Consider the following 144179-nt stretch of genomic DNA (forward strand, 5'->3'; position numbering starts at 1 on the left):
GTGTTTTCAAAAAGAACGATCACAGAATTTCGTCCACTTGATTAGGACCACGTAGAATATCCGTATAACCCTTTTATGGCGAGTGACTCTGAGCCTATGTGAAGAGTTTCGTAAAAGTCGTAGACAACCGGTAATCACTTGGGTAGGTTACATTGCCATGAGCACTTGTGTTAGATTTTTTCACTTTCATGCGACAAAGCTTCACTCACAGCGCACCATGACGTGTGTTATCACTATAGAGGAGCACGCTGTGCGTCAATAATACTTGATATTTCACCCTCTTTTCTCTTCTGCTAATACTGTTCCTCCCTATAACGTGAGAGTAAGATGGAAGAGAACGAGGACAACATTATTTTCCAAGTTATGTGGGTCCAGGCCTAATCGTGAAATGTGGGGAGCGAAGCTGTCCACCAACGTGCCCGAAGACCTGTCCGCACAGCGATGGGTAGGGCCTCCGATCCGCACAACCCAGATCGGGAAGCTTTGAGCCATTATAACGACACCATCCTCTACAACCAAATTCTCTGAAAAAAAACGACGCCACCCACCCCAATCCGCAGGTGATTACTTCGTGCCAACTCCGAACTCATTCTTTGACCTCCCCGTATGGGTACCCCGTAGGCCGTAGACAGGATAACTGCTGGTCTATAAGGGTAACAAACTGGATGCCCAGAGAAGGGAAGCGGTTTAGGGGAAGACAGAAGGTTAGGTGGGCAGATAAGATTAAGAAGTTTGCGGGTATAAATTGGCAGCAGCAAGCACAGGACCGGGTTAACTGGCGGAACATGGGAGAGGCATTTGTCCTGCAGTGGACGTAGTCAGGATGATGATGATGATGATGATGATGATGTTGATGACGATGGTGGGTACCAGATGATGATGATGGGTACCATAGTGAGTCTACAGCTCACTATGCGGCGAAATAACCGCCCTGTCCTCTATGCCCTGGAACTGCATTGAAGACCAACCCTCACCCAATTTCAAAGTCACTCTCACTTGTAGCGTGGAAAAAAATGCCCTCGTCCAACAACCCGGTGGTCCAACTTCTGGCTATAGAGCCGGGGAGAAGGCTGACCGGCGGGGCGTGTTAGACTACCTTCCCTTGTAGATGACTGAACGTTTACGGGATAGTGAAGTTATTCTGACAGCGAAGCTTTATCAAGCCGAGGCCTCCAGACAGGGGTTCGTCGTAGATCAGAAACGGGTAGGTGTCACTATTCACGACTCCCACAACTCTCCACTATGCCCACTACTGGCACTCCTACCGCTTCACCTACCTGCATCATTCCACTACATTTCCCTTTCATTCCCACTTAATTCAAAGTACACTTTATTCCCCTTCATTTCACTTCATTAAACCAGCTAAAATGATTAGCAAAACAAAGACCAATTTGTAAGCAAACAGCTTCGCTGTTTCAAAAGTATTTTACGAGCTACACACTGCTGGTTCAACTTTTTATCGGCAATCAGCATCCGCGTGGAAGAAGAGATTTAGCACAGTTCAGTCGTATCGAGCAAAGAGTTGTTTATCCCATTAAAATGATCAGTTTTATTATTTCCTGGAAAAATGCATTTTCCTGAAAAAAAAAACTGAAAACATAGGCGCATACTGTGTAAAATACTGGTCTCAATATGCATTTATATTGACTTCTAGATTACACAATATAACACAATAGTGATTTCATTTAGAAAACGGCCCAGTTAAATGCACGTGGTGGGGGACACTGAAGACTGCCGTTAAGGCGGGTCTTCCTGTGGACCAGGCTGACGCTGAGCTTTTTCACCGCCATCTGGAGCAACAGAACGTCGGCGGCCATGCTCGCTGCGGGGTCGGGGTTTTTTCAGGACGCCGACGATCGAGCATTCTTCCGTGGCAACCGAGTGTCTCCGAGCGCGACGCCGTTTCCCGGTTGCCCTTGGGGCACCCGTAGACGCACTGTGCTTCAGAGGTTGATATTGCACGCCTGCTTTTTCTTCAATTACGGTGCAGCCGGCATCAGCGTCCACTGCTTCGGAAGGTCGACGCTGCGAACGCTCTCCCGTGGTTCCAGTCTTCTGGATTGTGTTTGTATTGTCTTCGGGAGCCGAAGGCCTGCGCGTCCATGTGCCACTTAGAGGTGCGCTTGCACCAACAATTGATTGCCTGCGCGAGCCGCGACTATACCTCTGTGACATTTCAGTGGCCACTGCGGTGTCGGTGCGTTCATCGGCAGCGGAAGGCCGTCGGCGTGATCCGCCAGCACGGGCTGCTTGCTCATTGACAGCTTCGCGGTACTGGACGACAATAGACTGTCGACGTACTGGTTCGATTTTAATGGGACTGAATGTCTTGCGATCCTCGGAGAAAGCAGACGCATGCGACACGCTAACCGCGGTGCGAGAAAGAGCGGCGGAATCGAATGGCTTGCCCTTTGTGGCCTTGTAGAACAAGTAGTACTCGTACAGCAAACTGGTGTAGTACAGCTGGAAGATCAAAGGCGTGAAAACATCGGGGATAAGGGATCTGCGCAGGCTCAAATTGCGGTTAGGCGAAGCCCCTCAAGGGCTTGAGAGTTTGCTAAGTGGATTTATAGCTTTACTGATGAATATTCTTATATTTGTTTCAAACTGAAACAACACATCAGGTTTTAAAACAAAGTTTCAGGATTTGTAGAAAAGTGGTACATATTGCCGTTGTGCACATATAAAATGCAGTTACTCCACAAACTTATATTTTTGGATTAACTTTCAAAAATATTTATTCGATTGCCAAGATTTGTATACTGCTGATATAAATGGTGTTTCACAATAGATATATCGAATTTCTCCGCAAGAAAAGTGTAGATAGGCGTCGTGTCGAAACTAAAATGTTATATGTTAGTCATACGCGACTAGTTCTGACATGCATGAGTGCCAAAGCAAATGTTAGAAGTTTTAGAAAACAGACCAGAAGAGCAGACGTACTGCCACCACCTATCAACCAAGTTGCAGTGAGTTTACTCAATGCGCGTTGAAGGCAACACAAGGAAAGTCTTATAAAATGGCGCGCCGTGGTGCTCTTTGATACGTCATTCAGAAACTTGATTGTTTACAACGTTATTAGAAAGATTACTGAAAATACGAAAAAACACCTAGCGTATGAAGACAGTTGTAACGTATGGTAATAATGCTATTAAATTCGAATTTCATTTATTGGAAGTCATGCTCCCCCTACGTGATCTATTCGATTAGGCGGTCTCGAGCGATAGTTTATGAAGGCAAATATGTCATTACAATTGATTCTTGATTGGGAATACCGCATGAAAATATAAGCGTGCGACCATTCATTAAAAGTTAATGTTAAGTATCTGCAGATATTTCCGCGTTATCGGGAACTACTGCAGTCATATTTCTCTTTGCTAATGTTTATGACACATAGTCCACGTGCTTACCTTCCAAAATGCAAGGAAGATGATGAGTGGTGCCCACAAAGCCAGAATCGTCGCCTGTTAATAATGAAAAATTCAACTCGTTACACGGGGGTATACTGAGGCAGCGTTCAAGAAACCGTTTATGAACGTTTTGCGAGCCACTTGCCTTTTCTCTGACGCTGAGTGCATCCGCGTCTTCATTGGTGTACTATATGGAAACAACAAAAGCAGCATGAATAAAACAAGTGCAAATATCTCGCAAAGGAATGTTCAATTCGTTTTATTTGTAGTTACGCGCTATATTCAAGTCACGTAACATGTGATTGACCGCAAAAATTAATTCATTGCGTTCGCTTGCCATATTTACGCACGTATTGGGAGGAGGGGCTAGTCAAGCTGCTATAGCGCAGCTTTTTTCCTACTTTCCATGCCACAATTGTTTCTTGTTTGTGTAAATCACGGTGTATCGTTGTGGTGAAATAAATTTCAACTTTCAACTTTCAACTTTCAACTTTATTGAACGTTCGCTTGCCGTATTTACGCGCGCATTGAACGATGGCGGAATACACACCCACTTGGGCGGATAAAGCAGGCCCATCAGGTTGCCAAACGCGCAGACATGCAGCGCAATAGCGTTCCATGCGATGAACACGCCCAGGACTCTTGTCATTTGTGCCTGCACACGAACAAGAGAGCAAGAAGTCGCTCTTCAGATGTGGACCAATATTTCAAACGAGCGAGCACACTGATATGAAAACTAATGACGTTAAGCTAATCATATATTTCCTGCAAATTCTGTCCCCTGCCATACTTGCTTGCGTTCATGTCATGGTGTTCGCCAATGACTCACGCGTGTTTAACGCTGAAACCTAATTAGTGGCGCTAATAACCATAGAGATCAGTAACCCGGCCGTCAAGGAGATATTTCATCGCTGTATTTAATGACAAGAGCACGTTGTTTCCATCAGACATGAGCAAAAACGTTTGCGGTAACAGACTGCGCAGATTGCAGCTCCGCGTAAAATAATTCATTGGTATTTCAGTACGCCATATGTACCAGCTGTGATAAATTAGGTAATGATCGTTCGCGTGCAACTGTTGCGGCAGGATAATTAAAACCAACAGTTCTAACGTCGACTGTTGGCACGCATACCAGGCATAAAGCTGAGGGCTGGTGCACGCATATTCAGGGTAATCGTGCTATCACGCACTGATATTTAACCATAAATAGCGTTGCGTGTGACCATGACTGTAATGTTCCCGAGTGCAGTAAAGCGAATAAGTATAATGCAATGAAATGATAGCTACGAACAAAAAGTGAGTTTTGTCTCTGGGGTAAATCGACGAATGCGATAGCAACATACTGCAATGTCATACGCGTCAACTCGGGCTCACTTCTTCATAAAGAGACCTGGAAGAACTTAAAACATTGGCATGAATAAACGTTACCCTGCTGTCTACTGCTTCAAAGTAAACTTTGGGTTGAGAACATAACATGTAAAAAGGCGTGAACTTATTGATGCAAATATACCACTAGGCTCGGTCGGTCGAAGTACGCATTTCCTGCCAGACACACACAGCCCCCTTCAGCTACGCTGTCCTGCTGTCTACGCCTTCAACGCAAACACTGCGTTGAGAACATCACATGTAAAAAGCTGTGAACTCGTCGATCCAAAGATACATCTAGGCTCTGTCGGTCAAAGTACGCATTTCCTGCCAGACACACACAGCCCCCTACAGATACGCTGTCCTGCTGTCTACGCCTTCAACGCAAACACTGCGTTGAGAACATAACATGTAAAAAGGCGTGAACTCGTCGATCCAAAGATACATCTAGGCTCGGTCGGTCGAAGTACGCATTTCCTGCCAGACACACACAGCCCCCTACAGATACGCTGTCCTGCTGTCTACGCCTTCAACGCAAACACTGCGTTGAGAACATAACATGTAAAAAGGCGTGAACTCGTCGATCCAAAGATACATCTAGGCTCGGTCGGTCGAAGTACGCATTTTCTGCCAGACACACACAGCCCCCTACAGATACGCTGTCCTGCTGTCTACGCCTTCAACGCAAACACTGCGTTGAGAACATACCATGTAAAAAGGCGTGAACTCGTCGATCCAAAGATACATCTAGGCTCGGTCGGTCGAAGTATGCATTTCCTGCCAGACACGCACAGCCCCCTTCAGATACGCTGTTCTGCTGTCTACTGCTTCATAGGAAACTTTGCGTTGAGAACATAACACATACATAGGTATGAACTCGTTGATCCCAAGATACGACTAGGCCCGGTTGGTCAAAGTACGCACTTCCGGCTAGACACGCACAGCCCCCTCCAGCTACGCAGCCCTGCTGTCTACGCCTTCAACGCAAACACTGCGTTGAGAACAGAACATGTAAAAAAGCATGAACTCGTCGATCCAGAGATACAACTAGGCTCGGTCGGTCGAAGTATGCATTTCCTGCCAGACACACACAGCCCCCTACAGATACGCTGTCCTGCTGTCTACGCCTTCAACGCAAACATTGCGTTGAGAACATAACATGTAAAAAGGCGTGAACTCGTTGATCCCAAGATACGACTAGGCCCGGTTGGTCAAAGTATGCATTTCCTGCCAGACATGCACAGCTCCCTTCAGATACGCTGTCCTGCTGTCTACGCCTTCAACGCAAACACTGCGTTGAGAACATAACATGTAAAAAGGCGTGAACTCGTCGATTCCAAGATACGACTAGGCCCTGTCGGTCAAAGTACGCAATTCCTGCCGGACACGCGCAGCCCCCTCCGGCTCCTCTTCATGCTGCTTTCGTGTCACGCAGACAGTAGGCTCATTTCATATCTGCTAGAACTGCGTTCATCAGCAGCGTTTACGTGCTTTCACTTACGGCTGTAATTAATGGTTATAATTTCGCTAGCGATTGCTATTCTTATATCAACACTTCTTTTTTTTTGTATATCTAGTGGTGCCTTCATTGTAAACTACGTTGCATGCCGAAGTGCTTCAATTGCTTCGAAAGTTTAGTGGCTATAAACGCCACGGCGTCGAAAACAATAGCGTTACTGTGGTTGAAAGCATAAAAGAAATAAAGTATAACGATGAAAATTTTTTGGAAATAACAATTTATAGACTGAAATGCTCTAACGGAACTAGTGTTGCCAGCGACAGAGGGAAGGCCGTCTTCGTCGCAGCGCATTTGCAAACAACTGAAAAATCAGAAAAAAAGGTATTATTTTGCAGATTTTTATTTTTTGTGATGCCGTAGTGAGCATACATGCAGACGAAAAAGAGAGGTTTCGACACGAATTACTTTTTAAAAGCTATTGTCGTCGACGCTTTCGCCATTTTGAGGGCAATTTCAGTCCAAAATGGTGTTTCATGTTTATCACATTTCTTGTGCTTTGAATAGCCATAGAAGACGAACCTGAGAAACTCATATTGTAGCATATAACATCGGTTATTCAGACTTTAACGACTGCAGTTTCATATTAACAAAATATAATCAGACTGCGTACAACGGTGGAGCAGAAGAAAAGCCTAATGGTAATATAAGACAAAATAGAAGTCATGGCTAGTACATTCTGGTTCGTTAATATTTTAGTCACGTTACAATCTCTCTTTTTCGCCCTGTTATGGCAGATCCTTACAGAATCTACGAATTTACATAGTGGTCCAGACGCTATCATGGTGTTAGCTTTTCATATAGCAGGTCAATGAATTGAGCTAGTTCATGGCTGTTCATGATTTCTCGTTGCGCTGCGGATGATGAGACTAGGACAATACATTTAGTTCGGGACAGATAGATGGCGCACAATGCCTGCCCTGTGCTCCCTGCCTCGCATTAGACTCTCCATAACGAGGCGTGACAAGATAGTTTATCGTGGAAATAAAGCAGTGGTAACGCTAGACTTGCCAAGGCCTTTGCGTCATGACCCGGTTTAGCCCAAAACAACATCGCGTGCATGAGAGCTTCTGTGTTCCTCTCAATATAAGCGCAGCATCTACTACCTTCACAGTGTACTTGGATACGATGGCTCGAAAATTTCATGCAAAAAAAAAAGGCCACGTGAGACGACTTCAGAACTGTCTGTACAATAAGGCAACGCTAAGCGCGCCGTGGCCTGAGCCACTTCATACTCACGTAGCTCAAAGTTTTCTGAGCCGTTTCTGTGCTTCCCACCTGAAAAGACAATAGATAAGGTGTTGTGGGCATTAAGCTAGAAAAACAAACGATTGTCATTATCACCGCTAACAATATTGACCCAGATAAGGTTGTGGACCCCCCCCCCCCCCGGGAAATGGCATCGTTTAGTCAAAGTTACGATGTTGGCAATACTTATATCCAAGAGCATTGACTACTGCTCTCTGTTGACTGAATTAAGCATAAACTGCAACGTCCCGCCTAAGCATTTTTGACGATATTGTTTCATCACATTAGGCCAACGGGTGTGAAACTGCGTGACCCATCATTCTGACAGCAATTACTGCACATTCTGAGCACGTGAAACATTTTGCGCTTACTCTGAAATCGGTCACTTCGGTCTGTACCTGCTGCTGGCTCACCCCCAAGAGTGGGCCAATCAAGGAAATGGGCACAATAGACCGTGCAGTGAACCACGAACTTGAAAAAAAGAAATGCAGATGGTGTTCGGCTTACGTTCAGGCATGGCCTGTAGTGTGAGGGTTGGATTCCGAAACGAACAAATGTAGCCATCTTGTCTTTCCACACCACTCCTTTTGGTCTTGTCTGTATCGTCTTTGTTCAGGTTTAATTTGTAGGACACCCGCGTCGCCAAGGGGCTTTCTTCAGTTATTTTTCTAGCAGACGACAACGATAAGAAAAGCTACGACCAACTTGCCCTATATAATGATTGCTGTATTATAGGTGCCTGAACGGTAGCTATCAAATAATGACTTTCGAGTCTCACTCTGTTTCGCAGAATCACTCCACAATCAGGACGCCTTTTTGAATCGAAATGTTTCGATGTCACCAAAGATATTGTAAGTAATCGGCAATGTTGCAATTATTCAGCCCGCAATAAAAGTTTATGAACCACTGAAGCATGTGCGCCCCCTTATTTCTCGCACTTGTGCCGCTCTTGCTTACTTTTGTTTCAAGGCAGCTCCCCACTATAGTGGTGTCAAGGTTGAAAGAAGTGCAGAGCTGCTTGGTATTCTTGGTTTCTTTTTATTTTTCTCTTTATTTCTTCCTTTCTTTCCTTCCTTTTTTCTGATGTGGCTGTTGCTCATCTTTTTTTTTTCCTCCATGTAATTCTATTTCTTTCTTTTCCTTTCTATGTATTTCCTTGTTTTCTTACTCTTTCTACCTTGCTCTTTTTCTCGGTATTTTCGCGTTCCTATGTCTTTCTATTTCTTTCTATTTTTCTTTACCTCTTGTTTTCTCTCCAAGTTTTCTCCCGTTCATCTCTTCCTTTATCTATTTCATCCTATCGCATGCAGCAATTATTTATTATCTCAAATTGTGCTCGTTCTCTGACTTATCCGAGTCATTTCATTCCGAGCCGCAGAAATAGGCGCACGTGTTTTCGGAGTGAGTCAGGAGACGAGGAGGTATGTCTCAGACGAAGGAGAGGACGAGGGTAGCATGAGGATATTTATGATTCATTACTGTTCTCAATACCCGGCGCAACGGAAAGCTTAAAAAGTTGAAAAGCCTCGTGCCGACCTAGAACACTGCCGCACCACAGAAAAACAGAAGCGGATACGCCTCACTTAACTTACGCAAGTCGCGGGTTCGATTCCCGGCTGCGGCGGCTGCATTTCCGATGGAGGCGGAAATGTTGTAGGCCCGTGTACTCAGATTTGGGTGCACGTTAAAGAACCCCAGGTGGTCAAAATCTCCGTAGCCCTCCACTACGGCGTCTCTCATAATCAAATGGTGGTTTTGGGACGTTAAACCCCACACAGAAATCAATCAACTTATGCTCAAAACTAACGTACCGCAAGCACTTGGAATAGGTCTGCAATGTTGCACGTATACATTACATTCTCGATTATAGCCTAGAATGTACGGCACAGTTATTATTACACGTAGTCACCAACCATTAGTGATAAAACTCCAATCACAGCACTCCTCGCTATCACTGTTAGAAGCGATGCTTGCCTTATCGTTCACGCCGAACTTATGCTTATGTCAAAATATGGCAGTGGTTAGTTTGCCTCGTAAATACAGTGTGGCAGTGTGGTGTTAGAAGGAATCGGTGTGTGAAAAGCGCGTGTGAGGAATGAGGTCCTCGCACGCGATTACTTGCTCAAGCCTTGGTCGTAAAAGGTAACGTAAAAGGAAACTTTGCCGAAAAAATTCAAGCTGTTCAGTATTGAACAATATATTCTAGAAATGACTGCTTCAATGTCTTGTACGTGATAAGGCATGGTTTTCATAAAAGACCCAAAGCCAAGCAGTGGAATGCGTCCAAAAAAGCGGCATTCAGCCTTTATCCTAATTTAGAAAACAAACCGCTGTCAAGGATATCATAGTTGAAATCAAGAGTCCTAATTTAGAAAACAAACCGCTGTCAAGGATATCATAGTTGAAATCAAGAGGAAATGGGCATGGTCCGGGCATGTAGCGCGTAGACAGGATAACCGCTGGTCATTAAGGGTAACTAACTGGATTCCCAGAGAAGGCAAGCGGGTTAGGGGGAGACAGAAGGTTAGGTGGCCGGATGAAATTAAGAAGTTTACGGGTATAAATTGGCAGCAGCAAGCACAGAACCGAGTTGACTGGCGGAACATGGGCGAGGCCTTTGTCCTGCAGTGGACGTAGTCAGGCTGATGACGACGACGACGATGATGATGATGACAATGATGATGATGATGATGCATTTAAAATTAAACTGCGGCGGATCGTATTTGTGCCCTTATCAATGACAAACACTAATATCGGGCAGTCCCTTAGATCGCAAGAAAAGCGCCGGTGTCTTACAAGTGTAAAGACAAATCTCAATGCGTAATAAGTACGTGGTGCCTTTGTTACAAGCGGTATAACAACTGTCAGTGTGTTATTTCTTTGCGCAGAGGCCTCAGCTTGAAGTCCTTGTTGTACTAAAAGGCGGAATTTTCATTCGATGGACAACCAGTGCAGCGTAACTCAGGCTATGTCGATTAACTAAAGAAGTCGAAAAAAATACACCATCTCCTGCTGAAGGGAACCACGTCTGGATGCTAAGCACTGTAAGCAGCGGGCGCTAACGCTTACACTGGTGGTTGCGTTGACGCTGGCGATCACCACGGCGTTGCGCAGGAGAGAAACCTGGGAACGCGTAAATCACACAGTAATTGACCTGTGTTTCCCGATGGAAGATGACAATAACTGCAAATGGGCAATAAGAGACAGAAGACTCCAATTGGACACAGGGCCCTGCAGTCTGCTTTTAAATAACGCGCATGCGACGAATTCTTATTGTTCAACAACGCACAAGAGAAATCTCCGACCAGCACTACAAGGAGGCCAAGATCCAGGACCTATAGACGGGGTGACCAGTAAGCGGTTGTGCAGCGCGAACGGTCGTTTTTTTTTTTTTTTTTTCAATCAAGAAACTCGATATAGCAGACGCTGCCTGCGTCGTCGATGCGAGGCGAGAAAGGGGGTCTTGGGAGAGGAAGGGAAGAGGAAGTCCATGCACAGTGAAGTGACGACTCCAGCGGATCAAGCTCGCTCATAAGGTGCTTTGCATCTAAAAAGTGCGGAACTACTGAACAAACTAAGGGAACCAGATCAACTTACCAAACGCACGTCAACTCCAAGAGATTTTTCCTGGAAGCGACAAAAAAAAAACATGATCAAACTTTCAAAAAATTAACAGAATGCAGTATTGCTTAATCGCTTAAAGTTCACTACAGATCATTTATAGTTCATTAATAACTGTTTCAGAGCAGACCCGTCGGGGTTCGGTATTCAAAAGAACACGCTTGAGCAGTCGTCTTGCAACAAGTCCTACTGGCGTTCACAGACGCCTTCAAAGGTTATCGAAAAAAATGTCTGTGGAGTCATGTCTAGGTGTACGCAGCGGGAGATACAGTTAATTATAGCTTGGTTCTCTGTATGGTTGCACTTCTTGAGGCATGCGGCTCGTTTTTCCTCTGTCTTCACTGCTCCCTGCCTCTTCATGGTTTCGTTCCGACAATTCAGCCTGGATTCTTTCCATCTCCCCGACTCACTTTTCATATCTGCTGAAGAATACCACCTAGCCGGCTCCTCCACTGTTAAGTTTGAAGAGCGTGCGTGGCTTGACCCGGACCGAGTAGAACACGCACACACACGCACAACGCTGTCTTTCCACTGCAAACCCGGTCGCAACGCGGTTACACAAGCTCTTCCTCTGACGTCATTCCACGTGACGCGGCCAGTGGTGCGGCCACCAGCCGCAGCGAGCCGGCGAAAATACTGCCAGCGTAGCTCCCGCTACTATATCATGGTGTCGAATAAAGTAACTTGACATTTTGTCATGCTCAACGAATGTCCCTATCATACCAGGGATGATAATACCCTATAAATGACTACATGTAAATTTCAAAATCGAAACGAGAGTAGTGTGTGCAATTTACTCTCCATGCATCTATCAGTGCAAATCTCCGAGATATCACCAGCGATTTCTACAAAAAAATGGCCCAAATGTTCATTCTATTATTTTAACCATTTTATTGTGGTCCCCGACCTTGGTCAATCGTTTTCTGTGTTGTCTCATCAGTAGTAGGCGCAGAGGTGGTCAACTGGTAGTGCACCTAAATCCAATATGGGTGATATTGTGTTCCATTCTGAGTGTCATCAAGCAATCGCTCGTCATTAGCTCACGAAGAAGCAAGAAATACCCCGACCTGGTGCTCTGGATTATGCGGATACTACTCCCCAAAGGCAGCGCTTCGTTCTATGTATCTCGCATGCTCCACCTGCCGTTGCAGGTTTAAAGGGGTTCGTATTTTAAAATGAGCAATGCAAAATAATCTGCGAAGCTAGAGGGGTGTCGCTTAAGACGAAGTAGTAAAGAATCATTCTGCGCAGTTACCTTGGAATTGACACCTACAAATTTTGATTAGCCTCGCTGTGAGTGGCATAACACTATTCAGGGCTCCCTGACGATTCAACCATACTGGGCAAGACAAAGGTTTAATTTGATTAAAAAAACATTGAAAAATGCACTTTCGCACTTATTAACAAAAGTAATGTAAGAGTGATTAGGCCTATACCTCTTTCCAGAGCAAGAAGATGACGATAGCGTCGGTGAGAATGTTGGCGAAGGACTCGGTTCCAAGACAGACGTCCAACTTGAGACCCACGTTTGCTGTAAAGAGATCAAAACAATGAAGAGTTTCTATCATCTCTGAAAAGCTTCGGAATACGTTATTTGAAGTATTTTTGATGCTTAGTGAATCCAAGGAAAGATGCAGTTTTGCGCCAATACGAAGAATCGATGAAGTAGAAGTGAGTAAAATAGGTGCCCGTTGTAAACGCGGAGGCTTATTTTCAAGCAAATAAATTGCACGTAACACTTCCTTTCTAATTAAGCAGCCCATTGTTATGTAACTACGTGTAGGCATCATTCGATTTCACTTCATGATGCCAAACGCTCGTTGTCACGAAGCTATACCTTATGAACAGATAACATGAGAAAGCAGCGAAACAGTGACGTGATACCGTCTATATAGCCCCATAGGCGTCCGGCTGTGTAGTTGTAAAGCGTCCTTGCCCAGAAATGCGATGTCCTGTTTGCAGATAAACGAACCGACAGATACCCGAGTCTGATTCATGATAATAGAAAGACGGTATTGACACATAATGTGATGCGCTGTGGCGCTTCAAAGATTCGACTCAGCTGTGATCGATCAAATGTTCAGTTTTCCTTTTCAGAATTCCTACGATATAATGGCATGCCAACATGTAAATATGCAAAATGTACATATTCATATTTTATTTGTGTCTCTTGTTTATCTTGAAATATTTTTTGAGGTTGTGTTCCTTTGAGCCATTGAATGTACATGTTCTTTTAACGTCATCTTATATTCATGTTCATATAAAGGACGTCTGGTTTATCATCATTGTTATTGCATGTCTAAGAAGAAAATGTTCTGTTGAGTGTTATTGACGTTTGTGACAATAAATTTTTCTGAAGACACGATGATATATTCTTTTTGCTTGGAGGAAACAGTGAGCTACGTCTTTAGGTGTTCATAATCATCTTAAATATAAATGTGGTTTCGATAGACAAGACCTTCTGAGAGAGGTACCACTCGGGCTATTCGAAAGGCTGTTATATGGTAGACAATTGGGCATTCATGGCTTAAGCTGCTGTCTCAAAGCAATCTTTGATAGGTAATCAGCTATTACGGCTATGAGCAACATCATAAACAATTTTAGGGTGCTTGGTGACCCATTCAAAAATCAGAAAGACAATAGCAGACCAAAGTATTCTGATCCCCGGCTAAATACGTGGTTAGCCACGCTTCTGCCCCACGCTGTCCGTCAACAACCTTTCATTTCGCATCTCATGAATGCGTGTAAAAATTTGCAGCTACTTTTTAATGATCGTGCAGGTAAATAAGACAGTCGGGGCATCTCTATCACTTTGTAAGGCTTTCTAAAACTATAGATACTCAAATCAACACTGTACCTCTGCCGGCAACTCGGGACGACAGCCAGAATTTTTTTAGGGGCACAGAGAAATCACGATGCTTAACTTCACTCGGTTTAGCTACGCGCCGACAATATCGTAGCACCATGTCAGTACTACGGCTCATATTTTCTCGCATACGAAAGCTGGCTTCGAAATGTCATACGTCTGAACGTGTTACACGCATAAGCATAAAAATGTGCGTAATTGTGTAATTGTGAGCAAAATCTTGGGTTCTCTTTTTATACGCGCTGTTACCATGAAACACCAGCATGGAAGTGCGAACTCTTGTTGGATCCCAAGTACACAAAAGTTCGTCTTGCCAGCTGTGTTTGCTTGAAGTAAATTGCGTTTTGTAACAATAATTACTAACTTACGTGAGCCTGTCCTGTGGAATCCATAGGAGAAACGAATGACACCGATGATGTTCTGCATCTGCGCCAGTAGAAATGTATTCCCAGCGAACGCTAAGTGCACAGACTCAACCACTAACGTCACAAGAGAAGTAACTCAGGCGTCTTCGTAACCTGCCGATAGATCTGAAAGTGAAAATACTGAGCTTTACTTACAGTATGCATGCTGATAATAAAAATGGCTTCCATTCGCGACTTGATCATTTCTTCTTCTTTATCTTCTTTCTCGGCTCTGAACGAGAATGCAGTGGTGATGCAAGGTGGACGTTGCACGTATACATTTGAAATAAAGGTGAAAGTCCACTGCTTGAACTGAGTTATTATTTTCTTATTCAATGGCAACGAATAAAAAAGTATCTTCATCTGTAGGTGCATGCTAATAGCAAAACAACACTGCTGGAGCATTCGATCAACTCCTGATCTGAATAAATTGCAATGGGCATCATTAGTACACGTGAAATCTTGATATCATTAGGCCCAACTTTTCTTATTTCTATATCACTAATACAATTCCTCTTGTGTTCCGTTATAGCCGTTTCAGCGTCTCCTCTATTTTTTTCAGTGCCTGGACGAACACTCTGTTCTCGTCGTCGATCGTGCTCAGTCGCTACTCGCCGCTGCAGCCGGCAAATCGCGGGCCCGCATACGGTCCGCATGGCGCTATTAAGAGCTTGCTCGCACGCTCTTTAGGCTCGGGGCACGTTCCCTGGCGTGCGGCAGGTGAAATAGTAAGGGAAACAACCGCCGTGCTGTGGCATGTTCTCCAACCACTGTACATGAAGTTTCCTCAGACAACTGGGGAGTGGAAAAGGGTAATGAGAGGACCATTCATACTAGATTTTTTATTTTAGTGGCTGATGTGTATCAGTGGCATATGAGGATTGCTGTGGTTTCATAATTTTTCTTTGAAAAATACATTCACAAGCAACTTATATCATTGAACTTTTCATTAACTACATTAAGTAGTCTATATTGAGTGCTTTTTTTTTTCAAATGAAGAAGTCAGTGTTCCTTATGGCCATGTAACGTGCTGCAGTTACAAAAATAATCAGAAATAAGTTATTCCTCTCAGTCCACTGGAATTATGCAAGCAGTTGGCCACAGCAAGGAGAATGATAAAGTGGTTGCTTGGCAACATTAAAACATCAGCAAATGAGTGGCTGGCAGTGCACTCCTTTGTGAAATGACAACAGGAAGTATACACTAAGGTTGCAGTAATGGTAAAATAATTTGAGCTCGGCTTGCAAAGTATTTCATTTTCAAGAGTAGTACGTTGTTACTTGTCGAATTCATTTGAAAAATTGCTATAGAAATTGCTTGGTGCCCATTCAGGTAAATGACTGTGATGCAGTAACTGCTTTTTGAATATTTAAACATATTCAAAATTTAATTTCATTGGTTCTGTGCTGGTACGTAATATGTTTCAAGCAATTGGCCTATTTTAGTCCGACAGTGTGTGTTGTAATGCTGTGAATGCTTCAATTATCTGCAAGCCACAACTCAGCTCCAACTAGGCATCTGCATAACTTTATGTTTGTCATATTTCATGTTGCATTCCAGTGTTTATCATTGAACAAGCATTTTGTGCCACTGAGTTCATTTATATTGATTTTATTTTTTGAGGCTCTTTCTTGATGGATCTAGATTGCTGCAGATATGGAGGATTTTTGGAATTTTCCCAATTGTTTGGGAAGCATAGATGGAAAGCATGTCATCATTGAATGCCCAAGGAATACCGGTTCAAGGAACTTAAACTACAAGAAAACCTTCAGTGTTGTTTTCTTTGCAGTGTGTGATGCACATTACAGGTGAAATTCTTTTTCTTACTGGCCTTCTCAAGCAGTAATGACAACGAATAGGAAACTTGGTTGAATTTCCTCTCATGGTAATTCTTGACTTAATCATGTGGGCTTAAGATATAACAAGCACATTGTCATACTCATTCAACATTATCTTCAATGGTGTTACAGTCACGTTCATGCTAAACTGTGGGGTTCCACACTTGCATTATTACTTACACTCATAGATATTCATAACGATTTCCATTTGTTCAGATAGACTTTATTAATAGTAGTACTGTTATCCCTTCCCTCTCTCTGGCACTCATTACCACTGCCACTGGCATGCCTTGAAACCTGTCGCCAGAAAGCAGTATTGCATCTACGACAACACCATCACTCGCTCTTTTTTACACCTACCGGATGAGTGAGGAGGAAGTGAAGTCTGGGTGGTGTGCTGTATAACTATGTCTACTAGATTTTCTTTTTGGTTCTCCCACTGTGTGTTTTTCTTTTTTTAGCGTGAATATGGCAACAATAATGATGAGGAAGTGAAGCCTTTGGCGGGGAGGCTATGCCTCATTATAAGACGTGATTAAAAGAGAGCAAAGTAGGTACAGACCAGTGTCGGATATCACACGTCTAAGTGGAAGGCTTCAAAGTTTCGGTTGCTTGGTGTTTAATCTTTCACATGCCTTGACAGCACACAGACACATACATATAGCGTTTCACTTACATCAAAGCACTGCGACCACAGCCCTGGTCAAACACATGACTTGTGACAACACACATGTAATAAAAAGCCACATGTAACAAAAAGGTGGATCATCCTGCACAATATTTACGGTATTCATTTGCGGGTTGACCACTAAGTTTAATAAACTTTTCTTGTACACTGTATGCTCATTTTTGGAGGATAATTACATTCTGCAAGTTTTTATAGATGGCGAGTACATGTACTACTGGACTCGCTATGGAAAACCAGTCCTTTGCACAAAGGGAACAACATGTGTTCTCATACAGCATTACCTATCACTGTATTCCAGATTTACATACGTTGACATACGGGCCACTTTGTAGGCGAAGGAGACAGTTGAATTTTTTTAAGGTCTCGTTTGCTGGATTGCTTCAACAGAAGACTGTTTGGAGTTCCCCCGCCAGCAAATGTCCGAAGCATAGGGCTTATACCCTATGTATTAGTAGCGGATGAAGCCTTTCCCCTGAAGACTTTCATGATGCGACCCTACCCCCAGCGAGGCAAGTTTCGTTGTGCATGTGCAGCACAATTTCTTTCTTGATGCTGGACAATTATACAAATACAAAGAAAATTCTTATAGAAGATTGTACAAAAAAAAATTAATATAGAAATAGAGTTAACAGTTCATAGACACTACACAAGTGAAATGGGAGTAGTTAGACAATATCTGCACTACTGAGGCATATAGTTACTGTAAACTATGCGGAGAGATAGTGTCAAAGATAGTGTATACTTCGGAAGTGTGCAACTATGCATACCAAAGCAGAGTGCAGGAGCTGAGTGTATTTGTCATGTCATTGAGTGGCTCTGTAGAAAGGCCTCCTACATTTGTGGGGATTCTTAATTGGGCTGTATTAAGCAGATATTGATGGTAGTGTAGTTCACATTGTCAGTGCTTTATTAAATTTTAAAAAACTGACTTGTGTTTAGCCATTTCAATGATATACGCAACATTTTGACCTTTTAGTTAGTACTTGTAACATATAAAAAGAACCAATTCTTGAGAAAAGGGGTGGTGCAATCAAATTTCGAAGGTAAAGCAAGCATGTCGTGGCAAAGCATCGTCCCAATGCTTTGCCAGTTGGCATGTGGCAGAGGTTCTCGAAAGTTCTCGTTTGTTTTGTAGGTGCTTGTATGACGTGTGTGCGAGAAAGCCAGCGAGAGAAGACGATAATCAGCATGACATGCTTCACAGCCTTGTGTAGCCATGTGACCAAGCTACAGAGCCATGTCACATGCTGATTCTGCGCCTAGAAACCAAAACCGAAAAAAAAGGTCCACATAAAAAAATGGTATTAATCTATTTAGCGAAAATAAATTAACCTTGATGAGTATATCAAGCTTGCTGGAGAGCAAATAAAGCGCAAGCCACAAAAATGGTGGCAGCAATGCAGCTTCTGCGTGCTGCTTAACTGCTTGCAATATCACAGCCAGAATATTACATCACAGGATGACAATATGTATAAAACTCATGCCGAGTTCTTAAATTCAGCGCTTGTGCTACGTACACATACACGGAAAGTTGTTTGCACAAACATAAAGCTTCTGCTTTTCACTCCAATACCTGCTGTAATGAGTAATGATACCTCATTATTTTTCGTTTGATGTTCTTACGTGCGTTTCTTTGCTTACTTAATTTTCTTTAGAACTTCAAAGCACCGGAGCAACCCTGCACAGCGTGCAGAGTACCTTCAGAGGGCCACCTTCAATTACAGGCTGAGCCACCCACGTCGCCTCATTGAAAATGCATTCGGCATTATGTCAAGTCGGTGGCGGATTCTCCGCAGAGCCTTTAGGGCCTCAGAGACCACCACCGAAAACACCATCCGGGCATGCATCGTGCTGCACAATTTCATGCTCCAGGAGTCGCCACATGCAAGGCTGACATATAATCCACCAGGCTATGTGGACCGTGAGGACTGGCAGGGCAGCTGCATGGAAGGAGCTTGGAGAGACGGCAACGATGACCCCTCTATATTTAGGGAGCCCACTGCGTCTGGCTGTCACTCCGCTAGGTAAAATTTTGAACACCCTACCCTTTATCTTTCATACGTTTGGCATTATTATGTACAATACATTTTTTCAAAATAAGGTTTTTGCTGAAAGGCATCTTGCTGTCGCGGTCACACTCTTTCTTACATCTTAATTTTAGAAAAGTACTGCCATTATTTTTGTAGAACTCGTGTTCTAATTTGCAAATGACAGTTCAGAGCAAATGTCAATAATTCTGTTCACTTTTATATTGTGTGCATCTACTTTGCAGAGTGGCGATAGATGTCCGGGAGAAGCTCGCCAAATTCTTTATGAATGAAGGCCAAGTTCCGTGGCAAGAGCGCATCGTCACTCGGGCAGGTCAGCGGGTAAACTGAAGCCTGAGTAAAGGCAGATACCCTTTATATCACTTGTTCAAATTGTATTGTCAGTATATATCGTATTGTTTCTCCTTAAAAAGAACGGGACAGCGTTATAGCCTCAGTATGGAACTGGCATCCATCTTAATTTGCTTTATTCCCAACTTCATCCTTCTTTTCTTTCCTGCTCCGGCTCTCGTGCTTTTTCTTCTCCTGTCCCAGGGCTCATACCACTTCACCCAGGGCTCATACCACTTCACCTTTTCCGGTTTCTTGTAATTACCCCTACTGGGGTAATATTTGCAGACTTTTTCAATTGAAGCATATTCAACCGATCCACGTTCACCAGTGTACCAGACAGTCTTCAAAATTCCGTTCTGGGTGGCTGTCTTGGTCACAGAGTAAGGACCGTAAAATTTGGCACTGTCATCTCTTATTCCTTTCCTCACTAATATGAGGTCGGTGACTTGAATGTCTGGCATGTCTGCTCGATGGCTCTTGTCGAAATTTTTTTTTTCATTCATTTTCAGTATCTCTCCTCCTGTGATTTTTCTTGCCTCTTCTCAATGATCTTGATGTTTTTTAAGAGTCCCAACTCACGGTCTGCCTGCAAAATAGGGGTTTATACTGAAAAAACGTACTGTAGATTGCACCCAAAGCCACTTGTATAGGATCGATTATGATGTATCACGGCGGCTTCCAAAGAACATTTCCATCCACCAGGAAAACTATCGAACATCTTGATGTACTGTTTCACGCCCCGTATGGCACGTTCTGCCTGCCCATTCGCTGTGGGATGGTGTGGAGCACAGAACTTGATCGATATATTGTGATCCCGAGCCCATCTTGCTAGCTTTTCGCTCTTGAACGCAGGGCCCTTATCGCATACTATTGACCGCGTAGTCTTGAAAATGCCTTTTTCGAGGAGGCCTATGACGCTATTTGTATCTTCTTTTCCTGCTTGTGCCACGACCATTCTCCTGTATTCATCTATGGCCAGAAGAAAAGCTTGCGTTTTATTGACTCCGCCTGTTTCTTATTTAGTTTGGCAAAATCCAGGTGAACTACTTTGAAAGGTACGTTCGAGTGGCAAGGTAGTATCATAGCATCCGTGGGCTGTTTATACTTGACTTTGTGTACTTGACACACATGGCAGGAATGAACGTACTGACTGATATCTTTCTTCATGTGAGGCCACCAATTTGTTGTAGGTGCACCGAAATCCGTTGTGTCCTCCAGAGTCTGGGCTATCGTGGCACAAACAAAGGACTCTGGAAACAAGTGTTGATGGGACTTCATAACAACTTTCAGTAAAAACCAGTTGTCCGGAGCCTTCCAACAGCTTCACTTTATTGCTTTGTTCGGATTTTTCTGTGTTGCTTCGTACCATCAACCTTGATAGAGCATCTGCATTGGTTAAAAGTGGCCCTGATCGGTGCAAGATTGTAAAGTCGAATTGCTGCAAGTAATTCACCCATCTAGCAATACGTCCTTTTGTTTGGCTCATATTCAAGAGATTAGTGAGGGCCTGGTGATCGGTGAACAAAGTGAACTTGGTACCTTCCAGGTACAAACGGAAGTACTCAGTGGCCTTCAGAACGGCCAGGACTTCCTTTTTTGTAGTAGTGTAGTTAGTTTCAGATGGCTTAAACATGTAACTGTAGTAACCTATTACAAGTTGCTTTTCTCGGCTGGATGCTTCAACATATTTTTGATACAACACTGCTCCTGTCCCATAATGTGAGGCGTCAGTGTTCAATTCAAAGGGTAAAGTGAAGTCTGGTAGGCATAAGACAGAGTCGGAGGAGATTCTGAGCACCAAGTCACGGTAGACTTTCTCACATTCGTCACTCCATTCAAAGGGAACGTCTTTATGTGTTAAACATGCGAGATATCTAGTTTTGACAGCAAAGTCCCTAATGAAAGTTCGGAAGTGTCCTGCCCATGCCAAAAACACACGCAGTGAATAGACGTCATATGGTTTCTTCAACTGGGAGATCTCAAGGAACCCTTGTTCCGTGCTTTTGGTAGAAGGCATCAGGCTCTACGAATTTAGGCACCGGTTTCTCAGCATTCAGAGAGCTTATAAAGGATGTTATTTCGTTCTGTTGCACAATCTGTTCATGTTGCAGCTGAAGAGCCTTCAAAACGAGGCTCACCTCTTTCGTCAAAGACCGTGATCCTGAGTCTCTTCAACGCGCTGGTTCAAGAACTAGGTTGTAGAAGGTCGCCACATGCAAGTTCTCTTTTACAGCACCTTTCCTTTGTAGTTCAGTAGCGTCCACAGCTGCCTTTCCTACAACCAGGTTTACGAGTTCTTCCGAGCAGAGCTCACGAGGTAGGTCCACCGCTGCTTCATCTTGAACTTGGTACTTCGAAAAGATGATCTCTTCCGTGGAGGTCTTGTCAACGAAGAACTTCACCCACATGTTGGCTTCGATGGCCCGCTGCACCAAAATAATGTAGTGTTTCAACTTAAAAGAACGGAGCAGCATTATAGGCTCAGTAGGGACTGGCGTCCATCATTCCCAACTTCATCCTACTGTTCTTTCCTGCCCCAACTTATGTGCTTCTTCTCCTGTCCCAAGGCTCATACCGCTATATATATATATATATATATATGTACCTGTTTTTCTTAGCTAGGATCCTTTTTTTGTTCTTTTTTGTTATGTTGTATGTCACCATATATATGCTTGTTTTTCCCAATAAAATTTATTTCTGAGTCAGCACCCGTACTGTGCTTATTCTCGGTGTTCTGTGTACGCTGTATCAACCAAGATTAACGCGTACCTACTCACTCAAGCTTTCATTCTTATGATGATGCAGTTGTTTTATTCAAGCAACAGTTCAATTTTAATAATCTGCATGCTCCGAGAGTCTACAGTGTAGGTTCACTTTGAACACAAATACATGATACTGTGTTTATCATACTATCCTAATAAAGTGTCTGTGCTAATGTATATCGTAACATAGTATCTTCCAGAGCTAATTGTTATTTATATACAACGTGACAGACATATCCCAAATAAGCATTTGAGAAGTGCCGTTGATACTGCCTATCCATGCTCATGCAGCTCATTTTAGTGTTAATCGGAGACTGTTAACCAGGAAATGTCCAGGCTTGCCTTTCTAGCCACTCACTGCCAGAAAGGCAAGCATAGAACACATTTTCTGCCTGCTGGTATCATGTAGCACAAGAGATATCTTTTTACCAGCTGGCAAGTGACCAATAAGCTCTCACGCACTACCTTAAAGAATGAAGCCTGCCATAACTAGACCTTTCCTACCAATTATTGCGACAAGGAAAACTTTAAGGGATCATTTTTTATTGTGTAGCATGTATAGAAGCATTTCAGTGATGCAGTAGTGAAGTAGATGTATCAATGGTTCACTCATGTCTACTGGTACTTTGTTCTTAAACATGTCTTTCTCCGCATCAGTAGCACTGCCACATTGCTTTGACATGAAGATCAGAATGTGCTATATATAGGTTCATGAGTGCTCCACCAATAGATATAAATGGTTTACTTGTGATTACTATGCCTGACCTTCTCTGCTATAGAAAAGTTTTGCACAAGGACTAATACAGAACTCAATTTTGCAAAACATTAATAAGTTGAATTTATTCATATGTGAGAGAATCCATATGAATATTGCAATGAAGCATCAATGTGACTGCACAAATACAAAATACTGCACTGAAACACAATTGAAATCACAGAAATGCAAATGCTGCACTGAAACATAAATGTGACTGAATAAATACAAAACATAGCACTGAAGGACAAATGTAATAAGATACAATGTGAGCTCTTTCTACTTAACATTGACACAAATGGCATACGAAAGGAACAATACAGTATTTGCATTTTACCTCTGACTTTTTTTTTCTTTACGTGCTTTAAGTGCGACTATTTGACCATATAAGTTCCAAAAGTGCCCTGAAAAAAAAAAAAAGACGAAGAAATGCGAACATTGAACTGAAATGCAAATGAGCATACACAAAGACAAGAAATTGGACAGATTTCGAAATCGTATCGATGTTGATGTTCTATTCGAAGCAGTTCCGAAGCTTGTACTTTCCATAATTCCCGTGGGGGGTACAAGCGCTCCTGAAGAAGCCCGCGTAGACACTAGTGCCAGATCTCCCTCTAAATATTACTACGGAACTCTCTGGTAGAGTACAACTTAAACAGCAGCTGACCATCTTTACCACTAAAGAAGCAGTCGTTCTCATGCACTCTTCATTTTCCGAAACCGGGTACCCCGGCCATCCAACCCATGACATCAGTCTAAATTTCACCCCCATTGGTGAAGGCTTGTGGCCTTTGAGGAGTAAAAGCTACAGACATCTAAAGCTGTACCTGACTGTATTGTTCGGGCTCTGCCTAAGCTTAGTGATGAGTGTACTGCCTGTGCAACAAAAAAGGTCCCCATCGAGGAAATCATTGACAATAAACTCTAAACGGCTTATAAATAAACAAAGTACACGACTTTTTGGAACGATTTCAAACAAAATACCAAACACGCAGAGGGACATCTATAAAAACAATATCGCAACCTTAAAATTCAAACTTACATTCGTAGTTCTTTTGAAAACAGACAAAAATGCCCGTGGTTTAAAACACATCTGAAAAGGAAGGCTCCTCACCAGGAAGAGGCTTCATCAGAAATCTAATGGCACAAGGAGCTTCCATCAGCAAAATAAAAACAAAAACCCATCGAGGGAAGTATTCACTGACTATAAATTATGAATTGCTTATAAACAAAGTGGGTCACTTTTGACAACAATTTTAGAGAACATAGCAAACACTGTGGAAAATCGATAAAACATTAGGAAAACCTTGAAAATTGAATCCATACTCGTGATTCTTGTGAAAACAGACAAAATTTACCCATGGTTCTCAAAAGACAACAGATCAAAGCACTTTCGCAAATCTAGTAGGATAAGCAGCTCCCACTAATCATAAAATCATTATTGCCAATGTGTGAGACAAGCAAAAACTGGATTCTTCTAGTTTACTCAGCACTGCATACAAACCCTAGACAATTCTGGAGTGTTGTTGTAACCGATGGTCGCACACTAAGTTACGCCTATTAATGACGATATTGACATAATCAGATTTGAGCGATGCATTACAGCCACTGATAATTACATCTTGACTGTTTTCACTGTCACTATCGGCTCTGAATTTGTTTTATTCCTACATCTGAAAACCAAATAAGTGTACATATTTTATCAAAACTTATAGATAAGTTAAAGGGGTACTGACACCTTTTTTGGGAGGCAAGTTTACTCTGTCATACAAATCTCCTGTATACAGAGACTGCTCTGAGCAAGTGTCACACTCAGCAAATGCTGATAAAATATTTCATTTTCATGTGAAACTTGTTTTTCTCGTGTCGAATCTACAAACATTGACACAAACTTGACGTCGAGCTACAGTACTAATCCTGGTGACTTTACGTAGCAGTGTGGCTAGTTGTGATGATGTCGAGCACCAAAACAAAACAAAAAAGCTAGCTTCCGCCTCACCTTCTCAATCACCTGCTCGCGCCTTCCAGACACTATCATTCAGCGTACCTGTGAAGCCAGCTAGTGGACTCTAGAACAGGGTATGCGCACGCGAACACAAGATATACACTTATCAGAGGCCAGAGAAATCGTGTGATTTCGAATTGCTACGACAGCTGCAACAGGTGCAGCATACAGCAGACGATTGAAGAAGCGATCAGCATACAGCAGACGATTGAAGAAGCGATGTGTGGACAAGAATACATCGCAAAAACTTATACACGCATAAACCACCTAGTGGCGCTGCTCGTACTATGCCATGATGTCAGGGCACAGTAGAATCAAAACTAGCTTTTAAAGGCCTGCTGTAATTAATTTTCCGGGGCACACTCATGCTTACCGGTACATTTTCTACGCTCTTGGGGTGTTGGCCTGTCATTTGACACATAAAACAATAGACAAAAAATTTCGTGTCAGTACCCCTTTAAAAAAATAGCATCATCAGCTTTTCACCAATCCCTTCATTGTTTATAACCCTAATCGTTACCAAGAGAAGGAGAGTTGAAGGGCTAGTTTTTTTTTAACGGATAGTATAGGGGAGATTTTTCGTAGTAGTTACAGTTAGGTGTGACAATAAAAGTGGACAAAAAGGCAAGTTGCTGTCTATAGCAACCGAGCCTGCAACCTTCGAATAAGGCACCTGATGTTGTACCAATTGAGCTAAGGCAGTTGCCCGTCGGGCCATTCACTTTATCAGGTGTATCTCTGCATGTAAAGCTGGGATTGCTTGCCAATGCTGCTCGTACCGCGATGGCGACGGCGTGGTTTACAAGCACAGATACATCAATAAAAAGGACAGAAAAGACCTTATTTTGATTTGGTCGACCTAATTGACATTAGGTTGACATAATTTCGATAGAATCGCTATATGATGTGATGAATGATTTATAATTGTACACTTGTCCAAATTTGAAGTAATGCTAGTCTTATTATATGTACTATAATTTCAGTCGGAATCCTCCAGACATTCCATTTCAGCTTCATGTAGAAGCTTGTGGATCTCAAAAAGCACCTGTGAGCGCTTTCTCTTTGGTAATGCCTTGAGTTTGACAGCTACAAGGCTTCCAGCTATGTCGCACTCATCGGGCTGCAGTGCTTCTTTTTTCTTTGTGATCACTTGAATTGAGGTGAAGCAGCTGCCAAGAAGGTCTTTAGTACTCGCATCCACGTCCTCACTGCGTGTTTTTCTCTTCCTGCAAAACAAATTTACACTTACCGCTAAGTGCCATCAAAATGTTTGCAAAAAGTGTGGAGGGTGTAATTACCGAGATGGTGTAAAATCTGTGGGTTTCCCGGTGGGCCTGTAGAAGAAACAGAAACAAGGCACAGATTAGAAAAGCTGTCGTGAAGTTCATATGCAAGTCTTGGCAGCTTAGTTTCACATGTTGGCACAGAGAGTGATGCTAAGGAAAGGGAAAGAAACTGATTATTGCCAAGTGAGTGATTATGCCTGTAGAGTATAAGTGTACTAGCAACACAACATTAACAAAAACAGACAATTAAGTTGAATTACGTGATGCAACCATACATTGACAGCAATACTAAAAGCGTGTGATTGCCAACCTGCAATAGGCAGTGCAAGCAGAGCATAGATGACACCTGTCCTACGCAAAAAATTGGAGGCTGCTCATGCAGGATGACTGAAAAGATATGTTCAAGCTGCTATTCATTTGTACAATCAAAAAAAAAAGAATTAAAATGTGTGCTGCCAGTGTATTGTCATCATTTTTCTTGTATGTTATCTATCTCTTCTGACATCACAAATTTGTACTTGCTCAAGCATGATACCTCTAGCTTGAACAAAGCCTAGCAGATTTAATATTCAAAGTCCACATAGGCATTCTTACATTGAAGGTGTGGTTGGTGGCACAGCTGAGCAGTTGTTTATGGTCGTAGCCTGCGAAGACCTGTAAGAACTGTAATAATGATACGTCAGTGACATCTCGCGTACTGCACGAAGTCAAACATGAACTAGTACAACATGAAATTGTAATTATTAGAAAAAAGAAACAAACATTGCTAAATTTGCAGTGTATAAAAGAAACAGACACTTATCTAACCCATGTGATTAGATATTCATGAAAATCAACATACCGCAACTCATAGCGACATATTCGAGCATCATTTTCATGAATTAAGAGAAAGTAGATGTATCACTTGCATTTATATGTTAGAAAAAACATGGTACGTCACACAGCCTAGTCACGCTACACTGTGGCTTTGAACATTCGCTTAGCTGTATGTAGGTTGATGCTCTTATGTGCACCACAATTACTGTCCAAGATTACAGTGTGTTGTTGTTATTTCTTCCCACTATATTCTGAGCTGCTTACAAGATAAAAGGAGTTAACACTGTAAATAGTCGCGGTGTTTGTGCCTACTAGTGGAACACGTCAGTTATAGTGTATGCGGCAAAGGTGTATAGATATGCAGGCAACTGCACAGCACAAACCCGAATTTCATTATTGCATATACGTTCTACTGCTTCCAGCATGCATTTTGATTACAGCTCCCCGTTACCACTGAATGAGAGATTCTGATAAACGCGGCACATTGTTTTCCATGTTACCATTCCACGATTAGATACTGACTGGTAGGCTTTCAGTTGCACTAAAGAAAACGGGTACCAAAAGACTTCCTTGGCAGTCCCTATAAAAGAGTTCTAGGGCATTTATTTGACGTAAAAGAACATGCTTATAAACTACTGAATGCTCCTCTCAGCATGTGGACCAAATATAGCACTTAAAACAGCAAGAATTCACAATTATGAGCAAAAGACAGCCACGATTTGCTTGCTGTGCCGTTAGCAAACTATGTTAGAAGTACAACTGTCACAGGCAGATTTTTGAATGCTTGTTTTGATTGGATATATAAAAACAGATAAAACTTTTGAAATGTGGCTTACCCTTCAGGGCATTCTTCTTCAAGGCACATCTCTCTAATAAAAAAGAAGTAAATGAATCAGTATGTACCACTAGTGAAAAAGCACCTGTGCGTGTTGCTTGTTATTTTTTGGCATACAGTGTGGGAGTATGCAGATACTGTTTTTACAAATAAATATTCCAGATTTCTTCACGTCATTCTTTGAAATTTATGAAATGTCACAGTGATGTCCAAATATCGCAGCCTACTCAAGAAGACAGCCGGCACTACGTAGTAGTTCCGGCTGTCTTCTTGAGTAGGCTGCGATATTTGGACACTGTCGGCGCCGGCAGAGCGCGGCGCCGCCAAATTTATTATGCCTATATTGACGAAGTTGGAGGCATAAAACCTCGTTTTGATTGCCCTTCTTGGCCCCTGAAAATTTGCCGTCAACTGATATTTAACAGCACTAAACACTGAATGATATAAATTACTTACTCTCGGAAAGAGACTTCATCCCTTGCTCGCAGACGGGGAAGCAGTGTGTGGGCCTGTCCTTCAGTATCTCTGTACCTCCGAAGCGGATGGACCCAATATCTTCGCGGCGCATTTAGAGAGCGGCGACGCTGAAGCAACAGCAGACACGCCATCATGGTAACGTTGAGCGTTGCGAGGAGATCGTCGTCGCCGGCCATTGTTCGCACGAGTGCACCGTGAAGTCTGAGAGCTCAAAACAGACGACGAAAAAGCGCGCGAAATCTCGCGAGCCGCTGCGAGACCGTTCAAGACTGTTGTCACGTGACTCCCGCAGATGTGGCCAGCGTGCCGCTTTTCACCGCTCGGCGGCGAAGACGCGCGTCATGCCGCGGCGGCACGCTTCCCGCTTCGCTAGTGCGCGCGTGTCCTAAGCACAAACATTGGCGATGCCGCAAGCACGATAATAGCTTACAGTGCACTCAGAGACACGGACAAGGAAGGGCCACACGAAGACGAGCGCTAACAACTGAATTTTATTTTCAAGGAACACGTACGTGGGCACAAATACATGCGCTATACATAGTGCATGAACTCCAAAGCATTCGTTCACCGCGATAACACGTACTCGAGTGCGCTGTGAGCTATTATGTATCTTCACCAACTAGCCCCGGTCAAACACCTTGCTGCAAGCACCATTGGTCAAATTTTTCCGCAGCATTTCGCGTCGCAATTGGCCCAAAATCACGCGCTTCTATGTTCCAATGCGAATGCGGGCGTTGAGGCGAAAAAAAAAAAAAAATGCCTGCCGTGCGCAGCGAGCGTACTAAGCGCCCGAGAGTCGAGGAGGTAAACGCGCGCGCGGAGGTGTCTCGCCATACTTTCCGGGATAGAGAGGTTTTAGCAACACCTGTCGGAGCCACGCAGCCTAGAGTTACTGTATATGCTACCTTTAGGTACGGTAGCATATAGAGTAACTAACAAAGCCAGACCTTTGGCGCCCTCTATGGGCCTTTCGCGCTGTCACGGAAGCCTGCCGGCACGTTCGCTCCACCACTTGAGCCGCCATTATCGGCTACCCTCGCGTCACGAGCATGAAGATAACGCTCTCGGCTTTATACGCGACCTCACGGCGACGGCGAGTGGGTCGTGGACTAGCATCCGCGTTCGCATTGCTCACAAGAGTGCCAATTCAACGATCTCGTTTCCGGAAGTAATCAATGATTTTTCAGCAAGTTTTCTTCTCTGGCAATTGCGGTTCTCCAAACTTTCCTTCACACTCTTTCGGTCACTGCTAGCCCGCAGTACCCCCTTGACTATACAGACCAATTAAGCCACCCACTTTTGTGCAGTTCATCTGTCAATGTGATTGGCCTTCCTTTTCCACATTGAGTCTATCGTCCTGTCGGGGAAAAAGAATAAAGTGCAAAAAACAAAAGACAAAAGTTGTACTACATCAAGGTTTATTACGAATGGCATAGCATTAGAGTCGCATATCTAGATAAATAGAAAACATCTCTCTCCAGTTTTGGTAAAATCAAATTCTGTCTGTGCTGGCCACACAGATTGTACATTTCTTCCAAAAGATTGCAGAACATGCCACACAAATGTGCCTTAAATACTTTATACAAAGCAAAAACACTAGCTCGAAGCTCCGAATTGTAGGCGCTCTGGGCAATCATCACTTTATTTACAAATGTACAATGATACACTCATATAAAAACATCTAAATCGCAACAGTGTTTGCTGGCAGTCACACTCAATGAATGGTCCCCAGAATATGCATGTGCAGCATAAAAAGCTGCATTCCATCATATGTATAATCCACACACAATGGATGGAAGCCCATCTAAAAGTTAACATCTTTCCTCACACAAATGTACACTACCATAATACTACAGTAGGCAGTCTTATGTGAAATATGCGAAGCACATTTGCAGCAGCTTTGGTCAGTTTCCAAGATGATTAAAAAAAAATCAATGCTCAACTTTGGTTCACTTTTTCCTCAAACAACAGAATGAAAAAAATGTAAACTGCGAAATAGTCAGAGTGACAAAAAAAATACCCTTTAAAGCTCACTTGATTAAACCATGAGTGAAGTCGAAAATGGTGCCAGCATCATGGCATGACATGTATAAGGTGATTGCCAGGAATCCCTAACGATGGCTCAATGTTGAAGTGTGAATATATTGGACCCTACATAAAACATGCGGTAAAAATGAACCATCAAACAAGCAGATATATTTTCGTGCCAATGCACAAAAAAATGAAATTAAAATTTAGAAGAGCAAGGTATTGAGACTATAATTACTCAGCTACTTTGTAAACACAGCCAATGTAGTGTAAGCTTTACAAATTTTCTGCAATGAACCTATTAGATCACACATGCCACCCACAGTTATGTTGATGGTTATACGATGAACATCAGGATTTCTCACATCGTCCATCAACGAAGGAACACTGCTAAATCGTTAAGTGTTTTGTACTTGCCCCATTTATTTTGACAAGCGAAAATGAGCCTCTGATGTGCTTCCATCTTAAATAGCACCAGAATGAAGCAATAAAAGAACACCTGGAAAATGACATCGATGCACATAACCACAACATTTATGAATCAGAATGGTGTACACTGTATTCATGACACTAATTATGAGCCCAGATGTTGTGCATAGCATGTATAGATTCTCTAGCCCTCTAGGACTCACTCTGGGTGTCCAATGCACACTCATTAAATATTGACAGGCAAGATCAATGCCCGAAAATGCACAAGCAGAATTACAAGAAGAAAGCTACACCTGATACAGCATACCATGCAATAGAGTTCTGTCGCTCCAGAGAACTTGCCTGGACAGTAATGTATATACACATCTGCACCTGTATATACACATCTGCATCTAATGTATATACACATCTCTGTACACATCTCCATGCGCTGACAGGATCACATATGCATCCTACATAAATTAGAGGTTTGTATATGCATAGCTAATATATTTCTCGTTTTCGTGACTACATTGACTATTTGTCACTAAGTATTGACAACTGAAGCTGCTATTGCATACTCATTTTATCTATCCATTCAGTTCATCGCATGGACATCAAAATACTCAATTCATTCAGCAACATACCCATGTTAACAATTAAAGTGATCGAGTGGCATTGCCTCGAAACACTGGGCAGGCAGTGTAGCATAGAATAAGGCTTGCAGTCATCACTAGTAATTTTGTCACTGTCACTGCTGTCAAATTTAGTAAAACAAGGTCTGCACAATCACTAAGGTGGAGTTCACTGAGCGTGACATGCAAGTTGCCCACCATCCACCAAATGTGTGTAGGGTTAGCCTCATAAGGATGGCATTACAAGCCTAAAAAGTTTCCTGAAAATAATGCAGCAAGTTCTGTCACGTCTATTTCGAGATAGTTGGCAATAGTAGTGCTTGTTTTGAAGAAGCTGCTGTGAAATATGCAAATTCACTCTTCATCTCTGATCAACCATCAGTGCACTACAACACAGATTTGCTAAGCATCTAATTATGTCATTTATTAAGGTTCTGTGCCTGTACGTAAGTCTATTAAATGAAATTGTTTAACTGCTTTCTTTATTTATATTGCCAGCACTTCAAGCTAGAAATTTTGCCCCGCATGAATAGCATACATATACATTTGCTCATGACAAACATTTATATTGGGATAGAAGCAATCCTCAATTAGTATTGACCTGCTACTGAGTAAAATTACACATAAGCATACATCATGCAAGTGAACATGGTGATAGAGAACAACCACTGTACAAGAACAAACACATCAAAACAAATAACATAGAATGATAACATAGCATCGCCTGTCGCTAAATAGGAGTAAAAGTCATAAAGATTCTGAGCAATTTTTAGAGCTTGAGTCAAGGCAGATGAACCAAATTAAAAAAACATATGCAGCAAAGTAAAAGTAATAGAAGGGCATGAATGATCTAAACCTAACATGCATGCACAAGTAGGATGACCTCACATGGCATACACAGCCTAGACTAGGAACGTATTAGCTTAAAAGATGCTAAGAATCATCACAAATGAAAAGGCTGTGCACAATGGACCTCATGTTCATTAAATCTGTAGATGCACTCCTTACCTGGGTACAGAAATTACCAGCATTTAAGAAGACCACTTTAGTAGCATGAATAATATTTTATAAAATAACGAATACCTTTAAAAAGCTTCCGATTGTTTTGGGATAGTTTGTACACTACTACATCTGAACAGTTTGCAGATGGACTGACCAAAGTTCTTGAGTACGAAACGACAAACTAAGACATTGGCGAAGCATGCAGAAGATAAAATAGATACATCTAATTTGTGCTAGTAAAAGCATTCGTCAATCGCCTACGCATGCGTCTAACAACATTCAAAGGGAAGTTCAATTGCTAATTGCAGTCTGCCACATTATGTTCTAACAAGTGAACTTCGTCAGGAGTAAGTGGCAATCCCTACAGTCCGAGAATATGAATAAAGATGATTTGCAATATGAATGCTGTTGCGCACACACACTGCTAGTCATTATCACAGGCATGGCCTGCCTTATCACAGCACCAACTTGGCATTGCACGTCGGTAGACAAAGTGTGGAACAGTCACTCAAAGCTGAAGCGACTCCGTTCATATTCGGCGAGTTTAAAAATACAGCACATGGGCTGGCTACAAAAAGCTTTGGTCAGTGTCTAGTCCTCGATGATGGACCTGCAGCTGTTGAGTTAGAGCAGAAGAAAAAAAAAAAGAAATGAGACAGAAGACGTGCTCAAGAATAATTACAATATCCACATACTTGCATACAGCAACAAAGCAGAAGAAAAAAAACAACAAATGCAATAACAAGGCATAACAAAAGTGAACGAATTCTGAAACATGCTCAGGGAAACAACAATGAGTTAAGGCCAGTTGTGGCGTACTTAAAACCTGGTCGGAGTTTGATGCAGTGCATAGGCACGTTGATAGCACTCCTGTGTGCCTGCTGTTGCAAACAAAGCAACACACCTGTACGTGTAGAGTCAAACCTGCATATATTGAACTGATACGCCAATGTATTTGCTGTGTCAAACATTTGCACCAACTCTTTAAAAATAACATGCAAATTACAGCACAGTATTGAATTTCAATCTCCTGTTCATTTCCACATTCAGTATATCGAATGCTATGTTAAGCTACATCTTTACAAGTGTACTTTGTTTCAGCTGATGCTGCTAAACATTCCTACTAATGTGAATGGAATGTGAGGCTATCAAGAGAAACTGAGCAAAGCGAATTTCTTAACATAAACATGGCTCACACAGCAATAACCGAGGATTAAACTAAATTTTCATGAATAAAGTGCCGGAACCCTGATGCTACTCTGAGGAATGCAATAGTTTGGGAACTCCAGAGCAGGAGGAAAAACTATTGAGGGGGTTCCAGATTATCAGCGATCACACGAGTCTCTTCAATGTTCACTCGAATCTCTGTCAACCAGTATATTTGCATTCCCCGCCACCAAAACAATTGTCGTGACGAGGAGTTAAACATGCATTCTCAAGCTTAGCAGCACAATACAGTGCAGACCACTTATAACGGAACCACTTTTAGCACAGGACCGGTTATTACGTGGGTTTTTCTGACCACCGATATGTCGCTCATAGAACTCTATGCATAGGCGGACCGATTATTGGGTAGACGCGCAGAGGAGAATACCGGTTATAACTGGGACTTTTTTAGTCGCGCGACCATAAAACCGGCGAACGAAGCCCACTTTCCTGCCGCAGTGGAACGTTCGGGGTGGGAGCAGATGGGAATGCATGGGTGAAAGCCGGCCGCCAGCTGCAAACACAAGCATAGCCGACGAAAACAAAGGATAAAGTAGGGAGGGAGAGAGACCTTGAAAGAAGGAGGGAGCATGTTTTTGGAGTGCGAGACAAGCGGCATAGGTGGCAGCCGGTCTTCTCGGTCTTTTGCCTTGTTGCATTTGTCGTGTGCGCTTTTCTGCTTACCATGTCATAGTGGCCGCGTGAGAAAGTCACGAGACTCAACACTGACGCAGTGGCCATGAGACTGTCAACACTGACAACGTGTGGTCCGGCCTTGTTAACAGCAAGTTCGTAACCGCCATTGACACTTTCCGAAAATTTGTCGATTCTGGGGAGTCAGAGCCACCTGACAGCGACGAAGCGAGCTCAGATGACGCGATCATCGCAGAATTGCGCAGTAGAGCGGAGGTTGCAACCGATGACAAGTCAAGTCGGACAGCTAAGATGACGTTGACTCGACGCCAGAAGCAAAATTCCCTTGCAAAGACGCGTTAGAATACCTCACAAAAGTGAAAGGATAATGCCGGAAGAACCAATTGAGCGAGAAATCCCTTAAGGGCTTGAGCGTTGTCGAGGAAGAAATTGTGCGAAGTGCTGTTCTCAGGCATCGCCAGACAAAAATAACGGCGTTCTTCCGTTGATGCCGGACTTAGGAACTTGCTGTTTTGTAGCGACTGTTGAATTTGTCCGCGAGTGAGAAGTATAATAAATTGCTTTTGAAAGGTAGGTTGCCCTTTTGGCATTGGAAAAGGTTGAAAAAGCATGTTTTGGTTATAATGCGGTACCGCTTATAGCGCGGATTTTTAAAACCCCGTGACTTGCGTTATAAGCGGTCTACACTGTACTATACTAGCTAAGGCAGAAAATTAGACTTGTGGAATATTCGAATGCGTCCAACACTCGAAAAAATAATGCAGTATTCGAATTCAAATCAAATTTAAATATTAAAAACTTCGAATTATATGAAACGAACAAATAGGTGCATATTAATTCCCATGTAACAATCTGTAAGGACGGTTACACTGCAGTAAAGGAGTGATAAGCCATGAAAGCACCTATCCAAGCATATTAGTCCGCATGTAAATATGGGGTCACTGCAGTGAAGTAATGCTAAGCAGTCAACACGCATAATGAGGAGAAATCTGCGCTTCAGCAAAGCCGCACTTCATATTTTTTGTTTTTTTTATTTCCAGTTTGAAAACTTGTCACACCGACTTATATGCTCCAGGTATAACAAAGTTTAGAAGATAGCATATTTAACTGGCTATCACTAGGACTGTACTGAAAGTCAAATCCTGCTACTTTTTAAAGTTGTTGCCACTTCCTTTGATGCAAAAAAATTGCCTTCGCACAAGCCTTGTCTCAATTAAAAAAGATATATAGCGCTGGTTAGTTTGGTCATGCAAAATATGCCCCTTTTTCTTTATAATAGGTGAAATATATATACTATTTGAATGATTCAAAATTATTTGACCAAAATTACTATTCGCATCGACACTAAAATTCACCATTCGCACAAACCTACAGAAATGCTTGCTTTAACAAGATGAAAGATTTGCTTTGATAACTTCTTGCAGCTAAAACATCACTGTACTTTCAGCCCAGCATTATCAAAGAGATGTGTGCATCACTACTTCAAAAACTCTAGGTATTCTCACTCTGACACCCAGAGCCTACAAAAATGCTCAGCAAAGTCTCAGCAAAGCTGGAATAGCGGCCTCTCAAGGCCTTTTTTAACACCTTAACTCTTGTTTTCGATATTTCCAATCAAAAAGTGCCCATTTATCGTATTGCCGATTTGGATTATGGCTGTGCTAAAGAGTAGCTAGCCGATGTTGAAAAATATTTTTACCACATAGTCAAATCAATGAAATAAAGTTGATTTCTGGACAATACGCAAGAAACAAGCTACCTGCTAAACAACAGTTACAGGCACCAGGCCTTTCTTCACTTGCGTAGGCTAAGCAGCCTTCGTGTATTTCACTCTGGAAGCTTCGGGGCTGTGCGAAAAAGTTCACAACACCTAATAACGCCAAGGGGCCTAACTAGAGGGCACTCTCAATGTTCGTCTTCAAGCTGTCTTTATGACTGGAGGAGCTACTCATTCACAGTTACGCTGTCATCACCTCGGGACACAAGATAAATATCTGCACTCGAATCATCATCACTCGAAAAAGATCCCGAAAACTGATAACTTTTTTCTCAGTGTTAACAGACCAGCTAAGCAGGATCACCGCCCCGTATTCAGTCTTTCCATATATAAACCGCACTCCTACCATAAAACAAAACTAAATCCTCGAGCAAATGCAGCCATCTAGTGGATGATATGCAATGTAACCCGTAAATGCGCACTTCTCTGTTTGAGCACTAGAGCGGAGTACCTATTCCGTTAAGCGAATTCTACTCATTCAAACAGCTTGGTGACAGTTCTGCTGGGTCAAAGCAGTTAGGGGGTTGAATGCTCTTGGTGGTAACTGCTAGAAACACAATTGTGGAGTACCAACTAGGGCAAAAATCCCAATTTTTGTAGTAGGAAGGCATTTACTGTGCCATCCTTCAGACAAGCATGGTACCTGCTACAAACTTACAAGGAATTTGACACACTTTTTGATGCTGAGCTTTACGAAGATAAGGAATGACCCCTGAAGATATCGTAATGGGTTGGAAAATTCCACGACCCACTCATTATGCAATCCACACTGTGTGACACTGGTTGTTCTTTTCCTGTTTTAAAACGCTCTATTACTCACATTGACAATTCCTTTCCCAACATGGAGCCTGTTAAGGGTCAGTTTGCAACAGAGTTTCAAGCATCAGCGTAGTATACTAAGCTGGCGTGCAGCATACTCGAACGTATCCCTGGTGTTTGCTTAGTTTTTTTCTTATTTTGTGCAATAGTCGTTACGAACACAGGCGGCAGCGGACACCAACAGCCCCAAAATGATTCTTGTTGCGATCTTGGAACAGCTTTTGCTGTGAAGGGCCTGGATAAGATGCTTAATTTCTGATGCATTTAATGAGGCCTTCTTGCAGACCAATCCGTAAATTTCTACACAAAATTCTAAACAAAACTGAGCAATTCACGATATAGGAAACCCGAGATTTGGGAAGTTTCCAGCAGGGCAATGAAAAGGCATATTTTGATTTTCCAATGAATATGTCTAGCAGTACAATATACATCTAGGTTTGACTGTACACCACTCCAGCTAGATTTCAAGGCCACAGGAAACAAAAATAATATTTCTTTAGAATAATGATCGAAGTTGTAGCAGCAGTAGGAACTTATGTGTCCCATGGAGTGCATTCTTGTTGGCTATAAAAAACATGGTATACAATAAAGAATATATATACTTTTTGCAAAAAAGTTATAAACACTAATTACTGCACATAGCAACGTGGCTGTGCTACTAACGGACAAGTTGGCCCCATGAACCATCTGCGAAAATGTAGTCACTAGAAGTACACAGCCATAACAGGAAAAACAAGTTAAAACACAAGGAGCTTTCATTCTGTAACACAGCCTGCATAAAGAATTAGACTCTCCCAAGTGTGTAGCATAAAAATTATCATTTAAAGAGAAGTCAATTAGCATGATAGCACGGTTATTTAAATGTATGGCAGCCACATAGTGAAAAGTCTAATGCTAAAAAAAATATAAGCTGTAAAATAATCTTCTGCCATTGCTACTAACATAGTTCTTTAAAGTGTGATGAATCTCAAATCATTTTAGTAGCTGTCTGGTTGAATCAATTTTACATTTCGCATGTATCTAATGCAAAGGTTTCCTCCAAAGAGAAATAACGCGAACACTGATATTTCTGTAAGCTGTAATATTGACAATATTTAAGATCAATCTAATGCGAAGGTCATTTTTGGAAAGAGTGCTAGAATGAAACGAACAGATGTGAAACGCCGATATTGCAATGAATCGCCCCAAGCACAAAACTCCGAACACAAGGGCAAATATCTTGAATAAGACAACAAAGAAAAAAGGCAAGTGCCAGCTGTTAAGGTAAAATGTAGAGTTACATGGCAAGCACATACAGAGGTTAGTCACAGCAAGACTACACAGGAAGCACCAGAGCAAAGTTGCACACATGCGAAAACAATACTGCTCAGTGGTTGGCAATAACACACTGACAAATACAAACAATGCTACACATTCATGTGTACATTTATGCAGAAAAATGTATTTTGTTATGACCGGGGTTAAGCTGGCCACTCGCTGACCATAATAATGAAACAAAGGTACCTTGAAACACGGACTTGCATCAAGTTAGTGCAAACAGGTTATGCAAGCACTTCAGTGCACACATATACTACCACCCATAAGCAAAAGTATGCGGACCACAAAATCACAAGCTGAAATCACAGTCTAAGCCATCAAGTCACGAGCCGTCTGTTGTGGGAAGAAGCGTTCCTCCGACGGAATTCATCAGAAGTGCTCTCGGCAGCAGACAGCTCGCCATGCAACCGTGCAGAAGGCAAAGATATACAAACTGCAACGGTTTGTATACTTTTGCTCCAGATATACGTATTGGTCTATATATATGTGATGTTTATGTACAGTACTCACGGATTAAAACAAGACAATTCAGGGCTAAGTAATGCACATAATTTCCTTTGCCCCACCTTCAGCTCCCGTCATTTCAGCCTATGTTTTACACAATCAGAGCCAACATTATCTACAGACAGTAAATCGATCGTGACGCGGCTGTCTCGAGCAATTGTGCATACCAGTCTCTAACCTAAAAAATTTCATGTCACGTTTGAATCCGTGAGTGCTGTACACTCATGAGCAGTATGAATGGGAACACATTTAAAGGTAATAGCACCTAAATTCAATCGGCAAGCTCAAATTTTCGGAACACTCATGCAGCAATGTATGCATCCTGCAATCCAATAAATCCCAGTTATATCTGCGCATTACAAATAGCTGAATAAATGTGAATTCAGTGTTCCCTCTCATATTGCTCACACTGTGCATGCGAGAGTCAAGGGATGAGAACCTCTAAAGTACGCAGAAATCTGATCCTACACTAAAAGCAGGGATTTACTACGAATTTGCTACAAGATGCAAGATTTTATCTCTCAAACATTCACTGCTTATGGTGTATTAAAGAATCTAAAAATAATCATATAATTACTCCTTTTTTATAATTGAATCTCAGCTGTCGCTTAATTATTTTTTACTGCCAAACAACACCAGTGGGAGATAAACAATGCAAGCTTCCAGTTAGTATTAATGACAGCAAGTGATAGCAAGCTTAATTTCATGGGTTTTTAAAGGTTTGTTCACCTTCTGATTCACTAACAAATAAAGCTGTACATGAGTAGGTTTCCACACAATCTGAAGTGAAAGTGCAAGCACTAGTGGTGGTTACATTTTCTCACTTTTTGCGATTTTTACTAATTCCAGAGGAAACATTATGTGGCACTTATGTGAAACAGTGCCCCTATAATCAGACTTTGAATCTTTTTCGTTGCAATGTTTTACAAAGAACATTTATACTTTAGCATAAGGATTGGTGAAATATGATGTTCCACTATCAACTGGACACAATTCTCGCTGCTAATAATGAAAACCCAGCAGGTTTAGGACAAAGTCAGCTAAAAACTGCAACACTGTAGATTAACAGCAAACTGCAACAGCATTACATAAAGTGTGAACTTTCTTGGCTCGGTGCAGTGTATTGCCACTAAATGTGAAGAAGTGCTTTTACTGCGAAGATGTAATATTGTTAACAGAACTTGGAAAATGGAATGTGGAATTATGGTTGGCTAGGTTATAGTGCATTACGCCCATGAACAAAATGACGTGTAGAACTATTTCTGTTTTTTTCGCGACCGCCAATGCCTCTTTCACAAGTGTTGTAACGCTCAACAGCGGCATCGGCCACAAATTGTTGTGCCCTCTTGTTTCACGACAGAAATCATGCTAGCGTTGTCAGCCTTCACCCTTCAGACTTTCTATGGGATGCATGCATGTTTGCTCGGAGGAAGAAGATTGGAAATTGAGGGAGCACCAGTGCAGAGCGAAAATTATGAAGCCACTGCAGCACGATATGCAACTGCAGCCACTCGCTTCCATTATTACAGCAGTGACAGGGATGCGAATTTTTTCAGAATGTCACTGCTTCAGCAAATTTTAATTTTATAAAACTGTATTCTGGCACTTTTCCAGATATAAAGTCTGAACATCAGCGAGTGAAAGTCATTATGCTCCACTGAGAATAAAATGAAATGTACTATTGTATCAAACCTTTCAGCCTTTGAACAGCTATTAATTAATACAAACAACTGCAGGAAGACAATCTAGCAGCTGTGGCCGTGACTATTGTTGCTGTTTCAGCAGCAGGAAAGAGCACCAATACGTCTAGAAAAGTGCCTTCGCACAAAATCAGCATAGAATCCCAGAAAAAACCACCACTTCTCTGGAGACTCATTTGGTGATTTCATCTAAAATACTAGCACTATTTTTTTTTTCAAGGGGCCCTGCAATACTTTTTAGCATGGTCAGAAAACGCTGCCGATCGGTAGTAGAGGCTGCCGACAACAAGTGAGCCAAATATTATAATGCAGCGCGTGGCATGAAATTCACAACAAATTATCAAAGTCACTTAAAAATGGTTTTTCTTCTCTTGACAAATAACAGAAGACAAATATCACTCGTAGAACGCCTATCTATCAGGCATTGGCTGATTTGATCATGAGCGCTCACTTGTTACAGAGGTCGTCGCGGGAGGCCGCTACTTGTCCACGCGTGCACATGCAATCAACGTGAAAAGGCCGCGCATTCAAAGAAAAAAAGAAAAAAGTGCTCAAGGTTGCGAAGTGCGCGTGCCGTTTTTCTGTGGCCCTGCTATCCCTGCCTGCTTAGCTTCCAGCGCTTTCCTTGGGACTAGAGAAGAAAGAATGCAATCGCAGCATGCGCCAAATCTTTGTAACTCCACTCCCACTGGACGAATTCTTAAAATTTTTGTGCCGTTGAATTCGTGACGAAATAAGCTCTTCCAGTAAATTCATTCTATGGTTACTTGAAAAAGCATTTCAGGCCCCTTTAATGCGTTAAAATTTAAAAACTATGCACTTTTTATGAGGAGAGTGTTACATGGTTTTGTGCTACAAGTGCTTTACACGAATAATTCGACAGCAGCAGGCAAATAAAACTTGGAAAATTCCTCATGATTATGGCTTCTAAGGTAAGTCTGATGGCAAAATTTCCTCTTTAAAGTGAAATAATCGCTCTGTCGAACTAAGAGTCTACAATGTTGTAAAGTTAAGTACCGAATTTACTGCTGCATATGGAAATATTTTCTATGCTTGCACCTCCGTAGCTACTTACCCATCATACCCTCTGCAGCTACCTTTCTCAATGCCTACACCTGTGTTTTCAATGTGACAGTAAGCAAAAATTTCACTACATTTCAACACTAGATGTCATTGCAAACTATACCAACATAGTTTTAGGAGTTGTATTGTATTATGCAGTAAAGCAACGATCATTAAAACTGTGCCTTAATAATCTGCAAACTTAAACTAATGTGCGCTGCATCTAGTGAGGTTTCACTTGTGCATTGGTTGCACTTGTCATAATAGTGCCAGCTGTACTGGCCACACATGACTGGCAGCCTAAGTACCAAGCTAGATAGTCTTGGTAGACAAATTCTCAAATCTCATTATGCTCTTTTTTTAGGCCATATATCTCATGTTTAATGTGGACATACAAACTTTAACGGGAAAAGAGGACACATTGCTCCTAGTGGCTGATAAGCTGTGCAGTTCAAACTCCATATTAGAAATTATCAGTTATGATAGATTGCCAGGCCTAATGAATTACCGATTATATTGAGTAAATAAAGAATAATGTTCCCATTAAAACACTTGTGAATTTGTATGGAAAGCAGCTTCTACTGTATTGGTAAGGAATAAACAGGCAGAGTTGTACATGAAGGCACCCCCCTCATGTTACTTCCCAAGTTGAGCAATGTCAAAAAGGGGCCCTGGTGGCCAAACTCATGATTCCACAACAGCCAGGCTACAGGTACCAGTTTTTCAAATGCAAAACACAGGTTAACAACTTTTGCACCTTTCCTGAATCACTGAAAGCTACAATATAGAGACTGAGCACTCGCAGGGCCAAATTTTTGTGCTGGGTGTCTTGTCATGAACAGCGACATGCCAGGCACCAGAGAGTTATTGAGGATGTTGGTTTAGGTTGCTCAAATGAACACATGAATTGTGCAGCTAAGCACACATCACAACATCACCCACTAATGACACCAAGCAAGACAAGCAAAAGACAGAACAGCGCATGAAAAGGTGAAGAGCACCCAACTTTAGAAAAGGCAAAGATCATGAAGTCAAGATGCAGATGGAATGTCGGTGCACTCTGTACAACATAACACAAGTTGGGAAGTCTAAAAAGATGCCTGTGTCAACTGACTCCGGCGTTTCTCGAGTGAAGAAGGTGCAAGAGATCTACACACACCATCCTCCAGTAACAATGTCACAATGTTTAGGTGCCCATTGACCATTTGTCTATGGGGGCAAGAAATGAGCAAAATGTAAACCTGTATGATCCTGCCGAATTTAGAAGTTTAATCACAGCTGGATTGTGCCTGTTGCATATGCCTCCACGCTGAGCCTGAATGAATAAAAGCATGCTCATTCTGAAATGTGCTTGCAATCATCAAGCAAAAGTTTCAAGGAGGCTTTCCAAATAGACAATAAAAAACAAGAGTAGATACTATATCAAATAATATGGGCGAGTGCTGAACCGAAGCTGTGCGGCACGAAATGAATTATGAAATGTCGCTATTCCCCGAAAGGAGACAAAAATGTGCCATGCTTGGAAAAACATGTCAATCTTTGGCAACATGTAGAATGAGCAAGATCTCTAGCTTAAAAATTCACAGGAACTATAAACCATAAATTAGTCATCTTATTGTGGATGAACTTGCACATTAGCTCTTTTATTCAATCTACCGAGTAGATCTACCGGTCAAATGTTTTCCTTAAAATTGTGGACTACTTCATGCCATTTTTCGCTCCGGACCACTGAAGAACTGAACAGTATGAAAGAGTCGTTGACCAATATGACTGACTGGTCTACTGGCTGACAAAGCATTCTGAATTTTTTTCGTGTTCCTTTTCTTTCATTCCCTCTGAACTCTAGATAATGTAGAGACATATAGAATGGAAGAAAGACTAGCGTACACAATGTGCACCATCTTTCACTAAATACGCATCTTCTGTGCCGCTCCTACATCAATGAGCGCCAGTCCCACTTCATTGATCCGGCCCCTTTGTAACACCTCGCAAAGCAAGAAAGAAACTACTGAAAGCCCTATCGTCTAGTCAAAGGAGTACATAGTAGAAAGAGCTGCATCCATAAAATGATTGGTCTTAGGACCAGCTTTGTTCTACATCGGCTCCAAGATTGTTAAAGAATCTCGTCCATCACTGACCACTTTGGCTCCATAAGCATGCATCAGCCATGACCAGCATCATACAAATGCATTTCAAATTTGCAGCTGAGCACCGTAACAGCTGCACCTGCTGTCCTTTAAGCTTAGCTAGTCCACCATAGCCCGATAAAACCATGCTATAGTGAAGATAGGACATTAGTACAGGAATGTATAGTAGAACAAGCTCACTCAGTGCACTTTAGAGCAAAAGAAACTAGAGAGGGGCATGAATGAAAGCCACGATAATAAAAAGGGAATGAATAGAGTACTATGTTGGAGCACCATCAGAAGGACAAAAAGAAACTTATGAAGACTCATGTCATCAGTCTCTTTGGTCCTTGTGTTTCCACTGCTGTATTCTATGCCACGAGCCCAATTCGACAACCAAATTCGCTGTCTTGATCCAGAAAAAGTCTGTAGTGTCAAATGAGCCGGTGAAAGTTTCATCTGACCAACCAGCTGTGACTTCCTTAATACCTCTTAGCACCAAAGTTTTTGTGCACTGATGGTTTAAAATGAGTACGAAACACTAAGACAATACAGATTCACGAAAACCGAGTGGAAACCAAAGGGCCAAAAAAGAAATTAACACAAGTTGCTGGTTCCCTAAACAATGAAGTAAAAGAAGGCATTGCTTTGATGTCGATGCTGATTGTTAAACCCAGGCCCCTATGCATGCCCATGGCTAATTTTTTAAGGCTCGTCCTAGCTACCTGGTTGTCGCCAATGCGCATATGTGCAATAAAAGCTCGATACATCTGCACCCTGTGTGCATGTGTCAGAGAAGATGCAGTTTCAGGCGCTAAGTGTACAAGACACTTCCTGCAGTAACTTTGTCAATAGCATAAGAGGAAGGGACATGAAGATTTCCACTAAGAGATCTGTGATGCAGCGAGACCAGGAGAAACAAAAACACTTAAATGTGTCGCCCGTGACCACGTTAGTGCTCGGATGCAAAGTAGAGGGAGCATAGCTACACGTCACCATGCCAAACGATTATACCATCACTGCTAACAAATCAACGTCTACTATTCAAGCCCGTCTAGTTGGAGAGATTCATGGACAGCGATGAGCCCAGAAATGACAGTTTTCAAAGAAAAGGTGCAGAGCAAGGTACAGCTACAAATGAGGAGGTCGAGTAGATCTAACCTCGATGCCCGGTGCTTGCCTCGAGATGTTCCTACACTGATCATGCCAGGTTTAGACGTGAACAAGTATATCAGCTAAGGTACAAGAACAACATAGTACAGGATGCACACACACATCATAGTGCTGCAACACTGTTTTTGCACCTGCTACAGGACAAAACAAGGTTCCTTCTTGCACTGTATTACATAAACTATTACAGAAAGTGCAAAGAGATGACAGTAGGTGGTGCACAATCTCAAATGCAGGTCATTCACTGTCCCCTCTCAGTCCTCCCTGGCTTTGGCATACAGTACACTGCAAGAAGAACATGGGAACAGCCTCTAACTAGCTCAATCTATCCCACTTTTGAATTAGATTGAGAGCTGCATATTTTTTTCTCATTTGTTTTGCTCTAGTTGCCCTCTGCTAGTTGTACACTACCACAAGTCACTGGACGCTGGCTTTCAAGGCAGAAGGCAGGTTAGTGAAGCAGCGTGTTAGCAACACACATGTGCAATAGACACATTTCCATTAGGTACTCAACATCACAGCACACAGCAGGCCCCAACAACACACAACAGCAGCAACGTGGCATGAACAATGCCGGGCCGGCTCTCCAAACCGCCCAGCAGCATGCACTTTCGCTCAGCGTGCAGCTCAACCTCCTCCGTGGCAACAACAGCGCCCTGGGAGAGGTCCGCTGACGCTGGGATGCTCTGTCAGCAGGACACGAGTGGCTGCCTCTCACCGTCGTCGCTGTGTTCGGAGCTCGAGGACTCGTTTGAGCCGGCCCCATCGTCCAGGATCGGGGGTGACCCTTTCCTCAGCGAGCTGTTCCAGATGCCGTATCCAAAGTAGATCACCATCCCTGCCATAGACATGTAGAGCTAGAATCACATTTTTTTTTCTTTTTGCCACATTAAGCTAAACACATAACTGCACCCTCAGGAGTGAGAAGCTCTGGAAATTTCAACCACCTGGGGTTATTTAACATGCTGCAGTGTCTTTCTGGGACACGATAATTGCCCTCCAGCTTGCTTGTGTTTCCTAGCCTGAATGCTACGCACTAGCGCAACCCTGCTATTACATACCTGCCGGGAACGGGGACACAAGTATGCACTGAACGGACTACATATTAACCACCAGCTACAAATTTGCATCTCCTGATGTGCACCATCACCACCAACAAAGGAATAAATTCAGTGCCACAGGAAATATTGCCTGAAGTGCTCATCGCAAAGGCACATTTTTCTTTTTGGCAAAGTGCAGAAAAAATTGTCACTCTCGCACAACTGTCTGATATCACAGGGTGGCGACGCCAATGAGGATTTTGGAACTACTGTAAGGTCCAAGGTACACAGCATGGGACAGCAACACAACTGATGTCGACATGATCAGCTGTTCAGTGGTCTGCTTTTAAGTTAAAACTGACGGTTTTTTAAAACCTAGAGCGATCGCAGAGTATCAAATTGTCAACTGCATGGCTAGTTTCATGCAGCGCTTTGCCTACTCGGCGCACATCCGTGAATCCCAACCTACTTGCTGTACAGTACGCCCACTCCGCTTCATACCATGCATAGATGTGGCGAGCAGCCGATGTTCTAGCAGTTCTCGCAGCCAATGGAGGCACATTTGGGCTGTCGCTGAATAAAAGCGTGCAGTATGGTTACAACAGCACTACGATTGCTGTACTGTACACGTGCCTGCATAGTATACAGCAAGGTTTCTCGGAGCCCGCGACACCCCCCTCCCCTCAACGCTTAGCTCCACGACAGTGAGCTGCTTCTGTTTCTGTAAAGCGGTGTGCCCTCGAACACTGTCTAGCTCAATGAAGCGGCAGCGAGTGGCTGCCCAGCGTGTTCGAGTAGTTGCCCACTAAAGCGTGCAGTAGGCTGAAAGTGGTGCTTCGCTACATGCGTGCTTGAGCAGATAGCCAGGTATGCTTTTTACTGTGACAAGGCTTTTAGTCTGCCATAAGTCATACCGGCCCGTTTGTCGGTGGTCACCACCTCGCCTTTGTTTTTTTTCCATGCGATCGCCCGCGAAGCTGTTGCCGAAGTCTTGCAGAAGTCAGCACAATTCGCTGATCTCAGCACTTAACATGAAAACTGTTCGCGGCACATTGCTGCGTCAGCAAATTTAGCGGCGCAGTAAAACGTTCAGGCACGAAATGTTACCACAGTACGCAGTTAGTACGCACTACCCGGTAGGAATAAGATGAACAGTACAGCTTAAGCGGTCTGTGAATGCATTAGTCTCGATAAGACTTTCGGTGATTCGTCACTACTACATTTTAACCGTAAATAAGCTTAAAGCCGGTACGTACTAATGAGATTTTAGTGCACTAATAATCATGGTGAGGTAAAACAACACAAAAGACTCGTAGAAACAGATCACAGGTGCTATGTATTTACAAATTTGATAGAATATTGATGAAATAGAGAATATATTGCTCCCATAGGCATGTGCAAGAGGGGGTGGGACACAGGGGGGGGGGGGGTGCGAAGCAAGTCCCACACATTAACTTGATAGGAAGAGGGAGGCACTGCAAGAAGCCTTCACAAGGAGCCCTCTAAAAAGAAACTCTGCGCACGCTTATGATTGTTCTAAACGTGCGGACGTGCAAGTAAGAGGACACATGAAGAGTATAAAAAAACAAGTTCTGTGGGAAACAAGACAACAGACACTTTCACAATCACTACCCTTTTACTTAATAAAAAAAAAAGCTTTTAAAAGCTCACATGGCATTCTATCTTTGCGCATACCCAGAATCCTGCAATCACGAAACATTGAAGCACATGTGTAGGCTTTACAATGTGCAAATAAATGTGCATTCATGTCCTTGTTCAGATTATTTACACGCTCCTTCATTCTGTCATTGGCACAGGCCAGTACGCTACACCATGATTATTAGCAAGTGCGCGAACTAGTTCAAGAACAAGTCCTTCTGCAGTACAAGTTCAATACTTATGGAGAATCTCATAGTACAGTTAAACGTTACCACAATTAGGCCGTAGAAATTCACAATTTAGTTCATTAAATTGATGTTCCTCAATTATATCTGATATTTAACAAAATACACACAACCCAGTAGCTTCTTTTTAACATGAAGGATGCCACAAAAAGAATGCCAGAATACAATACAATGATGTGAAATGCTAAATACAACACACAAAAAAGTCAGCTTTGCCACAAAGGCATTGCAATAAATGCAAGAGCAACAAATTATAATTGAAAATATGAGAGTATTATAAATTAACGAATTGATGTATGTTACTCTATGTGTAGCCCTCGTAAAGGTGGTTTCACTACAGTGAAGAAATGCTAAGCCCTGAAAGCATCTATTCGTTGGAAATCTGCTATGCCACGAAGTCGCACTTCTAGGTACAATGAACAGATGACCCTCACATGAATTTATCATTTTATACTTTCACAGGGTTCGTACAGGTTTCCAAAGAAAAAATTCAAGAATATTCAAGGACTTTTCAGGACTTATTGCAAGTTTTTCAAGGACTCAAAGCGGCATGCTAAGTTGGAATTCTTCACTCTAAAATTTTCAAAAATGACCACTTTCATTGCACTTATGGTATATAAATATCACAGTTGTAAAAAAAATTGGCCCCGTATATGCATTTTACACCGTAAATGTCATCAAAAGACGATAGTCTTGCGTCTGCAGAGAGTGAACAAAATGTTTACTTTATGTTCTGTGAAAGAAAATCGGTGAACGGTATTCTGGAGGCGCTGCATTAGAGTGCCTCGAGCGTGAAGCGGAGGCGAACGAGCGCATCAAATCACGTCACAAGTGAGACATGAGGGCTATCTGGCAGTTATCCTGGAAAATAGGGCGTGCACCGTGCGTGCCCGTCTCCGAGGTGATAATGTGTAGAATGCAAGGCAACGGGTAGGTGCCACCACCGTATCGTCTTAGCAAAGCATTCGAAACACTTGCTGTCTCATGCAAGCGTTGCATGACCAGCGCATCATTATAAAGGCTACAATCTTTAGAATTACTCATGTATGCCTTTTCTAGTAAAAAATACACATACATATCATTGAAGTATTGTTATGGTGCCTCAGATATGTGCAATAATTGCTTTTTAATTGACAATCGCACAAGTATGAACGCTAAACCTTGAGCATTATTGGTTGGCGCTGCGGATGGGCTCGACCGTTTGGAGTATCATTTGGTTACTTTGGTGTTGTTAAGGGTGAACAAACAGACAAATGTACAGACGGACAGACAGACAGACCAAAATTTTTGCGTCGAAAGTCCCTAAGAAAGACTATCGTCCTTGAAAAAAGCGTAGTCTTAATAACTTCTCGCACCCTCTCCAGAGGGAGGGCACGATGTCATGTCAGAAAGTTACGCGCTGATTAGCTTCCACGCGCATGTGTAGTCAGGCCTTGAAGGGGTCATGCCGCAATATTTGTGGCTTGCGTGTTCTTTGCTGCAAGCTTTAATTATAGGTCCAATAAGTACGATACACGCACCAAGATTCATTTATTTTCTCTATATGATTTGTCGCCTTTTTGATATGCACAGTTTTAAATTTCTGTTTGTGGGGACTGAGTTGTGCAGGTACAATAGCAGTGTAGATGATTTAGTCACGTGATCACAAAGCTTTTCAAGCGTCATGCTGAGTATTGTCAGCTCTCGCACACATGTGCCACACAAGCACCTGCAAAACAAACTCGCCGCTACCTGCAGCAGCCACGATGCTTTGCCAGTATATACAGGGTAGAAGTCTAAGTCACTCAGCTGACTACAGATCTGGTGTGACGTCACTAGAACTTTTGTTGCCTTTTCCTATAGAGTTACGTCAGTGTTGCACGTACTTGCGATAGGCCTCGATTAGGAGAATGAGCAGTTAGGTACACTTGGGAAGTGACAAACTATATTCTTAAACCCACAAGATGCTTGCTAAAGCCTTGAAATTGAATGACATCACCCCATAAAAAGTGCCGCCTTGTGCACAGTTGACACTCGCAGTACGTTGCTAAACAACCAAGAAGTAACAACTGTGGCAGAGGTTGATTTACACTCATCCAGTGGATACATGTGTGTTCTTTTCTAGCACCGTTCTTGGTTTGTTTTAGCAGCACGCTTCCAGTGTCGAGCTATGACAGTTGTTCATCGGCACTCGTCATGTGCGCTTTCTTTTCGTGCGTCCTTCGTGCTTGAGCGATGCGTTGCATGTATTGGGTTGCTTGGCCTTCTTCGCGTGACATTGCAATTTCTTGCCATCACATTCACTGCTTCACCCTCGCCACAAACTAACTTTTTTTTTCACATGCACTTTTGCAAAATGGGATCATGTGCACCCACGCCACATTACTGCTTCAGAAATGGGGAGTTTGACGGGTTCACACACTGATGTGCCACATTAAGGAGGTCGCAATGTCGACATGACAGTGCACTGCTCAGGTAATTCAAGGACTTTCAAATATGGTGAAAAATTCCAGGACTTTCAAGGGCCATGAAATTGCATTTTTAATTTCAAGGATTTCAAGGACATGTACGAACCCTGTTTTCAAAGCTTCTTATACCAGCTTAGGTGCTTTCAGTAAATCTTAAAGCATAACATATTTCACAAGTTATCACTTGCATTCTACCGGATGTCAAATCCTGCAACAATTCAAAGGTACTTCCACTTCTTTTGAACCAAGAAAAAATGAAATTTGCACGAGCTTTGCTTCAATTTTTTCGAAAATATTGTGCAGGATAGGTCATGACAAATATGCTCATGTTTCCTTTATGACATGTGATGTACAATATTTGAATTATATCAATTTTGACCACAATCATGATTCACTTTGAATTTGCTTCAAGCCTCCTAACATTGTCCAACTCCACAAGCCTAATTTTCTGCCATAGCCACATAGCACTGGTGAAACTAATGTTAGAAGCCCAGATAACCACACTTTCATCACACTGAAGTTGGAAACAGATTGTCTTCAATTGGCATAATGCTATAAAAAGTTAAATACTTCCACTATTTCAAGCAAATTGCATTGAAGTGTATTACACTGAGGTATTGAGGCTCACCGAGTACATGCAGTTCACTAACTGCAGAAATGAATCGTTGCATTTAGAGCACTGAAGGGCACACACAAGTTAGAAGTTGTACCGTATGTGACGGAAGCATGCCCCGATGAATGAAACTGCTTTTCGAATGTAGAACCATGCTTTTCTCAATTTCCACTCTCGCTCAGACACAGACATTTGCACAACAAAGGACACTACAATGACATTGGGCGATTTCGACTACCTGTCAGATGCCCACTAAAGTAATGCAAGAAAAGTATCTTTACAATTAATAATTATTGTGGGGGCATTCCCGCTTCATTGAAGACTCTGGGAGTACAAAACAAAAGTGGCGTTCACTGAGGACCGCCACTAAGCTTGAAATGGCAATCGAATGAACTTACAAGGGCTCAAAATATATTTTTGTACATCAACCGCAGTGCTAGATTCATATCACTTACCCACAACCATCCAGACAGCAAACCTAGCCCAGGTGGCTGGTGGAAGGCGCATCATAAGGTAAAGGTTGACAAACATGTTGAACAATGGAATCAATGGCACCAGTGGAACCTGGAGAAAGTGCCAAAATGTGCATGCATTAGGACAACAGCTGAAAATAAAACATTATTTGCACTGCAATGTTTGCAGAGGTAAATTTGTAAAAGTGACGTCCCTCGAGGCCAGCAAAGTAATGAACGTCATACCCTCGGGCTGAAGTTGAAAAGCTGAAGGCAAAAACTCGAACCTCAAGAATGAGGACATATTTACACAAGCAGGGTCCCTTATCTTTTCTAAGACGCTACCTTGGCTCCCACACATTTTGCTTACACAATGTGTGCCGACTATCCCTACGACTATCCCTGCGACTATCCCTGCGACTATCCCTGCGATTATCCCTGCGACTATCCCTGCGACTATCCCTGCGACTATCCCTGCGACTATCCCTGCGACTATCCCTGCGACTATCCCTACGACTATCCCTGTCGGCCTTCCCTGCTTTAACGCCTTTGGCAATCCTAGTACAAAAAATAAAGAATTTTAGTTCTTCAAGAAGCGAAAGCTTCTGTTGAGGGGATCCCTTCTGTTTTGCACAGCAGCTGCAGGTGGTTGCAGTGGCACAGTGGGACATGCGCCAAGTGTTGCTAAAACAACACTAGCTAGGCATCAATCCAGTGGAAGTTGGGCACTTTCAGGAGACCGCTTTTTAGGATGCTAGCTGAATGCGTGGTTTTGCCAAACCAGTGAACAAATGTGGAGAAAAAAAATTGCAGAATATACACAAAGTGAATGATGGTGAGTGGTGGACAAAGCTTTGGGGGATCATTCACCTCTGTACATTCTCTTTCTTCCTCTTTATTGTTCTCTTTTTTTCTCTTTCATAATGAAGTGCACTCCCTGACCATGAGAGTGCGAGAGAAAGCTCTGAGCAAGCGCATTTTATAGCTTTTGAGCACCGCAAGGAAAGAAACAGCCTGCCACGAACGCACTCGCCATCATCGCTCTCTTCTACCAATGATCGGCTCGCTTCTACCTATGCCGGCACTCCTAGTGCATGCAAGCCAGGGCTAAGATGCTTCGCCCCTAAAACCTTTCGCATATGCAGCATGCTAACAGTGCTAGACCAGGTTGAATACTTTTCAAAATTTTTTTTCTGTAGGCTTCAAAAGTTACAATGCTGCACTCGTTTCCCCTGCTTCTAAAACACTGGAAAACAAATGCACAAAGTAGCACATTCAGCGCGCAAGGAAAGAGGATGTAATGCGGCTCACTGCGAATGCAAGGTTTTCTGTGCTTGCCCTGGGTTGCCTCAAGATACAGGCGATGCAGAAGAGGGCCGCCAGCGACAGCACTGTGAGGGGTGCCACAACAGATGCACGAAGGGCCAGCACATCCGCCTCGGCGAACACCAGTAGTGCCGTCACGGCCATGAACAGGCCCCCTGTCGAAAAAAGAAGAGCACAAACAGAGCCTTTATGAATTTCACTATTCGAAAGCAAATGTCCACCATCCTTTCAATATGCCGTAACACAACCAGCGCACTTCGGTGAAACCTGCACGAAACTTCAGAGAGGCAGCTAAGCTATCCGATACCTCTGGTAACGTTGCACTCGTGATACAAAGTTTGCGTTTGCGGCCAGGAAATCAACGACAACAAATGCCCACTAAGGTTTTGTGCAGAACTTTGTGCAAAATAGTCTCTGCTAAAAGGTGAACTTTCAATGAATATATGTTGGATTGGGAAATGAATGACGTGGTATGCCTAAACCAACCAACAAAAATTTAAGAAACACATACTTTGAAGTTGGACTGGTTCCTTTGAACGTGAGCTCGGTAATGCCAGCAGTGTGTTTGTTCCTTAGTTTCAACTCCTATTACAAAATTCATCACATGCATCCACAGTAAGAACGAGCACCTGAAGGGCTGTGCTTAGTAGCATAGACACAATCAATAGACAAAAAATTTGGTGGACTGATTGAATGATAATCAGTAAAGAATGATTATACCAAAGCTTATCTGACAAGTTATTCGTCATCAGAACAAAGAGCATGGAAGCTATCGTGTAGGATTATGAATATCATGTTTAATTGCTCTTGCCTAACGGTGCTGTTAGCATGAATGTTCCCTTACTGTTCTTATTGTATACTACTATCTGTACACATAAGCTCAGTTAAAAACAATTGTTCTTCCATGTTCGCATGCAGGACACATACGAGTTGCCACTGACAATCTACGACGCTGCTGATACATAGAGAGGCCAAAAAGACTACAGAGCAATCATTTAAAATTATGGAACCACTATTACTTGGTCGTTGCAATAACGTAGGGCCCCACTGCACTAAAATGTTTCACTTACCTATGCACAGGGTGAAACTTTTGACAATTAAAGACGTGGCATTCGTAGGGCTTGCGAGTTTGTCCAGGTTAAAGAGCATTGTCATAACACTTCGTCGCTTCTGGTCATCGGGCGGCATGTAGTCTGGTGCATCGGCGTCGCCATCGGATGGACGTGTAACGTCATACCTGGGTGTCGGCAGTGTGGTAGAGTCAGCATATTGAGCATGGCCATCGAAAAGTCAAGGGCAACCGACCAAATGGCAATATGTGTTTACAACCTCAGAGATTAATGTGTTATGAGGGCTGTCAATGAGGAAGACTGATTTATTCGGTGTTCCTTGTGCATATTTATCAATCGACACTAGGTGTCCTCTTTATATAACCTCCATCACAATGTAACTACAGCTGGCAACTGAATGAGTGGACCAACTGTAAACTATCTCACATGCCTCTATCCTCTTGACTTAGCTTACAAGAAATGAAATTGCCCTTCTGTACAGCACTATCAGTAGCAGGCATTTGACACAGCATCTCCCGGACATTATTGACGAGTGATGCCATGATGCCAACCTGCTCCTCACAAAGTTTCGCACAGCAGCTAAGCTCACTTGAATGCCTGTTGTAACAACTTATTGCTTTGAAGGTATTGCCCACACCTCAGGTTGCACATCGCAGTCTCCCTACTGTCAAATTTCTAGTGCATGGTTCTATGACGCATGTTGGAATGCTTATTGACGATGCAAGATGAGAGGTGGTTATGAAAACCAGATTGTTTTATTCTCATGCAGCCAGCTTCTGTTACTTGGACGTGGCAAGAACATACAAAAGCAACATTCCACATGCACAGCCCAATAGAACGTTGAATATTTACGAAAAAATTCTCCATTGTGGCAGCTACAAATGATCAGAAGAGGCTACAGAGCAACTGGAAAAGGGTTATATGAACTACAATGCAACACAACAGATGTCTTTCTCAAGCTGCAAAAAAATCTGCCATAAAAATAGTGCTAAATCTCAGAGTTCAATGCACTAAATAATCAAGTTTGAAATAACTAAGGTGCCTTCTTTTCTTAACATAAAAACACTAGACTATGGGATGATTAAACTAGAATAAATTAAACAGATCACAATTAATTAAGGAAAGCTGCCCCACTCTGTAAGTACAGCAGAATTTTGTTGATATAGTTGGAAAAAACATTAAAGGTGCCACGACGATATCAAGCTTAGGACGTGAAACTGCACATTAGTTGAGATTTTGATATTATAACAGACCAGCTGCCTTTATCCATAGAAGCTGGCACGGCAAACATTCTAAATGCCTAGCACTAGTCTGAAGGACAAATGACATCAGGAACTCTGCAAGGCACAGCAGAGGAGCACTTGCGAAACATGTACATCGATGTAAGTGATATGTGATTTGGCAACCTTTCCTCCATCCCAACATGGCTTTTGAGTGTCCTGGACAAGTTTAGTGCTATCGCTGCCAACACTTCAGTAATCTTTGTACCTGCATTATCATCTCACTGTAATTAGTATTACTTAACTGTATTCAATGTAAACTATGTTCCTTTGTGCTGCAATCACTGAATATTTGAACTGTATGGCTGGGAAGGGCCGGAGGAATTTCAGGCAACTGCTGTCGTAGCGAGCTTGCTTCATAAAACATCAGGCATAATATTTTCTCTCAGTTATGCAAGTGCTCGTTGCTGTCACACTGGAGCAATCATTACACTCAAACCTCATTTTAACAAAGTTGAATGATGCACGAAAGTAAGTTATGTCGGAAAATTTGTTATAATGTTTATTCCAAACACTATATCTATTGCAGGTCTATCTTTTATTTACTTCGTTGTAGCCGATATTTTGTTATATCCAGGTTCATTATATCGAGGTTCGAGTGTAGTACGAGGTAGCAACCACAAAAAAACTGGCTACTGAAAATGTGCAGGGGAAGCCAGTAACAACAAGCATGCACCTATGCAAGGTGCCAGCAAGCAATCACAGAGAAGAGAAGATGGTGGGAAATGTCGTTAGCATGCAAGAAGGAGTGCAGGAAGGCACAGGCGGGCACTTACATTCGTCTCCTATGGGAGATGGACACTGAAAGGGATGGTTCAGGAGAGGCGATGGATTGGGGGTTCAGAGGTTCGTATCTGGAGGGCATCCAGAGCAAGCAAGGTACCCACAGTGAGAAAAAAAGAACCAACAACGGTACAGAAAGGAAAAAAAAAACAGCAGGCACCCTCATGGAAGCTGCAAAGAGTTTTCCTTTTTTTTCTGCAACTCTACTTGAAGGGGCAATCAATCAGAAACAAAGTCACTCATTTCTTAGAAAAACCTAGAGTCACAGATGCCATGGAAAGCAAGAAAAAATTTGGAGAAAGCGAGCACAAATTCTAATAGTAGTGAACAAGTTAATTAAACTGAAGAGACATCGCCCGTCATTGCCAGAGAGCAATACAATGCTGGTTTTATAAGTGGACAAAAATTTAAGACACCACATTTCATTGTTGCTTTAGTTAGCATTGATAATACTTTTTTTAATAAGCATTTTATAACTATTGAATAGGAGTGAAATCTCTTCTCAACAAGGGTGCATGCTTAGAAAGAAGTTCCGTAAAGTGAAGTACTGCAAGAGTGAAGGTAAAAGAATAAATAAAACAAAATAGATTAACTTTTGGTTTGAGGGTTAATGTCAAAGGGCAAGGGGCCAGATTAAGGGGAGATGCCACTCGAAGACACTTTTTTTATTATTCACTGCAGAGCGATGAAACTTGAGCTGTTTGAGAGTTTTATGCAGATTTCGAATATATAAGTTGTTTTCTTGCAAGTTTCATTTTTTTAATTCTCCAGCATGACAAAGCATCCATTGCTGAATCAGACTTTGCAGCTGACGGCTGTGAATGACTTCATGCATTGGCTTTTGCAACCAAGAACTGCCGCAAATCTGACCAGCTGCTTGTAGCCCATTCCTACAGAGCACGCTGCCGCAACAGCTTTCACGTTGACAGCATAGCTATGATACGACATGCGGCTTTATTCTTTCATGATGAAGATACGCACTCAAAAAATACGCTCTTCAGCTGCGTTGCTCAACGAGACACGGACCCTGCAAGTAGACTTCACAGCATATACAGGCGCACAGATGCGAATGGCGGTCTCCGATCTATAACGCGCGATTTAAAAGCCAGTCGCAGTGCTAGAAAAATGGGCGCAGAAGTGTGTTTTTTTTTTATTACTTTTTGCGCTGCAGCAGCATGAGAAACTGTCGTTATTTGAAGAGTGTGGCTCTGCTTTTTGCCTCATGTGATCGACAATGGTGAGCGGCAGTGCATTACCAGTGGCAAGGTGCTTGAAGACTGCACTTTCAGCCTTTAAACAGCTACCTTGTGCTCTTTAGATGCAACTTTAAAGCATTTCCAGTTGGGCCTCAACAGGTTTCTTTTTTTTTCAGTACAGTAGAGTAGATAACTAATCTTATCAAAACAGGTGAAAAAAATTGATTAAGAAAACTCGTTTTTCAAGCTGCATCTCCCCTTAAAATAATGGCATTTGCATTACAGACACAATCACGAAACATATTACTATAATGACTAGCAAAGAGAACAAACAAACACATTGCCGTGAACATGCACACATATTTTAAATGAATCCTAGAAAGCAAACAACATTTTTCAGTGATCAGTAAAGTGCAGCTTCATGATGACTGATTGATATGTGGGGATTAACGTCCCAAAACCACCATATGATTATGAGAGACGCCAGTAAAGTACAGCTTCACAATCTCTTAAGTGCCACTCTTAATGCGACGCGACACATGGCAACCGAGAAAATGTGTGAAAATAAAATGCTGGTAGAGACTCCACCTTCAGATTCCCGCACCGAACCCAGTGATGTAATAAACCTTTGAAGGTGTCTATAGGGTCACTCAGCTTCTGATCGACAAAAATGAAGTACATTGCCATCTGTGGGTGCCATAAACCTAGCATACAAAGTTTCCAAAAATTTCATCGAGCCAATAAATATACGAAAAATAAATTTAGAAAATTTTGACATCCCGTGCAGAGATTTTGGCCCAAAATTCAGAAATTAAACTTCAACCTTGATTTCCTCCACTGATAATGAATTTAAGATGGTTAAACACGTGGCATTAGAGTTCTCAGAGTGAGTGTCAATCTAAACCACGTCCCCGTCTTTGCTCTTTAGTGTCCCTTGATCTCCCAACATTAGATTGACAACTACATGACAAACTGGCTACTAGCCATATCAGCAAGGAATGCTGGAAACATTAGCGACAGCCTTGTATTCTGCATTGCTGGGTACAAACTTTTTCCTATGAACGCTTTCCAAGAGCAGTTGTAACACCAATGTCAGTTTGCTGCAAATTAGTGCACGTGATAACCAACTCAAAGATCGAAACATTGTCGAGTCAGGTGGTTTATAATAGCTCAGAAAACAACAAAAAAAGAAAATCTCTAAATGGGTGAGAAAAAAAGAAGTTACAATGTTCTGCATGCCAGAACCAAAATATGATCCCGAGGGAACCCAATAAACTTTGACAGCCTTGGGTTCTTTAAGATGCATTCCAATCTAAGTGCAAGAGTTTTTAAACCTCATTGAAGTGCCACCATGGAGGCCAGGATCAAATCCACGACCGAGTGTTGAACTTAATGAAATGCTATTAATTACACAGTGTGTCGCAACCAAGCCCAACAGCAAGTTATTTTAGCAGGGAATCGCTTTAGCCAGTGAGCTATGGCAGGTGTAAAGTCTTGTCATACCTTAGCACTTCCTGGCTCTGTTTTGTGAACTCTGGGTCCTATTTTTACAGCAGCTTGCAGTATGTTTAAAGGTATCCTTTCTAACACTTCAATTTAACGATGTAAAAATCCATAGTGTGGTGTCACAAAATTACCACAGTGGTTCTTTTTCAAGGGGCAACATTCAGTTCCATGGGTGCAGACAAAAGTGCAGGCACATAAATCAGATTAGTCTTGAATGGTCAAATATATACCACAATGCATCATCAGAGGTAAAAAAGCAAACCAATTTGAGGGTTTATACAACACAAGCTTTCCCGCATAAATCAGCAGGCACACATGTGGTAATCTTGCCCCGATCATTAGTTTTTTAAAAAGCAAGCAAATTTTTTATCCTTGCAATGTTCCTTGCTACCTTTATCCATGCCGAAGGTAGTTGGCCATCGATGTACAGTATAGGCTGCTTACAACACAAGTCACAGGAGTTTCAAATATCCACACTATAAGCGGTACCGCATTATAACCAAAACAGCTTTTTCAAGAGCCGCAGTTGCGTAAAAAATGTTGAGCATGCATTCTCGCATGTCGGAATCTGGCCATGCGATGCATGGTGCTTACAACCATTTAAATTTCCGGATGTTAAAAAAGTTTAACGTCAAAATATTCCCAATGCCAATGAAATGAACGTGAAGGGGGAGAAGAGGGGTCTAACAAAAGAAAGCACCATCACAGAAATTCGCTGACTACTTCTCAGAAAGCTGCGATTGTGAGCATTACGAGGAAAATGTGACGAATGACATCCAAAATTTCACACGCTGAAAGACACCTATCGTTCGACTTCCCTGGCACGCACTTGATTTCAAGATATTGCAATTAAATCACAAACCATAACAATTCGAGTGCTACACGAGCCACCCTCGTTTTCATTAACGATATGTACCCCTTCTCTTCAGGTACAGCCAACGCAGAGTTTGATAGATTCCGTACGAAACCGCAGCTCAGATTACATGCAGCAACTACCGCAATGCAGCCAATGCTGATTAGGCCTAGCTTGTCATTTGGCATGCTGTCGTGGGAAGCTTGTCCAAGACATAAAGATTGGGTATCAAAAATACGCCACTGAACAAAGAACAGCATGCATGATATGAAGTTTGTGTTAGTAGCCGGAAGATCGAGGGCAACGAAAGCTTACCAAGCTCATGTACGGCCACGCACTGGCGGCAAAGGTGAAAGCTCGCGCCATAACACCGTAGCAGTTTTAAACTTGCAAACAGGGCACCAAATACGATATCGGTAGCAAGCTCGATAACAACGACGTTCTTTCCGACAAGAAATTAAGCGCAGTTGATAAGGTTGAGATCGCAAGTCTTATGTTGAGCCGCTTGCGGCCGGAGCTACGCTAGTACACTAGCCACGCCGGCACCAGTACAAAAGTGACAAAGGCCTAGCCCACTCAGCTAAGCCTCTGCCCTCTTTTTTAGGGGTGAAGCTTCTCTTGCTCAGGGCAAGTCTTTTGGCACGCCGTGACCACTAGTTCTCAAGGGGAGTGAGAGCCGTTTTACTGTGTCTCATTTGTAAACCCCAGAAGCTTAGTGAGTGCACATCGCCACGCAGCTAATCATCATGAACACCTTCGAAGCGGAGAAAGCGGCACCGAGAGCTCACAGCCTAACTAAATGCAGACCTTCCGGCAAGACCTCGCGGTGGTATCTCGCAAGACTGAAGAAAGACCAGCATTGGCAGCAATTGCAAGCCAGCACCAGCATCAATACGGAGATGGCGACAGGAGCGACTGCTCACGCAGCCAAAGGAAAGTGGCCTGTTGACAACCGGATCCTGAAGCGAGAGCCCGCAAAGCTGAGGCACCACGCAGGTGGCAATAAGAGAACCTCGAATCTTATGCTGCGCAGAAAACGGCAGTCAAGAACCGAAAGTGGTCGCTACCTGCAGTTGGCGGCGCCGACGCGTGCTTCTTCGACGAAAGAAGTGCGACTTCTTTCGTCGCTTGTTCGGCCAAAGCTGCGAGATATGCGACTACTTGCAGTTTGACAACCTCATCATCATCGCCTCTGTTTGCCATGACCTGTCCCAAGCAAACTCTACATTTCATTTCATCGATACGTAAATGATTACATCTTGTGTACATATAACTGTATTGATATGCAAATAATAAACATGTATGTAAAGGTATATAGAATCACCTGTATAGCAACGTGCTTAGTATATGATGTAAAAGTGAATGTTTCACTCTTTCATTGATCATAGGCCTGTGTGAGTAGTCAATTTTAGGTTCAAAGCGAAAGGCGATTTTCGGTCGAATAATTTCGAATCTAATTGCAATAGTATATATGATTTATAAAGAAAAGTAGGCATATTTATCACTTCACTACTGCAAATATTTTTTTAATAAAATAAGTCCTCTAAGCAAATTCTTTTTTATTCCATTCAAAGGAAGTCTAAATAACTGAGCAGTAACAGGATTAGACTTTCAGTGAGATGCATGTGATAACCTGTAAAAAGCGCAACATTTTAAAATCTTTTAAACTTGAAGCATATAGGCTGGCATAACAAGCTTTTCAGCTTAAAAAAGTGATCAATTGATTTGAGGGTAATATGTTCATTAAAAGGGGCTGTGAAACATTTTCAAGTACCTATTGAATGGATTCGATAAAAAAGTCTATTGCCTCATGAATTCATTGCTGCAAAAATTTTCAAAGCATCTAGTATGAGCGGAGTTACAAAGATTTGTCGCACACTGCATTTGCATTTTCTTCTAGTCCTGACAAAAGCACAAGAAGCTAAGCAGAGAGGGATGGAATGGGGAAGAAAATGCGTCACGTGTCTCATGAACTTGAGCATTTTTTTCCCTCTTATTTTTAATACGCAGCATTTCAGTGCAATCGCGCACGTACATATGGACAAGCCGAGGCCTCTCACGGCGGCCCCAGTAACAACCATGAGTGATACTCAAATCAGCCAATGGCCAATACAATGGCTGGGACGAGTGCTTTTTGAGCTTGTGAAGTCATTTGCCAAGAGAAGAGTGCAATTTTTAGCAGACTTTTTTGATTTCATTGTGGATTGCAGGCCTCGTGCTGCGCTATAATATTTGGGCCTCGTATATTCAGTAGACTCGACTACCGGTCCGCAGTGTTTTCTGACAATTCTCAAAAGTGTTGCAGTGCCCCTTTAAATTTGAAGTAGAACTTCGCAACAAAACAAAATTTTTTTTAAAGAAGTGCTTTCACAGCCTAGCACCCCTACACTGCAGTAAAACCACCTTTACAAGAGGTTACATGCAGACTAATTTACACTTATTCTTTCATTGAAAACACTTCAAAAGTTTCAATAATTGAAACCCAAATCGAAGCTAATACGAATACTCTACTATTCCGTAAAATATTCGAAGCATTTCAATATTCGCACAAACCTAATCTATCAGCACTGCAGCTTCGTCCTACTCATCATTCACTTCGTGGAGATGGCAGGATTTTAGGTTTTGTTTTCTTTTTTCTCTCTGTCTCATAGGTTAACTTTACTCTGCAGCAAGCCTCTTTTCCAATGCACACTCACTACTGCATTTTTCGCACAGATTTTCTTAATAGTTACAAAGATTTTCTTTATAATTTACATTATAAACAATCTTTCATCTCTGAGCACTGCACAATAAGTGGTACGCGTATACATGGGCTTCTAAGAGAGGGTAAACAGAAATCGAAAAAGACCGCATGGTAACCTGTCCTGCACTATAAGTGATTATGTTATAAGTGGTCTGCAAAGTAAATGCAACCAACTAGCCAACATTGCCGCTTCAAATGTTGCACGCCATTTTATTTTTCTTGATTTGATATACCAGACAATGAAGGCAGACCAAATGCCACACAAGTTCTGTGCTTTGAAACATTGCTCAATGCTAGTTACCTCAGCATGAGCACAGAGACTGCCACCAAGCTGTAGGCAAGAAGAGTTCCGATGGACATCATGTTGGCCAGCTCCTCCACATTGAACATCATCGCCATCACACCTGTAACAACGTACAATCTCGAACATGGCTCTTCAGGAGATTTTTTGCTCTGGTAAATTAAATATTCATGAGACATGGCATAACAGCAAAAAAAAAACTGTAGCTGCACAGATGCATCGCAGAAGGCTTAGAGGAGGAAGAGAGTTAAAATTGCAAAAAAAAATCTGAAAAGTGTTGGCTTTCGGAAATTGCAATTCCAGGTATTTGTAGTCCAAATTAGGCTCTGGAAAAATGTTTTATGGCGAAGTACCACACATTTTTCTAGCATCTTCAATTGATTCATTCACAATTGTTTTTAAAACTTGAAACAATTTTTTTGACTTACTTTTGTGAAGAAAATCTGCCTTATAGAAGCTTTGAGAAAGTTTTTGTGAACATATTCAAACAAAGTTGGTATTTTTTTTTGCTCGGCACTTAAACCAGAGGCTTTTTTTTCCTCAACCTTGATGTAAATTATTTCACAAATGCCAGCTAATTACTGTAAGCTCATTTTTACTTTCCAAGTTTAAAAAATATTTTCAAAGGAAATAGCTGTTTTGACATCTAGTTTAGCCTGTGGAGTGGACCTGTAATAAGAACCACAGAGTTTCAAAAACACTTTTTGCATTCCAAGTTACTATAGGCATGTGATAAATTACCTAATTAAAACGAATAGGCTTGTCACTGCCTTCCTGAATGAGATTTGGAGTAAGTATGTTTGCAAATTTCAAATCTTCCACTCAATGATACAAATTCATGGTAATCATTTGGATAGAGCAACAAATAAGCTTTTTTTTCAACCTTCACCCTCGAAGGGCGAAAAAGCTCTAATTACTTCCAAATACGTGCAGCTGGTATTGATTCCTATGTAACACATAAGGCTCTTTAACTTTTTCAACAATGCAACGAATGTGCGGCTTTGAAGAAAATCACCGTTTTCATTCCAACCCCCTTTTCAATAGCGAGGCGATATTTTGAGTTGCCACACTGACCAGCAAAGATGCCCGACACAGCGGTGGCGATCATGGGAGTCTTGCGACCAGGGTGCACGATGGCCAGGAATCGAAAAATGAGCCCATCCGTACCCATGGCATAGAGGACACGTGGCAGAGGGAACATGCCGCCCAGAAGGCTGCGAGATTGGGCCAAGGTGGTTAGCGAACATCGCAACGACAAGTGCACAGTTTTACAACAAGAGCAGTTACGAAATCGCAGCGGCCAATTTCGGTGGCGTAGTTATCTGCCGCCACCAGTGTGCATAACTGCCATCTCACATGATCAGAAGAAGATATCCCATCTCACATGACCATGACTTCTTCTGGTCATGCCATCTCACATGACCAGAAGAAGAACCAACACCCTCTGCGGGATAGTCTAGCATTCTATAATGGGGATAATGCAGCCACGCTGGTGCTTCAAAGACCCAGCAGAATGATGCTATACAGACATGTCGTCAAGGAATTGCATTAACAGCTGCAAGAGAGTATGGTAAAGAACCAAAATAACCAAGCATCACGCAGTGCTATTTGTGCAATAAGTGCATAGATTACAAAATGCTTAGCCATAATTCTAAGTTATCAGCCACTGCATCAACAAAATGCACACGATTCCTTACAGATGCATAGTTGGTACCTCATTCCACGCAGAATGACTATTAAGGGGACAGGGGTGCTTACCTACTTCAAAGAAGCACGACAATTTACCATGTAGGGGCTACTTTGCAACTGTCTTGTAGCACTTGCGCCAACGGAGTTTACCAGGACCCTCGAAAAACAGTTTCTCTAGCTTTTGTTGCGACTGTGCTATATGCTTAGCACAGGCCTGGAGTTTTTTTTTTTTTTTTTCTTTTTCTACATACATACGACCTACATACGACCAATAATGCCCACATGCAATATACCAACAAGAACTCGAACCCAAATGAGTCCAATGCACTGCCATGCGGCGTTTGCTTTGACGATCAACTCTGTTTTGAGGGAGTCGCACTTCAGACTGCAGATCAGCGAAATAAAATTAAAGGGCTAAACACTGCTTTTGAAACTGACTGAAAAGAGATTGCACATTCTACTCGTGTTCGATTACGTATAAAATGCATTCTGCTCAATGCTACTTTACCATCTCAATTTGTGTCGATGACAAAGCCATTACAGCATGTTTGGTTTCGTCGTGTACAAAGAAAAAAATTATGACTATCAAATTACCAAAATTCACTGCAACTGTCTATAAGCACACATGGATTACCAGTAGTCATCCACGCGTTCTGCGTATCGCTACGCAGCTCTGTGCCACCCACGCATAAAGTACTCTCCTACCACTGTTGTGCCTTACACTCAGCCGAGCAACTACAGTATGCGCACATTTGTCATTTTTCGGCACTTCCTGTACCTGACAGGTGGTCTCCTGAAACCATGACAACTACTTCTCAACACGAAAGAAACTTGAGGCACTGATGAAAAGAAATGTGCGAAAGATAACACTTTGCTTGAGTTGTTCGTGAAACCAATACAGATGAGCCATTATGCAGCGATTACAAATCTAAAGCACACAAGAACTAACCAGACCATGGTTAGACTGATGAAATTAGTCTAATCACAGTGTAATATATCAAGCAAGCCATAATGCTCCTACAACAGCACTATTTAGTGAATTCTAATGCATTTTGTGCTACTAGGTGTCTACAGAAGAGTTGTGATAATAGAAACATTTTGAGTGCAAAGTTAATCAATATTAAAGCTTAAGGAGGAATGAAACCTAACATTTCTAGGATATTTCTTGAATATTCTTCTTTAAATATTCCAAACAAAATAACAAAAAAGTTGCAGAGGATACCTAAGAAGATTTTTATGAGATAGCATCATGACAGTTTCTTTTGTCTGGGTTGGTGGAGTACTGGAGGTGTGAGGTTCTTTGGTTGTCTTATCAGGAATAAGAGAATGGCAAGGCCAAACTTGCCGGATTCTACTTAATTTGAAGCAACCAATGTGGAGTCAACTCTTCAGACATAAAAAGAAACGATGGTATTTCCTCAATCTATCCTCCTCCAACTTTTCTGGAAGCCTAACTCATGTGACTGACAAAGGTGCACTGTTTTTGAGTCCAGAGCTTCTAATCTGCACCTTAGACGTCATAACATTTGGCCCTTCGATTCCAACACCTGAAATTTTGAACGATGAAAATCTTCCATGTCCAATTTCCTTAAATTTCATGCCAGATTGTCCAAAACGACATCAATTAAAGCCCCTATATCTGCCACATCCATTCAAACCAGTGCTTTCGTAGTCAATCCATTTGCAGCGGTAGCAGAGCCTAAAAGGCAGCTTTGCCTCAATTCTATGTGATGCAGTGAAGCATATAAAAAAACCTGAACTCAAGTCGTCAAGTCGTCGTGCGACATATATGTTCGATTAAGCACCAGAAATGCATGGAGAAGTGATGGCGGCAGGCAACAAACACGCCAGTGCGGCTAAATCTCTTAACCCTGCTAATAAGCACTTTCAGCTAATTGCTCAGTACTGCACAAGGCCTAGTGCAGTGGTATGTGCATGACACAAACATGCCACACTGCCATTCAGATTTAGAGTAAAATAAAACGAGTGAAAATGATAAAATGTATGAGGCTATAACTTTATTTTGATAAATATCCTGCGGAAATGAACTGCCTTAGTTTTGAGTTTCTTCTTGCCACAAAATCAAAAAATTTCCCTCTATTTTTTTTTTTTTGAGAGAGAGATTTACAATATGCACGAATGACAGAAAGCACCCCCAATGAGAGAAAACACAGCTGCTTTCTGCAGTTTTTACCTTGTGGACAGCCCAGCCAGAGCCCCAATGGTGATGATCCACTTGGCCACTGACCAGCCAACCTGCAAGGCACACACAGTTTCACTTCGTGGATCCTCCTTGGCTTTTCTCTTGTTTTCAAAATTATGAAAATGTTTTAATGCCGATCCAAAGAAAAAAAAAAGCACGAAAAATAGAGCGCAAAGCCACCATGTTTCGCACACCTGCTGGAAAACGAATGGCAATGGTGCGGACACGTTCTGTGCGTAATATGGCCAGAGGAGCGTCTCTATGATGGAGACTCCAAAGTACGCCAGGAAGACGACACCGAGCGAGACGACTATGCTGACAGGAATGGCACGCCGTGGATTTCGAACTTCCTCGCCTGAAATAAAGCAGTATATACAGAAATCAACCGTGAATACTGAACCCACAGCTCTATCACAGATCCAGTGCTCCTGATGTCACATTGTCCGTGCCATTCTGTATTTGTTCTCATTCTGTCAACTGTTTTGCTGTTTAACAACTACACACCAATCATTTCAGCTACTGCGGTTCACGATTTAGAGGAAACCATTCCATTCCTCTGCAATATTTATTTTTCATTCGTGCCACACCACTAATCGCAGGAAACAATTCATAAGCACTGTCTTGTCCTGAACATTTTTATATTAAAAGAGCAGTCCACGGAAATATAACAAGAGACTGGAGTTTCTCAATACTAAAACGTTTGATGTGGACATCCCACTGAGCCTGTCCTGTAGCTAATGTGGTACGTTACTTTATACGCATCATGCCAACAACAACAGTGAACATTTATCCTACAACTTTATAAAAAACCACTTGACAGCTTTGGATAATTCAGGCATTATAAAACCCAAGAACCAATAAAATACACAGTGACGCTCAATCTTTCGCCCACGGCATGACCTGTGCTTTTCAAAGGAAGATAGATTAAATTATTACACAAAATGGCAGCTAAGCATCTAGTTGAAGGTTGAAATCTTCATTTTTGAAAAAAATAATTCAACAAAAATTTTGCTTGATAGAGTAAAAAAATTGCCTGCACGTGGAACTGCACCAGGAACCATGTTGGCAACAGCCATCGATCAGAGGAATCGTATACAGTGTGATCACCATCACATAATGGCAACTGAGCACTTTTCATAAGAGCACGCACCGTAGTGAAGAGGTTTCTAAACTACAATTAGTGATGTGCTGTTATCATGAATGCGGGCGTCAGGGGAAGGTTATTTCGCACGGTGAAAGTAGCTGTGTAACGTTCTTTGATGTGCTCAAGGTCTGTGACCGTGCCACAAACAAAGGGAGGGCCTCTCCAGCTGTATGTCAATGAGGATACACATTTATGGACTGAAAACATGAAAACACCTGGATCTCGAAGACAAGTTTTCTGACCACCTGAAGCTGCTCTGTATGCATAGAGCTTGTCTAGGTAACGACCCTGAATACACACACTATTGAAGGGCATCCAGAAACAATCTTAAAGTGCAGAATATCACAATAGCACAGCAACTGCCAGGAAAATTTTTCATTTCAAGAAAGCATACAGTATCTCCACTTTTATAATGGTCAACCTAGGGAAACGCAAGTTTTTATTTCGCACCCATGAATATTGCGGCATTAAATTTAAGAAAACTTTTTTTCTCGGACAACATATGATATTTATTGTAAGATGTGAGCTCAAGAGAAAATTGCGGCATATAACTGAGGCTTCTGAAAAAATACATCATTGCTATGTGGGTTCTGCCAGTGCCAAACGATTTCATAAAAAATCAACATCAAATTAGGTCTCAAAATAGCCCTGAAAGCAGATCATACAAAGTTAGTGCTTACCCATTGTGGCAATTACATCGAAACCAACAAAGCCATAGAAACAGGAGGCAGCGCCATTGAGTACACCACCAATTCCATACGGAAAGAAGCCTCCCTTTCCGTGGCCACTGGGAACCTGCACGAGGAAAGCAACATGGCGAGCAATATTTTACACCTACCTCATAGCATTACATGCATTGTACTTGTTTCGACTGCATGTTAATGTTGAAAGAAAAAGGGCTCTTCCAGCTCAAGTTCCAAGTAACTAGTCCTGTTCCCTTCAATACCCAGTGGTTCTCTATGGAACATGTCAGCAACTAGCATCATAAAGTTGATATGATTACACCGTCAGAGCAACAAAAATAAGAATGAGGCTTTGAAGGAGAAAGTGTGAAATTTTCTAACCAGGAAAAGCTATACTGTAGGACTGCTATGGCAATTGTATGAGCCCATGTTGTTCTCAGTAACACTTTAAGGATGTTGAGCAGCAGTAATATTCTATAACGCAAGCCAGATAAAGTTCAGTGAAGAGTCCTATTCACATGACAAAAACATGCACCCTTTTTATTCACTGTCCCCGGGTTGCACTGGCTAACTGCTGCACACATTACCTGAAGGCAGAAGCTGCGCCTGGTCGGCGGTGGTTGCATCACAACTGTCAAAACTTTCTGGAATGTGTTCTAATCAGATTGCTTTCATGATATGTATGGTGCGGCAATACAACCAAGCTACAGCAAATATACAGAGCGGCTGCCACTCACATAAATGGCAGACACTTGGATCCCCACATCGCTTTACTTAAAGATCAATGTGCATGCCAGCTGTGGTACCACGAGTGTTACTCTCTTCACCAGGCAGAGGTTGGCCCAATAAAACTGTTCAATTTTGGACACATTCACTGCTAATGTCTACACCATTACAACTATGTGACAACAAATTTTTTGCCAGGAATGCTCACAATCATAACAATGGCAAAAAAATTACAAGTGGTCAGTGCTTCAGCTTGGACCACCAACATCTATGCAGAAGGAATGGCCGTCGCAGATGGCACACAATACGCTCCTCAAACTGTCGATCAATTCTGTTTATATAGCCTTCAAAAAAAAAGCATTGAGGTTTATTATGAATCAGTGACCTGGTTAAAAACAAAATAGATGCACATACGTATTTAATGACTAATTCTCCCTAGTTCACAATGTTTAACACTTCATTATTATGAACTTTACACAACTTAGAGTAATGGCTTGCTGCAAGCCATGTTTATGACTTATCACAGGAGACAGCCAAGAGCAACTCACGTCCTTTGGTTTCAACTGCCAGTTTGCAATGTCTGCCTTGAAAGAGCCCACGATGACCACGTAGATCACCACCAACAAATTGATGGCCGTGAAGGCATTGTTAAACTTCGTAGATTCTTTTACCCCGCCTGCCAGCAACACTGCACCGAGATGGATTCACAAGCAGCAGTCAAAAGTTGGGAGCACCACTTCATGGCAAAACATTTGAAAGCGCAGAACCTGGCTCAGAATAAAGGAACACGACAAATCGTTTAGAGCAGGGCTCGACAACCTGCAGCCTGCTGGGCACTGCAATGCGGTTCTCAGCAGGACCTCGCACTTCCCCTTGTAATCAACTCATAAACGCCTCCCGACTAACCAATGAACATGTCCAAGACTGTGTCTGTCCTTCAGCAACCTTGATGTTAAGTTCGCAAAGAATGTGCAGCACAAAAAGCATTGAAATCTACATTTAGGAATTGCAATAATGTCGCATGAAAACTAAATATAAACATTTTCCTCTAATTTCGTAGCGCATTACTTCGACTTTACGAAAGTTTTATCTTTGCTTGCAACAAACCTCCTTTCCTGCCTCTTTCCATTTGCCGTGTGGGCCCTACCGTGTAGTCTTCATAACATTTGGCCCTTCGATTCCAAGATGTCTTATTGAGGGAATAGCATTCTTAGGTTTTTCATTTGTAGCACACTTTTTTTAATTTATAAATTTTATGAGCCCGTCACTGTCAAAGTCTTGGAGTATTACTCCAGTGGGTGATTAGACTGATAGCTTGCGGCAAAGCACCTTGCAGCTTGTTTGCTAGCGCGATGCTGTGGCCCAAAAAGTTTGCAATACCGTAATTACTCGAATCTAACGTGCACCTTTTTTCCGGTTAAGCGAATTTATAAATCGCATGCGCGTTAGAATCGAGTACGAACAAAAAAATTACGGTCAATCTATTGCCATCGACAAATCCAAAATGGCCGCCCCCTACGTGCGTCGGCATGGCGCGTTGGCCGTTTCTGCCTATGTGTTTCCCATGTGCAGCACTTCGTACATGTGCTGAGGAATTTGTCATCTAGTAGTGCATTAGCATCGACGGCGTGGAAGGGCTTACTCCAAAAACTCGAGTGCACCACGATGCCGCTTTTAAAAGAAAAGTCATCGCGTGTGCAGAAACGGACAGAAATCGGGCCGCATCGCGGTCGTTCCCGAAACGTGCGTGCGGGACCGGCGGAAACAAACGCAGAAGATTGTCCACAGCAAAGCTTCACGCAAAGGCTTCAGTGGACTACAGCAGGGTCGGTTTCTACAAATTAAAGAGCTGCTCGGCGAGTATGTGCTTGAGAAGCGAGTGGCACAGTGGCCCGTGACGACAGAACTGCTCCAAGTGCGGGCTATGCAATTAGTCTTAGAAAAAGGTCTAAAGCGGAGCCAGTTTAAAGCGAGCAGGTGCTGGCTAACTAACTTTATGAAGAGGAAAGGCTTTTCCCTCCGAAGGGGAACATGCATATGCGAAAAGTTTTGCGGAGGAGTACGATGAAAAGCTTCACAGTTTTCAGAGGTTCGTCCTAAACTTGCAGCCCAACAACGGCTACCTGCTTGGACAAATCAGGAATGCCGATCAGACGCCTCTTTAATTCGACATGCCTGGCACCACAACCGTCGAGAAGAAGGGGGCGAAGCAAGTTCGCGTGCTGACATCGGTCCACGGTAAAACTACAGTGACGGTAATGCTCTGTTACACGTCAGATGGGCACAAGCTTCGCCCGTGCCTCATATTTAAATGGAAGACACTCCCGAAAGGAGTCGTTTTTTCGAGTGATGCGATCGTGCGGGCCAGCGAGAAAAATGGGTGCGCGTTGCAATCGATGTCTTATGTTTGTTTTTCGCGGTGGAAATCGGGTGCGCGTTACAATCGAGGGCGCGGTAGAATCGAGTAAATACGGTAGTCTCGTATTGCCACCGTGAGTGGAACTAGCTAGGCCTAGCCGCAACTCAGCAGAAAGCTCAGCCACGATGCCCTACGTATAAAAAACAGTGCGACTGCGAGCACAAACAGTGGTTCCACGATGTTCTTCGTCAGGAAGTCTGAAATGCTCATAAGTAGAACCTATACTGTGGGTCTGACAGATTGGTCAGATGTTTGCAAAGAACACAGTGCTATTGCACATACCCTAGTGATTAATTTCTCTTCCACTAGTCGCAGTCTGAATACAGCACAAAGAGTGTGCCCCCATCACTAAATAGCGCAGTTTTCAACAGGCGCGACTTCAGGACGCGCAAAGGCACGAGCAGCAGACTACATTCTCTTGGTTCGGCCAATGGAGAGGCATGCTGTAGGGACTTGGCGGACGTAGCCAATTGGAGGCCGCGAGACGACCTTCAGACATTAGCTTTTTGTGTACTTGTTCTAGAAGGAAGGAGCCAGATGTGGCGGGAATTAGAACGCTGATAAATTATCTTTCCGACAAACCCAAAGTGGCGGTGACTGTTCGTGCAGTTGCGAAGCTATGCATTTTTCAACAATTGGTTTTTTGTGGTTTGAGTCAATTTTACCACCTACGCAGGCACAACAAATGTTTTAAAGCCCTACTAGGCAGTTTTCAGTGAATATATTTTCGAATCTGACAGAGCGGCAACAATCTGAAGATGCGATTTTCAAAAAAATAGATTTTTCGGCCACTATTCGCAATACGAAAGTCTTGTGACCTCTTAAACAGCACAATGCACATCTATCTGTTCTTTTACTTCATTATTTGCTGGTTTTCATCACAACTTTAAGGTTTAACAAGCATTCAGAATTATCTTTCATTGATTGTTAAGCTTAAGTTATGCGAGATTAGTAATGATTTAGGTGGTTTAGCCACAGTTACTAATTAACATAGAGGGGCAATGCAATTCCACTTGCCAGCCAGAAACAGGGTGATGGCCAGAGCGCACAGGTCTGGGTACGAGGAGAGCCAGCTGACACTGATGGGCATCCACTTTCGCATGTGCTCCTCAATGGTGTGGTTCACCAGGCTGTCCAGGTATCCACTGTAGCCTCTCGCCACCGATGCCGTACCTGTCATCCACAAAGAAACAATGGCCAATGCCCCTAAGTGAAGACTCCTTTAAACACTGCAATGGCCTCGGGGCTATCAGTTCAATCTCCATGCAAATTTAAATTCAGGGGTCTTCCATGCTGAAGCGATATGCAAGTTTTAGGGTGGAGCACAACATCGTGATTTGACCTCGTTCACACAGCCTTCTCATTTGCTCATTATGCTTGCCTTCTGAGTGGACACTTCAACTGTGCCAGAAGGAAAGCAACATCTGTTCAGACAGCATTAGCCTTTCTTAATGCTCCCAGAATTAGACAAAGGAGGCTAGTTGGTTCATGTTGGCTTGGAGATAAGCTTACAGTAGGGAGATAGTATGAAAGACATTACAAACAGGGGATACAGCGCAAATTTCAACTGGTTTTCTTTATTAATGTGTAGGCGACAATCAAAATTCACAAAAGCAGGTTGAAGAAAGATTAGTACACTTGACCCCACCCATTTATCATCTATCTGGAAATCAATTTCAGCGGGAGAGCTTTATCGATCGCTCACTGACGCATGTTTCGGAACCCGGAGATGTCATGACAGCAGATTCGTACACTATTCTCTCCCTGTTTTTATCTGCTTCACAATTGTTTTTTCGAGCAGGGGGATGCATGTGCCCCTGTTCGAAACAGATTGTGAACAGATTACCCACCCCGGGAACTTAGCTACTCACTGTGACAAATGCACACGCGTAGCCCAGTTCGAAAAAACAATGAATATTTATGACAGTGTCTGCAAAGAAAAGTCTTCACAGTGGCATAAAAACAAACAGTTTTGAAGAATCGGATTTTCTCACCTTTTTTATCTTCCCCTTCATAAACGTTGCACTGCTACGTGCTTCCATGCATTCTATGCACACATATTGCAAACACTACACCACAAAGTTGATAGGAGCCAATGCTACAGCTCACACGAAAGAACAGAAACATTCGGTAAATGAAGAAGTGCCAGGAACATTTATGAGAACAGAAAACAGGCAGGAATGATGAGGAAACTCACCAATTATGTACTCCAGGATGAGATTCCAACCAATGACGAATGCCATGAACTCCCCTACCGTAACGTAACTGTACACGTATGCAGATCCCGCCCGAGGAACGCGAGATCCGAATTCTGCATAACATAGGCCTGCAACGTGGAATGTAAATTTTTGGGTGGTTACTCTACTGATGACTTCTCTTTTCAATAGCTAGAAGATGTCTCACAGAAAGCATTGAGAAAGTATTATTCGTCATAAAGTAACATCAAACCCCAAGCAAGCACACTCTTCAGCAAGTTAAAATTGCCGGCCAAGCCGCCAAGTAAAGATGGCGCTTTTCCAAAACAGCACAGAAATTCAAGATTAACAGCAAAGCATTCCCATCGAAAAGAAACTGCATGTAAACCAGAAGCATTCTACCTCCTTTCATGGCATAGCCCACATTAACAGCTCACAAACAAGAGAATGGCAACACAATCTGACCGTGGGAAGCAAGGCATGGAAGCACCTCGAATGATGAGCAAATGCAACAGCTCCAAGCAAAACATCCTGGAGGCCTCACTTTTTCCCCGACTGTCATCTTAGAAGACAGATGTCGAAGGCCACGCTTATGCTCGCATGACCCTGTAATTCATCATTGGTGTTGAAATTAGCTAGTGAGGTGATAAAGGAATTTCGAAAACTAATTTCACATGCACGCACTTAGCTAGGTAGGAGTGAATGGTATTCAAGCAGGCCAATGTTGCGTAGTTGCAGTGCACGATCGTGGTGCAGAGCTAGAGGGAAATAAGAGTGCTTTTCAGGAACGGCAGAGGAAAATGGAGGGAGCACTTGTCCTGCAGCTTGCGTTGGCCGTGCTTTGCTCTACGTGCAAGTATATATAAAATTCCGAGTAGCAGCACTCAGTCCAACTCGCTCAACTTATAACGTACACTGTCCTATCACCATCCACTGTGATTGGCACTGTTTCAACAGGCAGAAATTATCACAAGAAGTTGCAGTGCACAACTAACAGCTAACCAGGTCGTTGTTTACACTGTACCGGCCCCGCTTGTGCCCTTGACACCATTCGTCACACAAGTCAGTGTTGTAATGACAGTGATGCACCACCAGCATCCCCAGCTAAGCTGTCGCCATTGCCACACTATACTTCATCAGCAATGCGCAAACGTGAAGGTCCAGGTCAGTGTGCGTGTTGTGTACTTTAGCTGTCATCCCCTGTTGTTTCCCCATGCCTCATCAGCCAGCTCACATACCCTGCACCATGGCTCACACACAAACAATAGGGTGCCCACTAGCGTCGCTCAATAGTCAGTACCCTTCCAATCAAGCCAACCAAGTTCACACAAAGTACTTGCTTTTGGCCCCAGTGTCCTTCAGCCATGTTCTTCATTCACTACACTTTTTTTTTTTTCAGAGTTACCTATCAGATCTTGTGGTTCTTGCAGCCTTTCCATCCAAAGACCTGGACTGCCCCCATGGACCTTTTTGCGTTCTTTACTCAGCTGTATATAGTACATTAAAATCGTACGGGACGGATCCTTCCAGAACAAGTAGTCTGGTGTCATCATCATCATCCCAACATGCGTGCTGCATTACTACATTGTGCTGGATATTTGAAAGCCACTCGACAATATTTACCATACATGGTACTTTAATGCCTCCCTGAATTGAACTATGTAGAGAGCATTGCATTTTTTCTATTTCGGAAAGCAAATGTGAGCAAAGTGAGGTACTGGCTAGTTAGCTTTTGTCCACTTCGTTTCGTGTCTCCTTCCTAACTTTGTATTTCGAAAGTAACTGTAGTGCAGCTTTTTAATCGAGAATGCAAATGCTTTGCCTGGGAGCTAGATTTGAGACCTGGCGTCATACTGCTACAGCCTCTAGGCCACTGTGGCAGGCTAGTAACAATGGCCTTAGCGTTCAGATACATCAAACCTACAAGACTTCCTGCCACACGAGCCCGAATATTGAAATGAATGAGATACACTACATGAAAATACAGCACACTAATGCAGGTGGGGGCCGGGTATCTCTCCTTGGCAGCTGGGAATTAGTGCTCACCCGAGAATACAGAGGCGATGGCGGCAACAAGGAATGAGAGGACAACAGCAGGCCCTGCTTTAGTGCTGGCCACTTGTCCAGCCAGGACATAGATGCCCAAGCCCAGGGTGCCCCCGACCCCTGCATGAACAAGACAAAAAGCACACAATTTAAAGTGAAGTGGACAATGTTTATACAAGCTTGTGCAAGACCAAATGTCTCGTTTGCCACTGTCTCAGAATCAACTTAATCGACATTCAGCTGGAACCACCTACGAATGTTAGCTATAGAAGCCATTGAAGACTGAACATACATTAAATTATCAGATTACAAGTACTGGAACCATGATTGATTATCAAGCACACCGTAGAAAGGAACTTTGGGTTAACCTGATGACCTGCATTTCTTTAATGTGCACCTAAGCCTGAGTGACCTTGTACTTTGCTTCCCCAGACATGTGGCCTCTGCAGCTGAGAAATGAACCCATGGCCTGACCCTTCATGTGCTTGGGTACCATGGCAGGGAAAGTAAATTGAAGTATATAACTGGATATAATTAAGGGTAATGTTAACGTGTCTCTCACATTTACCACCAAATTGCTACTGAATTTTTTTTATATGATCACAGCTTCTTGACAAATCACCAGGCAGTATCCAAATCCTTGCTGAAGTTGCTGCTTTCTCAAGATAGCAGAAATGGATCGTTAAGGTTAAGCTTTTACTGTCTACATGCACCAAAAGAAATTCAAGCTGGAAACATCAAAGAGCCCACTTCTAGATAAAAACATTAGGAACTGAAGCTGCGCAGGGGAGCTCAACAAAGGTCTGTGTGGCAGTGTTCTCATGGCTTGTCTCAACATCCCACTGGTTGATACGAATTTTTCAAACACTGGCCAATAAAACAAGAGTGCATTTTCTTTTTACCAGAACAGTGGCGCTGCAAAAAGCATGCCCAATATCAACATAAATTATAGGTCTCATGGACTTCCAACTAAGTGATTCCTTTCTAGAAGAAATGGACTTGAACCACATGTGTGGTGAACAATTTTCAGTAGATTCCGAGACAGTGGCAAACGAGACATGTAAAACATCGAAAAGGGTTCGAAGCACGGTCACATACTTCCACATTCTTTGACGTTAGTGTAGTCACTCATGTTCGCATAGCTATGTGAAGGCATTGAATTTTCCAACACTTATCTGCATCATCAAATGCAAACGAGTGAAAAGATTAATTACAATGTCTGTTCTAGCCGCCCAAGTATACTGTGCATGAATACCTGCCAAATATATGAATGCCAATGCTCAATTCTTACTCTTAACCTTTATTTACATAGACAATTCTGAGCACACCACGCACTGGGGTTCCAAAAGATATATTGAGCGAAAAATAAAAGCAGCATCAGGCTATACTTAATTTAGGGCATTGATAACAATGTCTTAAAAAAATTCAAACGAAGTACATACCAAAATTGGCTTATAGCCAAAATAGTACGTTTAATCCTTTAAAAAAAGAATGCAAGCTTTCCAATGAAGCATAGAACACTTGATAATCAACAATACTTACAGTTTGATTTTTGCCATTTCATGAATTTCAAGCGACCCTTTCAAATTTGAAGTTCCTAAATCAGTTGAATGCAAAATATTGTAACAAATAAAAGTCATTGTTATGCCAATGATTGCTCTCCTTCTGCTGAAGACCCATGGCATAGAATGTCCACCACAAACACACATTTTGCATAAGTGTTTGTGTGAGTGGACAACGGCCTGGCCTTTTGTCCCCCCTCCTCTGCTTGTGATGGTGCAAGAAGATTGGGAAAGGGATAACAAAAGAACCATCTCTCGAAGAGACCAACAAAACAGTACAGAAAAAAATGAAATAAAAACAGGTAACACAGACATGGAATGCCAACCAATACCTCGTTTGCCACTGTTAAAAGCACAAAGAAAATCAATGCAACAGGAACAGAACAATGCAACTAGTATCAGGAATGAGATTAACAGAAAGCAAGAGTGCACTTTTCTTTTTCATTGATATCCTTTTTGTACTCGCAACTTCCTTTGGTTGTTGAACTGCGGAATGTATGTTGCTCTTGCACGGCGAGTGGGCTCTGTCACTGATAATGTCGTGGAGTACACCTATGCACTCCAACTGTTGGTCGTCGATCACTGCTCCCACCCCTTCCCCCACTTCTCGAGGGATACACACATCGTGCTTCAATATCATACCTTACCTCCAAGATCAATTTTACACTGTTGCACACTTGAGAGTGAAGAGGCCCTGACTTGAGAAAACACTACAGGACAAAAGATCGAGATGCGGGTACAGTGACACTTTTATAGTTGGAAATATTTTTTGCCAATTACTTTTATCTGACATACTTTGTGATCACGACTAAGGTACCAGTACGATGACGTGTTCATCTAATCTCAAGCTTTCAGAGATATGCCCTTTTGTTACAAATTTGCATTCTTCGATACATTTTTGTTCGAGGAGGCAAGATGAGGTGTTTTTGCATGATGCATTTTCTGGAATATCAATGGATTTATAATCAAGCATAGATTCTTCGAACATAAACTTTAGTTTGAAGTAAGTGCTTCTCTAGTGTTTTCTTCTAAGTGCCATCGTTTTCTAGCAACTCTGAAACAAGTAATACTCTACACATCAAAAGCATTACTCAGACAGCCCCATGGTTCTTCATAGTTTCTAACAGTGTCATTAAAAAAAACAAGAACCATTTCTACATCTTTTAGCCCATAAAAGTGAGAGCCTAACTACAACAATAAGATTGTTACGTCTCGTCTGACACACCAACCTTGTCAGAATGCAGAACTAATGCAGTCTGACACACTAAGAAACATCACTACCGATGTCGAAAACAGTCTGTGTGTTGCCATACTCAAAGCAAAAGAAAATTTCTCCCTTCATATAAAACTATAACTACATTGTTTTCGGTGTTCCAACTTGTGCCACAATATTATGACAGTCAGCAGAGCCAGAACAGGCTGAGAAAATGACAATTAGTCTCTCAGAATAATCTTCTGGGTGAGTCAATCCAAGAATAAGAGAATGAGCATAAAATAGAGCGAGATAGGAGGCCACAGGACAAGAACAGCTCATGTGGCCTCATCTATCACATCTGACATTAATTTCGTGCTTGTTTCAACCACCCTGATTTGTGTCTCATCTTTTCACGGGAGATTCGAGTCATAAGAAGGAAAGTCTAACTTGGGTTAACCGAATGATATTTAATCCACATTCAGTTTTCTGCAGACTGCAAATATGCAAGTAGATTTTTATTATCTGTATTGGAACAAAAGATATGCAATTTCTGAAAGTGCATTGATTACGGTGCTTTTTGGCAACTTTGCTTAGTCAACCACAACAAAGTACGTGGTAAGACATTTAAAAGAGCTGATCCAGCCAGTGATGCTAATTCGATTGTTTTGAACAAACCTCTACTGCAATACAATTAACGTAAATATGAGTAAACATATCTTGCCACATACTATTTATGATTGTTGAGAATTGTACCTAATTTAATGTATTGTTGTATAGGATAATAAATAGCATCATCGACTATACCAGCTTTGTGGCAATCGTGCGACCTTTTTGTTCTTGTGCTTGACCAAGTAAAATTGCGAAGGATCACCGTAAGAAATATTCTAAAAAAATGTTGCGGATATTGGATATCTTGTTGTAATGCCGCTGTTATAAATTGCTCAGTGATTTGCAATCTACAAAAAAAAAAAAACAATCAGTATTAAACTTCATTCCATTCACCCTACAATTAAAAAAAAAAGCACTCAAGACCCACATCTCCACCAGTGTTGAAAACAGAAGCAAAACAACTTGAAACACTCACCAAGCAGGGTCAGGTCAAATGTGGAGAGACACCTGTTGAGCTGCGAAGCCTCGGCAGCATCGGCCCCAATCCTTTTCCTCCGAATAAGGGCGGAAAAGAAAGAGTTCCCCGAGTCAGCCATGATCGGTGACCTGCCGCCGCTCTTAGCGACTGCAACAGATTGTTCATATGCAAGAACACTAAAGTTAACTGGCTCTTCTGAAGTTCCCAAACATGCCACGTACATGACATGTTTAAGCAGGCATAGAAGAAGAGATGATTATATGTAGCAGCTTCTACAGCTATGATGACTATGAACAAACTAGATGTTTTCAATTTTTCAACACTAAAATATATTTTCTTGATTAGACCACCCTTGAGAAAAAAAACTAAGTTGTATAAGAGAAAAAACTAGAACACTGGTGCAGCAACTCTGATGTGAAACAAAAACAAAAAAAACAGCGAGATCATTGCTGAGAGCCTAAAATGCGATGGTTCATTCGAGTGTCATAACAAAGCAAGAAAAGAGATTTCAAGGCTGTTGTATGTACTTCATGAAGAAGACAGCTCTCGCCTTGCTGTAAAAACAATCTCTTTTAGACAATAAAATTCCCCTGCCTATCTTATATAGCACTTGAAATCCATCTATGTTAGTGCTATATTTGTCCTTTGCACATGTGATTTGTCCAGGTAAGTACAGAATATTATACAATTGGAGGCATATACAGAACAGTTTTTATGCTTGGGAGATCGTGAGAAAAAATGATCGAATTAAATGCATCCAGTAGTGCAAGCAGCAGCAGACAGTGCCTCACAAACATTTTTCTAAGTTGCATTAGAAGCCAATGTGCTAGTGAAAACACTAAATGGTTGTGATTTTAGCTTGGTTAGAGCACGCCCTTTCTTGGATTAATTTCAGAAGCAAATAAGGGTACGAGTGGCAGTTGTGCATGATCCAATTAGTCTTAACAGAAAACTGTGAGAAAACGGGGACTCTAAGTGATAAAAAATCGTTGAACAGCTGAAGGTAATGTTCGGGCAGGTGGACATTCTTTCATTAGGGCAGCAGCTGGCCTTAGCAGTATGCACGTGCACGCCTTACTTTCACAAAACCTCAAAAGAGGTAAATGAGAAGAGAAAGTACATGACACAGTACGTGACCTCCTTTGCACACACATTTTTTCCCTCTTTCCTCCTCTACGTTTTCAGGCTTGGACTGCTAAGAAGGACAGCTGCTTTCCTATGAACAAATCTGCACTTGCCAAAATGCTGGCTTCAACAACGATCCCTGTTCAACTTTTCATCACCTGCTACAAAGCCTGCTATTTGTTCTGGTGCATGGGCAAATGTTGAATGTAAATGCCTCGTTTTTTTAGCATTTGCAGTTTATTTTCTGTTTTCCCGAATTCTGTGAGGCCACACATATAGAAGTAAAATGGGCAAGCCATCAAAGGCTACAACAGCATCTGTGAAAATGTTTGGAGCAAGTATGTGCGCCTCCAGCTACGTCACGTTTGCTTGTGTTGCAACGAACAGTGGAGACCGACTACAGTTTACTAGATGTTCAATTCAGCACTGCATTTTCACCAACAACCGGTAGCAGTCAAAGTAGGTGCCAGAGCTGCCAACGTGGCACTGAAGGTCTACTTTCACACTTGCGGAATTCAATAATGAGAAAGAAGAACAGGAAGCTAACATGTACAAACACATGCAAACTAAAGACTGGCAGTTTTGAGTGTGAGCCAGGAAAGTGACAAATACAGGATTTCAATAAGGTTTGACTGTATAGTAAGATTACTGTAGTAGCATGACTGTAACAAGATCATTACTCCACCATGTGACCAATCCTATAGCAATGACTTCAATGGAAACTGATGAGAAACATGCCTTGCTTTACTTATTTTGTGCAGAATAAAATGTTCACACTGTTTAGGAACTCTAACATTTGGTAACATATTTGTAGAAACATAAGCTACTGACCACACCTGCGATGTGAAACAAGCATGTGAAACTAATATAAATTCTAGTGTTTTATGTGTTCTAAAACACTATGATAATGAGGAATGCCGCAGCGCTAAACTCAAGATTAATTCGGCCGCTCAGGGTTCTTTAACGCCTACTTCAATCTGCTAACAGCGGCCTCATCCCTCATAACAGATTCATGTGGCATCGTGAGATTTCTCAAATTCTACTCCGGCAGCATAGCTGACAAGTTAGCTGTTCTTTCTTAATTATCCCAAATCTAAAGTATGGGATCTAAGACGATTGCTTATTTTTTAGACTATACATCAGCATTATTGACAAGTTTTTGAAGAAAACTGGACACTGAGCATGTTCTCAAATAGAGTTAAAATGAGGCACTTACGTCCAGTCTTTAAAAATTTGATTTTCCTTATCTTGAAAAACACAAAAGCATACATACTATGTACCTTCTCAAAGCCATGACACCTGTAACAATGAGCTGTCATAATTAGCCAATTTCTAGGCATTCTGGAACTCCAACTGTAATTCATGTTGTTCGAGGTATAGTGCATCCAGGACGGGACAGAGAAGAAAACACAGAACACATACACGGCGCTAACTTTCAACAATGCGCCGTGTATGTGTTCTGTGTTTTCTTCTCTGTCCCGTCCTGGATGCGCTATACCTCGAACAACATGAGTAACTAACAAGCCCGCCGTGCAACCTTAGTCCAACTGTAAACCGATTTTATTGACAAAATGTATTCACGACAATGCATAACAATCTGAACTGAGACCTCGCAAGTTTGTGTGTATTCATCCATAACGAAAACACAGCCTAGAAAAAAAGAAAAAAGCCAAGCAAGGAAACACCCTTGCGGTCATCAATTGTTTACACTTTTCGTCATGCTTTTTTTCGTTATAAATTGTTGGAACACCACTTATTGCCCATTTTTTACTACAATTTCATTCATATTTTTGTCATTGAGTCATAGCATGCTAATTGCACCAGAAGCACGTGTAGTTCCCATAAACTGCAGCCTACAATAGCTTTTTTTTGTGTGCTCACAAGTATGTCACATCAGTATGGTATCAATGAAAAGATAAGAGCCCCCTGAACGCTAACAAAAGGAAGACAAAGTAGGTCATCATAAGCAACCACGTGTTTGCCAGATAATTTCCTAGCAGGTCAACGCCGACATTAAGGAAAACGTAAGGATGCACAACGAGCTCAAATGAATGGTATTTATGCTATGACAGGAACTAGTGAAAACAAGAGACAGGACACTCCCCCTCCTTCTCCAGATTTAGTTAAAAAAAACCACCCCCCTAGAATGACTGGCTTGATCTGCAAATGGCAAGAAGAGGTGGCACGAAGGAAAATAGTCATGCGCATGTCATGACCTTAAGAATTTTTTTTAACACAAGGCTTACTTTCAATGTGATTGCGAACGAGTGCGTGGGCATGTGGCAGCTGCATTATCTATTCAATTCACGACATTCAAATCAGCCAATGGCCCTATCTGGATACACGGCACAAACGTTTGGGTATATGGCATCAGCTGTAGAGAGAAGAGGGAATGATATTTGAATGAGGGGTAATTGTGAGTTCCAGGCCCCATGCTGTGCTATTATACTTGATTCTTGTGTTCTCAGAAGCCTCGACTACAGATCAACATTTTCAGATAAGTGGAAAATGAGTTCCAAGACCCTTTTAAGCTTGTTCCAAGCAGAATGTGGAAATATATGAGTGCACAAAATAGCAGAAAAAGCACTTGACAGGAAAGACGCTCACTTACAACTGAACTATTAGAAAACATTCATTGCAGGAGAACACAAACGCACAGGCACAACCAACTATCACTTCAAGGTTCCAGCCCCCTTCCCTCTCCCCCCAAAAAGGAGGTATACGTTTATCTACTTCAACAGCTCAAAAAAGACACCTCTTTTTCACTTATTGCTACCAAAGGAACACTGATACACGCGCTTGCATTCACCCTAATCTGTTCTGCTTCCATGATTTCTCTGGTCAGTTTGTGTTTTGATTTGCCCAATATTGTAGTGCTGCCAAACTGCGGATTGCACCCACAATCCCTGCAGCGCATTGACAAGTGCGTGCCACCTGCAAGAACCTTCAAGGATGCCGCATGTTCTCGGAGTCAATCATTTGAACATTGACCCGTCTGGCCGATGTACACTTTTCCGCAGCTCAAATTCAGTTCAGTTGCAAAAGTTCAGTTATAAGCGAGCGTCTTTCCTGTCAAGTGCTTTTCCTGGTACCTCGTGTGCTCATATATTTCCACATTATGTTTTACCAACTGGCCCAGCATTCCACTTTATTGTTCCAAGCAGGTCAACCCCACATTCACATGGCTGCTGCTTTGCAAGATATATTCAGCTACAAACTTATCCCATGCATAGGTCATTTCTGTCACCATGTGTTTGCACATGCAGCCTAGTGCGTAACAATAGCTGTAATGTGGGTCAGAGTGCACTGGCATATCTGCAGGCATTCTTTTAACAAAGTGAATGTTCTGCATCAATGTAACGCTATAAATAGCCAAAGAACATTCTGAATGCATTTGTGCATTTAGTCAGCCTGAGACACATTGTGACGATTTCTTCGGCAGATAATCGTGGCAACTGATAATGGCATGTTGAGAAAAACGGGATTTCTAGCAAACTTTTTTACTACACCCCTAGCCCAAATACAGTGAGCAATAGAAAATATGGAGAACACTGGATTTAATGTAAGGCTAGCGGGTTGCATCTACAGAAATGATGCACAATGGAGCAATTGTATGTGAGGATCTTTATAATAATTGTTCTCAAGTTTTAAAGGGAAAGAATGCAATCTTATGCGTATTCTTCCATTCACAAATACTTTTCAATGCTCGAAACTAGGAAACTTGAAGTGAACCAACAACTCTGATCCAATCATCAGCTGTCAGATCACAGTACAAGATGTTATTGGCAATGACAGTTACAATGTGCAAAATACTCTGTCCTATACCAGGCACTTTCCAGTATGGATATTGTTGTCTTGCTTAATTTCCAAGCACCACAAAAAACTGACTAGCAGTGGGATCGAACTTCTGCCTTCCCATACAGCAGACCACTTAATAATGCATCTGTTAACTGACAATTGCAGCAAACAGTTAACCTGGACCAAGGTCAACTAGATTTGAGACATTTACCATGCTTCTTGAAGAAGCTCTCTAGCATACTTCCTTCGAAACAAGTTCAGGATTTAGTAAAACTGATGAATCACTTTATAAATATGTATGTTACACCATACCCTGCTTTTTCACATAGCTCTTAGATGCTCAGCACAAGTTTTCGATGAGCTTCGCTATTCTACGCTGGTGCTCCCGAAGCAGTGATGATGCGTTTTTGTTTTGTTTTTTCTCGAAGTTCCAACTTGTCTAGAGTGCTTATCATTCGATTTATGTCCAAGCAGTAAGCTGACGCGTAAGCGCATGTTCGGAGCAAACAACAGGTGTATAAGTTCAAGCCCTTGAGCTGCGCCAGTTAACGTGGCGTTATTGGGTTCAGGGGGGCGCACACAATAAAATTAGCGGTAGTTAAAGGCACTGTTCTCAACAAAACGTGCAAGCACAGGTATAGAATTAAAACAACTAAAAACCTAAAATGAATTATTGCAATGTTAGAGTTACGTCCTCGAAATATATACATGAGCGCGCGCCCACGGGCAAGGCTGTCAGATACTAACTGTACCTTCAGCGAACAGCTGTATCTATGCAGGTGTGTGCTTCCGCGAAGACTACGTTTTACAACGCGACTACCACTCGCAGGGTCCTACTTCATTTGCCGTATGTTTCGTGCGGGCTCATTCATCGGCAATGCCAAAAAAAAAACAAAAAAAAAGCCCACGGAAAGCGACCGTACAGCACAGTCGATCGGCGATTACGCGCGACGCCCGCGTGAAAAGATTTGCCAAATCTGTCACCACGGAATCGCGAGGTAGAATCACGTGAAAGTAACCGCCGGTCGCGGTGACAGAACCCCGTCTTGGGTGCTCACGACACCTAAAGACTTGACAACCGAAACCTGGAACCGGAGGAGGACGCAGCTTACACAGGGCCCAGGCACATCGCGATATCCCCCCGAAAGTACTCACCAGTCATGCGACAGGCAACGGTGGACGATCGCCAACCACGACTTCGCTCGAGAGAGCCTGCAAAACGCCTCCCCCTGCAACGCTACTGTGAACGGCAACCTCCTGAATGAACACGCCAGGTGTCGCCAGCTGATGTCTGAGCATGCAGTTTCGGTTTCGGTTCGGCACGTATGTTATCGGAATTACGGCGTCGACTTCGGCATTCGTTATCGGAGCCGTGTAACAACGAGGGAGCGGGCTCGGATCTGAGCTTTGCAGGCTTTTATACATTGAAGGAATAATAAACGCGTGACCACGGGTCGAATATTTTTGCAGCGTGCAGTAACCAGTTAGTCTCCTCGTTGTTTTTGCGGCTTGTTCATGTTTGGAAAACGATGCGGAAAATCACTGGTAACAAACCGCGAAGATATTCACTCGTCAGTGCGTGAGTAGGCTTGCCCACACATTGATAAGCACTATCTACGTACTGTTTTGCGCGTGAGATAAGAAAAGTTGAACGATGTCATTTTTTCTTGTGCTTACTGGGTGCCCTTCGACCGTACGCACGTCTACGAGGTCGTGAGAAAATGAGCGCGCAAACATACATGAACTGTCCACCGAGAGCGGAAAATATGAGATTGCTCTAGGCGGAAGCTTAACTACAATATTCCAATGCCCCCACTAGCATACAAGGATTTTTTTTTCCCAATGCCCCTACCAGCATACAAAAATTTTTTTCACGTGAAAGTAAAAAAAAACGTTCAAGCCAATGTACAAAAAATGCATATGCCCTCATGTACACACAACAGAGACACCGGGTCAACATGTGAGCGCAATTACGAAACAGCAAGAAACTACACTCGTCATTATTTCCGTATTGTAAATCTATGGCCAGAATCCTATAGCAACATTCAAATGAGTAATTAACAAAACTCGTTAAATAACTTCACATTTACTAAATTGATGGTCATTTTTCATGTGCAAGAATTGTGCGAAGTGACAATTCATTACATGCTCATATATTCAAAACTCCTAAAGACGTACGTAACTCCGGATGTCCAAGTGAGTCTGCAGCTCAGCAAATTTTGGTGGGTCTCGGTCGAAGTGAGCCATAAGAAGAAAATATATTTCATGGGCGAGCATGAGTGTTCCAAAAGTTTTGTCAACCAGCAGGTGTCGATTAACTCGCAAGAAGACATATATATGAAAAATTGTTCAAAGTTGATTTCGCGTTGAGTGTAAATTTCTAACGACGCAGCTGCCGAATATGAAAAAGAAAGCGTTCAAAACACATAATAAAAATGGAAAAACAACCCCGGATCCCTGTAGCAGATACTGAGGCATGCGATAAAGCGTACATAATGGAAAAGGAAGTCAAGGCTCCATACCATGTTTTCAGATCTATATATAGCCACGAAGTTTTCCTGAAGCCACGAAGTTTTCCTGACGACTTTTTTTTTTCCGAAAACTACTGTGACTAGAGCTTTGGAATAGGTCATAATAATACTTGAGTAATTTCTCATTTGTCACTTTGAGAGAATGGAAATTATTGTAGGTGGCTCTGATATATATTTACTGAATAATTTTACGGCTACGATAACGAAGAAAGAGTTTATTGATATGTGGGGTTCAGCGTCCCAAAACCACCATATGATTATGAGTATATAGACCGAATTATAGGCAAATGCCTATTTTGCTTCTTTCGTTCCTATCGTTCCATTTTGACATATGAGCACAAAAACGATAGCCATGTGGTTGTTTTATTTGTCATTTACTTCTTTCATGACGCTTCACTACGTCACATGAGAAATTTTACCTAGACAGTGGAAGTTGTCGCGTGCCCAAGGAAAAAACTTTGTATCATTGTAATTTCTAATTGGTTCATTACAAACTGCGAAAGCATGATGTGAGGAGGTAAGCTTGAAACCTTGGCCACTCGCTCGATGTGTACTTCGCAAGCCAAATTCCTTCCCGGCCCTATATGGCGTCGGAGCAACTCGGAGCTGGAGGATCACACAGAGCGGATGCATCAGCGCGTCATTCGCGTGTAAGGTTACATTCGCATGAAATGCCGATGCCAGGCCGTGCTCGCAGGCGGTGTTCTGTCGTTTCGGCGGTCTCTATTGTACTGCCTGTTTCTATGGGAAAGCTCCCTCTATGTGTGCACGTTCGGAAAGGCTGCCTTGGATCACGTATCCTTACTACGACACACAGCACCGCACCACTGGAACTCCTCTATAAGAAACGATCCATCAAAAACACGCCAAGCATTGGGAATGCTTGGCAGCACCGGCACGATGCGAGAACAGCGACAACATCAACGCAAACGAAATGAAGGTAGCTTATAGTATCGCATGTCGCTCGATATGAAGTTAAAGAAAAAAAATAACGCGCATAGATTCCGTCTGTATGTTTAATATTCTTGTCAACCTTCATACTTCTATTCAGGCAACATATTGCACAAATTACCCGTCCTCTCGAATAGTTCTCGCAGTGTCACGTATACTACTTCATTATTCCTTGTTGTATAGATCACATACATTATGTTGGGGCGCATGCCCGTTAGATGAAGGTAAAGTGGTGTTCAGTCTGAGATTTCAGCTTTTTAACTATGGTGTGCGTAGCACTGCGAATCTTGGCAGTTGAGATCGTGAGCGCCCAGTGCAATAATTTTCTTGGCTTCTCGAAATTCTCAAACCTGCGTAAGGGTCCTTTAATCACAGACAGAAGAAAAATTTAGCCGTTGCGGTTAGAACAAGTTATTACGAGGCAAAAAGACCCTTCAGGCCTACAATTGCGCTCTGGCTACTTGAACCTGCATGTGTAGCCATTCTCAGCCATGTCGAAAAATAGACCCATGAGCATGTTCATTCGAAGGAGGACACCTAGCTCACCATACTGGACTAAAAATAGAGAGACCGTATTCTGCGAACCCTGCGGGGAAAATATGTATGGCTATACGGAACCATTATAGCACATTTGTACCATGAAAAACTAAAGCGTTTTTGTTTGCCTTCCTGTCATAGACACAGATCGCACACGCATTTCTTCGAAAATTTGAATTTCGTCAAAGTTCATTGTGCCTATATATTTACGATTTTAGGAGCCCCAAACAGTGTTTTGCCCGCCTATACAATTGGCGCCTAAAACCCGGTTTTTCAAAACATAGAAATCCGGCCTCTGTTTTATGAGAGACGCCGTAGAGGACCTCTGCGGAGATTTCAACCACCCGGGGTTCTTTAACGTCAACCCAAATCTGAGCACAGACCTAAAACTTTATCACCTCCACCGGAAATGCAGCCGCCGCAGCCGTGATTCGATCCCGCGACCTGCGGGTCAGCAGCCGAGTACCTTAGCGACCAGACCAGCACGGCGGGATGAAAAAAAAAAGAGTTAAGAAAGAAGCGTCGTATCAGAACGAAATACTCTGTTTTCTATAGTAAAGACTATACCATCCGACAGAAGTTTGAGATCGAGACTTGGTCGACTTCATCTGTGACAGCTTTTGTAGCTCGAGAGACGAAATGATCTGTCCAGGCTATTCGCGCGCAATATTAAGCAGCAATTTCACCATGTAACAGCCATCGCGTCACTAATATCAATGGTCAGATGCGACAAATAAGCGGAACTTTACCGGCAGGAATGCCACCCGTCTTCTCAGCCAGGGCGAAAGACCCGGCGCGTGGAGCTTCGAGGTGGTACATGGACGCTTTGGAGAACATTTGCCGAGCTGCCGCGCTCTACCGACGCCGTCGTCCGCGCTTTTCGCGCTGATGAGATATGAGCGGCACAATACAAACACGCTCACGTCGGTGGAAGCGCTCCCTCTTCAGGCACGACCTTGTTACTGTGCAGTTATAAGAACGTACATATCTGGGCCACTGGCACGACCTTTCTGGAAGTGGCTGGCCTGTAGTCCGACGCGATGTTCGGCTCGCTTTGCAAGGCACTTTCCGCGAAAGCAATGCACGCTCAACGACGCTTGCGTATAGAACCTGCTTGGAAGAAGAAACACTGACGTCCCCCACGACACCGTCGAGCAGTCTGCGGTTGCCAAAACGCTCGAGAAGTTACAGCCCTTGTGGTAGAGGGTGACCCCGCACACCCCGGAGAGGGCATATGTGTATATTTGTGGGCAAAGCGTTTTTTTTTTTTACGTGTGTGATAGCAGAGTCTCAGGAGATAGTTTTACAGAGGTGTAATTTCGTGACAGCAATCGCGTAATCGCCCGCACGAGAAGCATGATATACATATATATAGCGTTGCAAGATACGAAAATGAAAACACGTCTTTGACGTAAGTAAGTGCAAATACGAGCAATTCCGAGCAGCCGCACGGCTATGGACTGTGCAAACAAGAATATGCATACCCCGTTGAAATGTCTGCAAAGCTTGTGCTGATGGGGGCTTTTTATAACAGCGCGAAAAACAGCTGTAACTTACAGGCAACCGGTTAGCAGCGTAAAGATCATCTTCAAACCATGTTTTCGACGTGATACACAGAATACTTAATATTCAGCCTTTCTTTAGAAGTACCGAAAGAAAATTGAGTATTTTAGCTGTCGGCTTGAACAGCGTGAGACACTGAACACTTGCAGAAAAGGAAGCGCAAATCGAAATATCAAATTGTTGTGGCGTGGTGGAGCAGCAGCGAATTACGGTGTGTCATTGCGACATGCACGATTTTCTTGTCCCTGAACGAAGTTGCACTCGTCAGCTGGCTTACTCAGCAACTCGTCCCGTTCTCCCACTACGACACGTTTTACTCCTACTTTAGTGCTTGTGCTTTGGTGCTTGTGCTTTAGTGTTTAGTTTAGTGACACTGTGCTCAATGCAGCAATGAATGATATTGCTGGTCGCATACTGTGCCGAGAGCTTGAGGAGTGGACCACTTGCCCATCAAAAGCTTCAACTATGCTGGGCCTCTTCTGGCGCATCACATCAAAACGAGCAAAGCCAGGAGACTTGATTCTACCGAAACCACATGGTCACGGTTCCTTCGGGACTAAAAACTATTTTCATATCTCTCACCGTTGTATTACCATTTCGTGTCAGTATTGCAGCTATCATCCCTGTGGTGAAGTTACGAGATACTTCGAGAAAAAATCAAGTACACCCGAGTTCCTCTATATGGCAGATATAATGCACCTCCTCAATTATGGCACGTGTGAAAAGCTAATGAAATAAGTGAAATGTATAAAAGACACTCTTCTACGGCTAAAAGCCATACGACGCCAGGAAAGATATGGGGGTCACCGTTTATAATAAATGCGGTCCATTAACTGATTAAGAATGGAGTGCGTGTCATCGTAAACATGTTCTTGCGACCACGACGGCCAGGATACGCATCTGTTGCTAGACTGTTCCTAGCACGTCATACACGACTCGAAGTCATACTCGGAATGAATTTCCTACAAACTATTGCTGAAAGATGGAGGACAGATCGTGTTAGAAAAACTAGCCACCCTGTTTACGAGGTGTCTTCTGACGGTAAGAGTACCAGAGTCATGGAAGAATGCTAACATAATCTTAATACATAAGAAAGGAGATGACAAGGACTTGAAGAATTACAGGCCGATTAGCTTGCTCTCTGTAGTATACAAGCCATTTACAAAGGTGATTGCTAACAGAGTAAAGAAAACATTAGAATTCAATCAACCAAAGGAACAAGCAGGATTTCGAACAGGCTACTCAACAATTGACCACATTCATACTATCAATCAGGTAATAGAGAAATGCTCAGAGTATAACCAACCACTATACATAGCCTTCATAGATTATGAGAAGGCGTTTGATTCAGTAGAAATATCAGCCGTCATGCAGACACTGCGGAATCAGGGCGTCGATGAAGTATATATAAACATCCTGGAAGAAATCTACAGGGGATCAACTGCTACCATAGTGCTTCATAAAGAAAGCAACAGAATACTAATCAAGAAGAGTGTAAGGCAGGGGGACACAACTTCCCCAATGCTATTTACCGCGTGCTTACAGGAAGTTTTCAGAAGCCTAGAATGGGAACAGTTAGGGATAAGAGTTAATGGTAACCTGCGCTTCGCGATGACATTGTATTGCTGAGTAACTCAGGCGACGAATTGCACCTCATGCTTACGGAGTTAGGCAAGGAGAGCAGAAAGGTGGGTCCTAAAATCCATCTGCAGAAAACGAAAGTAATGTACAACAACCTCGGAAGAGAGCAGCGCTTCGAGATAGGTAATGGTTCCCTTCAAGTTATAAAAGAATATGTCTACTTAGGGCAGGTAATAACCGCGGAGCCGAACCGCGAGATTAAAGTATCTAGAAGAATGGGGGGGAGCACATTTGGCAAGCATTCTGAAATTATGACAGGTATACTGCCACTTTCTTAAAAGGGAAGTATATAACAGCTGCATCTTGCCGGTACTTAGTTACGGAGCAGAAACCTGGACACTTACAAAGAGGGTTCAGCTTAAATTGAGGACTACGCAGCGAGCAACGGAAAGAAAAATGGTAGGTGTAACTTTAAGAGACAAGAAGATGGCAGAGTGGATTAGGGAACAAACGGGCGTTAAGGATACCATAGATGAAATCGAGAAGAGAAAACGGAGATGGGCCGGGCATGTAGCGCGTAGACGGGATAACTACTGGTCTTTAAGGGTAACTAACTGGATTCCCAGAAAAGGCAAGCGAGTTAGGGGGAGACAGAAGGTTAGGTGGGCAGATGAGATTAAGAAGTTTGCGGGTAGAAATTGGCAGTAGCAAGCACAGGACCGGGTTAACTGGCGGAAAATGGGAGAGGCCTTTGTCCTGCAGTGGAATTAGTGAGGCTGATGATGATGATTGGTGCCATTATTAATTTGCAGAGGTCAAGCGTGTCATTTTCGACAGAACACTAAGAGCAGCACGAAAAGAGGAGCGATACAACACTCCACTACGGGTCGTCGATGATCATGTAACGGTACCGACATAAAACAGTAAAACGGTTCTTGTCAGAAATGATAAATTTAGCGACTATGAAGGTGTGGCAGACTGCAACATGGATGTTTTCCTAAAGAGAGGCGTCTGTGCTGCACAAAGGATTATCAAGCTGCGGAATGGGTGCGCAGACATTCTCCTCACAAACTTTGGGAACGAATTCCAACACATTGCAAGAAGAACAGCTATAGCCTTTCTTGGGTTCCGCGAAGTGACATAAATAAGTAGTCTCGAAACTACACCAACCGATATGAAACTAACATCTGACGTCTGCGACGTACTATCTGTCAATCCCAACCTTTCAGCGATTCAACGTCGACAGCTATATGACCTAGTACTGGAATTCCACAGCTGTTTCTCCAATAGTTGAAAGGTACGACGCACGACGATTACAAAACACAGGATTGTAATGAACGAGACAACCAGGCCAATATTCCAGCACCCGTATCGTGTTTCGCCGAAGGGAAGGGAAGTTATAAAGAATAAGGTACGGGAGATGCTTCAAGATGATGTTATCCCGCCTTCTAACAGTCCGTGGCCATCTCCCGTGGTGCTTAATTGTCAAGAAAGATAACACGCTACGGTTTTGTGTCGACTACAGAAACTTGAACGCTGTGACTGACAGGAATGAATACCCCATTCCAAGCATTGACGACACGTTAGATCGACTTCGGTGTGCAAAGTTCTTTTCATCACTACATCTCAAGAGTGGATACTGGCAAATCGAAGTTGATGAACGCGATCGCGAGAAGACTGCGTTTATTACCCCGGACGGACTGTTAACTTAAGGCTTTCCCTTTTGGACTGTTGTGCGCCGGCAACGTTCCAACGCATGTGGACACTGTACTTTCCGGATGGAAGTGGCCGTGTTGCTTAGTGTACCTGGACGACGTGGTCATTTTCACCGCAACATTTCAGGAGCACATGAGGCGCCTTCGGTTTGTGATAGAGGCAATCCGTTGGGCAGTCTTGACTGTCAAACCAGAGAAGTGCCAGTTCGGCTTCAAAGAACTTGGATTTCTTGGGCACGTCGTCAGCGCCCAAGGCGTTCGACCTAATCCCGAAAACTTGAAGACAGCCGCCGTTGCGAAGTTTCCGGTATCAACAGACAAAAAGTCAGTACGGAGATTTTCAAGTCTGTGTGCGTACTACAGACGGTTTGTCCGAAATTTCTCGAAAATCGCAGAGCCTTTAACGAAACTTTCGAGGGAAGATGAGCCTTTTGAGTGGCAAAATGAGCAACAGAGCGCCTTCGATGAATTACGAAAACTGTTGGAAAAGCCTCCAATTCTCTCATTTTGACGAGACGGCTGACACGGAAATACACACAAATGCGAGTAACATCGGCCTTGGATGCGTTCTAATACAGCGGCAGAATGGCAAAGAAAAGATCATAGCTTACGCCAGCCGCGGACTAACAAAAGCAGAGACCAACTATTCGGCCACAGAGAAAATGTCTTGCCGTTATCTGGGCCATCAGTAAATTTTGGCCTTACCTATATGGTAGGTCATTCAAGGCAGTCAGCGATCATCATGCATGCCCTTTGCTGGCTGGCGAACATCAAGGACTCATCCGGACGACTAGCAAGGTGGGGTCTCAGACTGCAAGAATATGATATAACCATGTCATACCAATCTGGGAGGAAGCATACCGATGCTGACTGTGTCACGGGCGCCTGTAGACACAGCACTATCAGAAAACGAGGACTTTCTGTTTCTAGGTATTGTCGAAACTATATACTGAAATAGCCGAATTTCCACACGCTGACGAGGAATTGCCCCCCCCCCCCCCACTCCCCACAAACACCTGGACGGAGTCGACGTACAAGGGCCGCGTATATTTTCCCGAAGCCTCGCATCGTTCTGCCTCCGGAAAAAATGCTCTACAAGAGAAACTTTAGGCCCAACCGCGAAAAGTTCCTGCTTGTCGTTCGTACAACTATGCGACAAGAAATAATGTGAGCGTGCCACGATGAGCCCACGTCTGGACATTTGGGCGTGACTCGAACGCTTGCAAGAATCAGTCTGCACTACTATTGGCCCATGCTTTTAGCTTCAGTACAGCGCTATGTTAAGACATGCCACGAATGGCAAAGACTAAAAATACCTAGTGCTAAACCGGCGGGCCTCCTACCACCTATAGACCCACCAAAAGCACCTTTCGAAGAAGTTAGAATGAACCTCTTTGGACCTTTCCCGACGTTTTCATTCGGCATGAAATGGATCGTGGCCGCGACCGATTACTAAACGAGATACGCCGAAATAGACTCCTTGGAATGGAGAATTGTGGTTGAAGTGGCCAAATTCTTTGTACACAACAGAGTTCTCCGCCATGGCGCTCCAAAAGTTGTAATCGCCGATCGCGGAGCGGCTTTCTCAGCGGAACTTATGAAGTGTGTCCTCAATATGGCTCACACTATTCACAGAAAAACCGCATATCATCATCAAAGCAATAGCCTGACAGAGCGTCTTAAGAGAACTTTTGCTGACCTAATATCTATGTATGTGGATGTCGAGCACAAAAACGAACAAAATTTTACCATATATGTCATCTTTTCCAACACCACCACCATACAAGAGACCACCAAGGTTACCCCGTTTCAAATAGTTTATGGTCGTGCCGTTACCACATTACTGGACGGCATGTTACCGATAGATCAAGACCACTATCCCCCTGATATGGGCGACTTTATACAAAAAGCGGAAGAGGCCCGCCAGTTAGCAAGGTACCGCATATATCACCAACAACGGCTCGACGCCGACTGCTGCAACCGGGGAAGACGTGAAACGCGGTGTGATGTTGGCGACAAAGTGTGGATATGGACCCCAGTACGCCGACGAGGCCTGTCTGCAAAACTATTTTTGCCAATATTTCGGCCTATATGAGATAGTACTACACCGCCTCAGTGACCTAGTTTATGAAGTCAAGCCTGCAGGCCACGTGCATTCAAGACGACGCAATCCCACGGAGCGCGTACACATTGTCCGCATGAAGCCCTACTACGACCGATACGACGACTAGCCGACCAATCGCTTGCTATACCACAACCACATTGCACGCATCGGGGCGATTCCGCTTGAGAGGGGGGATAATGCCACGGGGAACTGCCAACACTCAGTGAAAGGCAGACATCACGAACAAGAGAAAGGCCGACGGAACCGCTACAAGAGACGAAGCCGGCCGCAATGGGCGAGCGGGTCCTGCATGCGCACGAGCTTCGACCGAGTGGCCATCGCGCGTAAAGACGAAAATGACGGTGCTCGAGGCAGAGGTTCACGAGGACTACGGACGTTCAGTGCCTTTTCCCAGCTGCTGTGTCATTCCTTTGGCTTTGGGCATAAGTGCACCCTTTTTAAAGCTGCTGCCTCAACGCGTCAAAGAGCTCCGAAGCTTCCTTGGCCTTGCGTCATACTTCCGGCGCTTTATACGAGACTTCGCCACCATTGCTGCGCCACTTCACCAAATCCTTTCTTCGGGAGCGTCATACGTATGGTCGGACGAATGCGAAAAGGCTTTTGACACCTTGAAACGTGCCCTCACGTCTAAGCCAGTGCTTTGTCATTTCGATAACGCCGCACCCACTCTCCTCCATACTGATGCCAGCGGACACGGACTCGGCGCTGTACTTCTGCAACGAACAGAGTGGTGTGACGAACGTGTGATCGCATACGCAAGTCGCACCCTCACAGCAGCAGAGAAAAACTACACCACCACCGAGCAGGAGTGTCTCGCCGTTGTCTGGGCCATCCAGAAGTTTCGACCATATCTTCACGGCCGCCACTTTACCGTCGTCACTGACCACCACGCTTTGTGCTGGCTGTCAACGTTGAAGAATTTGTCTGGACGTCTCGGTCGCTGGATACTTCGTCTCCAAGAATACGAGTTTGATGTTATCTACAAATCCGGCAAGAAACACAACGATGCCGATGCCCTTAGCCGCTGTCCTTTACAATCCTCATCAGGCACTCCTGGCCTGTCACCAACTGTGAGTGAACCCATCAAAGTGTCTCCGTCAGTTCATTCACTCGCCGCTGTCGATTTCTTTCTACCTTCAACAACGACACGTTTGCATGCACGTTTTTTGCACTTTTTTCTCATTTCTTTTCATATCTCTATCCGCTTTCCGACCCTTTTCCCCACCCCCATACAGGGTAGCAAACCAGTTCGTCTAGGTTGACCTCCCTGTCTCTTTCTTTTATTTATTTCTCTCTCTCTCTCTTGCATCCCACCAACCAACTCAGCGACCCTTACTGTCGCTCTAAAATGCAGTGCCTTCAAGGCTCCTCTCGTCCTCCCAACGCTCGCGCCCATCGACAGCTGCGGAACTTCAAGACTGAAAACTCAATCCTTTACCGCTTTGTCTTCCACCCCGAAGGACAGCGCTGGGTTCCTGTTGCTCCTCGTTCCCTAAGGGCGCAGATTTTGGAGGCGTTTCATGACGACCCCAAGGCTGGTCATCTCGGTTTTCAAAAAACCTATGAACGCATACACAGTCGTTTTGCCTGACCTGGCCTTTCCAACGGCGTAGCGCGATATGTTGCGTCATGCTCACTATGCCAAGGCCGCAAGCGACCCACTTCCTTTCCGGCCGGTCTTCTACAACCTCTTCCGTGTCCTGACGCTCCCTTCAATGTCATTGGCATTGACCTCTACGGACCGCTACCAATATCAGCTAGCGGCAAGCGCTGGATTGTCACAGCAGTTGACCACTTAACAAGGTACGCCGAAACAGCTGCACTTTCTTCAGGATCAGCAGAGGACGTTGCCACATTTTTTCTGGAGGCAATCTTTTTAAGACATGGTGCACCACGCATCTTATTGAGCGATCGCGGCAAGGCGTTTCTCTCGAAACTACTCGAACAAGTCCTCCACGCATGTAATACGATTCATAAGACGACATCCAGCTACCTTCCCACACTAACGGCCTCAGAGAGTGCTTCCATCGAACTTTGACCGACATGATATCTATGTATATCAACGCCGACCACACCAACTGGGATACCATCCTGCCATTCGTGACTTTTGCGTACAATACCGCCACGCAGCGCACCACGGGCTATTCCCCATTCTTTCTCGTCTATGGCCGTCAACCAACATCTCCGCTCGACATCTCCTTTTTTGACGTCCCTGTGAACTCGTCATCGTCATCGAGGGAGCACTTAATCTCTCGCCTGGCTGATTGTCGCCAACGCGCCCAGCTCAATACACAGACAAGCCAACAAGAGCGGAAGACTCGCTACGATGACGTCCACCGCGTAGTTCACTTCAATACTGGAGACAAAGTATACTGTTGTGGACCCCAACGCAAGTTCCCGGCCTGTGTGATAAGTTTCACTCACGTTTCATCGGCCCCTACGCTATAGTAGAGCAGACGTCTCCTGTTAACTATCGAGTAACCCCTGTTGTTATGCCTTCCGACGGCCGTTTTCGTGGTACGGAGATTGTTCACGTGTCGCGCTTAAAGCCATTCGTGCGCCGTACACCACCGTCATAAACAGCGGCCTAATTGGCCGCTTCCGCGCGAGGGGGAAATTAGTGTAAGCACAATATTGACAACGTTTGACCTTCATCTCCTTCATCTGTATATAATCATCATCACGAAAAACGTTGTCTTCGTTCGAAGGGTTGATCAGGCCATTCGGCCTAATAAACGCCACCGAGACTCCAACGCTGCTACTGTCTTACAAAATATATATATAAAACGACAACTTTTGACCTTGCAGAATTCAGGACTGCATATTTTTTTTGCTATTTCTTATCTGAGCAAGTAGGTGTAAAGAGGTAGCCGTCGCCAAAAAACTGCAACTTATCGTTCATTTCTTAGTTCAATAAAACAGGAGAGAAATTAATCAACTGGACAAAAACAACTGCTCGCTGCTCAAAGAACAATATCTGTATCAAGTTGTTTAGGGTATAAGACGCTGGAAGCTTTTTACTCGTTCAACATAAATTGATCATGCATTAGTGACTACTGCCGCGTAGCTCGAACGCCAGCGGGAACGGGTGCCCATTTGTAGAAAGATGACTGGGTAAAAAATAGCCCAAAATAACCAAGTCACTTTGACCTCTCCGATGCAGGCAGAAGAAGGGAAGCGGCAGTATTGAACTTTATATTTTTGTCGATAAATTTTAGTATAGGCAAGCAACTTTTGCTTTTCCGAAATGCATTATAGGCACCGAAGACCTATACTTCATGAATGAAAAAAAAAATTGTCGTGTTTGCCAACCTACGAAAGCGAAGAACATCAGACTACGTATATTGCGTTTCAATTTTAAATTTACGGCTGCTGCACACAACTAGTTGAATGTACGTGTGCTTATGTAGCATCTGTTTTCGCGTTCCATTGGACAAAATTTCACGTTGCCGGCAGATCACCCACTTTTTAACGTGCTTTCAGGACAACATGTGGTGTGTATGCCATCCTAGGGTGTGTGTAGAAAAATGTAGTTTTAACAGTGGTTACAGCGTGCTGCCATGTACGAAATCTCAAGTATGATAGCCTGCCAGGAGGGCCTTAGAAATAAAACACCCGTAAATGTACCACCGACCACCTTATAAGCACGTTGATGTTGAGCTAAGATGACTGATGTCTTTACCTCCTTGAGTCTTTACGGTCCTCCATACAGGAGAGTGCGTGTGTGTGGTCCTTATTACAAATCAAATCCTGTGATTATTATTACAAATCAAAGTAATAAAAATGTCGAGGCAAAAATTAAACGAAATTACTGGAGAAATTTATTGAGACCCCGCGTAAAAAGCTCGGCGTTCTTCGACCTCGATAATACTTCATAACAAAAAAGCGTCCTTAATAAACAAATACTTTATGTAACAAGCTTCAGTTTATCCTGAAAGCTTGATGAGTGACAAAAGTGCTGTTATGTGCTTATAACTGCTCATTGCTGTAATCACGTGTCGTACCTTATAGCAGTATGGGTGATTGATTTGTGGGGTTTAACGTCCCAAAACCACGCTATGATTATGAGAGACACCATAGTGGAAGGCTCCGGAAATTTCGACCCCCTGGGGTTTTTTAACGTGCACCCAAATCTGAGCACACGAGCCTGCCTCCATCGGAAATTCAGCCGCCGCAGCCGGGAGTCGATCCCGCGACCTGCAAGTTAGCAGCCGAGTACCTTAGCAACTATAGACCACCACAGCGGGGTTATAGCGGTATGGTTTTCTGTGCTTATCTGCGTGTGTCAGTGAGACGTTCTTTACTTTTTAAGCACACAGCTGTCACTTTCATAAAAAAGAACAAGCAAGCACGTGGCAAACAGCCTTGCTCTGCACATGTGGAACGCGGCAGCGGTAATATACAAAAATAAAAAGAGTGGTGCCGTTTGTCCTTGTACATGCACTCCCATAAACAATGCGGATTTAATTTTGCGCTTTCATTTTGATAACCATACTTTGCCGACATTTCAGTGAAGAAGGATTGTTTTCAACAAGAACTGTCGCTATCCCAGCTTCGCACTGGTGCTTTCTCAATAAGGCGTTAAAAGAAAGGAAAAGCTGCAAGATGGCTGCAGGAACTAGAGGAACAACTCCGCTCCCTCAGTTTCCCATTACGCCAATGCGCGGCGTCACATGCGTGGTTTGAAGCTATTTGCTACGCATTCACATGTTTCCTTGCATAAAAATGACTGCTGCACAAGCGAGCCACTACTAACAGGTACTCCTGTTTGAACCTTTGGGAATCATGTATGCAGTTGTTAATGCACAGATGTACACTTCTAACTGTGCATGATTCATACAGCTGTACAGCTGGAAAGCGCCATTAATCTACAGCTGGAAAGCTCCAGTTCTGTTTGGTATTTCTCGTCTTACTTGTATGGCACTGTGCTTCACAATGAATGTGAACCAACAAGCTCATGCTCGTACGCGTCTGATGTACAGCTAGATATATTTTTTTTTAATGTCCGGGATTTCACGTGTCAAAGCTACGATGCGACTACTGGGTACATGCAGCGGTGGCGGGTTCCGAAAATTGGCCTAACGTGCACTGGAATCGTGAAGTACACATGCCCCTTGCATTTGGCCTCAATTAGAATGCGACTACCACAGCCGGGATCGAGCACGCACCTTTCGTGCCAGCAGCCGAGCAGTGCTCGACTTCATGAAATTTTGCATCGTTCCTCCAGTTTTGCGTGTGTGGGCACGTGGGTGCGTGTGTTTTATGATTCGCTTGTTGAACTAGGAGTAGCCGCTGCCGCCACAAAGATGCCAACCTCTCCTGCACATCATAAAAAAAAAGAACAGTTGTCGCGAAAACACTGCAGACTTTTTGCAAGAACCCCCGAAATTAGAAATACTTATCAAATGTCATTGTGGTCATGCAGAAGAAAATGTTCGCCATATTTTTTTGGATTGCGTTAAATACGCGAATGAAAGAGAAAAATTAAAGAGCAAATTAGCAAGTTTGGACAGACGGCCCCTCACAAAAAAAAAAAAAAAAAAACTACTTGGACTATGGCCTGAGGTGCATCTCCAGAAAAAGGCAATAATCTTGCTGACAGACTTTTTAATGGAGACCGGACTGGACAAGCGCCTATGATAGACATCCAGAGAGGAATATATATATAAAATGTGTTTATGCATACACTGACAGTAGAAAAGGAAGGTGTGCGTGTAAACAGTTTGACTGTGTGAACTGCTCTAAGAAAACTGTGTATTGGCATGATATTTGAACTGCTTTCAGTGGGCTATTATGTTTTTTTTTCTTTTCCGTGTTAATTTTTGGGTACCGTTATGTATTATTCTTTTTTCGCTGCATAACCTCGTGATATGGAGTAGCCGACGCAATATGCACCTCAACCTCTGCACAGTAAAACAGTTAAAACAGACAAACACTTATGCAGTGTATCGCAGTAAGACAAGTGTGCGTGGTCTTTAAAAGCTTAATTTTAGTACATGTAAGTACAGGTCTCATTTGCAAGTACGTAACCTTGTCTCCCTTTGGACCGTACTTTTTTTTTTATACGCGTTTCTTTTTACGACTGTTGTGCTCTATCACTCCAGTGTATGCGGTACAGCGAAAAGGTCTTCACGGCATCTCTCTTATCACCTTGGCGCAATCCGGAGTCTCGAGCGTCGTCGCAAATGACAGTTAGCACGTGACTGAAAACTTCACGTCCCGTATTCGCGGTCCACAGAGGAAGAAGGAACCTCTGTCGTGTGTCGACCGGGGTCACACGTGGAAGATTCCCCACAACATCGTAAAAAAGGCATGTCGCACACCTAAACACGTGCCGTGGTTTACTGTCACGCCGAGATACGCTTAACGACAGCGGCGTTCGCACGTTATTGAGATATAAGTGAGAGATAACGGAGATATTGACATGCCTGGAAGCCGCGATGGAGAAGTTTTGTTTTTTTCCCCGAGTGCAGGGCGCATTTATCTAATCTAGCGGCCGTATAGTGCGTGTTGCGCTCGATAAGCGTTCCTTAATGCTATCAGCGAGTACAACCTGCATGCCATTATGAGAGTTCTCGTACGTCCATAGTGAATTGGATAGAATTACATTATAGCTGGATATTTGGAAACGAGTTGACAGAATTACACGAGTGTTAACACGCGTGTAAGCCCCGAATCGCTTAACACATGATTGTTGAAATTTGATCATGTGTTAATCCTTTCGGCCCTGATAGCCTATAAAAAGAGCAGGAGGAAATTTTGCCGCAAATTGTGACAGAAATAACTAAGAAACTGAAAGAGGTGCCTGGACAACATCGGACAGTGCGCCGCTGTTTGTGATGGACTGCAGCTGCTTTTATGAGACATTGACCTTTGTCGTACACGCGTTGGTCGATACAGCTGGAAGGCGAGAATTAACTTGGCCACATTTTCGCGCAAATTGCTAACGCTGCTATAGCGTACGTGCATTACACTGCTGTGGGAACGTCCTTTCATTTACGCTTTGCACCTGCATACATTCACGTGACGTCATTTGCAGAGGGATCACCTTGCTGTCATTGAAAATACGCACACACAATTAAAACACGTGGAAGTCGACCCATCTGGCAGTGAACTAAACCTAGGTTGGTTCCAATGCAAATGATGTGAATGCGAGTTCGCTTAACTAAAATTTTAATTATGTGCAAAATAAATGACGCAAGTGATGATGTGATGTTAAAAACACAATGTCAACGTATACACTATGACAGCCTCTAAAGCATGAAGTGCATTTGGACAAGTCATTAAGGCGAAAATAGAAACTGAACATATCACACGAGAATGCCTTCCTGCACAAGGGGTCGGGGCACTCCCCAACTTCAACATTATCAATGAAATATGAGCCTGTATCCCCGGCAAGGATGCTCGTTGAGAAGACATGCGAACTGCAACATAATTCTATTTATTACAGCGCAGTCTCGACAATGCCCCAGTAGTTCGGAAGCAGCCATATTCGATATATTGTTCCCGTGTTACCAATGTTACTGAAGAGGAACCGACTAAGAAATCTCTCGGGGATGAGAAGAGATATGCACTTTCTAAACATATACTGCAAATTGAGTCACGGGGTTCCCTTTCCGCAGAGACATGTGCAATAAGAGACGCATTTGAAGATTATTATAAACGTTTGTTCACCGTGGCTGAGATTCAGGAGAATTTCGAGGAAGCTGACCAGTTCATTGTCCTTGTGCCTTAGTTGAAAAATGATGATGGACTCACTGTAGATGGGCCCATAACCAGAGAATAAATTAGATTTGCAATAACAACGTTGAAGAATAATACTCCTAGCCCAGATGTCCTTAGTGGTGAATTTACATAGCATTTCAGGAACTTCTGGCACCTTTCTTTGAGGAACTTTTTAAAGAGGCTTATGAACGTGGTGAACTTCCTCCTATCAGGGTCATACAACATTAATCCCAAAGAGTACTGATCCGGCCGCATTAAAAAGAGCTAACGGATATAGGCCTATATCGTTATGTAACGTTGACTACAAAATATTTGCGAAATTGTAGACGTATCGGCTACAGACAGGGATTTGTAAATGTATTGGTGACCACCAAACATGTGGAATTCGCGGTCACTCTATACAGACAAACATTCATACCGCACGGTCAGTTCTTGAGTGCATTGATGGTAGTATGGACCAAGTAGCCCTCTTTCAAATAGACCTTGCTAAAGCATTTGATAAGCGATAACATGGTTCAAGCTCTTAAGACACCTGCAGTTGGGTGATGTACTGTATAATGGTATATCACTGTTATTAGAAGTGCACAACCAGGCTAATTGTAAATCGCACACTTTCCAATATAATAGAGTTAAATTCATCTGCACGTCAGGGATGTCCGCTCTCGCCTTTGATTTTTGCAATATATCTGAAACCATTATGTTTAAGTGCGCTTCTAAAGTCTAGAATACGAGGCCAACAATATGATGCTGAGGAAGGTAAAATTCTAGCTTATGCAGATGACATTGCGTTTTTGCGTTGATAAACCCAGCGTACAAGAAGCAGTCAACACTACTTTACGTTTCTGTGAAGTGGCTTGCGCCAGCCTAAATTTTAATAAAAGTAGCAGATTCTGGCTAGACATGTGAGCCCAGACTCCTTCGGTCTTCGCAAATACCCATTGGAATGCGACTCCTATGAAGTACCTTGGTGTGCCTCTTAATAACTATCGTAGCAGTGGCCCACACTGGATTGATGCGATAACTATACGATCCACCGAAAGGTGGCAACATGGCACAGACGGGAGTTTTCCATTTTCGCGAGAGCGAAAGCGTCCAATATATTCCTTGCATCAAAGCTTATCTATGTTCCGCAGGTGTTGCACTGCTCTCTTGTGCACATTCAAGCTTTTCATACAATATTTGCCTGTTTTAATTGAAGCTCTTCCTGGGAACCCATGAGAAGAGACCATCTTTCTTCCGCTTGAAAAGGACGGCCTCGGCCTTGTGCGTTTGGCCTTGTGTGTGAAAAGGACGGCCTCGGCATTGTGTTCGCGCGACAGTTAGTGTTGCGACTTTTTTTTTACCCGAAGTATGTGTACCACCCCTTTCTTTTAGCGGCTCTTCGTAACCGTGTATGTTACCACCTTCCTTTTATTCATGTCACAACAAGCGTTTCTAAGGAATTGCCGTTGTGGGGATTCCTAAACGAAATTGTTTATACTGCCAATTTCTCGAAAGCCAGGTTTAGCTTCGAGTATTTGTATATTATTGACAGAACAAATTTAACTGCTGTACTTGTGAATGACCTTTTCCCCGAACCCGTTTATCGAAAGCCATATTCGCTTTTTGTCTGGTCACGATGTATTATTTCGTGTACGTAGAATAAGGATGTCTCCTTCAACGAAAACATTTTTCTTTGAACTGCACACTTCCACGCTGCCAACGAAAACGTGGCTGAATGAAAAATCAATATATGTACCCTGGGCAGTGAACTGTCGACGCTGCAACCAACCTGAGACGATACAGCATTGTTTTATTCATTGTCGTGACGCATTCTATTTTTGGGACATTCTAAAAAGTACAATAAGAAAAAAACTTCCATTCACAGCTAATGGTATTTGGTTTCTCCCACTCAAAACCCACATACATTTTTTTTTCTTTTCAGAAGGTTCCTACAGAGCGAAGAATGCCATTACGTCCCGAGCAGGGTCTCACGTGGCCTCCAGACTACTGGTGACGCGTCCGAAGCCACGCAAGGGAGCTAAATAAAGTTTGACTGGTTATGATAAGATTTAAAACAGCTAGCGAGTTTAAGCCCGCACATATATATATAGTAAGAATTCATTGGACGTCATCTTTCTCATCTGTCAATAACCATCATCAGTATTCGTTCCGTCCCTCTTCATCATCGGCGCCATCTTGCTGTTGCTTGAATAAAGCGTCAGCTGAACCCGTGGTATTTCAAGTGGTGGAGGTGCTTCCCGATTTCTTCGATCTCTCCATTCAAAGCCAGCTCCTGGAGCTCCGTTCGGGACGTCGCTTACGCCAGCAGAGCACCATGGCGCGAGAGCAAGCCCAACCGAACCACCACCCGTCGCCAACCCTAGCCCGGTCAACAACCCCCCTCGGGAGCCTCCAATCTTCTCCGGTCTGCCTGGCGAAGATGTCGAAGACTAGCTATATATATATATATATATATATATATATATATATATATATATATATATATATATATATAAGGTTTCAACGCTATCGGGTGCCTTTATCGGAAACCACTACGATTCTGCTCACACACGCTCATTAGTGAGCTCCGAATATTACGGAATCCTTACAAATCAAGTACAACCTAGGACACGTAAGAAAACGGTTATTCACAATACATAGCGGTGACCTGAATATGAGCGTTGTTTTTTCACACTGGGAGATAATTTTGTTTGCGCCTTTATCATAATCACTCTTTTTGCTGTTAGCTGGCGGCTCTTTCGTAACTGGCAAGTGCTTCTTCAGGAAATACAGATCTATACGCTATCTTAAAACAACTTTCAGAAGCTACGAAATCATAATTGCGTTGCATTTCAGTGGATTCCCGGTCGCTCCGCAGTGTACGTTCCCACGTTCGACAACGTCAACCTGCCACATGACGCATACCCTTGATTCTCTTATTAAAAAAAGCGGAAAGGCTTCACCACTGCTTTTCGTTGCCCGCTGCTAACGGGCAAATGCGCACATTTCATCTGATGGATAGCATAGACGCGTAGACCACTGCTCTTGGTTTTCTTGTAATCTTTTTTTTAATTTGCTCTTGTAGCTACAATATAGTTTCCGTTGGTAGTCGCTGTCCTTCTGTATGGCGGATGCTCCAGGAGCTCGGATACCAGGAAGGCATCGATACCTGCTCGTTGCCCGCCGATGATTGATAAGCTAGTTTCGTGAACGCTTGAATAATTTTTATGTTTTGTCGATGATTGCATTTCCATGGGCTGTTGCCCCTGCAAGTGTTGTGTATTTACGTTCACCCATGAGCAAAAGTATGCGGGTCGTTGCAATCCGCGCACATTTGCCGTCTTTCTCAACTAGCGAAAAGACCTGTACTATAAAGAGCATTTTAGATGCGGAGCATCTTATACTCGCGCCTTGTAGTGCGCCGTCCGCACCGCTTCTCGAACATTCGACAGCTGACGCGCGCGCATGCGCCGTCGCGCCGTCGCCCACTCTTCCACCATCTGTGCGTCCCTTCCTCCTCTACACACCGCGCGCGCTTCACTCCTCCACCATCTGTGCACCCTTCCTCCTCTACACACCGCGTTCGACATCTACAATTCTCCCGATTCTCCAGTGGACGCGCATGTGGCGTCGCGCTTCGAGAACATTCAACAGCTGACAGTGCATGCGCCGTCGTGCTGTATATATACTCAAGGTCGGCGCTCGCTCGCTCAGTTGCCGCTCGTCGGTTGGTTTGTACGGTTCGTCGACGTCCAAGGTCGCGGTGAAATGAATTCCAACGAATCCACAAACACAATGATCGACGTCCCTTCGACCAGCGCCGCCCTTTCGCATACGTGTGTACGTGTTCACTCATTTAACACCCCCTCCTACAACCACGTTAACCAATTTAGCCATCGACCCAAGTAAGTCGCAATTTAACACCCCATTTCACAACCACGTTAACCAATTTAGCCATCGACCCAAGTAAGTCGCACTTTAACACCCCGTTAACCAATTATATGGTCCGCATCCTCCTCAGTGTTCCCCCGAGGGAAGCTGCGGGCAATTTTTATTTGTGCTTAATTCTACCAGAGCGACGCTTTTGAGACCAGTTTCGCCAAATCAATGTTCACGATAGCAGACTGTTTCTGACTAGATGTCGTAGAACACGATTTTGGTATGTTCTCCCGTGGTTCAACAACTTTTTGCTCATGGGTGTGCATGCGTTTGCACTTATTGTACACGCTTCTCTCGACTGCCCTCGCAACACGATTTTATTTTCACGTCTGCTCCCCCCCCCCCTCTTCTGATTGGTGCCCGGTGTCTTCAGTTTGACTGAAATACGTGGTAATTCACAAAAAAAAAAATGCCAGCATATCCACGGGGTGAATGATGGAAAGTGGGGCGAAGCATCCGTCCGTCCATGCGTCTGACTGTGTCAACGTCCGAGCGTCCAACCACCCGTCCGTGCGTGCGCCTGTTCGTGCGTCCGAACGTCCATCCATGCGTCTGTTCCTGCTTTCGTCCATGCAACCATCCGTCCGTGCAGCCATGCATCTGTGTGTGTCCATTCGTCCGTCTAGTCAACACTCCAAGTATCAACATCTCGCATCTTTTCACCATATATGTGTCCGTCTGTGTGACCGTCCATGCGTCCATCCGCCCGTCCGTGCGTCCATCCATGCGTCCATCCGTGCGTCCATCCGTGCGTCCACTCGTCCATGCAGCCATCCGTGCGTCCGTCCATGCATCCGTCTGTGTGTCCGTTCTTCCATCTCAACACTCCAAGTACCCCCATCTCTCATCTTTTCATCATATATTCCGCATATCGAAGCACCGCCACGCAGTGGACATTCCAAGGACTAAACGAGAGGTGGCACACGCACACTTTTTTACGGCTTGCGCTTCTTGTCTACTTCCCACCTTTAACCACCTCGAATTCATGGTATATACTAGTTCACTGTATTCATGGCACTGCGGCCCGACTCTCGCTGAACCTTTCTAAAACCAAGGAGGTTACGCCCAGCGAGTATAACCTAGCAACCCTTTCTTGTCAGATAGTGCTCAATGTACGTGCCAATGGCTGCTAATTGGGAATGAGATACAGGAGAATTCGGCTTTTAGTTAACGCGCACGCTGCGAATTTTTTATTGTTCAACAAAGAACAGGAAAAATCTCCCACCGGCACCACCTTGCAGGTCAAAGTGTAAGACTGGTTACGCACCACGACGAGGGACGAACGGGTGCCGCGTTAAGGAGCTTCGCCCCTAAAAGAGCCTGACCGATAATACTCTATATGACCTGTTTATCTTGTTGGGACTTTATTCACTTATAAAAAAGTCACATGATTGATAGACACGCTGAGTCACCCCGTTCCGGAAAGGCTTCTTGACGCTTGTGTGTGTGCCTGACTTCTGATAAAGTATGTTTAGCGTACTTCACTGGTGATGATTTCATGGATTAAAAAAAAAGTAACATCGTGGCTTTGTGGTAGGACACCTGCTTGCTAAGCGAATGGCCTGGGTTTGATCCGCAAAGGGAGCGAAAATTGTGTTCTTTTTGTTTCAATTGCTTCTCTCAATTTTTCACTTACGGACGATTTTTCGCTCACAAACAACGGTGCCGACGCCGAAATTTCTGCGACACGAGCTCTCTAACGCTATCGCGTTAAAATTTAGGAGACCCAACGCCTTATACGGGATAATTTCGTGCGAAGCAGTTGGCGAGTAGTCTGCTCCGAGCGAGTTGTTATGAGTTGGATTAACGAGTTTGTTTTTTAATGTAATGGCATAGACATCGTAGGCTTACCAGGAACGTCGACTACATACAGTGGTGTTTAAAGTGTAGCATATAGTCTGACGTAACGTCACGCTCACCTTTGAGCAGAGACATAAGTAGAATCGAAAAAAAAAGACACTATTATGCAAGTATTTCAGTTATGTAAATATGCGTAACATTTCTTAGCACATTCCTTCGAGGCCGAGAGCCGCTTGAATGCAGCTTGCTGAATCATAGGAACACGAATGTAATGTCTATTAAACTTATAATAGCGGAGCCAACACGAATCTCGATTGACATTAACCCGACATGACACCTCCATTTAGGGGTACATATGTAACCTTTACTGCTTTGTTTTAAAATTAGTTAACCAGCATCGATTGACGTTGCGCCGGCATAACGACCTCCCAGGGTCTTTGTCCAAAATGTTTCAAGACCTGGCGGGACTGTTGGAATACCCGACTGCCACGCAGAATGCCCGGGCTCGATAATTGCTAGAATCTTTTTTTTTTTTGCATTTGTGGCGTCAGCGCTGCTAGATCAATTTGTCCTAACGTTCTCGCATTTAAATTACCACTGTCTGTTGTTGCCGTTCCCGGGTGGATACGAACTGTCAATCGCCTGTGACACATAACGGCATACCTTCGGAGCGTGCCACACGTGTTTGGAGGAAAAGGTCCGACGACGTACCGCTGCAGGATTTTCACGTTATTTATGTCATTCGTCAAATTCGCTCACCCTGCCATGGCAGCTTTGATTCCAGAGGGAATTCAGATGTAGGTGGCTAGATGAATACGTAAATAGAAACGATCAGTGTGCCTTTGGTTCACTAAGAAATTCTTCATTCCAGAATGTTTTCCGTATACCCAAGCCAGGCTTATGCTTAGGGTGCTCCAACACGATTTTTTTTTACCACCACAGGAATTAAGACCATATTATGATTCTTACCTGGGCTGCTGTCGTGCTCTGCACTTCCTTGTGCGGATCGTTCTGCAATCACAAAAAAAAGCTTTAGCAAAAAAGAAAAGGTTCGAGGTGAGTCAATTTTCATTTATTGTACGGGGGTGGAGTGATAATATACTCCAGATCACAAACTTTCAGAGTTACACATTTCGTAACGACACATTTATTAATTGCGGGGTGTAAGCGGCTAGATATAGATACGTATAGATATGAACGACCAATGTGCCTCTGCTTCGCGAAAAAATGATCCGTAATTAAGAGTTGTTTCCATGTGCCTATGCTTAGGGTGCTTCTGCGTAATTTTTCTTTACCTTTACAGAAATTCAGACCATATCAAGAATCGTACCTGGGCTGCTGCCATGCTCTGAACTGCATTGTGCGGGTCCCTCTGTAATCAGAAAAGAAAAAAAAAACTTCAGCAAGAAAAGGTGGGGCGTGAGAAATTTTCATTTATTTTACCGTGTTGGAGCGATAATATACTCCAAATTATAACCTTTGAAGATTACGCATTTCGTAGCTGTACATTTATTACTATCGAGCGGGGGGGGGGACAGTCGCTTGTCAAGAGTGACATGATTATGAACCTCTTCGTATATAGTCAGCGGCCCCGGATTAACGATTCTTCAATTCACACCTTAACACGCACAGGTGTTCTCGGACTTCACTCCCGTTGAAATGCTGTCACCGTGGCTGCGTCGAACCCACATCCTCGCTCTTAGCAGCAAGCCACCTTAGCATACCACGGCCCGTATACTCCAGGCTAGCTACATCTCCCCAGAACAGTTGTTTCTAGACTGAGAACAGTTTTTTTTAATTGTGCAAATTGTGCATACGACATTAATACATATTACAAAAAAAAATGTGCAGCTGCGTTACCTCCAAGAAGTCTTAGAGTGACCTGTTGTTTGGACCGCAAATTCATCTCTACAAGTCAGGCAGTCTGGTGTGCTGAGTCGCGCACGCCGTAGACGGCCGTTCACGAGCCTCTCGAAGTCCAGGGCATGTCTATAAAAGCAGGTTCAGTCCTTCCCTCACCGGCATGGGGCTGAATGGGCAGCATGAGGTTGTGTCGGTTTTGTCCCACTTCGCGCGGACTGAAGGCTAGAAAGATGCATTCACGTGAACCCTTCGTGCGATCGCTCCCCTGGACGAGTAAGTCCACTCGCGAGGTGATGACCACGTGGAGCTACGTAGGAGAGCTCGCGTGGTGGGTCGAAGATCCGCGACCTTTCAAAACAGCGCTGTGTGGCTGTCGCCGACCTTTACGGCAATGAGAACATAAATACTGGACGTATATATGTCGCCAGAGTTTTCTTTTTTTTTTTTGTGATGCGACTAACCCTTCACAGCAGGTAATTAAGTAAGTGCAATACCACGAGTCCAACACCCAATATTATTTGTAGATGTTTAACGTCCCAAACACGCGATACAATTATGAATGTCGTAGGAGAGGCCTCCGCGAATTTTACAGTGCCTGGCGGGGTAACCTAATTGGTGGGGGCGTGGGCAGAAATTTTTTAGGAGGGGGGGTGGGGGTGCAGGCATCACCTTGATCTGAAGAGGGGGGGGGGGAGGCAGGGCAGGCAGATGAGAGATTGAGTGCCATTTCTTGCTCTGTATGCCATAGCGAAAAAAAAATGAGTGTGAGGGAGGCGGGCCCGGTGCGACACCTCCTGTATAAGCCACTGTGGTGTGGGGTTCTTTAACAGCTATAGTTACCCAAACCTAACTAGTATCATCGCCTTTTGATAGAATTAAGTTCCAAAAAGATTGCGCACATGTGCGTGCCCGCAAAACATTTTTTTTCCAACTTTGTTTCACCGTTGACACTGGCAGGAAAGTGGCCTCTGTGCGCGATAGTTAATGTATACACGCACCTCGAACATTTTCACCTTCATCAAAAATGCTGCCATCACGGCCTGGATTCGATGTCACGGCTTTCACCATAACCACTACACTGCCGTGGCGGGCAAACCTGTAACAGGTGCTCCAAAAGTACAACGGAGCACGTAAGATGTGGCCGAGCTACTCATTAGTGAATGCCAGCGCTCTCCTTGGTTATTTTCATACGGAAACGTGCCAGCAGTCAGTGCCATCATTTCCCCACAAAAAAACGAAGAACCACTTCTGTGATGGAGCGCGCTGGCATTCACTTTTGCGTATAGCTTGCCCACCGCTCACGTGCTTCGTTGTAGTTTTTTAGCACCCGTACACCCAAACACGCCTCTCAGTGCACACCGCGTTCTAAATCGTGTATGGGATGACGTTAACCGCTGCAGCGCTTACCTGCCATGTCGCCTGCTTCGTTGGTGGCCATCCTTGCGTCGTGTCGTGTTTGCCGGTTGCCTCGAATTGACCAGAAGCGACGAAGTTGTCGTCCCTAAGGCTGCATGGCGAGTATTACTCGGCGCAAGCTCACGCCGCTGCTCGTCGGACTGCGATACTATCGCGCCAAGTTCGCGCCCCTCCCCCTTTCAAAGAGTGCTCGCTCTCGGACCGCGGAACAACACAGCGATCATTCCTCCGGCGTGCGCGTGCGTGTGCTTTCCTGCAGCGTCTCGTTCGCACGTCGTATGTGCCGATGTCGTAGCCGCTGGAATGTGTGTGCGTAGATCCCGAAACTCGCTATGCGAATCGCGGCGGTGTAATCGGAAGCCCAACCGTTGCGCTGCTTTTGTTCTTTGATTTCATTGTGCGTGTCCATGCAGGTGTCTTATTGAATATTTGCACGACCTCCTGGCGTGCCTGTATATGAATAGAAAGAGGGAGATAGATGATTTTTTTTATTTCCACTTGCTCATAACTTTCTGCAACTGCGGCATGATATTACTGCAAGATGAAGACGGGTGTACAGAAAGGGAGTGTTGTACATAGAGAAGTGAATGATTACAAAGCAAGCCTAATGGAAAATTTAACTAATGACGAAAACGCCATGAATGTGTGTACGTGACAGTTGCACTGCATAATCGGGGAGCTGTACGTAGGCGTTTTTTATGAAAACAAGTCGTCCTGTGTGACGTAAATAAAAACAAAACAGTAATATAGGAGGATTCTAAAAGTGATAGTGACATTTCAGAGTCGGTAGGGTAGTGACTTCGGGTATGATGCACGAGTTGGACATTTTTTTTTTATATCGAAGTAGGTGCCACTAAAGAAAGCACTATAGCTTAATAAGCTTGCGGCGTACGCGCAACTCTCTTGCTAAAATATCAGCAGGTCATCAAAGTTGGCGCCGACACTGGTGTAAGGATTCATTCATTCACAAAACTTTATCAGTGTCCTGAAGCCCGGTCATTTAAGACCGAGGCGGGCAGCGTCCACGTCGGTACCGTCAGGCCGAGTCTTGTGGCGTCATCGTGGACCTTCTGGACTGCCCGTAGTCGATCTTGATAAGACGCGCTTCGCACCATCGTCTGCCAGTAAAGTCATTGTTCTTCGGCGTCGGCGGGAGTCGCGGGACAGCCCGCCAGCATGTGTCTGATCCCAATGATGCCATCGCACGCGTCACACTTGTCTTGAATTTCATTGTAAGGGTGAATTTTATTTAGAAAACAAGGAGTGGGCTAAGTTCTGGTTTGCAGTAAACGTAGCGTGACTGCCTAAGCCTTGTTCCATTTTGCGTGTGACAGTCGGAATCGCCTATGCTCCAAGTAATAGTATTTTGTGATTTCGTTGTATGTGAATAAATTATCTTTATAGTCCCCGGAATGGTAGTGGGCGTCGGGTCGGGTCTGACCGGCAGTGCAAGCGAGTCCTCTTGCCAGGTCAACGAAACTCGGGTCACCTCGTTGAGGTTGACCCGAGTTTCTTCCACTCGTCCCATTTGTGCAAAAAACCATTGGACTTCAGTATCGGTAGGATTGACTTTGTTCATAAGTTTAACCACAGTCCCAGCGAAATAGCCCTTGTCGAAGCTCGTATGACCATTTTCTGTTCCTGATATAGCCAAAGCAATCGCGGCTTGTTCCGCTACCGTGGAGTCCTTAGTGAGTATAGTCAGGGCATCCCGTACCTCTCCCTGGCTGTCGACCACCACAGCCGGGTAGGCATCTTTGCCTTTTACAGAGCTGCGTCCACGACGGCTGCCTGTTGTTCTACCTGTTCGATTTCTTTCAATAAAGCTTTCGCTCTTGCTTTTCGCCTGCTGACATTGTGTTTAGGATGCATGTTTCTAGGCAGGGGAGTGGTTCTGATCACGCTCTAAGCTCCGCGTTAACTTAGACTTGGACCTCCTTCGGGTTCTTCGATCTACTGGGGACTGACCCGATTGCTTTGCGTATCAGCCTACCCACACGTGTCCTCGTTAGTCTTTCCTGCTGCGCCGCCTGTTGCGCATCAGCCATCTCTTACATGGTATTGTGCACGCCTATGCTCATGCATTTCTTATTCGACGCAATGTTGGGTATACCTAGGGCAGCCTTGACTAATTTTTGTAATGGTGTTGAGCTCGTTCAGCTCGGCCTGCGACCATTACAGGAGACGTGCCACGTAGGTGAAGTGACAGAGAGAGAAGGCGTGTAGTAGCCTTACAGCGCAGTCCTCACCAAGGTCCCTGTGTCGGTTGGTGATTCTTTTTAGTAGCATGAAGACTTGATCAGTTTTTTTTTTGAAATATGCTGAAGGGCAGAGATGTTGCTTCCTCCAGCTTCTATGTTCTACTAATTCTTTTATGCTTCTATGTTCTACTAATTTTTTTGACCTGCTTAATTGCAGATCCATCGTGACAGCGCAAGATAATCTTGGGTCCCCCACCTGGGACATAGCTCTTAGGTCTTCGACCTCTGGCTCAGTTTTTTTATAACCAAAAGTTCTGGTGTATGGATGACTACGCTTTTAATTTATTCAGGCGCAAGTTTTTTATGGCTCATACTGGCGTCTTTCTGCGCCCTGAAACGGTGCCAGCTGTGGCCTCTTCCCCTTACACGCTCTCAGATGAGAGAGGAGGAAAAAAAGGATCAAACTTTTTAAAAAAGTAACCCAGCGTTCTAGATCGAGCATTTCACAAAATGGGAAGAGGGGAGTAATTATCACAAAGTTGGGAGTTAGGGAATGCTACAAGTAAGCAGGAAATCAATAAGATATAAAAGCGATTGAAACAGCGTGGTGGCAAAGATAAAGCAACGGGTAGCGAAAACAACACCTGAAATGTTTTTTTTTTCAGGGAGAAAACTCCCTGAAAACTTTCATTACATGCAAACACCGAGATCATGGTTTCAAGCGTCTGCACAACGAAAGTAGGGCAGCGGGTCTCTCTTGATAACGTCACTAGGGGCTCTATAGAGCCCCTAGTTAAACCCGAAGCATATTAATTTAGATATAGCTATAGCTATATCTAAATTAATGTTTCGGGTTTAACGTCTAAAAACCACCTTATGAGAGACACCATAGAAGAGGGCTCCGGAGATTTCGACCACCTTCATGAGCTTCTTTAGCGTGCAGATAATTCTGATCAAAAGGACCCATAGCATTTTCGCCTGCATCAAAAATTCAGCCGCCGCAGCAGTGATTCGATCCCGCGACCTGCGGGTCAGCAGCTGAGTGCCTTAGCCAATAGACCATCATAGCGGGCGGGGTAGCTATATCTATCGGCAAAGTGTTGCAATGTTACACTGATGACAACTAGGAATGATAATACAACCTTATTGCTTAAAATGCATTCATTTCGAACGTTGATTGATACACGTAACCATGCTCTTCTGTGGAATAGTAGTGTGCGACCGTAAACAGCTTGTGTTTTTGTAACGTTGTGAGTGAAATAATTACAAGGTGGAGAGAAAGTGCGCATCAAGACTAGCGCGTGGAAGTGTTAGTTCGAAGACAAGCATACTCTCGTAGTTACGTATGTGGAAGATTAATGGGGCTGCCTTGTTTTCCGCCGACTCAAGCCGCCTTTTAAGAAAGCTATTGCAGAGTTGGTCCCGATGTGTAATTATGTACTAATATCCGAGTTTTCACCTTTCAAGATCGCGATGTAATTATGAGGAATACCGTAGTGAAGGGCCCCGAAAATTTCGATCATATGGCCTTTTTTAACGGGCACTAATACCGCACAGCGCACGGGCCTTCGCCATTTCACCTCGATCGAAATCCTACCACCATGGCCGGGATCCAACACACGGCCTTCGGGTCGGCAGCCGAGTAGCATAATCACTGATCCATAATGGCGGATTATCTAATCGTGTAAGCATGCGGCTTCGCTTTGATTTGGCAACCAGTAACAAGTGGGGCTTGTATAGGAAGCAAATCACTGAGCTGTTTATGGGTAGCCTACGCGCGATTATTCGACGTTAGGAACGCACCACTGAATTACTGTTTCAATGACGTAGTTAAAATTATGTATTTATTTGTTTATTTATTTATTTGTTTATTTTGTTTCTGTACATAGAAAACACGAAGACAGAGGAAATAGGGAGGGAAGAGGTTGACAACTGCCACCTATTTATATGGGCACACCACCTGCCTGCTCCTTCGGGAAGGACAGAGGAAATAAGAGAAAAAAGAAGGAGAGAAAGAAGAAAAAGTTAAAAAAAGGAGAAAAGAAACGCACACGCAAAAAATAAATAGATAGTAACATCAAAAAACACCAGGCCTGCGCAGAAAACGCAGCACAGTCACAGCGAAATCTAGAAGGGAAGCCTTTTAGGGCCTTTTCGAAACACTCATTTGGCAACTACTGCAGCAAGCACACTTGCTCGATACCTACAAGGTAATTAATAATCGATATATTTGTGTAGCAGGTCGCCATTCGCTATGCTATTTTTTGTCATTATTCTGAAAAGCGCGGTATCCTCTAAACACTTGCGCGGAATATCGTGCCAATCGTTCATGCAGTGGATGACGACGATGAGGAAATATGACTGAAGTGGGTATGCGCCACAGCTAATAGGGGAACAAGAACAAGCTTTTGTGATGGGTTGGAGCATTAGAGTGTCCACTCGTTACGCTATTCGCATTGTGCAACGACTGGATGTTCTTTCGCTGTTGTAAAACGCTTTATAAGTCGTATTAACGCGATTGCTTTCCCGACATCAAGCCGGTATAAGGCAAGTTTGACAACTAGTCACAAGAACCGGTGTAAGTCAGTGGTAGAATATTAGGCTGGCAATCGGCGGACTGGGGTTCGAGCCCCACTGTGTCATTGGTGCTGCGTTTTTAGGGACGAAGCTCCTTAAAGCGGCAGCCGTTCATCCCTCGTCGTAGTCGTAGTGCGTAACTAGTCTTACGCTTTGACCTGCGAGGTGGTACAGGTGGGAGATTTCTCCTGTGCGTTGTTCAACAATAAAAAAATCGCAGCGTGCACGGTAACTAAAAGCCGAATTCTCCTGTCTCTCATTCCCAATTAGCAGCCATTGGCATGTACATTGATTGATATGTGGGGTTTAACGTCCTAAAACCACCATATAATTATTAGAGACGCCGTAGTGTAGGGCTCTGAAAATTTCGACCATCTGGGCTGTTTTAACGTTCACCCAAACCTGAGAACACGGGCCTACAACATTTCCACCTCCATCGAAAATGCAGCAGCCGCATCCGGGATACGAACCCGTGGCCTGCGGGTCAGCAGCCGAGTACCTTAGCCCCTAGACCACCGTGGCGGGGCTTGGCATGTACATTGAGCACTATATGACAAGAAAGGGTTGCTAGAGTTATACTCGCTGGGCGTAAACTCCTTGGTTTCAGACAGGTTCACCGAGCATGACGATTGTTATAGCGTGAGAACAAAACGACATTTCTTGCCTCTTCTTGTCTCTGTGTCGTCGTTTTGTTCTCGCGCTATAACTATGGTCATGCCATACTAACTAGCCCAAGCTGCAACACTTCACCGAGCGTTGGGCCGCAGTGCCTTGAATACAGTGAACTAGTATATACCATGAACTCGAGGGGGTTAAAGGTGGGAAGTAAATACGAAAAGCAAGCCGTAAGAAAGTAAAAGCCGAATTCGCCTGGTGGTTAAAGGTGGGAAGTAGATACGAAGCGCAAGCTGTAAGAAAGTAAAAGCCGAATTCTCCTGTCTCTCATTCCCCATTAGCAGCCATTGGCATGTACATTGTGCACTATCTGATAAGAAAGGGTTGCTACGTTATACTCGCTGGGCGTAACCTCCTTGGTTTTAGAAAGTTTTAGCAAGTGTTGGGCCACAGTGCCATGGATACAGTGAACTAGTATATACCATGAACTCGAGGTGGTTAAACGTGGGAAGTAGACATGAAGCGCAAGCCGTAAAAAAGTGTGCGTGTGTCAACTCTCATTTAGTCCTTGGAATGTCCGCTGGATGACAGTGCTTCTATATGAGGAATATATGATGAAAATATGCGATTTGGTGGTACTTGGAGTGTTCAATAGATGGACGAACGGACACACAGACAGATGCATGGACGGATGCACGAATGGCTGCACGGATGAATGGATGCATGGACGGATTCATGGACGAACGCAGGGACAGACGCACAGATGGACGTGCGGACGCACGAACAGACGCACGCACGGACGGGCGGATGGACGCATGGACGGTCACACAGACGGACGCTTGGACGGACGGAAGCAAGTACGAATGGACAGACGGATATGCTTCGCTCCACTCTCCTTTTTATCTCCACTCTCCTTTTTATCTGACCGGAGTCGCGAATACATGGTATTTTAACCACGTCATTTACTTACTCGACTGGGCTACCTTCCAGCAGCAGCTGCGACACGCTTTTGGGACACCAGCCATTCGATTCGCCGTCGCGAAGAGGACACTCGATACTCACCGACAACATCCCGGCGAATTGTACGCTTCATACATCAAGGATGTCCTCACACTGTGCCGGCGTGTCAATGAATCCATGCTGGATTCGGACAAAGTGCGCCACATATTGAAAGGCATTGGACCTGTTGACTTTAATGCCCTCGCTGCGCAAAACCCAGCTACCATCGCTGATGTCATGACGACGTGCCAGCGCCTTGATGCGCTGGACTCCGTTCGTCTCCAACCGGACACTGGCGACCACCACTCCACGTCTCATGGTCATTTCCGTGACCTCGTCCGGGGCATTATACGCGAAGAAATGTGGTCTATGGGCTTCAAACCTTCTACACCGCGCCGAACACTGTCTTCAGAAGTGCCCTTGCGCGACATCATCGGGGAGGAACTTACATTTCTGACCGGCTCTGCGCCAGTACAGCCACCTGCTTCTCGCCCCATATTCACCTACCCTCCAGTCGCTGCCGTGCCTCCCAGCGACGTACACGCGACATTGCCACTGCCATCCTACGCGTCGGTTGCTGCCGCTCCCCGGTGAACTACCGTTCGATGCCCCCTGAGCCTTCTTCGGCCTGCCTGACCATGCTATCTCCAGGTGCCCCGAACGCCTTCTACTCCCCACCCTGGCGCTCGTCCCGCCCTGTCTGCTACTACTGCGGCGATCGCGGCCACATATCTCGTTTCTGCCGAAAGCGCCAGCAAGATGAGCGTCGGAACGACATGCGCGAACGGGATTTGTACACAGCGGTCTCTTATCAAGGTCGGCGCTATTCGTCTCCCCCGCACCGGTCCCCATCTCCTCCGGCATCGACTGCACCGCGGAACAGCCGAAACACGAGACGCCGCTCGCCTTCGCCCTTCCGCCGTTCCACTTCTCCACTTCGGCCCGCCTCATTCCCCTGTGGTATTCATTCGGAAAGCTAAATGATGCAGTTTGTGGAGGAAAAACTGCATTCAATATTACAACTGAAATTCCTCCATCAAGCCCGTGTAACATGGTTACTGTGGAAGTGGAAAGAGTGCTAGTCGATGCTTTGGTGGACACATGTGCGACATTGTCTGTCACACGTGCTGATTTTGTGAACATCTAAAAAAGTGATGACGCCTTACGATTACCCCACGTTAGTTGCTGCCAGGGGACGTCATTCGCACTCCCACATTTTGTACTGTGCGTGTTTTCATCGACGGCATCCGGCATTATGTACAGTTTGCTGTCCTGTCCCGCTGCTCTCACCAACTAATTTTAGGGTGGAATTTCCTATCATCTGCTTCCGCGGCTATTTGTTGTGGACAACGTGTCGTTCACCTTACTGACACCGACTGCATGCTTGACGACGACAATCAGAAGCCACTTCGTCTGGTCGCTGCGATAGACATCGAACTGCCACCACTACAAGAGCAAATTGTCAGCATTACGTCCAACGACATCTATCGCGCTGATGTATTAGTCTCCCCGTCACTACTTTGCGTTCGTAAAGGCATAGCTCTTCCGTCCTGTGTCGTTTGTTTTTGCAATGTCTCTGCACTTGTCACCGCAGTAAACTCTACACGGTAGAAGATCCTACTGCCACAGGGCACTACCGTGGCCAATGTTACCGACTTCGAGCCTGTGTTTGTCATGTCATTTCAGGCCATCCCATCCAAAGACCCTTCCCTCGGTGAGCATGTTTCTTCCTCCGCCTTCACCACCACTATCAGTAGTGACTTGACAAATTCACAGACGTGCCAGCTGCTCGCATTGTTACAGAAACACGCATTTTTTTATATTTGCTCGTCTAAGCTGGGCCGCACTACTACTACAGCACATCGAATTCTAACAGTTGGGACATCTATCGTGCACCGCCGACCCTGCCACGTGTCTTTAGCTGAAAGAAAAATTATAGAAGAAAACGTTGCTGACATGCTTAAACGGGAAGTCATCCGTCCCTCATCTAGCCTTCGGTCGTCTCTTATTGTTTTTTTCCGTAAAAAGATTGCTCTGTGCGTTTTCGCGTGGACTACCGGGTGCTCAATAAGATCCCACGCAAGGACGTGTAACATATGCCACACATTGACGACGCCCTTGATTTCCTACAAGGCACGCAATTCTTCTCAAGCATCGACTTGCGTTCTGGGTACTGGCAGGTTTCTATGCATGATTACGATAAAGAGAAAACGGCGCTGGCAACCCCCGACGGGCTTGTTACGAAAGACGGGGACGCCAACACGGTCCCGAAGGCGCCACTGCTCCGATCTCCGCCGACATGGTCACCAGCCGTTTGGTAGCGTAGGTTTCTCAGCTCGCGACTGCTTCTGCGCAGAGATGATAGACGAGCGGACGAGACGACGGTGAGTTAAGCAAGGTTTATGTACAGCATATATACAAGAGGCGTTACAAATTCGGCACTGGAGCCGACAGAGACGCGAAGAGCCGAGCTCTTCTCTCTAACACATAGCTCTACTCTCAAATGGGTCTGCTGTCAAAGGGGTCTCCTCTCGACGCGCCGCAGGGCTTCTATTATATGCACCGGGTCCAACCCAAATGTCCAACGAGAAGCGCCGCTGGTCGTGAGGCCAGACTCCTCCAATGGGGGTCGCCGCTTGGCCGCGTCATTCTTTCTCATCGAATCTGGAGAGGCTGCGCTGCAGGTGGCTCCACCCAAGGACGAGTGACGTCGCCAGGCATTGCGTCAGCCGCCAGACAGGAAGACGCCGGTTGTTTACTCGACGGGCTCGCGGCTAAGATGACTCACTGCACGTGGGTGCCAGAAAGGCGCCGCCGCGTGTTGACGCCGTTGAGTTGTTCGTGTCAGGCGGGCTGGCCTTGACACAGATTGCCTTTTTCAGAGGCATGGACGTTCGCTGTGGACACGCAGGCATAACAGCACCCCCGCCGCCAGACAATGCGCCGGAAAGACGAGCTGCTTCTACGTGGCTTGGATGTCAGGCGCGCTCGTTCACCAGGTCCCTCCAGGTTCGCCTCCCGGGCCAAGGGGAGAATGCAGCTCCAGGCTCCGTTCCGGGAACACATCCCATTCTTGAGGACGGATGCCAGCTCCACTTGCTTGTCGCCACAACTTGTCGACCAGCTTCGCTCGTCTCACGATTTTTGGTTTCAGCACTTGTCGGTGGTTCTGCAACTTGCCAAGAACGGTTCGACAACAGACAACACACGACACAAGCAAGTGCCCTCGGTCACCCAACAGAACACCAGACAAAGTATAGTACAACATATACCTAGCTACGTGTCTATCGGAATTTCGTTCCCTCTACATCAAGAGGCACATGTGGGACACAAGACTGTTAAAATAAGAACTCGAATTTTCACACGTACAACAACGCAACGAATTAGAATACCACATAAAGTTGGCCCCTTGAGATCACTCTGAACGAGAGCGCTCAGCCCAGGTCGTGATGAGGACGAAGTTTTGCCCCGAATCGCCAGCGAGAAACCGAAAGGTCGAGAAGGTACTGGCTAGAACGCACTGTTCAATGCACCTGCGTTAGCGTATAGCTTTCCTTTTTTTTTGTGGCGAACGTCAAAGTTGTGCTGTTGGAGCATCATGCTCCACCTCAGTAACCGGCCACTTTTAGGCGACGATACCTATGCGGTACTAAGGGCTGCTCCTACTTGCGACGTTGCACAGGGGAACAACGATATGGCTTGCTACGAATTGGCTCCTCACAAGTTAGCTCGATATCATGTTCAATCACCGTCATGTCTCCGGGACGAACCGAAAACACGTATCCAAACTCGGAAACAATCCTTTTCAGGTCCTCCTCCTGGACTTCACTTAACCTACGCTCTAGGTTCAACTGCTCCAAGATTACCTCCGATTCCCTTTCGATTACCTCACTAGAACTCAAAATTTCTGCTCCCTCTTCCTCTGAAGCATTCAACAGCAGATTTATGACCGCTTGACGTTGAACGTATGGTTTCATCAAGTTGTAAATTTTGTTCGGCCGCCTTCCTAATTTCACCTCATAATTCGTACCGGAAAGTTTGGATATTACATTGGCGGGCCCTTCCCAATGAACCTCAAGCTTGTTCCTTTTGGACGGCTGCTGCAGCACTACCTGACTTCCTACTTCAAAAACGCGCTTTTTCGCCGATTTGTCGTTGTACTCCTTCGACAGCACTTGTGCCGCGTTTTTATGGCTTTCCACTAGCGCTTTAATCGAGAGGTCCTCACGCTGCTCTCGAATGAGCGTCTCTCGATCAACCCTCGACCGCTCACTCCAACTTTCCGCTACAGGCGAGAGCGTTGCAGCCCTCTCGCTCTGATTCAATGGCGCCATGTCGTCTCCCCTTGCTACGGAAGCCGCGCTGGTCGCTTCGGCGACGGGCCGCTCGAGTGACTGCTCTCATGACTCGCACGGAAAATTTCCTCTCTGAGATTCCGTCGACCCGCCGACAAGGTCACTTGAGAGTTCACCGCATTGAACAAGATCAAACTCCTGCGAAAGCTTCCGCGCTTGCGATCGCGTGAGGGTCATGTCCTCGCCTACTACGAACGGTGGCAGTTGGTCGCGAATTCTCTGACCGCTGACCTGAATCGTCTGAGAAGCTACGCTAGGCACCTGCAAACACTGTAGGATTGCCAATTATATTCGTTCCAACTCGAGGCGCTCCTGGCTCTCGGCCTCCTCACGGCGTTCTCGCCTTTCAGCTTCTTCACGTTCGCGAACTTCTCGCCTTTCAGCTTCTTCACGTTCGCGAACTTCTCGCCTTTTAGCTTGTTCACGTTCGCGAGCTTCTACTTCTCGCCTTTCAGCCTCTTCGCGGCGTGCCTTGATATACTCCCAGGCCTCATCGACTTCCTCAGCCGAAACTCCTTCATCTCTCATGATCTCAAGGATCACTTACTTTCGTTTCGCACGGCCCAAAGTAATGCCGAGTTCCTCACAAATTTCGATGAGTTCCTTCACTTTAAGGTTCTCCATCGTTCACACTAGCCTCTTGCTGTTTGCCCCTGTTAAGAATGTACTTGCCGTACCCACTATAAGCCTACTAGCAAGACGCGCAAGCAATTTTTCACACTCCCGTGTTTACACCCTCCGCATTAACTTTGGTTTCAAAGCGCTTCGACTTGGCTTGAAACGATCAAAGCTCACTCTAATGCTTCACACAGCCCTTCTCTAAACTACTACAACCTGAGCTAGAGTAGTCTGGTGAACTGAGGGGAAAACATCAGGCACTCACCGCATCGATGTCGCTGACGCCGGCCGATCCCGCAGCTGCCAACCACTGTTGCGACGCGCACCTCCGACGACGTTACGAAAGGCGCCTCGAAATCTCACCGCTGCAACCACTATTTCGAAAGACGGCGACGCCAACACGGTCCCGAAGGCGCCACTGCTTCGAACTCCGCTTGGAAGGTCACCAGCCGTTTGGTAGCGTAGGTTTCTCAGCTCGCGACTGCTTCTGCGCAGAGCTGATAGACGAGCGGACGAGACGACGGTGAGTTAAACAAGGTTTATGTACAGCATATATACAGAGGCGTTACAAATTCGGCACTGTGGCCGACAGAGACGCGAAGAGCCGAGCTCTTCTCTCTAACACATAGCTCTACTCTCAAATGGGTCTGCTGTGAAAGGGGTCTCCTCTCGACGCGCCGCAGGGCTTCTTTTATATGCACCGGGTCCAACCCAAATGTCCAACCAGAAGCGCCGCTAGTCGTGAGGCCAGACTCCTCCATTGGGGGTCGCCGCTGGGCCGCGTCATTCTTTCTCATCGAATCTGGAGAGGCTGCGCTGCAGGTGGCTCCACCCAAGGACGAGTGACGTCGCCAAGAATTGCGTCAGCCACCAGACAGGAAGACGCCGGTTGTTTACTCGACGGGCTCGCGGCTGAGATGACTCACTGCACGTGGGCGCCAGAAAGGCACCGCCGCGTGTTGACGACGTTGAGTTGTTCGTGTCAGGCGGGCTGGCCTTGACACAGATTGCCTTTTTCAGAGGCACGGACGTTCGCTGTGGACTCGCAGGCATAACAAGCCCTACCTAACCTTTACACGCCCTCAATTGGAGTATACACCGTATCGATCTGGTCTCCTTATCAACAATGTATAACAGGTAAAGTGGAATCCATCCAAAGTTGTGCAGCTCGCTTCATAACTTCAAAGTACAATCGCTGTTCCAGCATCACCCAAAACAAAAACGATATTGCCCTTCCAAACTGTGATTCCCGCCGCTATATCAGCCTTTTATGCATATTTCATATATACCACTACACCTCGTGGACCAGTTGTCTCTCGATTGAAATTCCTTCCTCATCATCGCAGTTTCTGAGGTATCTTCGGCCACACACAGCCATTCGAGAATGGTGATTTGCCGCGTGCCATCGCACTCTAAAACACTCTTCGTGATGACATCGCTTTGTTAAGAGACCCTGCAAAACATCGTGAGCATTAGCAAATTTCTTTGTTCTATTATTTTTGTATAGAATATGTTTCGTGAGGTGTTTATGTTTTATTTTGTATTTCACCGCATTGTATTAGAGCGTTTTTATTTTACCTTGCATTGTACAATTGTCTTCGCTTTTTCTTGGGGCAGTTTTTTATGCTTTATTTATGGTAGAGGATCTGTACCCCCCTCCCCCCCCCTATTCAATGCTCTTAGGGGCCTTTAGGGTATCATGAAAAAATAAATAAACAAACAATAGGGGCAAAAATCACGTGTTGTGTAATAGCAGCCCACTTGAGTTAGTGCATTTACTAAATTGCTAAAGCAGTTACTGGCAATTCATCAGCAAACTATCACTTTGAGTTGGTAATATTCGCATACCTAACGATGTAGTAGATTTCCCTATTCCGCACATAACTACGTTCACTTACCAAGAGGCTAGCACATTTTGTATTGAGTAAACGGTTAGTAATCGGCTCGTAAAATTGTCAACCACTATTTTTTGCGAGAAAACAAGGAAAATGAACAATTAATTGCATACAAAAATGTTCGCACTCGAGTTAAGCGGAGAAGGTTGTATTAGCTTTATTGTGGCAGAAATAGCGGAAGCGGCGAGGCCTTAGAGGAAACAATTGGCTGAATATCGGCTTATCTTTTATTTGCAGTGTACAATGCGAGTACGCAAAATACGGACCACTATAAGTATATTGTTGCGTGAAGGCACAAGGGAAACTAGGCGTTTTAAAATATATTTACACAGCGCCAACGCGCAAGCCAAGATGGCGAACAAGAGAGAGCGCGCGCACACACAAGTCACCTCGTCTTCCTCAGCGCCTATCTCACTGTTTAAGTGGGGCATTGTCTCGTAACATAACCCCCGGGTGCTGAAGCACCGTCTCGGTGCTTTCTATTGTGTTGCCGAGTGGTAAAGCTTAAGGCGGGATACGTGGACAATGTCTGTAGACAGCGAAGCGGAGGCGGAGGAAGACTCGAGCGGGGCTATCTCGTATGTCACATCTGTCACCTGGCGCAATACGCGGTAGGGTCCCGAGTACCGGGAAAGCAGTTTTTCAGAAAGTCCGACGCGTCTAGTCGGAGTCCACAATAGCACAAGAGAACCTGGTGTAAAGGAAATTTGGCGGTGATGTGAGTCGTAACGATGCCGCTGGTGATCTTGCGATGCTAAAAGGCGCTGACGAGCAACTTCTCGTGCTTTGCGAGCCCTGGTGATAGCATCACGGGTGTATTCAGTCGTAAAGTCGACGGCTGTCGGAAAGATGGTGTCGAAAGGTAAAGTTGGATGACGGCCAAACACCAGGTAGAAAGGTGAAAAACCAGCTGCATCATGGCGTGAAGAATTATAGGCAAACGTAACGAAGGGCAATGCAACGTCCCAGTCCTGGTGGTCGGACGATACGTACATAGCGAGCATATCAGTTAAAGTCCGGTTGAATCGTTCAGTGAGTCCGTTAGTTTGCGGGTGGTAAGCTGTCGTAAATTTATGTTTCGTCTCGCAGGAGCGAAGCAGGTCGTCGATAACTCGGGAAAGGAAATAGCGCCCACGATCTGTTAGGAGTTGGCGTGGGGCGCCATGGTGAAGTATGACGTCGTGCAGGAGAAAATCGGCGACGTCTGTGGCGCAGCTGGTTGGCAAAGCCCGCGTGATAGCGTACCGGGTTGTATGATCCGTCGCGACAGCTATCCACTTGTTCCCCAAAGTGGATGCAGGGAAAGGGCCTAGGAGGTCAAGACCAAGTCGGAAGAAGGGATCAAAGGGAACGTCAAGTGGTTGGAGGAACCCGGCAGGACTCATAGAAGGTTTTTTGCGGCGTTGACACTGATCGCATGAGGCGACGTAGCTGCGGACCGAGCGATAAAGACTGGGCCAGTAAAATCGACGCTGTACGCGGTCATACGTCCGAGACAGTCCGAGGTGACCGGCAGTGGGAGCGTCATGAAGCTGGCCGATCACGCTCGCACGTAGGTGGGAAGGTACCACAAGGAGCAGTTCGTGTCCATCAGGGCGGACGTTGCAACGGTACAATGTGTCATCCTTAAGCACGAACAATCGAGTAGAAGGATCGGGTGCCGCAGAATGAAGCTTCTCGATGATGTTACGCAAGGCAGGATCTCGGCGCTGTTCCTCACGGATGTTGCTTAAAGCGGAGAGAGACAGCACACATGGCGATTCATCGAACGCTTCAGGTGGGTCCACTGGATTCCGAGATAAGCAGTCAGCGTCATGGTGTAAACGGCCAGATTTGTAGGACACCGAGTAGTTATACTCTTGAAGCCGTAGTGCCCATCGACCAAGGCGCCCAGTGGGGTCCTTCAAGGACGAGAGCCAGCAAAGTGCGTGGTGATCGGTTATGACAGTGAAATGTCGACCATGTAAATAAGGCCGAAATTTTGCTACTGCCCAAACGAGAGCAAGGCATTCCCTTTCGGTGATGGAGTAGTTCCTTTCCGCCTGCGAGAGGAGACGGCTGGCATAGGCGATAACGCGGGCGCAGCCGCTTTGATGCTGAACCAAAACAGCACCGATTCCGTAACCGCTGGCATCTGTGTGTACTTCGGTAGGGGCAGAAACGTCGAAATGGGCCAGAACAGGTGGTTTTGTTAGCGATTCAATAAGTGTAGAGAACGCCGTAGCCTGCGCAGCGCCCCATGTGAATGAGACATCTTTTCTCAATAAGTCTGTGAGAGGACGGGCGACTTCCGCAAAGTTGTTCACAAAACGTCGAAAGTACGAGCACAGACCGAGAAAGCTGCGTACTTCTTTAGTGCAGGTCGGAACAGGGAAGTTACGCACGGCTCGCACTTTATCGGGATCAGGACGTACACCAGAGGAGTCGACAAGGTGGCCCAACATTGTTAGTTGCTGGCGTCCGAAGTGACACTTTGACGAGTTCAGTTGGAGACCGGCATTGCGAAATACGGCCAGTATTGAGGAAACGCGGTCGAGGTGGGTTTCAAAGGTCGGGGAAAAGACGATAACGTCGTCAAGGTAGCATAGACAAATTGACCATTTGAACCCACGCAAAAGAGAGTCCATCATCCGCTCGAAGGTGGCTGGAGCGTTGCATAATCCGAAGGGCATGACCTTAAATTGGTAAAGACCATCGGGGGTGACAAAAGCGGTCTTCTCGCGGTCCATGTCATCGACAGCAATTTGCCAGTAACCTGCTCTTAGATCAATAGAAGAAAAATACTTAGCGCCGTGAAGACAATCTAGGGCGTCGTCTATGCGCGGTAGCGGGTAGACGTCTTTTTTAGTGATCTTGTTCAGATGTCGGTAGTCAACACAGAATCGCCAAGTGTTGTCCTTCTTTTTGACAAGAACAACAGGGGAAGCCCATGGACTACATGATGGTTCAATTATGTCTTTGGCGAGCATGTTGTCGACTTCTGCTTGAATTATGTGACGCTCGGTCGAAGATACGCGGTATGGCCGTCGATGGACAGGGGAGGCATCGCCGGTGTCAATGCGGTGCTTTACCGCACTGGTTTGACCTAGTGGACGATCACAAAAGTCAAATACGTCCCAGTATGACTCAAGAACGCGAAGGAGTTCGTCAGCTTGATGCGGCAAAAGGTCTGACGCGATCATTTTTTTAACATCAGGAGACGGGCTTCCTTGCGAAGATCGAGCATGTGTGAAGCTGGAGTGTCGAGCCTCGTTCGAAGACAGAGCTGATATGACGCATTCTTCAGAAGGAGTCAGCATGGCGAGGGCGATTCCGCGCGGAAGCACTTGCGGACACAGAGCAAAGTTGAGCACAGGAATGCAGGCGTGGTTTGCACGTAACTGAATAACAGTGTGTGGTAAGGTAACACTGTGGGTCAAGAGAAGGGATGTGATGGGCGCGAGCACATAGTCACCATCGGATACAGGTGGCGAGGGCGTAACGGTGATGCAGGTCACGGTTTGCGGTAACAAACGGACATGTTCAGCAGAGCACATACGGGCTTGCGGTCGACTGGGCGGATCAATCGGACACGGTAGGTCAAGTTGCACAGTACCGGCTGAACAGTCGATGAGAGCGGAATGAGTGGACAAAAAGTCAAGACCGAGGATCACATCATTGGTGCAGTGAGAAAGAACAGTGAAGAGAACTGAAGTTTGACGGCCGGCAATAGTAACGCGTGCAGTACAGACGCCAATAACAGCAGCCGTACTACCATCAGCAACGCGAACGCTGCGTGAAGGGGCTGGAGTAAGTACTTTCTTTAAGCGGTCTCGAATGTGCAGGCTCATCACAGAAATATGGGCGCCAGTGTCTACTAAGGCTTTAACAGATAAACCGTCCACTTCAACGTCGATCAAGTTCTGATTGGTCGGGAGCGTCAACAGAGGAATTGGAGAGCAAGTCGTATCAGCAGCGTCACCTCCAGGAGCTGCAGCCGTTAGTTTTCCGAAGAAAACCGCCGGGCAGAGGACGGGGACGGGGAACGAGGTGGTGGTGGAGATCGGGAAAATCTACGTCGAGGTGAAGGTGAGCGACTGTACTGGGCAGTGGTCGTAGTGGTCGGGTCGTAATTAGCTGAGCCCTCACGCCGTGGTGGTTCCTGGTCATAGAGGTGGGCCGGTGAATGGGGGTTGGAGAAGTTTGGGTTTGCCCGATACGGTGAGGTCCACGTGCTTCGGCAATGACGGGAAATGTGTCCCACTCGTTCACATCGGAAGCAAATCGGCCTGTCATCAGGCGTTCTCCACGCATTTGGGTCACGATTACGTGGAGCAGGGCGGCGATACTGCTGTGGGTGGCTCGGGGTAGACGAACTGACAGCGCCGGGACGGTGCACAGAACAGACTGTGTGAACACCCGCGTTGGCTAGTTCCTGGCGAACAACGGTCTGTATTAGCGATATGGTCGGCTGAGGATCACTCGGTGCCAGTGCTCTCAAGGGGGCGGGTGAGATGGCTTCGATTTCACGGCGTACAATTCTCGTGATGTCACTGGAGTGTGAATTGGGCAGGGTCGGTACATGGAGATCCGCACATGTTGACGTCGCAGCAGTGTTGGGAAGGCGCGTAAAGTGGTAAGCAATGCGACGGCTTTTAGCCTCTTGAAACTGTTGGCACTCCAAGATAACATCTTGCACGGTGGAACAGCCTTTGCACACAATGAGGTTAAATGCATCGTCTGCGATGCCCTTGAGCACGTGCGCTACCTTGTCGGCTTCAGCCATGGTTCGGTCAACTTTACGGCAAAGGGTCAGCACATCTTGAATATACGCCAGGTAGGACTCCGTGGACGTCTGAACACGTGTGCCAAGTTCTTTCCTAGCGGCCTGCTTGCAGCCGGCAGATTGACCAAACAACTCGCGTAATTTGGTCTTGCATACGTCCCAGCTTGTGATACCGTCCACATTGTTATTAAACCACGCCTTGGCCGTTCCTTGTAAATAAAATATGATGTTTGCCAGCATTAAGGTTGGGTCCCACCTGTGATTTGTGCTGAAGAGTTCGTAGAGTTTAAGCCACTCATCCACGTCCTCGCCGTCCGTTCCCGAAAAGTTGCCGGGATCGCGGGGTGGAGCGGCCACGAGATAAACAGGAGAGGTCGGCGCCATTGATGCAGTGGGCGTAGCAGTTGAGGAAGCGTCGCTGCCGGTGGACATGTTGGGAGCAGAGACTAGGCGTCCGCTGCGTAACTCCGTCGTGCGTTGTAACCCAGCACCTTCCACCAAAATGTTGCGTGAAGGCACAAGGGAAACTAGGCGTTTTAAAATATATTTACACAGCGCCAACGCGCAAGCCAAGATGGCGAACAAGAGAGAGCGCGCGCACACACAAGTCACCTCGTCTTCCTCAGCGCCTATCTCACTGTTTAAGTGGGGCATTGTCTCGTAACAATATGTATATAAATAATTTGTAAGCCACCTAGAAAAAAAATTTTGAATACAGGAGAAGGGCGATTTAGGTATACAAACTGTGACCGATACCGTTACGAACGCTAACATTATTTTCATCGTGACCGGGCGTCACAGACCAAAAAAGTGCTACCGCTCAGCACCGACGCCTTCAGAATGAATGTGAACGTTCGCAGTTGCTTTGGAACTTTCTGACAATATTGCGGTCAAGACACCAGTAGTTGGGTTTATTCTGGGAGTAGCGCGCGAATACCAGCAATGACGTCGGAGCACTCGATCACGCTTGTATGAGTGCTGTCGTGCTTCGCCGATAATCCGTTATTTTCATAGGCATGCTTTTTGTGACGATAAACGTGGAACATGAAGATTGAAAAGGAAAAAAAAAGGATAGAAGAGCGTCATCTTCCTTTCCCGTTTTGATTTTCCAAGCTTTGCGCCACAAATAACATGTTTCGTGATCTCGCGCACCAACTCGCCAAGGAAAAGTTATTCTATAGTAATCTGATCGCTCACGTCATTCTAGCCTAAGATCGTATTGTGAGCGTTTAGTTGCGCTCATGAGTGGTCGTTTTTCGAGCACTTGGTCACCCTATAAGTAACTCAGTTTCATTGCTTGGTTCCTCACCCCCCCCCCCCCCCCAACCACTTGCCAATAAAAAAATATAGGTAGAAACTAACAAGAACGCAACAAACGTACAAAATAATTGCACCGTAGATTAATTAGTTTTGAAGGAACAGAAACAAGATATCCGTCCGCCCATGCCTCTGTCCGCGTGTTCATCACGCGTCCGGATGGACAGACGTACGTACACACGGACACAGGCACGGACGGACAGATGGACGCGCGGACGGACGGACCGACGAGGGCATGAACGGAAGGATGGAAGCAAGAATGAACGGATAGACGAAAGCACGGATGGACGGACAGAAAAAAGCACGGGCGCCCAAACGGACGGGTGGATGCATGGATGCACGCTTCGCCTTACCCATCCTCATTCACTCGGTGGATATGCTGGGTTTTTTTAGAACCAATGCAGTTTTGCAGCTCCGCTCACGAGCCGGCACTCACGAGTGGAGCTGCGAAACTCTATTATAATAGTTTTCCTGTATTGGTTCTAAGAACTTTGGCGTCCATGACCTCCTGAATCACTGATGGATAGTCTCGGCATTAGGGAGCTTTAGAATAGCGCACCGCATGCCCTTGCGGTGCGGTCGCTGCTACTGCGCATGCGTCGTAGCGCGAGCCACCGTTCGCGGCCCGCCCTCAGAAAATCCGAAATAGCGGGCGGCGTGTGCGGCCTGCATGCAGCCCGCAAACGCTTGTTTCAAGGCTACGGTGTCATTGCGATCGTGTGTTCCGAATTGCAGGAGCGCAAACGTTATTTTAAGGCTCGTATGGCACCTCGTATGCCTGCAGCGCCTACAAACGTTATTCTAAAACTCCCTATTGATTACCTTGCAGGTACGCCTCGAAGGGTTCAGCTATTGTATTCCCTTTTATTACAACTATATATGCGTGAACACGATTTCAATATTTCAGGATCATATGCTAGTAAATAATACTACCCTGTAATTAAGGTAACCGAGACATGGTTTGAAAGGTTTTAATGAATAAAGGAAAAGAATCTCACACTGAAAGGCTAATACACTTGCATACAATGGCCAGCAGACAAGAATAAAACAACAATGGCATATATGATTTGAATGAACATGGACAATGAGTATGTTTGTTCGCCTCGCCGCGGTGGTCTAGTGGCTAAGGTACTCGGCTGCTGACCCGCAGGTCGCGGGTTCAAATCCCGGCTGCGGCGGCTGCATTTCTGATAGAGGCGGAAATGTTGTAGGCCCGTGTGCTCAGATTTGGGAGCACGTTAAAGAACCCCAGGTGGTCGAAATTTCCTGAGCCCTCCACTACGGCGTCTCTCTTAATCATATGGTGATTTTGGGACGCTAAACCCCACATATCAATCAAATCAATTATGTTTGTCCGCACAAATCAGGTACATGGTTGACGTTTAAAAATATGATGGCTTGTGAAACACACAAAGTTAATTTCATATCAGGGTGGCACATGTCCTGGTTCACTGCCTGCGTGCGATGCTTCAGCGTTTTCAGCACTTGCGTCTATGCAGAGGCGGCTGAGATGCAGCTCGTCTTCAGGGAACCAGGCATCCTCGGCTGTTCCACTGGTTCCAAGTAAAACAGCGGAGTGACTCTGATGGAAACCTTTGCAGTGCTTTGGTGGAGAGTCTGCGCAAAAGAAATTACACAGCATAGAGGTGCCTAGCCTCTTTCAATAAGCGAGTTCTAGAATCTATAACACCCAAGCTCTGTTATACGCTACACACAAATTAATTCAACTCAAGCACATCAAACGATGGAATTTATACGAAGCTCTTTCAGCGAAAAAACTAGTCGCCATGGACATGTTGCAAAGGGCTCTCATACCGCTATGGAAACACTCGATAGCAGAACTTTTATTTCTGCATCCTTCTCGTTCAAAGATGAACGCAATTCGTTTATTACATGCTGATGTGGCATTAACATCCAGATGTCGGACACCTAATGTAAAGTGCTTAGGAAAGGCGCCACGCAAGCTTATTCAGATGGTGCTGGTACGACACTGCTTTTTTTTAATAAAAATACGTAATTGAAGAGTTTCTAGAACCAGTTCTTTTGATACGGTGAACAAGCATAGCTGCGTAGTCGATAAATTTGGCCGAGTTATTCGGGAACGGTGAGATATGTGTTCTGCATATCAAGGGAGTCACATAAACTAAACAAGCACTTCACAAACTCAAGAAAAAACTCCCACCTCCACGGCAGCGCTTCGGGCTGGCGGGCTCCGAAGAGTCTTCGGGTGCGTAGTGTTTCTGTGTCGTGTCGCCGCCGGTCGCCAGAATGGAAGTGTCACTTGACGCCAGCTCTGCTCTCCTTGGACACACGACGGATCCATCAGGCAGGCTGAAACGCACTCGTCGCGATGGTCGAGGTGGCGGTTCTTCGCTGGTAGTGACACCTTGCATGGCTTGCGCGGGCTCCATTGAGAATGGCCTAAGGCGCGTTCTCACCGAACTCTGAGCACGCAAATGAGCAAGCGGATTTTCGAAGCGGTGAAGCAGCGAGCGCGCGTGGCTGTTCAAACCGATTGCGTTGCCTTCTCACCGCTCCGCCGCGGACACGAGGCAATCCACCAATTCACGGAGGGCATGTCGCCATCTTGCGGCACTACGCGATACTGCGCGTGCGCGTCTCGGCCGCCGATTGGCTGCGGCCAAAGTGGCCATCTTTTCCGCGCGGATAAAATCGGTCCTGGAGCTATCTCGGGAAGTGGCCGCGGATTTTCCGCTTTTGCGGATAATCTGCCTCCGCTTTCCGGATCCGCCTCTTCTTCTTATATAAGCGGATGTATAAAAGGATATATAAGCGACCACAGTAGTGCGAAGAGACTGGAGTGAGGCGGCGAATGCTAGTGGTGGTTAGAAGAAGAAGAAGGCGCCTAATTTCTGCAGCCCAGTTGAGAGCACGGCGTAGCGTCGTGCTCTCAACGTCGATATGATGGAAACCTTCAATGGTTTCCATCGTATCGATTCCGCTGTTATGCGAGGAACCATTGATGGAGCCGAGGACACGTCGACACCTGAAAACCAGCCGGATCTTGGGCGAATCTCCACAGAAGCATGTCCTGACAAAGCCGAACCACCGCACGCAGTCAGTGAACATGACGGCTTCATGGAGAAGAACCTGGCGACGACCGGTGACTGAAACTTTCAAGGAAAATGAACTTTCTTTGTTTCACCTGACGTGATGTTTTGACGATAGTCATCTACCGAGCATGTGCGAGCCTATAAGGTCCCTGTTTGTGCACCTCCGTATAAGCATTTTGCCTTCTTTTTTTCATGGTGTGCATCCAATAAATGGGAGAAATGGCTCCTTTTTGAAAGCGTGGCATCCTTTCTGTCTACTCAATTTAACCTATCACGATATTTCTCGGTTATCTTAGTTTCCATTGAATACTGTATTCTGCCCAGTGATCCCAAAATGTTGATCTCATATTCCTAAAGGGCACGTTACAGTCCTGCATTTCTTTTGCATTTTAAATACACAAATGAATCACTCAGCAGAGCTCTCCGTTGCAATCGTTTATTGCCTCTAATTTAAGCTGACCTTCACATTGAGATAGATACGATATATTAACATAGTACGGATTCAATATATATTCGCTCGCTGAAATCCTATGTGTACCTTTATCATATTCAAGGTACCTTTCGTATTGTTTCTCCTAGATCGTGAGTGTTATGTTGCTGTCAATTTCATCTTGTTTGTAATTTATGTGTTCCTGCGTGCACGAGTCAGCCTATGCAAAAAAAAGTGATTGGTCATTTGAAGGCTGCTGAACAAAACGTATAGGTCGCCAACGTCGAACTCACTCTTGGAAGTGCGCATAGAATTCATATAATACCAAAGACAGGTTTTTCGCGTTAGGTACCCCAACATGGCGGCCACCGTAACTTCTTAATCTCATTACAAAACGTGCCGATGAGGACACATATTCGTTCCATCCCCGTGTTCTTGTGAGGTCCCCTCTCTTTCTTCTGTCCGCTAGCAGCTCCGAGGGGACACCAGCACAAATTGGGGGTCCCATTTCCTCGCTCCGAGCGTTCGAGTAAGCGTTCAGAAAGCGCCTCAACCCGCTGGTACTTAAAGATGGCAGCCATGGTGACGTAAGTGCAAACCATGCATTGATGATCAATATATTGGGGTATCGCTATTAGCCCGTTGCACCTGCGCGATGCCATGACGTCCGATTCACCCGCGGCAGTTGCAGCATTTTCGCCTTGCCCTGCTTCTTCCCATTCTTCACCGCTGATTTACATGCTGATTCAACCCCTCGCACGCGGGCACTGAGACGTGCCGCCACCCTTAGCACTTTCTTGTTTGCAGGAACATAGGTCATGTGTGCAGGAACATAGGTACCAGGATTACGCCTGGAGCAAATATATTGAACTGCAAACGGGAAAATGCTCCCACATAGTGGCGGAGACAGGCATGAAAGCGAAAAGTTGGAGAGCGAAACTAAAATGGCCACAATTTTCAGGTGCACCTGCAGGTGGGTCGAAGACTGGATGGTCCATCTGCAAAGCAGAAAGCCCAATTCCCAGCGACACCTGGCACTGGCTGTTCTTATTTTTATTTTCTTGTTTGGTGTGAAGAACCCCCCACAAAGAAAAAAATGGGGGAGTGCGAGCATTTTTGTGTTGTACTGCATGAACGATAAAAAGAAAGGACCGGAAAAGTATAGAAATCTACAGTGGACACTGTCAACAGAAGGAATATTTTTAAAGGATGGTGCCCCTCTCATTCAGATGCTATTGGCCATGAAAGTGAGCCTTTCGATGCCTGTAAGCTGGAAAAATTATCAAGTGGGTCGCTGCTCACTTTGTGTGCTTGCCAGGACATCTTGGCATGTACGTATGCATGCTAGTGTCCAGAAAGCATGGTTTATTCAGTTGTTAGCACAGTCCCAGACATTTGTATGCACGGCCTTGCGATGCTGTAAATGTGCTGAAACAAGAACAGTCAGTGCACATATTGATTCTGCTGTGTCATCCTCGTGCTATGAATATAGAGAAATCTAGGCCATACTGGAGCTGCTATGTCGTTCAAGCACATCGTTATCTCGATCTTATATTGATAAATATTATTTATCAAGACTTCAATGCAACGTTTCAGAAAGATCACTTTCCAAACTTTTTTCTACTTCGCTACATCTGTCCAACTGCGCTAGAAAAAAAGCTAAAGAAACAGTGACGCTCAAACAAATATTGTTGGAAAGCGCAGCAGTTAGCCGGCAGGCGCAAATAGGAAAACAAAACAATTTACTGTACCCATGTAACGTATTTTCTTGTGTCTCTTAGATCGACTCAAATTCAGCGTCATATGTATATGTGTCATATGTCAAAGTAAGCCGACAGCTTTTTTTTCCGTGAAAATGAAAATGTTCACGTTGACAGGTATCATCAGGCACATATGCTTTAGGTGGCTGCAAGCGAGCTATTGCTAGACTTGCAAAAAATATTGACGTACTCAATGACAAAAGAACCAATGAACTCATGCCTATTCAAACAAATATCTCCGAAAACGATGTCGCAAATTGTGCTCGCTAAGCCCATTCACCCACGTGCGTAGTGCCGTAGATATATGCGTCCGTACGAACAGGCCGCAATGTGTTTTTCTCGCTGCAGTTGTTGGAGCAGTGCCAAGTAGGTACCGTCATAGCTGCGCCTTGACGTGAGGCTCACCTCCCAGGTGCACGTTGACGTAACTCTCAGCTGCAGCACGCTCACCGCAGCTGCCGGCTCCTCGCTCAATTCGAACACACTTCTTTCTCGATTCACTCTCTCCACAGCCCGCAACGCTTGATCGTATGTCGAGCGGGAGCACTCTTTTGACTCAGTTATCTGTGACGAAACTTACACAAAACCCTACCCACCTCCCGCGTCTTTGGGTTTCAAACAAACGTTCACTCGAGAAAACGCTACACCGAGTTTCGTTCCAAACCATTCTTTCAGCACCGCGCCGACGCCAGTATCAACCGAGGCAATGCCGTGCACACCCTCTGCTGCTTGGAATTTCATCGTAGTTCTTTTCAGGGAGATCGTTCATCTGTTTTTCTTCTACTGTCTCTCACTGGCCAATAGTGCCCAAACACCAGCGATTTTGATATGGGAAGCAATAACGCACACACACTCCATGCTTTGCCCTTCCCGTGTTTTCATGCCAGTGGCACTGAAAGACCCTTCACTACTCACTTCACACCTCTCCAGTTTTTGTTTTTTTACCAGGGCACACATTTACTGCAGAGTGGAAAACCACTGCCCAGCTGAAATAGAAATCATGTAGAAGATATGTAGGTCACCGCGATGTTTAACTTTTATTGATGCATGAACAAGTCCAGATTGTTTTGCCTTAGTTAGACGATTGCATTTACTAAATTTGCCTTAAGCTGCGCTAGGCTTACACTGTATTCCTTTTACTATTCCCCCTCTACCCAGGTGACACTGCCACGGTATCATCTCCCACCTTCCCGCTGCAAGTACCGGTGAACGGGGCTGCAGAGTACAACGGCAACATGGAGGTGCTGCCTACTCTGAATACGTTCTTTCCTTCGATGGATTCACGAGAATGAAGCCATCAATAAAATGGCAACAACCAGTTTACGCCGCAGGTGCAGCGTATCAAGGGCTACCACCTGTATGTGTCCTCATGGAATGAAATCGATTTCCACATAGACTACGAGGACTGGAACATATGGCGTATTCAATTGGACGTTTTCGAGCACTCTGGATCACTATCAAAAGTGGCTGTGTCTTCTGTTGGTAGCATTCGAGTGCTCGGACTACATTTGGTTGCTTTTTTCAGAGCGTGGGCGTCTGACTCGGAGCGCTCCCGACCACTCTGGCTTCGAAGTGAGAGCGGGGCGCGATATGACTTCTAGGACAGATCACGTGGCACAAGCCATCCAATCACGTGGTTGCCGCCAGGAGAACAAGGTGAGGGGTGCGAGCATATACATTTCAGAAGTGTATACGCTCAAAATTGGAGCACAAGCACTCCGTATATTGGTTGGGACAGGATGGGACCCCACAGTGAAATACGTACAGGCTGCGACTTGGGCACCGGGGCACGAGGGTGTGACAGGGAACCTGCGCGCGGATGAGGCGGCTCGAGGCTTCACAAATCACCGAGCCACTGAAGCCAATGCAAGTGATGACCCTACACCCCTGGACCCTTGCTTCGCAACAATTTTAAAGTACTACAGAGAAAATAGGCAGCTGTATCCACGTCCTCACAGCAAGCTCAGCGCTGCGGAGGCAACAGCGCTAAGAAAAATACAGACTAACACTTACATAAATCTGCACACTCTTCACCTGATCTACCCCACGGCGTACAGAGATATGGGCCCGTGGTGTGGAGCCACCCCAACACTGTTTCACATCACGTGGGAGTGTGCAGAGCACAACGAAGAGCACGACACCACTGGCACGTGGGAGGAATGGGAGGCGCTGCTGTCTAGCCCAGCCCTAGTGGATCATCTACGACTGATCCAAAGAGCTGAACAGATGACTCGCGCCAGTGGGGCCCTGGAATAGGGGCACCACCCTGCCGGACAGACTTCGCTCTCCACCTCGTATATTCTTCGGGGCACTGAAGTTCAAGCCTGTCTGGATTATGTATATAATAAAGTTTTGTACTACTACTACTACTATTTGTCGCATGCTATGTTATTGAAAAAAAACTTTTTTGCAAATATTGAGCGAGTTTTGGAGTGGTTACGAGTGTCATTGAAGGGAAGAACGAATACCCCATGGCAAGCCACACAAAATTAAGTTGTGTTGCAACTATGCAAGGCTACATGAGTCTACAGGGAACGCATTCGTCGATCCGTCTGTCTATTTATCGAAATGCCCTTCCTCGGCAAGCGAGGTGAAATTGCAGGAATGCGAACATCTGCCAGCAAAGGAAGACACGAACGTGAGCATCTGTAAGGGGTTTACGGGCGTTTTTTGTGACGAATGCGGCGACGACTTCGGAAACCGATAAAGCGCAGATGGTGAATGCATGCAGGACCACACATTCGACTATTCATATAATTCGATTAGAGAACTGCGCTTCGACTACGAGAATAAACAAACATACACAACCAGCTTTCGCTTGCATAGCCCTGCGTAGCCGAACGAAGCTTATTCATTTTTATACTTTGCCCGTTGTCGTGTTTACTTGGCTCAAACTGCTTTTCGTCGCATGTATAAGTCAGCCATTTCATGAAATAAGTGACGATATTGTCACGGGGTCGTGACGTGGCCAAAGACAGGAAACTTCGTGTTGGTATTTAACTGTTTATTTGGGCGAACCTATGCCCGGTAAAGGGAAAGTCTAATTACAACAGCAGTCTTGCACAGATAGCAGTCTCGGACTGATAGCGGCGAACGCAGCGTCGGCCTTCGATCAACAACTGACAAGCGGCGAAGCGCGTCGGCATTTATACCCTTGCCGTCGAATGTTCTAGCGTTATCGCTGGCGGTGGCGTAGGTTCTAGATCAATCTGTACCGTTCGCACAGTGGGCGTGATCTTATCGAAATGATCTACTACAGTCCGGAACCTTCTCGAAACCTGCAGGCGCGGTTTGCGCCGAGAATCGTGTGGTGTTTCGGAACGATAACAAAAGCTTGTGAAATGGAACGTGGCATTGCCCCCCTCTGAAAAAAGGCATCGTCCCGATGCTTTAACTAAAGATGAAGGTACAATAATAATGCAAGAAAGTACAATGAATAAATTTCAATACAACAATAATAAAAAACACTGTTTAAGTTTGTTAACGTGCATGAAACGGCTTGAGGCGCGCGACATGGACGACTTCAGGTCGCGATCGGCGTCGTTGAGAGTTCGTGATGGCGTCGGGGACAACCTCGTAATCAAGTGGGCCGAGACGTCGAACCACCTTGTACGGTCCGAAGTACCGTCGCAGAAGCTTTTCACTTAGTCCACGTCGGCGTATCGGCGTCCACACCCAAACACGTTCACCGGGCTGGTATTCCACGAAGCGTCGTCGAAGGTTGTAACGGTGGCTGTCGGTCGTCTGTTGATTCTTGATACGGAGACGCGCAAGTTGTCGGGCTTCTTCGGCGCGTTGAAGGTACTCGCTCACATCGAGGTTTTCTTCGTCGGTGACGTTGGGTAACATGGCATCGAGCGTCGTTGCCGGGCTCCTTCCGTAGACCAATTTGTATGGAGATATCTGCGTCGTCTCCTGCACCGCCGTGTTGTATGCGAAGGTCACATACGGAAGAATGGCGTCCCACGTCTTGTGTTCGACATCGACGTACATTGACAGCATGTCGGCGATCGTCTTGTTAAGCCGCTCGGTGAGGCCGTTGGTCTGTGGGTGGTACGCTGTCGTCCGGCGGTGGTTTGTTTGGCTGTATGCCAAGATCGCTTGAGTTAAGTTGGCAGTGAATGCCGTTCCTCTGTCGGTGATAAGGACCTCCGGGGCGCCGTGATGTAGGACGATATTTTCGACGAAGAACTTAGCTACCTCGGACGCATTGCCTTTTGGCAGGGCTTTTGTCTCGGCGTAGCGGGTGAGGTAGTCGGTAGCTACCACGATCCACTTGTTTCCGAAAGCCGACGTTGGGAACGGCCCCAGTAGGTCCATACCAATCTGCTGGAAAGGTCGGCAAGGTGGATCAATTGGCTGCAGAAGTCCCGCTGGCCTTGTCGGCGGTGTCTTGCGTCGCTGACAGTCCCGGCATGTCCTCACATAACGAGTGACGTCGGTGGTAAGACATGGCCAGTAGTACTTTTCTTGTATCCTCGCGAGCGTGCGGGAAACATCGAGGTGCCCTGCCGTCGGATCGTCGAGCAGGGCCTGCAGGAGTTCTGGTCGCAGAGCTGAAGGCACCACAAGGAGGTACTTAGCTCGAAGCGGTGAAAAGTTTTTCTTTTGTAGAAGACCGTTTCGTAGAAAGAACGACGCAAGTGCGCGCTTGAATACCTTCGGGACTTCGGCGGTCCTGCCTTCGAGGTATTCTATTAGGGCTTTAAGTTCCAGGTCGGCCTGCTGTCATTCAGCGAAGTCGTCGGTAGTTATCGTTCCCAAGAAGTAGTCGTCATCCGAGTCGTCGGGTCGCGGTTGGTCGACAGGCGCACGAGAGAGACAGTCAGCGTCGGAGTGTTTTTTGCCGGACTTGTAAATGACAGTAATGTCATATTCTTGAAGTCTCAGGCTCCATCGTGCGAGGCGACCTGAAGGGTCCTTCAAGGTGGCTAGCCAACACAAGGCGTGGTGGTCGCTCACAACTTTGAAGGGCCTGCCGTAGAGGTAGGGGCGAAATTTCGACGTAGCCCAGATGATGGCGAGGCACTCCTTTTCTGTTGTGGAATAATTTGCTTCTGCTTTGGATAGTGATCGGCTGGCGTAACTAATAACCCTTTCAAGTCCGTCAGCCCTCTGCACAAGAACGGCGCCAAGACCTACGCAGCTTGCGTCAGTATGTATTTCTGTCTCGGCAAATTCGTCGAAATGGGCAAGTAACGGAGGTGTCTGGAGGCGATGTTTAAGCTCCTGGAAAGCGTGTTCCTGTGGCGTTTCCCACTTGAACTCCGAGTCGGCCTTGGTAAGGTTAGTGAGAGGATCGGCGATGCGGGCGAAGTTTTTCACGAACCGCCTATAATAGGCGCACAGGCCCAGAAATCGGCGCACGGCCTTCTTGTCAGTGGGCGGCGGGAAGTCGGCGATGGCAGCTGTTTTCCGTGGATCGGGACGAACTCCAGACTTGCTGATAACGTGCCCCAGAAACAAGAGCTCCTCATACGCAAATCTGCACTTTTCTGGCTTCAGTGTGAGTCCGGACGTCTTGATGGTTTGAAGTACAGCTTCAAGGCGCCGAAGATGCTCGTCGAAACTCGAGGAAAACACGACGACGTCGTCCAAGTACACAAGGCAAGTCTGCCACTTCAATCCTGCCAGTACTGTATCCATAACGCGTTGAAAAGTTGCAGGCGCTGAGCAAAGGCCGAAGGGCATCACCTTAAACTCGAAGAGGCCGTCCGGTGTTATAAACGCCGTCTTCTCTCGGTCTCTTTCGTCGACTTCGATTTGCCAATAGCCAGTCTTGAGGCCCATTGACGAGAAGTACTTGGCGTTATGGAGCCGATCAAGTGCGTCGTCTATTCGTGGGAGAGGATACACGTCCTTTCTTGTGATTTTGTTCAGGCAGCGATAGTCGACGCAGAAACGTAGGGTCCCATCCTTTTTCTTCACTAACACCACGGGGGATGCCCACGGACTCTTGGACGGCTGGATAATGTCATCTCGCAGCATTTCATCAACTTGTCTCTTCATTGCCTCACGTTCTCTCGTCGAAACCCTGTACGGACTCCGACGGAGTGGTCTGGCATTTTCTTCGGTTATGATTCGATGTTTCGTGATTGGGGTCTGCCGAATTTTCGATGACGACGAAAAGCAATCTTCGTATTGCAGGAGCAGGGCCTTGAGCTGTTCTTGCTTATCGTCCGGAAGTCTGGGATTGACGTCGAAAGCTATGGGAGGGGCTTGGTTCCTCTGAGCAGGTTCCGCAGAATCGGCGAGGGTGAAAGCACTGGTGGCTTCGACAATTTCTTCGATGTATGCGACCGTTGTTCCTTTGTTCACATGTTTGTACTCATTGCTGAAATTCGTGAGCATAACCGTTGCTTTGCCTCCCCGCAGCTCTGCAATTCCTCTTGCGACGCAAATATTTCGGGTGACCAACAGACGCTGACTGCCTTCAACGACGCCTTCCAAGTCAGGTGATTTAGGAGCGCCGACTGAAATAATGACGCTTGAGCGAGGCGGAATGGTGACTTGTTCTTCCAGCACATTCAAGGCATGGTGTCCTGACGGCGTGTGCGGCGGTAGTGCTTCTTCTGTGGATAACGTTATTGACCTTGTTTTTAGGTTGATGACAGCACCATGGAGGCATAAGAAGTCCATGCCAAGGATGACATCTCTCGAGCAACGCTGTAGGACTACGAAGTCTGTAGGATAAATACGGCCGTTAATGGTGACTCTCGCTGTGCAGATTCCTGCAGGCGTTACGAGATGACCTCCGGCTGTGCGGATTTCAGGGCCTTTCCAAGCTGTCCTAACTTTCTTTAACTTCGCGGCGAACGACCCACTGATGACAGAATAGTCGGCTCCAGTATCGACGAGAGCAGTCACACTGTGGCCGTCGATAAGAACGTCGAGGTCGCTAGTTCGCCGTCTCGCATTACAGTTAGGGCGTGGCGTCGGGTCACGGCTGCGTCGGCTTGTTCCGCTGCTTTCATGTTGCGTCGTCCGGCCACCTTCGGTAAGTGAGCTTTTGCCTTCAGGGCTTTGCCTGGTTGGTGTTGTGTTCAAAAAGCTCCGTCGCGTCGGCGTCGTCGTCGGAGGATCTTCGGTAGTTCGTCGCACAGCAACCGCACCTCCATCGGTTGCTGCCCTTAGTTTCCCGGATACGGGCTAGGAGACCGGCCACGCGTTGGGCCAGAGTACTGCCGGGGGTGCGGTGACATGCGGCGGTTGGGCGACGGCGAACGGGAAGGACTTCGTGGTGTCCATTGAGTTCCTGCCAGGTAGTCGGCGATGTCACGTGGCCGATCTCCTGGCTGCAGACGCGGTGCGTTGACGGCGAAGCCACGCAGTCCCATCTGTCGGTACTGGCAACGGCGGTATGTGTGCCCGGCCTCGCCGCAGTGGTAGCAGAGCGGGCGGTTGTCAGGTGCACGCCAAACGTCCGTTTTCCTCGGTGCACTGCGCTGGCCCGCTGGGGAACGGTAGGACGTCGGTTGGGGTGGTGGCGGCGGTGGCGTCTGGCGACGGAAGTGTGACGGGGCGGCGTTTTGGCGTGGACGGGGAGGAGCGTTGTGGCGCACTGCAGCGGCGTAGCTCATAGTTTCTGGCTCGGGCGGCGGTGTTTCGGGAATTCGAAGCGATTGCCGGACTTCTTCTCGCACAATGTCGGCGATCAAATCCACTTGAGGCTGCGCCGAAGGCAACAGTTTGCGCAGCTCTTCCCGCACGATCGCTCGGATCGTTTCACGCAGGTCGTCGGAGTCACTGGCTTGAGCAGCAGCGCATTCTGGAGTCAGG

At 44.7% G+C, this 144179-nt stretch overlaps 4 protein-coding genes across 9 annotated transcripts; all 4 read right to left on the minus strand.

The window, feature by feature from the left end:
* Positions 1-1535: 1535 nt before the first annotated feature.
* On the minus strand, positions 1536-15148 carry LOC119159976 (uncharacterized). Of its 3 annotated transcripts, XM_075890092.1 has the most exons (8): positions 14587-15148; positions 14395-14452; positions 12597-12691; positions 11137-11166; positions 7531-7569; positions 3961-4065; positions 3411-3597; positions 1536-2463 (listed from the first exon to the last, which is right to left on the minus strand). In XM_075890092.1, the coding sequence occupies exons 1-8, from the start codon at positions 14833-14835 to the stop codon at positions 2366-2368; spliced, it is 861 nt and encodes a 286-aa protein (XP_075746207.1). In that variant the 5' UTR covers positions 14836-15148; the 3' UTR covers positions 1536-2365. The 3 variants fall into 3 exon arrangements, with proteins under 3 accessions (XP_075746207.1, XP_075746208.1, XP_075746209.1); XM_075890093.1 differs by lacking the exon at positions 7531-7569; XM_075890094.1 differs by lacking the exon at positions 14587-15148 and having other exon boundaries at positions 14395-14566.
* Positions 15149-22576: 7428 nt separating this feature from the next.
* Positions 22577-27281, minus strand: LOC142803860 (uncharacterized). Its single transcript, XM_075890091.1, has 3 exons — positions 26739-27281; positions 26157-26192; positions 22577-26084 (listed from the first exon to the last, which is right to left on the minus strand). Exons 1-3 carry the CDS (start codon positions 26831-26833, stop codon positions 25838-25840), a joined length of 378 nt encoding a protein of 125 aa, XP_075746206.1. The 5' UTR covers positions 26834-27281; the 3' UTR covers positions 22577-25837.
* Positions 27282-29673: 2392 nt separating this feature from the next.
* Positions 29674-111975, minus strand: LOC119171828 (high affinity cationic amino acid transporter 1). 4 transcript variants are annotated; one of them, XM_075890095.1, is made up of 19 exons: positions 111786-111975; positions 109846-109887; positions 109485-109526; positions 79141-79290; positions 75300-75419; positions 73256-73384; positions 72076-72231; positions 69188-69327; positions 67911-68025; positions 66281-66441; positions 66078-66139; positions 63269-63408; positions 62195-62297; positions 55589-55666; positions 53533-53699; positions 52448-52617; positions 51140-51248; positions 45399-45518; positions 29674-32961 (listed from the first exon to the last, which is right to left on the minus strand). In XM_075890095.1, the coding sequence occupies exons 1-19, from the start codon at positions 111814-111816 to the stop codon at positions 32930-32932; spliced, it is 2067 nt and encodes a 688-aa protein (XP_075746210.1). In that variant the 5' UTR covers positions 111817-111975; the 3' UTR covers positions 29674-32929. The 4 variants fall into 4 exon arrangements, with proteins under 4 accessions (XP_075746210.1, XP_075746212.1, XP_075746211.1 ...); XM_075890097.1 differs by lacking the exon at positions 55589-55666; XM_075890096.1 differs by lacking the exons at positions 109485-109526; positions 109846-109887; positions 111786-111975 and adding an exon at positions 88835-88938.
* Positions 111976-132244: 20269 nt separating this feature from the next.
* Positions 132245-133631, minus strand: LOC142803278 (uncharacterized). The gene is made up of 2 exons (XM_075888405.1): positions 133319-133631; positions 132245-132753 (listed from the first exon to the last, which is right to left on the minus strand). Exons 1-2 carry the CDS (start codon positions 133545-133547, stop codon positions 132563-132565), a joined length of 420 nt encoding a protein of 139 aa, XP_075744520.1. The 5' UTR covers positions 133548-133631; the 3' UTR covers positions 132245-132562.
* Between the last annotated feature and the right edge of the window lie 10548 nt (positions 133632-144179).

This window comes from Rhipicephalus microplus, chromosome 3 (genome assembly GCF_043290135.1).
Source record: "Rhipicephalus microplus isolate Deutch F79 chromosome 3, USDA_Rmic, whole genome shotgun sequence".
NCBI lineage: Eukaryota > Metazoa > Arthropoda > Arachnida > Ixodida > Ixodidae > Rhipicephalus > Rhipicephalus microplus.

Bases quoted from the DNA above. Each gene is read 5' to 3' on its own strand.
- LOC142803278 (XM_075888405.1), bottom strand. From the start codon at position 133,547: ATGGAGCCCGCGCAAGCCATGCAAGGTGTCACTACCAGCGAAGAACCG. The intron at 132,754-133,318 runs GTGGGAGTTTTT...TCTTTTGCGCAG, and splicing joins CCCGAAGCGCTGCCGTGGAG to ACTCTCCACCAAAGCACTGC.
- LOC142803860 (XM_075890091.1), bottom strand. From the start codon at position 26,833: ATGTCACTGACGTATCATTATTACAGTTCTTACAGGTCTTCGCAGGCT. The intron at 26,193-26,738 runs GTAAGAATGCCT...TTTCTTCTACAG, and splicing joins CCACCAACCACACCTTCAAT to GCCCACCGGGAAACCCACAG. The intron at 26,085-26,156 runs GTAATTACACCC...TTTGTTTTGCAG, and splicing joins ACAGATTTTACACCATCTCG to GAAGAGAAAAACACGCAGTG.
- LOC119171828 (XM_075890095.1), bottom strand. From the start codon at position 111,816: ATGGCCACCAACGAAGCAGGCGACATGGCAG. The intron at 62,298-63,268 runs GTCAGTGTGGCA...ACGTTGTTACAG, and splicing joins TGTGTCGGGCATCTTTGCTG to GTGTGATGGCGATGATGTTC. The intron at 51,249-52,447 runs GTGAGCCGCATT...CACTTTCTCCAG, and splicing joins CAGAAAACCTTGCATTCGCA to GTTCCACTGGTGCCATTGAT.
- LOC119159976 (XM_075890092.1), bottom strand. From the start codon at position 14,835: ATGCTCCAGCAGTGTTGTTTTGCTATTAGCATGCACCTACAGATGAAG. The intron at 12,692-14,394 runs GTAAGTTAGTAA...ATCTCTTTACAG, and splicing joins ATTCCACAGGACAGGCTCAC to CAAACGTGGGTCTCAAGTTG. The intron at 3,598-3,960 runs GTGTGTATTCCG...GTTTCCATATAG, and splicing joins TGCTTTATCCGCCCAAGTGG to TACACCAATGAAGACGCGGA.